Source organism: Mesoplodon bidens, assembly GCF_964165515.1.
Source record: "Mesoplodon bidens genome assembly, chromosome: 18".
NCBI classification, from domain to species: domain Eukaryota; kingdom Metazoa; phylum Chordata; class Mammalia; order Artiodactyla; family Ziphiidae; genus Mesoplodon; species Mesoplodon bidens.
The window spans coordinates 60283118-60424967 of record NC_138175.1 but is presented as its reverse complement, the minus strand read 5'-3'; the positions used below and the strand labels follow the sequence as shown (position 1 = coordinate 60424967).

General features: G+C 49.0%; 6 protein-coding genes and 1 pseudogene across 11 annotated transcripts in view; 2 read left to right on the top strand and 5 right to left on the bottom strand.

Moving 5' to 3' along the window:
- The first annotated feature begins 16402 nt into the window (after positions 1 to 16402).
- On the top strand, positions 16403 to 25138 carry A1BG (alpha-1-B glycoprotein). 2 transcript variants are annotated; one of them, XM_081217665.1, is made up of 8 exons: positions 16403 to 16467; positions 16555 to 16590; positions 16676 to 16954; positions 17420 to 17692; positions 17971 to 18267; positions 18881 to 19177; positions 19971 to 20258; positions 24906 to 25138. In XM_081217665.1, exons 1-8 carry the CDS (start codon positions 16434 to 16436, stop codon positions 25118 to 25120), a joined length of 1719 nt encoding a protein of 572 aa, XP_081073791.1. In that variant the 5' UTR covers positions 16403 to 16433; the 3' UTR covers positions 25121 to 25138. The 2 variants fall into 2 exon arrangements, with proteins under 2 accessions (XP_081073791.1, XP_081073792.1); XM_081217666.1 differs by lacking the exon at positions 24906 to 25138 and adding an exon at positions 20614 to 20793.
- A 5499-nt stretch (positions 25139 to 30637) lies between these two features.
- LOC308606611 (zinc finger and SCAN domain-containing protein 22-like) lies at positions 30638 to 49574 on the bottom strand (annotated as a pseudogene). Its single transcript, XR_014017934.1, has 4 exons — positions 49379 to 49574; positions 44168 to 44257; positions 33443 to 33897; positions 30638 to 31884 (listed from the first exon to the last, which is right to left on the bottom strand). The product of XR_014017934.1 is annotated as a zinc finger and SCAN domain-containing protein 22-like (transcript).
- Positions 49575 to 50754: 1180 nt separating this feature from the next.
- On the bottom strand, positions 50755 to 67453 carry ZNF8 (zinc finger protein 8). Of its 4 annotated transcripts, none has more exons than XM_081217664.1 (5): positions 67289 to 67453; positions 62689 to 62815; positions 62304 to 62399; positions 56361 to 57802; positions 50755 to 54584 (listed from the first exon to the last, which is right to left on the bottom strand). In XM_081217664.1, the coding sequence occupies exons 1-4, from the start codon at positions 67352 to 67354 to the stop codon at positions 56406 to 56408; spliced, it is 1686 nt and encodes a 561-aa protein (XP_081073790.1). In that variant the 5' UTR covers positions 67355 to 67453; the 3' UTR covers positions 50755 to 54584; positions 56361 to 56405. The 4 variants fall into 4 exon arrangements, with proteins under 4 accessions (XP_081073790.1, XP_081073787.1, XP_081073789.1 ...); XM_081217661.1 differs by lacking the exon at positions 67289 to 67453 and adding an exon at positions 66850 to 67022; XM_081217663.1 differs by lacking the exon at positions 67289 to 67453 and adding an exon at positions 66850 to 67022 and having other exon boundaries at positions 50755 to 54400.
- A 6690-nt stretch (positions 67454 to 74143) lies between these two features.
- ZNF544 (zinc finger protein 544) lies at positions 74144 to 86114 on the bottom strand (the record flags this gene model as incomplete). Its single annotated transcript, XM_081216106.1, has 6 exons — positions 86030 to 86114; positions 82858 to 82949; positions 81234 to 81360; positions 80866 to 80949; positions 76636 to 77400; positions 74144 to 74154 (listed from the first exon to the last, which is right to left on the bottom strand). The coding sequence occupies exons 1-6, from the start codon at positions 86049 to 86051 to the stop codon at positions 74144 to 74146; spliced, it is 1101 nt and encodes a 366-aa protein (XP_081072232.1). The 5' UTR covers positions 86052 to 86114.
- A 10614-nt stretch (positions 86115 to 96728) lies between these two features.
- On the bottom strand, positions 96729 to 97200 carry LOC308606616 (NADH dehydrogenase [ubiquinone] 1 beta subcomplex subunit 4). The gene has a single exon (XM_081217719.1). The coding sequence runs from the start codon at positions 97185 to 97187 to the stop codon at positions 96798 to 96800; it is 390 nt and encodes a 129-aa protein (XP_081073845.1). The 5' UTR covers positions 97188 to 97200; the 3' UTR covers positions 96729 to 96797.
- A 2169-nt stretch (positions 97201 to 99369) lies between these two features.
- Positions 99370 to 121604, bottom strand: ZNF274 (zinc finger protein 274). The gene is given in 8 exon segments (XM_081217657.1): positions 99370 to 100709; positions 101136 to 101262; positions 102285 to 102376; positions 105062 to 105544; positions 119407 to 119502; positions 120268 to 120394; positions 121123 to 121255; positions 121257 to 121604. Coding segments are annotated over 8 exon segments (2010 nt in total). The 5' UTR covers positions 121295 to 121604; the 3' UTR covers positions 99370 to 99795.
- A 13526-nt stretch (positions 121605 to 135130) lies between these two features.
- The window catches only part of ZNF329 (zinc finger protein 329), a 15568-nt gene continuing 8848 nt past the window's right edge, over positions 135131 to 141850 (top strand). Inside the window, exon 1 of the mRNA XM_081217669.1 lies at positions 135131 to 135169. The gene's annotated coding sequence lies outside the window, so the exon portion shown is untranslated. The remainder of the gene's footprint in view (positions 135170 to 141850) is intronic.

Below are 141850 nucleotides of genomic sequence, written 5' to 3'. Positions count from 1 at the left end.
TGGCCTCCGCCCAGTGGATGTCACAGCACCCTCATCCCCAGTTGTGACAACCAAAATTGTCTTCAGGCATTGCCAAGGGTCCTCCTGGGGGGCAAAACTCTCCCTGGTTGAGAACTGCTGATTTACATCAACTCACTTGTTTTTGCTTAGAAGGAAACCTGACGGCATCCACCAAAACATAAAAACAGCCAGAAAAAGAAGGGAACTCGAAGTGTAAATTCCTGGACAGACTCCTTTGGTTAAACGGTGCTTGATGATGCTGAAAGCAGAGGCCCCGGTCTTGAGGCCTGCCCTCACTCTGACAAGAGAGACAGGGGCCAGAGTGGAAATGTCAGAGACCTCCCAACGCCTCATGGAGGTTTCCTGCTTGCTGCTGCAGCAGCAAATTACCACAAACTTAACACATTTTTATTATCTTAAAGTTCTGGAGGTCAGAAGTCCAAAGTGAGTCTTAGGGGCTAAAATTAAGGTGTGGGCAGGGCTGCGTTCCTCCTGAAGCTTCCTTGCCTTTTCCAGCTTCCAGAGGCGGCTCGAATTCCTCATTTCTGTGGCTGCACCACTCTCACCTCTGTTTCTGTCATCACACCTCCTCCTCCCCTGACTCTGGCTCTCCCTCTTATAAGGAGCATCGTGACCACACTTAGGGCCCACCTGGCTGATCCAGGACACTCTCCCTATCTCCTGGTCTCTCATCACATCCACAAAGTCCCTTTTGCCATACGAGGTGGCACGTCCGCAGGCTCTGGGGGTTGGGATGTGGATCTCTTTGGAGTCTGTTATTCCGTCAAGCACACGTATACACTGCACTCTAATCCCTGGTCAGCAGCAGTTTCCATCGTGGGGCTGGCGCAGCCACCAAACGGCCAGCACTGGGTGAGTGCTGTCAGATGGGCAGTCCGGAAGTATGTGCAGGGCAGCTGGTGAAGGGGATGGGTCTGAGGGAAGCAGAGGTCAGCCGGGGGCCAGTGGTCAGACAGGTGAGAGAGGACAGTGCAGGGGCGGGGCAGAACCAAGCCTGGAGACGCGCAGAGTTACCCTTGACCACCTCACCCACTGAGCGGGCTGCTTAAGCTCCTGCTGAAACGCCTTTCTTTCTGTTCTCCCCTTGTTACAGCTTTCAAGACTCTGGAGGAAATTCGGCCAAGCCATCCGGGATGCCTCAGCCATGGGGGTTTGCTTTCATGACTCCTGGCACCTTTTCCCCTCTTGGAAACTTCCAGCCTCTCCCTTTCTCGGCTCTTCGGGCCAGTACACTGAGCAGGCTGATTCCCAATGAGCTGCCCTGGGATGTCAGGAGAGGCTGAGGTGGAGCCTAGGACCCTGGCAGAGGACAGTGCGGAGAGGCCCCCCTCTCAGGAGGGGAGCCTGCATGGAGGGGTGGTGGGCAGCAGGACAGCTACCCCAGGGCGCAGGCTCCCAGGGCTGTGGCCTTGCTATGAGCCCCAGTCCAGGACCTGACATTTCAAGGAACCTCATGTGGGAACCCCACTTCCTCTCCAGTGTCCTGTGTGACCAGGGGTCTTGCTCCTAATCCCCCCTGCACCCCGTGAGTGTACTGAGGTGCTTTTCTGGTGCTGCTCCCAGCATAAGCCCTAGGGGGCAAGGGGCTGGGGTAGGGGGAGAGCATCCTTGGCAACAAGCTTCTGTAAAAGCAGACGCTGCAGGCGGCCCCCGTCCAGACAAGCCCCGCACACTGGCGCCCGCCTTCAGTTGGAGTTCCAACCTCCAGGCCTGCCTGACAGCAATAAGGCCTTTGGTAGGTGGGCCTGTGGCAGCGCCAGATAATTCACTCGAGAGGGAGTGGCCCTTTCTGTGCACCCAGAGTGCGAGGTCCTTTCACAAGAGCTCCACGCTCTTCCAGCAGTGCACCCACAGACATGAGAGGTCCCAACGTTGTAAGCCTCTTGAGCCCTGGGAGAGCCAGCAGTGAGAAGCCCCAGGGAGTGCACAAGGGCCTTCTGCCAGAGGTGGAAGCTGCCCATACGCCGGCACACCCGCGCACCCACACTTTTTCCTCTGCAGCAACCCTGGCCGAGCCTCCGTGTCCCATCAGGGTAGGCATGCAGGCGAGCGGCCCTCCGAGTGCCCTTCAGCCACCGCTCCAACCTCACTGAGCGTGGGAAGCCCCACCAACAGCTTCAACCAAGCCCTAACACTGCCCCTGGGCAGGGAGACAGACCTCACCGAGGCACGGCGTTTGATGTGCAGACACCCATAGGATGGAGAAAGGGACACACAGTGGGAGCAGACCGTTGGGGCCGTCACAGCCGACTGCTGAGTGCCGTACGGGGGCCGCATCGGCTCACAACATCAGATGTGTCTGTATGGTTGTGGTGCAGGGGCCACGGGATAGGTGGGCACAATATGTGGGTTGACATAGGGGGCGGGGGGGCGGGGCCTGACCAGCGCATCCCTCCCAGGAGAGCAAGCAGGCTCAGGGTCACCTTTGGGGCCCCCGGGGGTCGCGGAATCTGCCCTGAAGCTTTCAAACCCAGATGTTCCAGCCCCACTCCCACAGATTCTGATTTCAGCCCTGGCGAGAGACCCGCTCACCGGGATCAGAGCCGCCCAGGTGTTTCCCACCCGCGACCCTCACACGCCTTTCCCTGTCCAGATCTCCCAGAAGTCTGACTGGGGGCAAGGGCTATCAACCACTGTCCTGGCCACTCACCCGCTTTTCCCCGGCCGGGTGGGCTGGACTGCCCCGTCCGGGACTCCATCTCCTGGCGACGACGCAGGCTCACGCCTCGCTGGCCTCGGTTACCACGACAACCGGAGTCCTGGGGCGGACGGAGAGCAGGGGACCCGTGCCGGCAGCCCTCAGCGAGTAAGTGGCATCCTGCGCGTACCCACGACCCCAGCCAGCGAGGCGGGGCCTCGGGGCGCTCGGCGCGGCCGCCACCCCCGCACGCGGGGTCCCCGGCGGAGGCCTGACACGAGCACTTCCGGTCCGCATGCTCCGGGCCCTGGCTGGCCGCAGCACGTCGGTCCTTCAGGTCCGGGTGGGTCTGTCTTCTGTAGATCTGGCCCCTCGTGGAGGCTGAGGCCCACGAGGCGAGGCGCTACCGGGAGGACAGGCATAGAAGGGAGTTTAGCCCGCACTCAGAGGGTACTCCTTTCGCCCTACTGTGTGTCATGCTCTGCCTTCCCATTGGGTGTACGGTGTAGAATAGGGCAGACGCGCTGGGATTTGCGTCCTCTGGGGCTGTCAGTGGGGGTGAGCTTGGCTTGTGATTCAGGGTGGTGGAGCCGCCCCCGCCTCGGCACGGAATCTGTGCCCTCCTCACCTCAAAGCTGCCTCTCTTTTTTTTTTTTTTTTTTTTTGCGGTACACGGGCCTCTCACTGTTGTGGCCTCTCCCGTTGCGGAGCACAGGCTCTGGACGCGCAGGCTCAGCGGCCATGGCTCACGGGCCCAGCTGCTCCGCGGCACGTGGGATCTTCCCAGACCGGGGCACGAACCCATGTCCCCTGCATCGGCAGGCGGACTCTCAACCACTGCGCCACCAGGGAAGCCCAAAGCTGCCTCTCTTGATTTCCCTGAAAACCCTCTCATTAGCCTCAGTGGGCCACGTCCAGGTTCTGAGAACGTTCAGCCTCACTAACCTCCTTTCCATGGGCTGTTGCCATGCGGTTCTGCAGGACTCGGCCTGGGTCATATTAACCTCTCAGCACCCCACCTCCCTGCCCAGAGGTGGCTGCCTCGTGTCCTATTCCCATACACCAGCAGCCCCGGGGACAGTTAGAAAAGCTGGGCGAGCACCTAGAGTGGAGGTCATGGTTACCCAGGGCAGACGGGAGGTTACTGGTAGAACACCTGGAGCAGCTGCAGTTCAGGGCCAGGGACAGGTTCCTGGCAGCCCTTGCCGAGCTCAGTCACAGATCCTGGGTCCATGGCTGGAAGGTCATCCAGCTACAGGTAAGGGAGTTCGATGGTGCAGGCTAGGAGCAGGGCAGGAGGGGCGGAGAGACGCAGCCATGGTCCGCAGCTTCCCTCTGCTGAGTCCAGCGCCGGGAAGCAGTTGGGCAGAGGGGCCACGGTGGGAGCAGGGTGTCTTCTGGGGACAGTTCTGGAGGTGCCCCGTGCACATGGCTAATGGGTGCCCTCAGCCCCTGCCTCCTGTGAGTTCAGGGTCCCTTCCTGTAAGACGGGGGCTGCTGCTTCCTGGGACCACCCAGTCTTCCTGACCCTCTGTCTAGGCACTGACCAGTCATCTGACTCTGCATCACCAGGGATCAGGAGAGCCCCCTGTGCAACCCACCCAACCTGTCGAGGGTGCTGGGCCGGTCTCTGCATTGGTTTCCTGTAGCTACTATAAATTACAACCTACTGGGCATCTTAAAACAACAGAACTTTATTTTCTCATTTCGATAGGCCAAAAGTCTGAAATCAAGGTGTTGGCAGGGCCATGCCCTCGGCAGGCTCTGAGGCAGAAACCATCCTGTACATCTGTCATGGCTTCTGGTGGTTCCATGTGTTCCTTGGCTTGTGGCTGCCTCACTCCAATCTTGGTCTTCTCTGTCTACCTCCCTGTTATAAAGATTCTGTCACTGGATTTAGGGACCACCCCAGGAATTCAAGATGATCTCATCTCAAGATCCTTTTTTTTTTTTTTTTTGTCTGGCCACACCCAGCGGCATGTGGAACTTCCCCAACTAAGGATCAAACCCGCACCCCCTGCAGTGGAAGCACAGTCTTTTTTTAAATTTTTATTTATTTAATTTAAAATTTTAATTTTAGTTATTTTTTTATACAGCAGGTTCTTATTAGTTATCTATTTTATATATATTAGTGTATATATGTCAATCCCAATCTCCCAATTCATACCACCACCACCACCGCCCACCACTTTCCTCCCTTGGTGTCCATACGGTTGTTCTCTACATCTCTGTCTCTATTTCTGCCCTGCAAACCGGTTCATCTGTACCATTTTTCTAGGTACCACACATATGCATTAATATACGATATTTGTTTTTCTCTTTCTGACTTACTTCACTCTGTATGACAGTCTCTAGATCCATCCATGTCTCTACAAATGACCCAATTTTGTTCCTTTTTATGGCTGAGTAATATTCCACTGTATATATGTACCACATCTTCTTTATCCATTCGTCTGTTGATGGGCATTTAGGTTGCTTCCATGACCTGGCTATTGTAAATAGGGAAGCACAGAGTCTTAACCACTGGACCACCAGGGAAGTCCTCAAGATTCTTAAGTACACCTGCAAATACCCTTTCCCCAAATAAGGTCACATTCACAGGTTCCAGGGATTAGGGTGTGGACATATCTTTTGGGGATGGCGGTGCCATTCAATCTACTACAGCCTCCTTCAGTGGAACCTGCTCAGTCCTAGGTGACCTCATGTCCACTGATTCCACGGTGACTGGTTGTCCTGGGTTGGCCAGGCTGCCCTGACGTCTTCTCTCATCCTCTGGGTCCTTGGCCTCTGGGTCCCTGGGAGTCCAGAAAGTCATACTCGGGATGGCCTGAGGCCCTGCTCTGGCTGCCAGCTGTTGTGCAAACCAAGATGTGAGGCCAGCAGTCATGACCCCACGGGGGCAGCATTCACTGGAAGCCTTGGGACAGGTCCCAGTATCCTTCACACAGGTGACCTGGTGTTGTGTCAGAGGGACCTGGAACCTGGCTGTGGGGCTTCCAGGATACACATTGTAGAAGTCTGGTCCCTCTCCTGAGCTGATGCACAGAAACCTGGGCGCCTGCCCTCCTGCTGCTCAGCACTCATGTGGCGTCCCCTCCTCTGTGTGAGGGGCTGGAGTTCACCCTGGGGTTATAGTTGTACAAGGAGAAGGGGTGGCAGGGTCCCCACATCAGCACTCATGGCTGGGGAGCCCCCGCTCCCTTGTGTGTGGGGACCTCGGATCCTAGCCTGGTGGTGTCCCTGGACTGCTCCCATTTAGTAGAGGGTCCTGGTGGCAGCGCCAGCAGCTCTGCAGTTGGTCCCCCTGCAGGGTCAGCCTGGCTTCTCGGAGGCAGACCAAGGAAACCCACAAAACCTGCAGCGCCCAGAGGCAGAGACTCAGGGGTACAGGGAAAGCTGGGGTGATGGCGGCATGGGCCTGACCTGCACAGCTCTCTGGCTGGCAGACACCTGCCAGAGGGTGAAGCCCACACCTGTGAGAGGCAGATGCTGAAAGCCGTGGGTGGTGGTAGAAGCCAGTGGGCCCCCTGGGTGCGGAGACAGGGCTCCAGGGTCAGACAGGCTCGGCATGAGCGCACGTGCTCCACGTCCTGCCCGTCTCGCTCTCGCTGAATCACAGCTTGCCATCTGTGAATGGTGACTGCAGTGCCCTGGGGCTGGGGACACCATAAGGCGTCGCCCTGTGCCCAGCATGCTACCCATTATTCCCAGCAGGTATGTCCAGCTTCCCACAAAGCGTTTTCTTCTTGAAACGAGTGGATTAAGAGACACCCGATTGAAGAAAAGTCTGTGCCCTGTGGGAGAATGCTGTCAACCCGGCATTAAGCTTCTGATGTGAAAACTGCTTGGTGTGCAGTTAGCTTGGCCATGGGCAAGACGTTGATGTTTTATTTTTACCTAACAATTTTGAAGACCTTGTTTTTCTTGCTATAAGAGTATTGTTTAAACACACACACACACACACACACACCTTCTTTCCATGCAGTATTGTCCCTGTGGCCGGGGCTCAAATGACGTCCTGGATGTGGCAGGGTGGGCTGGCCCAGGCAGCCTTGGGCAGACACACCGGCACACCAAAGGCAGGAACACCTTGTGGCAAGAGTGCATTCCATTTTTGGGGGGGAGGGGATACAATTCACATAACATAAATGAACCATTTTAAAGTGTACAATTCAGGTTGGCTTTTGGTATATTTTTTAGTTTATGTGTTTTCTGTGTTGTGCAGTCATCATCACTAATTCCAGCATCCCAAAATGAAACTCCACATTCATTAAGCAGTTACTCCCGATTCTTCCTCCCCTCAGCCCCTGGCAACCACGAATCTACCCTTTGTCTCTGGATTTGCTTTTTCTGGATTTTTCATATAAATGGAATTATACACTATGTGGTCTTTTGGTGTCTGGCTTCTTTCACTGACCATGATATTTTCCGAGGTCCAACCGAGTATCAGTACTTCATCTCTTTTTATTGCTGAGTAATATTCCATTGTATGGATAGACCACAATTTGTTTATCCATTCATCAGCTGATGGACATTTGCGTTGTTTCCACTTCCGGCTGTTATGAAGAATGCTGCAGTGAACATTAGCATACACCTTTTTGCGTGAACACCTGTCTTCATTTCTCTCAGGTACATACATAGGGGTGGAGTTGCGGTGTCATGTTTAACCATTTGGGGCAGCTTCCAGGCTGTTGTCCACAGTGGCCGGCCGCGTCCTTCTCCGCTCCCACCAGCCGTGTGGGAGCGTGTCCTGCCCTTGCCTTTTTCTCCCGGCTCTTCCTGTGCACCTGTCCTTGTCGGGGCAGACCCTGCCTGTGGAGGCTGCTGGAGGAGCCTGAGCGGTTCACCTGCAGTGGGTGACGCACAGCAGGGCTTGCTGCCAGCAGCTCTGCCAGTCCTGGGGCACAAGTGACGCTGTGTGGAAACTGGACCCTCCAACGTGTCTACGTTATTTGCACAGCACACTCCACAGTCTAGAGAAAGCGCCTCCCTTGACCTCCCCCAGGCAGGGCCCCTCAGGAGCCACGGCCACTGAGCCCAGCTCCATCACCCCCGAACTCGTGTCCGCTGTAGGTTAGATTTGTCCCCACCTGCTGACGGTCACGCTAGTGGGCAGGTGAGGCCCACAGCTGCCTGTTTCCCAGTGTGCCCAGGTCACCCCCACCCAGGTTCTCAGGAAGCTGCACAGTCAGTGTCTCAGGTGGACAGGCAGGATTGCATCCAGTCCACTTCCCACCTGGGAAGAATATCCTTGGACTCAAACCCACAAGTGTTTGGGAAAGAGATGTTTCTCTTTCACATCCTCCCATTTTTTCACGTGGTGATGGGTGGTGACTCTGTCAGGGTCCCGTGGACAGTTCAGCATGGGGCAAGATGTGCCAGTGTTCATTGTCACCCAGGTGTCCTCATACTTGCTTGGAGAAGGGGCTCCGAGTACCCACCCTTTGGTCTCGAGATCCAGCTGGCTAACTCGTCAGGTGGAGAAACCAAAGTACAAAGTGGCAGTTGCCACAGTGCAGGGGAGGTGTTGGATTTCCAAGGAATTAGCCCTGATCAATGCCACCGGTGGGGGAAGGAGAGCCAGCAAGGGGAGGGGGTGGTGTCGGCTTCACCTGCCCTGGGTCAAAGGCCAGTCCTGCACAGGCCCAGAGGGGATGGAAGCGTTGTGCAATTATCACATGTGTGATGGATCCTGCAGGGTCCTGTCCTTCTTGTCATCCTTTTTTTTTTTTTTTGAATTTTATCTTATTTATTTTTTATAACTTAGTTATATAGATAACTAACTTATTAGTTATTTATTTTATACATATTAGTGTATGTATGTCAATCCCAATCTCTCAATTCATTCCCCCCCCCACCCCCACTGCCACTTTCCCCCCTTGGTGTCCATACGTTTGTTCTCTACATCTGTGTCTCTGTTTCTGCCCTGTAAACTGGTTCATCTGTACCATTTTTCTAGGTTCCACATATATGCGTTAATATATGATATTTGTTTTTCTCTTTCTGACTTACTTCACTCTGTATGACAGTCTCTAGATCCATCCACGTCTCTACAAATGACCCAATTTTGTTCCTTTTTATGGCTGAGTAATATTCCATTGTATAAATGTACCACATCTTCTTTATCCATTCGTCTGTCGATGGACACTTAGGTTCATTCCATGACCTGGCTATTGTAAATAGTGCTGCAATGAACACTGGGGTGCGTGTGTCTTTTTGAATTATGGCTTTCTCTGGGTATATGCCCAGTAGTGGGATTGCTGGCTCGTATGGTAATTCTATTTTTAGTTTTTTAAGGAACCTCCATACTGTTCTCCATAGTGGCTATATCAATTTACATTCCCACCAACAGTGCAAGAGGGTTCCCTTTTCTCCACACCCTCTCCAGCATTTGTTGTTTGTAGATTTTCTGATGATGCCCATTCTGACTGGTGTGAGGTGATACCTCATTGTAGTTTTGATTTGCATTTCTCTAATAAGTAGTGATGTTGAGCAGCTTTTCATGTGCTTCTTGGCCATCTGTATGTCTTCCTTGGAGAAATGTCTGTTTAAGTCTTCTGCCCATTTTTTTGATTGGGTTGTTTGATTTCTTAATATTGAGCTGCATGAGCTGTTTATATATTTTGGAATCCTTTGTCCATTGATTCGTTTGCAAATACTTTCTCCCATTCTGAGGGTTGTCTTTTTGTCTTGTGTGTAGTTTCCTTTGCTGTGCAAAAGCTTTTAACTTTCATTAGGTCCCATTTGTTTATTTTTATTTCCATTACTTTAGGAGGTGGATCAAAAAAGATCTTGCTGTGATTTATGTCAAAGAGTGTTCTTCCTATGTTTTCGTCTAAGAGTTTTATAGTGTCTGGTCTTACATTTAGGTCTCTAATCCATTTTGAGTTTATTTTTGTGTACGGTGTTAGGGAGTGTTCTAATTTCATTCTTTTACATGTAGCTATCCAGTTTTCCCAGCACCACTTATTGAAGAGACTGTCTTTTCTCCATTGTATATCCTTGCCTCCTCTGTCATAGATTAGTTGATCATAAGTGTGTGGGTTTATCTCTGGGCTCTCTATCCTGTTCCATTGATCTATATTTCTGTTTTTGTGCCAGTACCATATTGTCTTGATTACTGTAGCTTTGTAGTATAGTCTGAAGTCAGGGAGTCTGATGCCTCCAGCTCCATTTTTTCCCTCAAGACTGCTTTGTCTATTTGGGGTCTTTTGTGTGTCTCCATACAAATTTTAAGATTTTTTGTTCTAGTTCTGTAAAAAAAATGCCACTGGTAATTTGATAGGGATTGCATTGAATCTGTAGATTGCTTTGGGTAGTATAGTCATCTTGACAACATTGATTCTTCCAATCCAAGAACATGGTATATCTCTCCATCTGTTAGTGTCATCTTTGATTTCTTTCATCAGTGTCTTATAGTTTTCTGAGTACAGGTCTTTTACCTCCTTAGGTAGGTTTATTCCTAGGTATTTTATTCTTTTTGTTGCAATGGTGAATGGGATTGTTTTCTTAATTTCTCTTTCTGATCTTTCGTTGTTAGTGTATAGGAATGCAAGAGATTTCTGTGCATTAATCTTGTATGCTGCAACTTTACCAAATTCATTGATTAGCTCTAGTAGTTTTCTGGTGGCATCTTTAGGATTCTCTATGTACAGTATCATGTCATCTGCAAACAGTGACAGTTTTACTTCTTCTTTTCCAATTTGTATTCCTTTTATTTCTTTTTCTTTTCTGATTGCCGTGGCTAGGACTTCCAAAACTATGTTGAATAATAGTGGTGAGAGTGGACATCCTTGTCTCGTTCCTGATCTTAGAGGAAATGCTTTCAGTTTTTCACCATTGAGAATGATGTTTGCTGTGGGTTTGTCATATATGGCCTTTATTATGTTGAGGTAGGCTCCCTCTATGCCCACTTTCTGGAGAGCTTTTTTTTTTTATCATAAATGGGTGTTGAATTTTGTCAAAAGCTCTTTCTGCATCTATTGAGATGATCATATGGTTTTTATTCCTTAATTTGTTAATATGGTGTATCACACTGATTGATTTGCATATATTGAAGAATGCTTGCATCCCTGGGATAAATCCCACTTGATCATGGTGTATGATCCTTTTAATGTGTTGTTGGGTTCTGTTTGCTAGTATTTTGTTGAGGATTTTTGCATCTATATTCATCAGTGATACTGGTCTGTAATTTTCTTTTTTTGTAGTATCTTTGTCTGGTTTTGGTATCAGGGTGATTGTGGCCTCATAGAACGAGTTTGGGAGTGTTCCTTCCCCTGCAAGTTTTTGGGAGAGTTTGAGAAGGATGGGTGTTAGTTATTCTCTAAATGTTTGATAGAATTCACCTGTGAAGCCATCTGGTCCTGGACTTTGGTTTGTTGGAAGATTTTTAATCACAGTTTCAATTTCATTACTTGTGATTGGTCTGTTCATATTTTCTATTTCTTCCTGGTTAAGTCTTGGAAGGTTATACCTGTCAAAGAATTTGTCCACTTCTTCCAGGTTGTCCATTTTATTGGCATAGAGTTGCTTGTAGTAGTCTCTTATTGATGCTTTGTATTTCTGTGGTGTCCGTTGTAACTTCTCCATTTTCATTTCTAATTTTATTGATTTGAGTCCTCTCCCTCCTTTTCTTGATGAGTCTGGCTAAAGGTTTATCAATTTTGTGTATCTTCTCAAAGTACCAGCTTTTAGTTTTATTGATTTTTGCTATTGTTTTCTTTGTTTCTATTTCATTTATTTCTGCTCTGATCTTTATGATTTCTTTCCTTCTACTAACTCTGGGTTTTGCTTGTTCTTCTTTCTCTAGTTCCTTTAGGTGTAAGGTTAGATTGTTTATTTGAGATTTTTCTTGTTTCTTGAGGCAGGCTTGTATTGCTATAAACTTCCCTCTTAGAAATGCTTTTGCTGCATCCCATTGGTTTTGGATCATTGTGTTTTCATTGTAATTTGTCTCCAGGTATTCTTTGATTTTCTTTTTGATTTCTTCAGTGATCTCTTGGTTATTTAGTAACGTATTGTTTAGCCTCCATGTGTTTGTGTTTTTTACGTTTTTTTCCCTGTAATTGATTTCTAATCTCATAGTGCTGTGGTTGGAAAAGATGCTTGATATGATTTCAGTTTTCTTAAATTTAACAAGGCTTGATTTGTGACCCAAGATGTGATCTATCCCGGAGAATGTTCCGTATCCACTTGAGAAGAAAGTGTAATCTGATGTTTTTGGATGGAATGTCCTATAAATATCAATTAAATCTATCTGGTCCTGTGTCATTTAAAGCTTGTGTTTCCTTTTTAATTTTCTGTCTGGATGATCTGTCCATTGGTGTAAGTGGGGTGTTAAAATCCCCCACTATTATTGTGTTACTGTCAATTTCCTCTTTTATAGCTGTTAGCAGTTGCCTTATGTATTGAGGTGCTCCTATGTTGGGTGCATATATATTTATAATTGTTATATCTTCTTCTTGGATTGATCCCTTGATCATTATGTAGTGTCCTTCCTTGTCTCTTGTAACATTCTTTATTTTAAATTCTATTTTATCTGATATTAGTATTGCTACTCCAGCTTTCTTTTGATTTCCATTTGCATGGAATATCTTTTTCCATCCCCTCACTTTCATTCTGTATGTGTCCCTAGGTCTGAAGTGGTTCTTGTAGACAGCATGTATATGGGTCTTGTTTTTGTATCCATTCAGCGATTCTGAGTCTTTTGGTTGGAGCATTTAATCCATTCACGTTTAAGGTAATTATCGATATGTATGTTCCTATTACCATTTTCTTAATTGTTATGGGTTTGTTTTTGTAGGTCCTTTTCTTCTCTTGTGTTTCACACTTAGCGAAGTTCCTTAGCATTTGTTGTAGAGCTGGTTTGGTGGTGCTGAATTCACTTAGCTTTTGCTTGTCTGTAAAGCTTTTGATTTCTCCATCGAATCTGAATGAGATCCTTGCCTGGTAGAGTAATCTTGGTTGTAGGTTCCTCCCTTTCATCACTTTAAATATATCATGCAGCTCCCTTCTGGCTTGTAGAGTTTCTGCTGAGAAATCAGCTGTTAACCTTATGGGAGTTCCCTTGTATGTTATTTGTCGTTTTTCCCTTGTTGCTATCAATAATTTTTTTGTCTTTAATTTTTGTCAGTTTGATTACTATGTGTCTTTGTGTGTTTCTCCTTGGGTTTATCCTGACTGGGACTCTCTGCGCTTCCTGGACTTGGGTGGCTATTTCCTTTCCCATGTTAGGGAATTTTTTGACTATAATCTCTTCAAATATTTTCTCAGGTCCTTTCTCTCTCTCTTCTCCTTCTGGTACCCCTATAATGTGAATGTTGTTGCGTTTAATGTTGTCCCAGAGGGCTTTTAGGCGGTCTTCATTTCTTTTCATTCTTTTTTCTTTATTCTGTTCCATGGCAGTGAATTCCACCATTCTGTCTTCCAGGTCACTTATCCGTTCTTCTGCCTCAGTTATTCTGGTATTGATTCCTTCTAGTGTATTTTTCATTTCAGTTATTGTATTGTTCATCTCTGTTTGTTTGTTCTTTAATTCTTCTAGGTGTTTGTTCTTTAATTCTTCTAGGTCTTTGTTAAATATTTCTTGCATTTTCTTGATCTTTGCCTCCATTCTTTTTCCGAGGTCCTGGATCATCTTCACTATCATTATTCTGGATTCTTTTTCTGGAAGGTTGCCTATCTCCACTTCATTTAGTTGTTTTTTGGGGGTTTTATCTTGTTCCTTCATCTGGTACAAAGTCCTCTGCCTTTTCATTTTGTCTATCTTTCTGTGAATGTCCTTCCTGTCATCCTTGTTTCTTTCTTTTTTTTTTTTTTTTTTTTGCAGTACACGGGCCTCTCACCATTGTGGCCTCTCCCGTTGCAGAGCACAGGCTCCAAACGCACAGGCTCAGTTGCCATGGCTCACAGGCCTAGCTGCTCTGCGGCATGTGGGATCTTCCCGGACCAGGGCTGGAACCCATGTCCCCTGCATCGGCAGGCGGACTCTCAACCACTGCCCCACCAGGGGAGCCCAAGAACATTTTTTAAATAAAAATAAAATTGTGAGTTTCCTGCTGTTCCAGTGGTTAGGACTCCACTGCAGGGGGCAAGGGTTCAATCCCTGGTCAGGGAACTAAGATCCTACATGCCAGGCAGTGTGGCAAAAGAAAAAAAAAAAAAAAACAGAGAGAGAGAAAAGAAATACATTAAGGGCTTCCCTGGTGGCGCAGTGGTTGAGAGTCTGCCTGCCGATGCAGGGGATACAGGTTCGTGCCCTGGTCTGGGAAGATCCCACATGCCGCGGAGCGGCTGGGCCTGTGAGCCATGGCTGCTGAGCCTGTGCATTCGGAGCCTGTGCTCTGCAATGGGAGAGGCCACAGCAGTGAGAGGTCCGCGTACCGCAAAAAAAAAAAAAAAAAAAAAAAAAAAGAAATACATTAAAATAAAATAAATACTAAACCAAGTAATGTAATAAATAATAACAAATACATTTAAATAATAGAATGGAATCATAGTTAGCAAACAAAATTGCCAATAAGTAATAAAATGACTAAAGTGAAAATAATTAATTAATGATGAGAGAAAGGATAAAACACTAAGTATTAAAAATAGATAATGCAATAAATGACAACAAATTAATAAAAGTAATAAAATAATGTTAGAAATATATAGTATAATAAATAAGAAATACATTAAAGCAATAAATGAATATTTAAATGATGGTTTGTTTATAAGTAAAATAATTGATGATAATAAAATAATAAATCATAAATAAAATAAAAATAAATAATAAAATTATGAGGCACCTACTGTTGTGGTTCACAGCATTCTGCACGTGGACTTGGGCAGTAGGTGGTGTTACTATCAGTTCCACGTTAGGCGTGAAGGAAATGAGGCAGGTGGGGGCCTGTCCTCCTGGCATGTTCCCCTCTGCAGGGCCTCTCATCTCCTCCCCCCAACAGCTGAGCAGTACTGGGATCCCCACTCACCCTGGGGCAGGTGAAGGCAGTGGGCAGGGCCCAGGCCAACCCCAAGCCCCACGTGGGCCCACCCAACATGCAATGTCGGAGGTGTGCCGGCCAAGGTAGGATTCGCCTGTGTCTGGATTTTCTATACTTGGCATCACGTGGGCCTCCTGCAGGCGCATCCTGGCTCTTGCCTGGAGCTGTGGTTCCTTCTCCCTCGTTGGTTAATTCCACAATGTGTGACCCACCATGGATTTGGAGACACATTTGCACCCAGGCCGTTCAGTTCAGACCTGTGCTTCCACCCTGGTCCTGCCCCTGTGCTCAGGTTGTGGACAGTTTTCTGAGCTGCCTTTGGTCATTCTTGTGGCTGTCGCTCACTGTGGAGAGGCCAGGCCTCGCCTGTCCCCAGTGGGCCTCCCCCTTTCCCTAAGACATAGCCCAGTGGGAAAGAGTGGGAGGTGTGAGGACTTGTGTTCTCACTCTGGACCTCTGAGGGGGTCCAGTCATCCCACCCCTGGAGGTCTGGTCCTCACCCCGGGTGTCCAGGCCCCAGCTCTCCAGCTTGTCGAGGGCTTGTGAAAACCTCCCAGCTCTCATCTCCCACCTGACCCGCCTTCCTCCTCACCCATGCATCCCACAAGCATGTACTGAGCATCTCCTGTGTGCCAGACACAGAGAAGACAGTGTGAAAATGTCCACCCAGGCCCTGCCCGTGTGGAGCCCAGGCTGGTCAGGGAGACAGAGGTGCTGGGAAGAACACACATCCCGAGGACATGGTGGAGACTGGGGCAGAGGGGCCATGTGGCTCTGGAGGGTCAGGGAAGGCTTCTTGGGGATGTTGAGCCCTGCGCGTCACTGGGGGAGGAGCATCAGGCAGAGGGAACAAACAGCATAAAGGCTGTGAGGCAGGTTGAGCAGTGAGGAAACCAGGATGGTGGGAGTGGGGGAGCGGGTGAGGTGCACAACACCTTGAACACACAACAGTAGGTGCCTCGTAATTTTATTACTTATTTTTATTTTATTTATCATTTATTATTTTATTCTCATGGATTATTATTTATAAACAGATCATCAATATAAATATTCATTTACACTTTCATGTTTTTATTTTATTTTTTGGCCGCGCCACTCACCTTGTGAGATCTTAGTTCCCCAACCAGGGATCAAAACCAGACCCCTGCAGTGGAAGTGCAGAGTCCTAACCATTGGACACCCAGGAAATTCCCACTATAATGTATCTTTTATTTATTATACTACCTATTTCTAACATTTATTATTTTACTTTTATTATTAATTTGTTGTCATTTATTGCATTATCTATTTTTAATATTTAGTGTTTTATCCTCTCATAATTAAATAATTTATTATTTTCACTTTAATCATTTTATTACTTATTGGTAATTTTATTTGCTAACTATGGTTCCATACTATTATTTAAATGTATTTGTTATTATTTATTACATTACTTGGTTTAGTATTTATTTTATTTTAAAAATTATACTTATTTTTCCATTTACATTATTTTATTGTTTATTAATTTTCTTCATTTGTTATTGTTTACTGTTATATCATTTATTTTGTTATCTTTACTCTTTATTATTAATTTAGTTTATTCATTCTGCAGTTATTGATTGTTGCTATAGCTGAGACTCCTGAGGCCACATCTGCCCTTTGTCCCGACCCCCTGGAGTCCTGATTTCCTGGAAATACGAATGAGCTGCGAGGTCAGTGCCCCGCACCCTCCCCCACGCCCCACCCTCCCGGCCACCCTGGCTGGGCCTTATCACCCGGCAGACACTCCTGGAGCTGCAGTGAGGCTGACCATGTCCGCACGGGTGGCCCTCCTGCTGCTCTGGGGTGAGGCGTCCGGCCTGGGGTCCCCGGGGCCGGATGAGGGGCGGGAATTAATAGCCATGGGGTCTCACAGGTGGTGGGTCTCCGCAGGTCTCACCCTGAACCCAGTGACTGAGGAGGCTGTATGTGAGTGGGCCAGGCCTGGGCATGGTGGGCGCTGCGGGGTGAGCCCCTGGCTCGGCACCCAGATCTGACACCCGTCCCCATGCAGTCTTCGACACAAGGCCAACCCTGTGGGCAGAGGCCGAATCGCTGCTGGAACCCTGGGCCAACGTGACGCTGACATGCCAGAGCCCCCTCTGGACCCTGGAGTTCCAGCTCTTCAAGGATGGGGTGGCCCAGGAACTGGTGCACCTGGGTTCACCTGCCACCGAGTACAGATTCCCGTTGGGAGCTGTGACCGGTGACACCCGGGGTCTCTACCGCTGCCGCTACAGCATGGACAGTGGGAGGACCAGCCTGAGCAACCTCGTGGAGGTGACTGGAGCAGGTGAGTGGAGGGCTCACGGGCCTCGAGGCAGGAAGAGAGGCTGCTGGAGAGGTCTCCCTTCCTCCACTCCTCACTCTCCCTGTTCTCTTCCGGCCCCCTCCCCGAGTGGCTGGTGGCCTTGGGTAAGTCAGGTGACATCTCTGAGCCTCAGTTTCCCCATTGGTAAAATGAGGGTGATGTTTGTACCAACCCTAGAAGGCTGTGAGGAATAAATGACTGAATCCTCAGGAAGCGGTTAGGGCAGGCCTGGCCACAGTTGGGCCCTGAATGCGTCTTCCTCTTGTAGTCCCCTGTCCCTGTCTCAGCTTGTCCCGCCACCCCTCCACCCCAGCCAATGCCTTCCGTCTCCTGGATCCCTCACATTTCCATGAGTGTGGAGGTCCAGGTCCGGCTGGGGCCCTGTATCTTCCAACTCAGGCAGAACCAACCAAGACCCCTGCACCCCACCCCCCGCCCCCGCCGCAGAGCCCCTGCCCCCACCCTTGCTCTCAACCAACCCCGTGCCCTGGATCACACCGGGCCTGAACACGAAACTGCTGTGCCTCGGGGGACTTCGCGGTGTGACCTTCCTGCTGAGGCGGGAAGGCGATGACCAGTTTCTGGAGGTGGCTGAGGCCCCAAAGGACAGGCAGGCCACCTTCCCAGTCCACCGGGCTGGCAACTACAGCTGCAGCTACCGGACCCACGCATCAGGCGCCCCCTCGGAGCCCAGTACCACTGTGACCATAGAGGAGCTGGGTGAGTGTGTGGACCATCCCAGAGGGCTTCCTGGGGGAGGAGGCTCCTGGAGACAGAGTAGCTTTTACCCTCTGACCCCGGCCCTGAATACCCCTGCCCAGGACTGGCTCTGGGAAACAGTGGCCACGCAGTTGCCCCGCCTTGATAGTGGCGTGGGAATTTGCCACAAGGAAGGTTGTTCCCAGGGCAAAAGGTCTGGAGGCTGGGCTCCAAGGAACGCTCCCACAGCGGGGGTGGCTGGGACTCTGGCCGCCCCAGTGACTGTCCCTGCCTTGCAGCCACGCCGCCGCCACCCACGCTGACTCTGAATAGCGGGTTCGACGGGCTCCTGCGCCCCGGCTCGGGCGCGACTCTCACCTGCGTGGCGCCCCTGAGCGGGGTGAACTTCCAGCTGCGGCGGGGCGAGGACGTGCTGCAGGTACCCGTGGCCACTACCAGCCCAGACCGCGTCTTCTTCCAGCTGAACACGCTGGCCCCGGGAGACGGCAGTGTCTACACGTGCCGCTACCGGCTGTCAGAGGAGCTAGCGCCCTGGTCCTTGGACAGCGCGCCCGCCGAGCTGGTGCTGAGCGATGGTGAGCCTGGGGGATGTGGCAGCGGGGAGGGAGGGCGGCGCGCTCTGCCCGCGGGGCAGCGGAAGGAGAGACCCAGGGAAGGGTCCCGGTAACTGCACGGCTCAATCCCGACTCATCTGCCCGGCCTCAGTTTCCCCAGCTGAGGATAGAAAAATGAGCCCAGCCTCGTGGCCCCGCGAGGAATAATTGGGTCCACGCGCAAGTCTGGCCATGCAGGCGCTACATGCACGGGGGCCCCCAGCCTCCGGGGTCCGGGTGGGCGCTGAGGCCTCTCTGTTGAGAGTGGCCAGTTTGGGGCTGCAGGACCCGCCAAGGACCAGGGGCGTAAACCCCAGGAGTGGACGCCGGCGGGAGAGGCGGGCGCGGATGCTCCTCCAACAAAACACGACCCCACACCCCTCGATTTTTGTGGGCACACAAATTAGTTAGGAACAGTGTAGGAGCGTGCGTGAGCGCCCAGGGAGGACAAGGGCCGGGACGTCGGGCGGATGGTGCGGGTTTACGCAGGGCGGTGCCGGCGGGCCTCCCGGGAGGGAGCAGAGGGAGCGGGGCGCACTCTTCCCGGCGGAAGGATGCGGCGTTGGGCGTCAGCCTTGCCGCGTCCTGCCCGCAGGGACGCTCCCGGCGCCGGAGCTGTCGGCCGAGCCCGCGACTCCGAGTCCCGAGCCGGGGACGCTGGTGCAGCTGCGGTGCCGGGCCCCCCGCGCCGGCGTGCGCTTCGCCCTGGTGCGCGAGGGCGCGGGCCAGCGCCGGGTGCACCGTCTCTTGAGCCCCGCGGGGACGGAGGCCCACTTTGAGCTGCGCGACGTCTCGGCGGTCGACTCGGCCAACTACAGCTGCGTCTACACAGACACGGCGCCGCCCTTCGCGGGCTCCGCGCCCAGCGCGCCCGTGGAGCTGCGCGTGCACGGTGAGCGGCGCACAGCGGCCCGGAGCTTCCCTCTGCCCGTGCGCAGAGCGAGGGTGACTACCTGTCTCAGGACGCCGAAGGGAAGCGCTCTGGGCCTCGGACCTGCCCGCAGAGTCGGCTCCTTAGGGGAGCGCGAGGTCGGCCGCCAGGGCCCTGGGACACCCAGCCTTTTGGCCTGTTTCCCACCGACGTGAGCACCGGGGCTACGTGTAGCGCTTTGGTGGAGGTCGTGGAGAGAGGACCCAGAACTTAGGGTTCAGAGTGCTAACGGCTTTGAACTGGCTCACGCCTTAGGTTCCCTGTGCGACAGGCCTGTCGGCTGCGGTCAGATTATGACCCCACCGCTGCCTGCGCCCAGGGGCCCACGGCGAAGGGTTGAGCTGTAATTCTCCCCGAGCCCCCGCCGGCCCTGGGGTCTGTGTGTTCCTCTGATTTCCTCATCCGGATCTCCTGGGGTCGGAGGTCAGGCAGAGCCCCCCGCACAGGGTCCACCGCCATACCACTGACTGCGCTGTGCCCTCTGCGGGAACCCGTTCCCCTGGATCCTGTCTTCCTTCTCCTCACCTGTCTTGAAGCCCTGAGTGCCGTTCGCTGGGGACCCCAGTTAGTCTCAGAGAAGGCCTGGGTCTGGGGGGTGGGGGGGCGTGTACGGGGAGACACTACAGTTACAGTGCAGTGACCACGGTGTGAGGCCAGCAACCTGGGCTGGAGAAGGGGGCTGGCAGCGGAGCGGGGCTGGGCCGCTGCTGCCTGGGGCAAGGGGCTTCACTTGACCGACCCGCTGCTCTCCCAGGACCCCTGCCCAGGCCGCGGCTCCGGCCCCTGTGGACGGGAGCCGTGACTCCGGGCCGCGATGCTGTCCTACGCTGCGAGGGCCACGTGCCCGACGTCTCCTTCATGCTGCTACGGTCCGGTGAAGAGGAGCCCTCGGTGGTGGCCTGGACCACCCACCCCTCCGCGGACCTCGTGCTGACCTACGTGGGGCCCCAACACGCCGGCAACTACAGCTGCGGCTACCGCTCCAACTGGGCCCACTCCCTGCTGTCCCAGCTCAGCGACCCGGTGGAGATCCAGGTGGCAGGTGGGGCTCGGTTCCGTGGGCACGTCGAGGCTCCCGGCCTTTGCCCGGATTGTACCCTCCTACAGGAGTGCCCTTTCCCGCACCTCCTCCCACCACTAACACTGGCCTAGTCTGCTGGGGTGTGTGGGGGGGAATTGCAGGCAGGGAACCACACAGGCAAAGGCCCTAAAGCAGAGAGTGGCGTGGCCAGCTGGAGCACCTGGAGGGAGGCCCAGGTGTGTGTGTGGGGGGGAGGGGGGTTCTTAGCTGGCAGCTGACCAAGCCACTTCCTTCCTGGGGGGTCTCAGTGAGGTCTGCCCTGACTCACCAGGGAGCCTCCTTCCCCTAGCATTTCTCTCCTGTCAAATTTGTCTAGGAAGCTGATCCAGCTGCAGACCCACGCTGCTGATGGTATCCTTGGGAAGTCCTTTCTCCAGTCTGGCTCTGATCTTTCTTCCTGCAGCTGGAAGCTGGACTTCCCCTGGGGAGAGAGGGCAGGGATAGCTCTTCCTCAACCATGCCAGAAATCAATAAATGTGAAGACAGACTTTAAAAATGTGTCTTTGGCCAGTGGCAGCCCCGGTGCAGGGGGGCTGGAGTCCCAGAGCCGAGGGAAGTGGGCTGGGATCCTGGGTCTTGAAGGTGGATGGGCTCCGGGTTGGATCCTGAGGGTAGGGGTGCCGAGGATTGGCTTCTGGGCCCCCACTTTTCAACTGCCTTCTTCTGCCTTCTTCCATTAAGCTGCTCCCCAGTCCCCTCTGCCCCGTCCCCAGCAGGTGTGGGTGGGCAGCGTGAGGCTCCAGACACACCCTGACTGAACTGGGAGGCAGTTCGGGGGCTGCACAGTGTAGTTATCTTCCCAGTCTGAGTGGCCACCCTGTGGTGGTGCCAGACTGTGTCTCCAACCAGAGGCCAGGTCTCCCACATCAGAGCTTGGGGCTGTGGGAGGAGTGGGAGTCCTGTCCTTCCCCACTGTCCCTCAGTTCTGAGCCCCCTTTGCCCCACCCGATGCCCTCCTGGACTATTGCCCAGCCCCTGCCTGGAGCTTGGCCCTCGAAGTGCTGGCATACAGCAGTTGGGTATTAGGCTACCATCACCACCTAATACTTGATAAACTGTGTTTTGTCAAGGAATTTGCCTGTTTCTTCTGAGAGGTCTGATGTACTGGCATGGAGCTGCTCGTAACACTCCTGCATTCTTTTCGTGCCTGCAGGGTCTGTAGTGACGTCACCTCTTTCATGACTGATGTACTGTCCCTTCTCCCTCTCTCTCTGTCCGTTTAGCGAGGGGCTCATCAACTGCATTAATCTTTTCAAAGAACTTACTACATTTTGGCTTTGCTCATTTTTGTATTGTCTCTTTTCTACTTTGTGAATCTCTTCTTGTATCATTACTAGTCCCTTCCTTCTACTTACTTCTGAATTAATTTCTTCTTTTTCCTTTTCTTCACGTGGAAACTTAGGTCATTGACTTTTGGGGTTAAACATTAGTAACAGCCTAATATTACGCTTAAAAATAGGTTTGTCTTACTTTATTTTTATTTTATTCTATTTTTTGTGGCACGCGGGCCTCTCACTGTCGTGGCCTCCCCCGTTGCGGAGCACAGGCTCCGGACGCGCAGGCTCAGTGGCCATGGCCCACGGGCCCAGCCACTCCGCAGCATGTGGGATCTTCCCGGACCGGCGCACGAACCTGTGTCCCCTGCATCAGCAGGTGGACTCTCAACCAGTGCGGCACCAGGGAAGCCCTGTGTTACTTTAAATCATGGGAAATTACTTCTTTGTGAACAAAAAAAAGATCGACTATTGGCAGTTCATCCATTACATCCAGTTGGTTGATATGTTGTTCAGTTCTTTTGTATCCTTATTGATTTTCTGTCTTCTTGTTCTGCTGATTCTAGAGAGAGGGGTGTTAAAGTCTCCAAATATAATTGTGAATTTGTCTGTTATTTTCTTTCAGCTCTACCAGGTTTTGTTTCCTGTATTTTAAGGCTTTGTTGTTAGATGCATACATATTTGGAATTGTTTTGTCTTCTTGGTGAATTGGCCCTTTATTACTATGTAATTTCTCTCTTTATTCCTGGTAATTTTCCTTGTTTTGAAGCCTACTTGGTTTGATATTAATATAGTCACTGCAGCATTCTTTGATGGAGTTTTCACATTATATACCTTTCCCCACTCTTTTACCTTAAGCTTACCTATATCATTATATTTAAAGTAGGTTTTTTATTTTCTTTTTTAAAAAATTCCTTTTAATTGGTATGTTTAGACTATTTACATGTAACAATGGATATGCTTGGGTTTGGGTCCACCTTTTTCTTTTCTGTTTGTTCCTTCTGTTATCCGTCTGTTTCCCCTTTCCTGCCCTCTTTTGGGTTATTTTTTTCTCAGGTTCCATTTTATTAATTCATCTACTGAGTTTTTGTTTTTTTTTTTTTTGCGGTACGCGGGCCTCTCACTGTTGTGGCCTCTCCCGTTGCGGAGCACAGGCTCCGGACGCGCAGGCTCAGCGGCCATGGCCCACGGGCCCAGCCGCTCCGCAGCATGTGGGATCTTCCCAGACCGGGACACGAACCCGTGTCCCCTGCATCAGCAGGCGGACTCTCAACCACTGCGCCACCAGGGAAGCCCATCTACTGAGTTTTTGATCATTTCTTTGTATAGTCTTTTTTAGGGATTTCTCTAAGGATTACAGTATGCATACTTAACTCTTCATAGTCAACTTAGAATTAATATTTTACCACTTAAAGTGGGATTTAGAAACTTTATCACTATATAGGTCTCTTTATCCTCCCCTCTTTAAATTGTTTAAAAAATCTTGTGCGCTAATGGTTTTCTTTGAGATATAATTTATATACAGTAAAATGTACAAATATCAAATATATCACTGAATGAATTTTGATACCCTCCTCTCTTTATGCTGCAGTTGTCATATATACCACGTTAACATACACTGAAAACCCTACCAGAAAATGTCATAAATTTTACTTTCGACCATCATACATATCTTAGAGATCAAATATAAGCAATCTAAAGTCCCTTTAGCATTTCTTTTAGTACAGGCCTGCTTGCAACAGATTGTCTTAGTTTTGCTTCACTTGAGGATGTCTTTATTTTGCTTTCTTTCTTTTTTTTTTTTTAATTCATTTTATTTATTTATTTTTGGCTGCACTGGGTCTTCGTTGCTGTGCACAGTCTTTCTCCAGGTGTAGCGAGCGGGGGCTACTCTTCATTGTGGTGCGCGGGCTTCTCCTTGTGGTGGCTTCTCTTGTTGTGGAACATGGGCTCTAGGCCTGCAGGCTTCAGGAGTTGTGGCACGTGGGCTTAGTAGTTCTGGCTCGTGGGCTTAGTTGCTCTGTGGCATGTGGGATCTTCCCGGACCAGGGCTGCAACCCATGTCCCCTGAATTGGCAGGCAGATTCTTAACCACTGCGCCACCAGGGAAGACCCTGCTTTCATTCTTGAAGTGCATTTTCACTGCATATAGAATTCGGACTGACAGTTCTTTTTCTCAGCACTTTAAAAATGTTGTTTCCCTGCCTTCTGGCCTTTATGATTTCTGATAAGAAGTCTATGATCTTACAGGACTTCGCTGGTGGTCCAGCGGTTAAGATTCTGCGCTCCCAATGCAGGGGGCCTGGGTTCAATCTGTGGTCAGGGAACTAGATCCAGCATGCTACAACTAAAGATCCTGCACGAGGCAACGAAGATCCTGTGAAACTAAGATGTGGCACAGCTAAATAAATAAAAAAGAAATCTATGATCTTTTGTATTAATCTTTATGTGAGGCATAGTTTTTCTCAGCGGCTTTCAAAAAGTTTAAATGTTTTTAGTTTTCAGCTTTGATTAGGATGTGTCTGGGCATGGATTTCTTTGAGATTCTGCTGTTTGGGTTCACTGAGCTTTCCAAACCTGTAAATTTATACCTTTTGCCAAATTGGGAAAGTTTCCAGCCATTATTTCTTCAAATATTCTTTCCACCATCATCACAAATAATATGATTTCATTTCTGACTATACTTATGGTTTCATGAGTCTCTCATTGTGATTCTGTCCTATAACAAGGCTGTTAAAACCTGCCTGGTTTCAAACTATTACATCATCTTAATGCATTGTTCCTTTTATAAAAATACAGTGATCCTTTGATCTTAATGTTTTTCTGCATTAACAGCTATTTTGTCTGAAATTAATACAGCTCCATCAGCTGGCTTCAGCTTCATGCATCCCTTGTATATCCTTTTGTGTTCCTCTACCCTCAACTTTCCCATGTCCTTGTTTTAGGTGTATGTCTTCTAAAGAACATATGTCGGGGGAATTCCATGGCGGTCCAGTGGTTAGGACTCCATGCTTCCACTGCAGGGGACATGGGTTCAATCCCTGATCGGGGAACTAAATCCTGAAAGCCTCGTGGTGTGGCCAAACAATTAAAATAAAAAAATAGAAAACATATGTCTGGATTTGAAAGAAATCCAATCTGTTAGCATTTGTCTTATTTGGTGTGTGGAGTATAGTCATGCTTACTGAAATCACTGATATATTTGGATGTGCTCTCAAATCCCAGTGCTTCCATCCTTCTATTCTACATTCTCTGACCCCTCTCTGCCTCTATAAAATGGGGATGCTGGGCTTCCCTGGTGGCGCAGTGGTTAAGAATCCGCCTGCCAATGCAGGGGACACGGGTTCCAGCCCTGGTCCGGGAAGATCCCACATGTCGCGGAGCAACTACGCCCATGAGCCACAACTACTGAGCCTGCGCTCTAAAGCCTGCAAGTCACAACTATTGAGCCCGTGTGCTACAACTACTGAGCCTGCGTGTCTAGAGCCCGTGCTCTGCAACAAGAGAAGCCACCGCCATAAGAAGCCCGTGCACCGCAAGGAAGAGTAGCCCCCGCTCACAGCAACTAGAGAAAGCCCGTGCACAGCAACGAAGACCCAATATAGCCAAAAATAAATAAATAAATATTTTAAAAAATGGGGATGCTTGTCCTGCCCTCAGAGTGTTGTGTGAGGATTACATGAGATGCTGTATATAAATTATTTGGCAGACTGACCAACACAAGCAGACCATTAATAAATATTCCTTTCTTCCCCTGACCTCCTTCCCCTTTAGCAAACATGGGCAGACACACTTCTCATGGCAGAGTGGGTGTTAGAGATGCTCAGAGCACCGAGGGGAAGGAGATTTGGTTCCTCAGTGACAGAGACTGGGAGGGTGGGGGCAGAGAGGTGGAGTCAAATGCCACCGGTCAGAGCAAGCGGCCAGGCCCTGGATCAGGCGCTGCACAAGGCTGAGTAGGTCACTGAGGTGCAGGGAGGTCACTGATCCAACGCCCCCAAAGCAGCCTGACTTCAGGGCCACTCCCTGCAGCCTGTTGGAGGCCTGGGGACACTGGGAACATGCATCTCTTGCCTCTGAGTCTCCCCCAACATCTGTCAACTTTCTCTGTCTCTTGGCCTCGGCCGCACTTTGTGTGGAAGTCGACCTGTGTCTATGTGTACCTGGGACTCTCTCAGAGATGCTGACACAGGATCTCCATGTCCCTGGGTCTCAGCCTTCCTGTTCTGAGCCACCCACGTCAGTCGGTCTTTGTTTACTCATGACACAGAAGGAACGAATCCAATACGGAGGGAGAAACACAGGGAGAGACGGTGACGATGACCAGTACACAACAGTATGGGGGGTGGTGTCAGATGGTTCACACGCGATGGGGTCATCAGGGAAACAGAAGAGAGAAGGCTGACGCCCTGGCAGTTAGGAACAGAGGCTGCGACACCCAGTTACAGACATGGGCCCTGCAAGAGGGACAGGGATACCGCATTGTGAGAGAAGGCAGAGAGCACAGTGACAGGATGCTGGCTGCCAGAGCCCATGGCACCAGGGGGGCTCTGGGGCCATGGAAAGGGTGGACTCGATACAGGAACATTTTTTTGAGGCTGCTGCATGCCAGGCTGGTCTGAGTGCTGGGGCCCTGGAGAAATTGGATTGTTTTGCCCTGTAGGGCCCACAGTTGGTGTGGGGGAGAGAGCCACGTAAACATCTATAAGGATGACGTAGGGTGGAGCGTGGTGACCGCCTCCGGGAAGGCGTCAGTCATGCATTCAGCAGACATGGGTCAGGGCCTGTTGCCCTGTGTGCTGTGGATACTGAGAATAAGACATGGCCCCTGCTCTTGGAAGCTCACAGTGTCCTTGGGAAACACAGTTTCCAAGCTCTGTAAGGAGTACATATAATATGACAGGAGGCTTAAGAGGAGCAAGGGGGAGGCGCTCTGGAAGCACAGGGGGCGAGCTGAAGGCTGTCTGAGGTGGCTGGGGAGGGACACTGGAAACCTCTTGGAGGGAAGGAGAGAGGCGGGTTCCAGGCACAGGCACAAAGGCACGTTCGTGGGAAAAAGGGTGGCTTCTTCAGGAACCGCACGTTGTTCCGTGTGGCTGGTGCGTGGGAGGTGTGGCCACGGGAGACAAAGGCTGGGGGCCAGTCACGGATGACCGTGAACAGCAGGTGACGGATCTGAGGTTTATCCCGCAGGGCAGTACTTGGAAACCATCTTCACTGCACACACAGAAAAATGACAGTATTCCTACACACATAGGAAGGTAACTGGAGAGACGGCTTGGCACCCAAAGCAACTTATATCTTGGCAAACTTGTAACCCATTCAGGAAGCTTTGCTGTAGAAGGTGATGCAGTGGAGAGCTTCCCACATGGAGAGATACAATCAGATTCGGGCTGTGGAAAGAGCCTGCTGGAGGCTGGTGTGGAAAAGAAAACAATGGTGTGTATGTGTGTGTGGTGTGTGTGTATGTCTGTGATGTGTGTGATGTGTGTGTGGTGTGTGTATGTGTGTGGTCTGGGATGTGGGTCTGTGTGTGTGTGGTCTGGGATGTGTGTGGTGTGTGTGTGTACGTGGTGTGTGTAGATGTGTGGTCTGGGATGTGTGTGGTCTGGGATGTGTGTGGTGTGTGTGTGTGTGGTGTGTGTATGTGGTCTGGGATGTGTGTGGTATGTGGTATGTGTGTGGAGTGTGTATGTGTGTGGTGTGTGTATGTGGTGTGTGGGTGTGGGTGTATGTGTGTGGTGTGTGGTATGTGTGTGGTGTGTGTATTATGTGTGTGGTGTGTGTATGTACGTGGTGTGTGTAGATGTGTGGTCTGGGATGTGTGTGGTCTGTGATGTGTGTGGTCTGGGATGTGTGTGGTGTGTATATGTGTGTGGTCTGGGATGTGTGTGGTGTGTATGTGTGTGGTCTGGGATGTGTGTGGTGTGTGTATGTGTGTGGTCTGGGATGTGTGTGGTGTGTGTGTGTGGTGTATGTATGTGATGTGTGTAGATGTGTGGTCTGGGATGTGTGTGGTCTGGGATGTGTGTGGTGTGTGTGTGTGTGGTCTGGGATGTGTGTGGTGTGTGTATGTGTGTGGTCTGGGATGTGTGTGGTGTGTGTGTGTACGTGGTGTGTGTAGATGTGTGGTCTGGGATGTGTGTGGTGTGTATGTGTGTGGTCTGGGATGTGTGTGGTGTGTGTATGTGTGTGGTCTGGGATGTGTGTGGTGTGTGTGTGTGGTGTATGTACGTGATGTGTGTAGATGTGTGGTCTGTGATGTGTGTGGTCTGGGATGTGTGTGGTGTGTATGTGTGTGGTCTGGGATGTGTGTGGTGTGTGTATGTGTGTGGTCTGGGATGTGTGTGGTGTGTGTGTGTACGTGGTGTGTGTAGATGTGTGGTCTGGGATGTGTGTGGTCTGGGATGTGTGTGGTGTGTGTGTGTGTGGTCTGGGATGTGTGTGGTCTGGGATGTGTGTGTGATGAAAGCAGGAAGGGGTCAGGAAGGAGGCCCCTGCTGGAAGCCAGGTGACAGGTGATGTGGGCTTGCAGAAGGTAACAAAGGCGGAGGAGATGGAGCAGAGGTGGTTGTAGGTAGAACCAGCAGGGCTGACGACTGGCGGGATGTGGAAGGAGAAGGGAGGGAGAAACGGATGCCAGGCAGGCGGCCAGCCGTACCCTCGGGACACAGAAGATGCAATAGAGGCTGAGGGCCTGAAAAAGGCAGCCTCACAAGCTGGCCGTGGAGTCAGACATGAACAGGTGGAGGGAAACAGCACGTGTGAAGGCACAGAGGTGGGCGCGGGCAGGGGTCCCTCCTGGGCTACGCGGGAGAGGAACAGGCAAGAAGAGACGCCATGTGGGAATGTGAAGCTGGAGCCTCCCACCCCAAGCACCCAGGGACCACTGAGTCCTGAGAGCAACTTGACCCTGACTGCCTTGGCTCCGAGGACCAAGCCACATCCTCAGCTCAGCTGTCCTCTCTCTGAGATGGGCTTGAGTGGGGTATGGAGGGCAGCAGGAGCCTTCTGGAAGCTTCGCCAGATGACCTGAATAGCTTTATGTTCATCAGGGGCCTCCATCTGGGTCCCAGAATGAAGAGTTGTTCCCGGACAGCCCCAGAGTTTGCCCTTTAGCATCTGGTAATTTGGGGGGATTCATCAGTCACCCACCCCGCCCCTCCCAGCTCTTTCAGAACTCAGGTTTCTCTTCGATGCTAAGCCACTGTGGGGAGGCTTCCTCGGTCACTGCAGGACGGTGATGTGGATCCTCAGGTGAACCATGAGGGCTGAGATGTGGCTGAAGGCCTTCCCACAGTCGCTGCACTTGTAGGGCTTCTCCCCCGTGTGGAACCTCTGGTGCTCGATGAGGGATGAGCTCTGTGCAAAGGCCTTTGGACAAACCTGACACTGATAGGGCTTCTCTTCGGAGTGGATCCTCAGGTGCCGGATCAGAGCCGAGCAGTCGCTGAAGGCTCAGCCGCAGGCGTAGCACCTGTAGGGCTTCTCCCCTGTGCGGGTGAGCAGGTGCTGGGTCAGGTGGGTGCTCTGGCTGAAGGCCTTGCCGCACTCCTCGTACGCATAGGACTTCTCCCCGGTGTGGATCCTCTGGTGCTGGGTCAGGTGGGTGAGCCAGCTGAAGGCCTTCCTGCACTCCTTGCATTCGTGGGGCTTGGCCCCCATGTGGACCACCTGGTGCTGGGCCAGGTGTGCACTCCGGCTGAAGGCTTTCCCACCCTCACTGCAGGTGTGGGGCATCTTCCGAGCATGGCTCTTCTGCTGGGCCTCCAGGGCCAAGGGGCTCCGGAACGTCTTCCAACTCACCACACTTGGAGGGCTTCCTCCCCAAGTACGTGCCTGGAGGCTCTGTGCCATAACCATCCAGTGGATCCACTTTCTCTCTGGAAGGAGTCTTCTCTTGGGAGGTGAAGTCTGGCCACACGTTGGGACTGTCCTCCAAAGCACCAGCTTCACAGCCGCGCTGGTCTGTGAGGGCACCCTTGTGAGGCCCTGAAGTTTTCCTGAAATCCATCTCCTGGGTGACAGACTTGGTCCACATCTTCCCTGAGAGTCCAGCCTGCCTCTCTGAGCTGCCCTCAGGTTCGCAGGCATCACCAAAGGTGGGTCCTGGGGAAAGCTCTCCTACCAGGGTTTCAGTGGCCCTGTCCAACGGCTCTGACTCGTCCGAATTGCTCTGCTTACAGCTCGCCTCTGAGAGCTCAGATCCCAGCACCAGCCTGCAACAATCCGAACCACAGTGTCACCACTTTTTCCATACCAGGCCTCCCCTCTCTGCTGGGCCCTGGCCTCACTCTGAAAGGGGAGACGTGGGCCGCTCCTGATATTTGGCCCCATTTCCAAAGGAGAGTTTCTCATTTGGTGTCTTGGATGACGAAAGGGCACAGTGCTGTCCTCCCACACCATCAAAACCGGCGTCACACACACAGATGGCCAATAGGCACATGAAAAGATGCTCGTCATCGCTAATTATTAGAGAAATGTAAATCCAAACTACAACGAGGTATCACCTCACACCAGTCAGAATGGCCATCATCAAAAAGTCTACAACTAAGAAATGCTGGAGAGGGTGTGGAGAAGAGGGAACCTCCTACACAGTTGGTGGGAATGTAAATTGGTGCAGCCACTATGGAAAACAGGTGGAGGTTCTTCAAAAAACTAAAAATAGTGTTGCCATATGATCCTGTAATACCACTCCTGGGCAAATATCCAGACAAAACTATAATTCAAAAAGATACCCCTATGTTCATAGCAGCACTATTCATAATAGACAAGACATGGAAGCAACCTAAATGTCCATCAACAGATGAATGGATAAAGAAGATGTGGTACATATAGACAATGGAATATTACTCAGCCATAAAAAAGAACGAAATAATGCCATTTGCAGCAACATGGATGCACCTAGAGATTATCACACTAAGTGAAGTAAGTCAGAAAGAGAATGACAAATACCATACGATATCACTGGGAGTTTGGCATTAGCAGATGCAAATATTATATATAGAATGGATAAACAACAAGGTCCCACTGCATAACACAGGGAACTATATTCAATATCCTGGGATAAACCATAATGCAAAAGAATTTTAAAAAGAATGTATGGGACTTCCCTGGTGGCACAGTGGTTAAGAATCCACCTGCCAATGCAGGGGACACGGGTTTGTTCCCTGGTCCAGGAAGATCCCACATGCTGCGGAGCAACTAAGCCCGCGAGCCACAACTACTGAGCCCACGTGCCACAGCTACTGAAGCCCGTGCACCTAGAGCCTGTGCTCCGCAACAAGAGAAGCCACCGCAGTGAGAAGCCCGCGCACCACAACGAAGAGTAGCTCCTGCTCTCCACAACTAGAGAAAGCCCGCGCGTAGCAATGAAGACCCAATGCAGCCAAAAATAAATAAATAAACAAATAAATAAATTTATATATATAAAAAGAAGAATGTACACATGTGTATAATTGAATTGCTTTGCTGTACAGCAGAAATTAACACAACATTGTAAATCAACTATACTTCAATTAAAAAAAAAAAAAAGCCTGCATGACATGTTTCCATCCACCCCTCAAACCACCCACCGCAAACTCTCCATTCTTTAAGGCTCCTGATTTTGTCACAAGTGTCAGGAAGAAAACCCTGAGGTTGAATGGATCTGAAAGAGAGAGGGAGGGAGAGGGGGAGAGAGCGAGCGCGCCAGGCGCCTGTGTACCTGCTCCCTTGGGCAGGCTTGAGCTCCGTCCCCGCCACCTGGATCTGGATGCATCTGCAGATGCTCAGTAAACACCGGCTGAATGAGGGAGTCAATCCAGGATGCAGTAGACTCTACCTTGAACCCCAAGTAGACACCTGCTGCTGTGGGTGGGTGGGTGATGCCTCCACCTGGCCTCCCTGAGCCCCCGGGAAGCCTGAGGCCTGCTCTTTATAATGTGCCGTGAAGGCAGCGCATGGCTGAGCGGCAGCTGGAGATTGGCTTGTGTGCGAGGTAGAAGCATTCCTGAACGGACCTGCCCTTGACGGGTACACAGAACACCTTAGCACGCCTGACTGGACATCGTTTACTGGACAGATTCCAGGAAGTGGGGGGCGGTGTGGCCGGAATAACTGCTGGTTAAATCCACAATGGGGCCCCAGCTCTGCCGCTCGCCAGCTCCAAGGGTTGGGTAGTCTTGCCCTCGTCTGGGCCGCAGTTTCCTCATCTGCAAGAGCGGGATGCTATTCTGCTTGCCTCCCAGGGCTGCTGGCCGCCGTTAGGCTCTTGTTCTGGGCTCGGCTCCAAGTGCAACGGGTAACTCCCACTGCCGCATTTCAGCTTCATTCTGCTCTCAGAAAGGGGCACTTTGACAACTGGGTCTCAGGCAAGGAAACTTGAGGCTCAGCGGAGGGGAGGTCTTGAGTAATTGGTACAAGACCACATGATTAATTCAGAGAGGCTGAGTAGCTTGTACAAGGTCACACAGTTAGCTAGTGGCCAAGTCGGGATTTCAGCTCTAGAATCTCCTCCTCTAGACCCACAGGTGTTCCCTAAGTCCCTCAACCTCCCTAGCCACATGCTGGGTCCCGACCATCCTTTTTTCCTCTATTCCAGAAACACTGCACCACCTGCTCTTCCCAGAATGCAGCAGTGCATACCATACCCCAGGGGCCTTTGCGTCTCACCATTCCCTCTGCCTGGAGTGTGGTTCTTTCTTGCTGTTTCAGTGCCGTTTTGCATTCTCCCTGAAGACTCTCTTGACCCTACACAAGCATGGGGCCGCGCCCTCCCTCCTCCCCCGTCCGTGTCTCGGCATAGCTGACAGGGCCAAGGGAGCACAGCTGACAAGCTCTTTCAGAAAGGTTCGCTTCTCAGGGAGCAGAACACGTTTTCCTAACAGCTCCAGTTTCCATGCGTCTGATTCGTGCAGGCACCTTTTCACAGGCCGCATAGACTGCCTTGTTCACACCTCTCGATGACGCTGAGGTAAGTATTAGGACTACAATCCCCATTTTACGGACAGGGAAACTGAGGCACAAAAGAAACACACAGCCAGGAGGCGGCAGAGCAGTGGTTGGACGTACCAAGCCTCGATGATTCTCCTGAGCCCAGACTCCATGGTCTCCCTGCCTACGACCTCCGCCCTGGTTGCTGGCACACCCACCCCACCAAACGCTCCCATCAGGTGGGGCTGGGTCCTCCTGGTGTCCCATCGGGTCTCCCTGGGCCGCGACGTCTGAGTGGGTCTCTAAGCAATGGTGCCCACTCTGGCCTGGGGCAGGTCTGTCTCACCCAGATGCTGGAGGTCAGCATAGGGAGGGCTCCGAGGGGGTGCATCGGGACACACGGCGTTTCTGCCCTCTCCCCAGCCCCAGGCATCCAGCCCCCTTATCTGATAGCAGCAGCCTGGTTTTCCTTTGGGGAACTTCCCTTGCTCACCTCAGTCCCTGGGGCTTTGGTCAGTCAAAGACAAGCACAAGACCCCAACCAGCTCAGCGAAGCTCAGCTCAGCGAAGCTCAGCTCGGGGATCTTTCGCTGTTCTCCCCATGAGGTTTCTACGTTGATAAGGCACAAGCATGAGATTGCTGGGCCAACTGTGTCTCCCTTGGGGACAGAAGCTACTTAAAGATGAACCTAACGTAGGAAAACTCAACTGAGAAAGAAAGGAGAACGAGAGAACCCTGATGCCGTCACCTGAGCTCTTGATACACAGCCATGAAACCTCCCTCCTTGGCTTCTGTCAGTTTGAGCTGGGCTTTTGGTCACTGGCAGTCAAAACAGACCTGCTTACCGCAGCATGTGAGGGTTTGGGTGAGTGCCCCCAAGTGCAAACCTGTGCCCCCAGCATTCCAGTCCAGGCTTTGCCCCGTGTGCCATGGGCACCTGCCTGTCACCCCCTCACCTCTCTCGTCCAGCGTCTGAGTCAGGTCCTCCACGAGCACCACAGCCTCCTCGCCACTCTCGGGGCACTGAGCCCGCACCCAGGCCTGGATCTCGGGGGGCAGCGCGCCCAGGAACTGCTCCAGCACCAACAGCTCCAGCATCTGCTCCTTGGAGTGCGCCTTGGGCCGCAGCCACTGGCGGCACAGCTCCCGGAGCCGGGCCAGGGCCTCACGTGGGTTGGGATGCCTCCTCAGAGCAGAAGTTGTCGGAAGCGCAGACGCGCAGCCTTAGGGTGGGAGGTGTGGCCAAAGTTAGACTCCTAGACCTGAGAGAAGCTGGCCTCCTCATCCTCGACCTTCACTCGCAGAAAGTCATCCTGTTCCCAGGGCACCAGGCTCACAAGGCTCTTGGGGATGGCCACTGGGCAGCAGACCTCCAGTGAGATATGGGATGGCTGGAGCCTTGGAACTGGGTCTGCAGGAAGATCAGAACTTGGTCATCCTGTGAACTTGGGGCCCTGCCTTGTGGCTGCCGAGTAGGGCAGATGCGGGCCTGGGGCCTGTGAGATGTGACTCACTCTCACAGAGTCACAGATGATCAAAATAATCAGGGCAGCGCCCGTTTGGTGCTGAGCACCTTCCTAAATGCTTGCATCCAGTCACTCATTCAAAACTCACAACAAACTCAGGAGGTGGGGGCTTTCTCTCATTATATGGTATAAAGACAGACAGACAGGAGAAAGAGATTTGCCCAGAGTTTCCCAGATAGTGAAAGGAAGGGTGGCTGCTGAGCTACAAACCCCAGTAGCCTGAGCCCATGGCCAGTCTGCTTCAGGCCTGTGCTCCTCCCACACAGAGTGGGTCTGTCTTCCATCTCACACACAACCCACTCCCCTGGGAGCCACAGGGGCATTCCCTTACTTTACTTGCTAATTATTTTGTAGTTTCTGAGGTGAATATTTAGACAACTGATATTCAGCCTTTCTTCTTTTCTAATACATGTATTTCAGGCTATAAATTTCCCTATAAACATAGCTTTAGCTGTACACCCACAAGTTTGGTTTTGCATCTTCATTATCATTTAGTTAAAAATATTTTCTAATTTCTCTTTTGGTTTCTTCCTGAACCATGGGTTACTTAGAACTCTGCTGCTTCATTTCCGAACAATTCAGAGTTTTCTGATAGTCTTTTTATTACTGATTTCCAGATTAACTCTGTTGTGCTCAGAAAATGTGCTTTGGTCAGTTTTAATCCTTTGATATTTGCTGGTTTGAGACTTGGTTTGTGACCCAGTGTATGGTTTTGTGGTCAGTGTTCCACATACACTCAAAAATAATGCAAAGCCATCTTAGGTAAGTGACAAAAGAGGAAATAGATAAACTAGACTTCAACAAAATTAAAAACCTTTGTGATTTGCAGGACACCGTCAAGAAGGTGAAAAGAGGAATTCCCTGGCAGTCCAGTGGTTAGAAGTTGGAACTAAGATCATGCAAGCTGTGTGACAAGGCAAAAAAAAAAAAAAAAGGTGAAAAGGCAACCCGCAGAATGGGAGAAAATATTTGCAAATCATATATCCGATAAGGGACCTGTATCTAGAACAACTCCATAATAAAAAGACAAATAATCCTAAATTAAAGAATGGGCAAAGGATTTGACTAGATATTTCCCCAAAGAAGATATACAAATGGCCAACAAGCACATGAAAAGATGATCGACATCATCGGCTACCACAGAATTACAAATCAAAAGCACAAGGAGATATCACTTTACACCTGCTAGGATGTAATACTCAAAATAACAGATAACAATTGTTGGCACTGAAGCCATGACCTTGGGCACAGGGAGAAGTGAACACGAATACAACAAGATCTCAATCCTGAAACCTTTCAGTGGCAGCTGGTGATTTCTGGCAAAGCTGTGCTCTAGCCCCTAACTCCACTGTAAAGCTTACTTGGGCCTCTTGCAACCTTGCCTTTGCCATTATCCCAATTCCTGAATTCCTTTGTCCCTGTTAGTCTCTTGTCCTAAAATCCCCCTCTGCACCTGAGCAATTTCTCCTAGTTCTCCAGGCCCCACTTTAGCTGTCATCTTCTCCAAGAGCCGTCCCAGCACCTGGGAGCAGGCTGAGTATCCTTCTGAGTGCCCCGGGTCATTCTCCCCCAGCTCTGTGCTCTAACCTTGTTTCCCCAGAGAGACTGGGCATGCTGGAGCCGCAGTGCCTATATAGCAAGTGCACAGTGAACAGGTGCTGAGAAAACGGAGGGACCAGGAAAGGCGGAGTTTGAGGCAGGGAATCATTGTTCAGAGGAGGGGGAACAGGGTGGCAGGACTGACAATAAATACAGAGACAGTTTCCAAGCTCCCTTGTGTACCCCTGAAACTGCTGTTTTGGAAAATCCCTGAGGACAGTCTCTGAGACACAGGGACGTGAACCATGATCAGCTCACCCCCAACGTGCTGACCTCACATCAGGTCGAGGTCCCCTGTCCACAGCTGCTTAACCCACTTAGGAGAGCAGTTCTTTCATTTCTTGCTCCGTCCTGTACCCGTCCTGACAACAGGCCTGGCACACAGCAGGCATGCAGTACGTGCCCAATCTGATGATTCCACAGCCCCTGCCAGGCTTAAGTGCACAGAAGGTGCTAGTGGGCATCAATGCAGCTGGGTGGCTGCAGGTCACATAATTTCAGCTGCAGACAAACTCTCTGTCACATACTTGGTAAACTCCCTGCAAATCATCCAAATATAGTCCCCCTGACAAATCCCAGGCAATCCCATAGTTACATGCATACACCCTACCTCAGGCATAGTCTGTCAGTCATATCCCAAAATATACCCCTGCACCCAAACTTTCTCAGTGTCACTCATAGTCAGTCCAATAAACACAGGAGCTCACAGCATCGCCAGTCGTTCATAATCATCAGTCACTGTCTCAGCCAGTCACATACACAGACTCTCGGTTACGCCTGAAATCAGTCAGTCACAGACACACCCTCTCACGCACAACAACACACAACCCTCGGACAAAATCTCAAACAACTTCTTTGTCAGTCGCACACTTGTCAGGTCAGTCAGACATCCTATCAGCCGACCACACGCTCCCAGCCTGTCAGTCAGAAACACAGCAAAACGAGTCAGACACAGAAACACAACCACACACACACACACATACAACTGGTCAGTCAGCCGGTCCCGCACTGGAACAGAGTTCCACACTCGGTCTGTCCGTCTGTCGGTCCACGCGCGGCTCGGGGTCAGCCCCTCGCTCCCCATCTGCGCGTGTCGGTCCCACACATCTCGCTTAGACCACCGCAGGCGTTCGCCGCCTCGAGGTTTCCCGTAGTTTCTCTCCGGCAATCCGGGGGGAACCCCACCCAGACCCACCTGACCCGCTGGCGCGCGGGCGGACGCTTCCGGGAGGCGACGCGGCGGCGCTGGAGTAAGGAGTCCGCGCGCCAGCTGAGACCACAGCTCCCAGAATGCGCCGCGTCTCAGGCGCCCCGGCTCGTGCGACTGCACGCCCACCTGGACTACAATTCCCAGAAGGCGCCGCGTCGCCCACCCCCAGCAGCCCGGGGCCACGCCGGGAGCTGTAGTCCGGCCAGGTGCGTGGGCCGTGGGGACAGCGGCCGTGACTTTGTGGGGCAGTGGTGGCAGTGTGTGGATGATCCGGCCGGAGGGTGTGCGGGAGGCGGAACCGTGCATGGTGCGTGGGGGGTGAGAGGTGTGAGGGGCGTGTGAGGAGATGAGAGGTGTGGGGGGGGTGTGAGCAGGTGAGAGGTGTGAGGGGGGGTGTGAGGTGAGGGGTGTGTGAGGAGGTGAGGTGTGAGGGGTGTGGATGCTGTGGGAAGGTGTGTATCATGTATGGAATGTGTGTGACACACTGCAACCATGTGGTCACAGTGCCTCTTTACCTGGTCCTCTTTCCATTTTCTTTCCCCTTTAAAATTTTTTACCATTTTTCTGGAGCTGTAATTCACATACCTTCAGTTCACCCTTCTAAAGTGTACAATTCAGTGGTTTTTAGTATCTTTACAAGGCTGTGCAACCATCAGCACTATCTATGTCCAGAACACTTTTATCACCCCCAAAAGAAACCCCATGCCCATTAGCAGTCACTCCCTACTCCCCCTGACACCCACCAATCTGCCTCCTGCCTCTGGGGATTTGTCTGTTCTGGATATTTTATGTAAACGGTCCCTTTGCATTTCCTGACCACCGGTAGGCACACCATGGGCACCGAAATCCAAGGAATCCTTCACTTTCCCCAACAAAGACCCGTCTCACCCATCAAGTGCTGGGCTTTGGCCTGTGGGTGGCGCTGGTGGCCTTCATTTCTTTGGGTCTTCTTGGCCTTCTTTGTGGTCCTCTTCACTTCTGTTGTCAAAAGCACAGCCCCACGCTGCCCACCCCCAATAATCATGACAATAAACCACATCTGCACTGAGCCCCGTTTGCACGCCAGGCGATCACTGAGCCCAGTCAGCTCATCCAGATGGTCAGCTCTGCCCACGACCCTCTCCCTTTTTGCACCACCAGAGGCTTTCTCTCTGGCAGCTCTTGCTTCCCACCCTCCAGCCCTGCCCTCTCCACCAAGCCCAGCTTCACGTCACTGATGTCTTGCGGCACCTGCCTTGATACCTCCCTGCCTCCACGCCTCACTTGCCTCCCACCAGTGAAGGGACCCCCGGAGTTTCCTGGTTCCTATTCTATCACTTCTGTGAACCGTCATGTCCTTCTTCCTATTATACACATGGGTGCAGTTGGCTCTGCTAACTGGTCTGGTTTGTGTCTAAAGAGGCTGTATTAGTTTCCTATCACTACTGTAACAAATTACCACAAATGCAGTGGCTCATAACAACAAAAATCTCTTCTCTTAGGTTTCTGGAGGTCAGAAGCCTAAAATGGGTCTCACTGGGCTAAAATCACCATGTTGGCGTTTGTGTTCCTTCTGGAGGCTCTCGGGGAGAAATCCATTTCCTTGCCTCTTCCGCCTTCTAGAGGCTCCCCTCGTTCCTGTTCTGTGCACCCGCCTCGCCGTCATTCCATCCCCTTCTCTGACTGACCCTCCTGCATCTCTTTTTCACTTATGAGGACCCTTGTGATTACGCTGGACTCACCTGGTAATCCAGGATACTTTCCCCACCTGCAAATTCCCTTTTGCCATGTAAGGTAACATACTCACAAGTTCTGAGGATTAGGATGTGGACAACTTGGGGGGCGGGGGAGGCATTATTTTGCCTATTACAGACTCTAATTTCATTGGTCTGGGTTTGGCCTGGGCATCCAGACTTTTTTTTTTTTTTGGCCACACCATGCGGCATGCAGGATCTTAGTTCCCCGACCAGGGATCGAACCTGTGCCCCCTGCAGTGGAAGCATGGAGTCTTAACCACTGGACTGCCAGGGAAGTCCCCATCCAGACTTTTAAAAATTTCCAGATGATTCTAATGTACAGGCAAGGCTGAGAGCCACTGGCTAAGAAACAGCATAATGCAGTAGGAAGCAAAGGCTATGGAGAGGGACCCAGCTGATTTCAATTCCCAGTTCTGCCTCTTAACTCTTTTATGGGCAAATGACTTCATTTATCCGGCCTTCTACTTCCTTCTCTGTAACACGGAGATAATAAACCCTCTCCTCTTCCCAGATGATCATGACGCCCTCTCCTTCTCCATGTCCATGGTGGGAGGCAAAGTTGTACCTGCTCAGACACAGCCACACACTTAGGCTCACACAGACATACAGACCCACATAAAGACACACAGACACACAAAAACACAACTTGCATCCAGGATATATAAAGAACTCTTACAGCAAAGTCCCTAAATAACCCAATTTAAAAATGGGCAGGGAATTCCCTGGTGGGCCAGTGGTTAGGACGGCTGAGGGCCCAGGTTCCATCGCTGGTAGGGAAAATCTTAGTTTCTGTGCTCCATCGCTGGTGGGGAAAATCTGTGGCTTCTGCAAGCCACACAGTGTGTCTACATAAATAAATAAAATAATAATGGGCAAAGACAGTAACATTTACCCAAGGAAAACATGCAAATGGCCAATAAGCACATGAATGGATGCTCAACATCCTCTGTCATCAGGGAATTGCAAATCGAAGCCACACGGTGATGCCACTTCACACCCAAGAGGCTGGCTATGATCTGAAAGACAGGTAACAAGTGTTGGTGAGGATGTGGAGAAATAGGAACCCTCATACATTGCTGGTGGAAATGTAAAACGATGCAGCCTCTGTGGAAAACAGTTGGAGAAATGAAAACGTACATCCACACAAAATCTTATACAGAAATGTTCGCAGTAACATTGTTCAAAGAGGTAAGGGAGAAGCCAGGATATAAAGAAGGTCTTTTTGCTGGAAAAACAAACAAACGAACAACAAAACATGTAGTCGAACATCAAAAGATTACTGCTAATCGCAAAGAACAGACACCTCAAGTTAATAACGTTCGTGCTTTTCTATGTATTGGAAGATGCAAGAGTCTGGGTTCAGTGAAATTATTCCTTAGACATGTATCTTAACTATCCAGGGCCAGTATCCAAAGCACAGAATGGATAACATTCTGTGTTATCCACAGAATGCTTCCTGTTTTTCTCCATCCTGAATTCCCCTCAGGGCTCACTGTCCGGAGGCATGCACTGGCTGATGGCTTGATCTTTGTCTACTGGAATGGCAGGCAACATTCCCTGTCCACAAACCACAGGGTGGTCTGGGGGACCCCCCAGTAGTTGTTTTGTATTCAGTGTCTCACTGGCTCACTCATGCATTCCCCATATGTGCCAGGAGATAGGGACACAGAGAGTGGACATGTGCTAATGGGGCTCCTGGCCCAGGGGGGGCTCTGAACAAAGACACAGGCAAAAGCAACACAAGGGATGTGCTGCCAGGGTGGGGGGGCCCCGAGGAGGCCACGGGCCTCTGACTTGCTCAGGGAGTCACCCTGGAGCTGATGCTGAGGACAGGAAACCAGAACAAGCTGGGCTGCCTAAGGAACCGGAAGGAGGTAGGTTTGGTCACCGCAAGCTGCCTGGGGGATGAGGAGAAATGAGCCTGGAAAAGCGGGCCACGGTGGGGAAGTGCAGGGGCTTTGAGGCTGGGCTTGAGGTTGGTTCTTACCTTGGTGGCCACAGGGAAGCCCTGAGCAAAGTTGTACAGGAAGTGAAAGGCCCCCGCCTGTGACGGGAACAAGCTCGTGGCTTCCAGCAGGCATTTCACCAACGACGTCTGGATTGAGCAAGGGCTGCCCAGTTCCCACGCTGCCTTTGCCTTGAGTGGGTCAAATGGTTCGACTGCTTCTTCAGATGGGACCCAATCCTCCTCTTGTCTCCCAATTCTCAAGGGGGCTTTATGTTCCAGCACCACCTCCTCACAGGGAACATGTCTGGGTGTCCACTGAAAGGGATGGGTGGACTTCCACTACACTCTCCTTATCTGCTACATCTAATATTTCCATCCTGAACAGTGAATGGCTTCCAGCTGGCCTTGGGCAAGCAGTTTAACCTCTCAGAATCTCAGCTCTAAGTGGGGATAGAAGTGCCTGCATCCCAGGGCCGCTGACAGGATGAGATAGGGACAACACTTGCAAAGTGCTCACACAGTGTGGGCGCCTTACACCGGCATCACCGTCGCAGCTGATTTCAACAAAGTCTTCATGCTGAAGCTGAGGAGCGACACACAGTTTTTAAAGAGCTGGACTTGGTGACACCACGTTTCAGCACACAGAGCTTCCTTTTTTGGGGGGTGGGGTGGGAAACAAAAAACCACATGGCCCGAGTTAATGCAAGGCACAAAGGACTAAAAAAAAAAATACCTTTTTTTAAATAGTTTTTTTTCTCGTTTGTTTTTTAATTACACTTTTCCCTTGGCGAAAACTTTGAAACGAGCTGTTCCAGGCCTGCTGAGAGGAAGACCATTCACACCTGTGGATCTTTCCTACCAGAGGGTGGGCACCCGTGGGAACCTACACATGGGGGAGGATTGGGGGTGGCTGTGACTCCCCTTGAAGTTCACGGAGAAGCATCTCCAGAGGACAGGTCCCAGGCCCGTGCCCAGCTTTCTCACCAGACCAGGTTACCCTGCGTGGAGAAGTGCATTAAGTGCAACAGTGGCTGCTCTGTACCAGCCCCAAGTTCCTGACGCTCCCAGGGCCCTCTCAGGCTGGGGGGACAACACACCCAGGACGGACAGGTCTCCGCCGCATCTGGCACGTCCGCAGTTCACTGACGCATGAGAACCAAACGATCAGGGAGGGTTTGCTGACACCCGCTGTGTTCGCGTGGTCTCCCCCTACCCCCCCGCCAAGGGACCTGCTCTGGCGGAAGGCCCCACCGCACTCCCCGCACGCGTAGGGCCGCTCGTCCATGTGCGCCCTCAGGTGCTTGTCTAGGGTCCAGCTTGGCATGCACTCGGTGCAGGCAAAGGGCCGCTCACCCCCGTGGATGCACCGGCGCTGGGCCGGGACGAGCCCGCGCTGAAGGCGCGCCCGCACTCCAGGCACGGGAACAGCTTCTCACCCGCGTGGGTCCTCTGGACCTTCCCACGCTCCTCGCACGCGTGGGGCTTCCGTCTGCCGGGACTCGGCGGACAGCCCACAAGGCACGCGTTCTCGCCAAACGTACCTCCCCACCCACCGCGCGCCGGCGCGTCCTCCCCAGCGTCGACTCCTAGAGGGAGACTGTGGTCCGGAAAAGAGCCGAAGGCTTCCACGCACACGCCCTCTCCCGGATCCAGGGCTGAAATGCACGCGACGCCCTCTTGGCGAACATGGTTCGCGCGAGCTTGCGCCCGTGCCCGCGTGTCCTGATGCTCGGTGAGGAAGGCGAGCCTGGGGAAGCCTCCTGCGAAGCTCCGCTCGGGGCTCTGCTCCCGCCGGCTGCGCGTCCCCGCTGCCGCCTGGCCTCTGTGCTCTGTGGCTTCACGATGGCGTGTGCCCTGGCAGCCCCCGCGTCACCTGCCCTGGCAGCCCCCGCGTCACCTGCCCTGGACCCTGCCCTCTGTCGGCAGCTCGGGACCCAGGCTCTGATTCTGAAATGTAAGCAAGGAACGTGCTCAAGCCGCGACCTGAACGTGCACTGCCGATCTGCGCGGGGACACAGCCCCAGCGGCCTGACTTGGACAACAGAACGAGCTGCTGGCCCGGACCTGCGGCCTCGAGCAGAGGCTCCCGCATCTGAGGAAGGGCACCCACCGCAGAGCACGTACCAAAATTCCAGACTCCCAGAAGGAACGCAGGTGCCCAGTATAAACCATGTTGTTGGTACCCACGGTTCAGGCGCAGTGAGCCGCTGTTACCATTTAGGGAGTGGTGAGAACCCCACACTCCCGAAATCCAAGTTCAGACACCAGCCAAAGGCCAGCCTGGCAGCAGGCCCTCCCAAGGACGGCAGCCTCAGACCTGCTGTGTTAACCTTTTTCTGCACAGCGAGGAAGGAAAACGGTAGAAGGGAACAGAGAAAGGCATGGGCCAAGGCCACCGAGAGCCATCCCCTCGGTCAGATGCCATGAGGGGCACAGCCACGCCCTCACCGGACCAGGGCCTGGCCAGCGGAGTGGAGAACAGGCACTCAAACACAAACTTGTATGTATGTGAATGTTCCCAACAGCCAAAACGTGGAAACAGCCCAACTCTCTGTGAACTGAAGACTGCATGAATAAAATGTGGTCTATCCATGCGATGGAATATTATTCAGCCACAAAAAATAAAGGACTGATAATATGCTACGATGTTGATGAACTTTGAAAGCATTATGCTAAGTGAAAGAAGCCAGATACAGAGGCACAAAGCAGATTAGTGGTTGTCAGGGGCTGGGGAGACTGACTGCTTAATGAGTAAGGGGTTTGGCTCTTTTCTGTTGGGTGTACACCCCACCTCCTTGCCCCAGGAGGAGAAATAAACTCATCTGAAACATGGTGACTATAGTTATAATACTGCATTGTATACTTGAAATGTCCTAAGACAGTTTATCTTAAGTGTTCTCACCACGGTGAAAAAACGGTAACTCTGGGCTTCCCTGGTGGCACAGTGGTTAAGAATCCGCCTGCCGGGCTTCCCTGGTGGCGCACTGGTTGAGAGTCCGCCTGCCGATGCAGGGGACACGGGTTCGTGCCCCGGTCCGGGAGGATCCCACATGCCGCGGAGCGGCTGGGCCCGTGAGCCATGGCCGCTGAGCCTGCGTGTCTGGAGCCTGTGCTCCACAACGGGAGAGGCCACAGCAGTGAGAGGCCCGCGTACTGCAAAAAAAAAAAAAAAAAAAAGAATCCGCCTGCCAATGCAGGAGACACGGGTTTGAGCTCTGGTCCGGGAAGATCCCACATGCCGCGGAGCAACTAAGCCCGTGTGCCACAACTACTGAGCCTGTGCTCTAGAGCCCGTGAGCCACAACTACTGAGCCTGTGCTCTAGAGCCTTCGAGCCACAGCTACTGAAGCCCGCGCGCCTAGAGCCCGTGCTCTGCAACAACAGAAGCCACCGCAATGAGAACCCGCGCACAGCAACGAAGACCCAATGCAGCCATAAATAAAAAAATAAATTTATAAAAAACAAAAAAACCCCGGTAACTCTGAATCAATAGCTTGATTGTGGTAATCATTTCACAATGTATACGTATGTCAAAATACAACCTTGTACACCTTAAATATATATAACCTTTATTTGTCAATTACACCTCAGTAAAGCTGGGAGAAAAAAAAAAGAAATTTAATTTAAAAAATGATTAGATAGAGAGACCTTCCTTCACTTACCTGGACCTCTCGGGACGTCTCTCTCCACAGTCCACGGGTCTTCCCACTGCTCCAGCTTGGAGATCACGTCTGGTTTGGAATCAGGAAGTCCTGTCCATGGTGACAAAGGAGGAGGGGTTTGCTACAAGTCAGTCAGGCCCCAAGAGGCTGAACAGTAGTGCAGTGTGTGCCCCGAGGCATGGGAAAGCCCTCTCCCTGGTGATTCAGGGAGAGGCATCCAGTCTGTACAAAGGGGACCCAGCTGGGGACACAGAGCAAGGACACATCTGGGTGTGAGTGACTGGGCACGAGGCAGGGGATGAACACACACACACACACACACACACATGCACACTCACACAGAGCATCCTGTGCGTTGGGCCCAGCAACCCCCATTCCTCCCTTGTGAAGCCCATGGCCACGTCCTTGAATGTCACTGGCTCTGAAACATCCACACGCATTGGCTCAGCCAGGGGCTATGTCTGACAGGGGTCAGCCCCATGGGAAACAGCAGGATGTGAACACCCTGTTGTCATGGGGGGACTCACGCTAAGTGGCCCAAGCCAAGAGTTGGTGAAGTTATCACCTTGATACTGGGTGCTGTGATCCCACTTGAATATTTGTGTCTCTCCCAAAGTCCTATGTTAAAGCCTTAACCCCCAATGTAAAGGTATTTGGAGGTGGGGCCGCTGGGGGTGATTAGTTTTAGATCCGGTCATGAGCCTGGGTGTTGGCTGGTAAACAGTGTGGCCACAGAGAACCCCATGTCCCACATCTTCCCAGGGTCAGGGTTTCTCCCAAGGTGCCCTCGATTAGTGACAGAGTCACTGAGCTCCACCCTGGGGTGAAGAGAGGAGGAGGAAGAGGAGGGAGAGGAGGAGGAAGAGGAGGGAGAGGAGGAGGTTGGCCCTGCCCCAGGACCCACCCTCCCCGGGGTCTGCAGCTCCAGTTCAGCTCGCAGGTGAAGTGGCGCAGAAGCAGAAATGGAAATGGGTGTGCCTGCTGAGAACACTGGCATTTTGGAGACTCACGTGGACGGCATCTGCCAGGAATGTGGTGTCCTGGGCCTCAGGCTTATGGTCCTTGATCCTCCCCTGAGAGGGAGGAGCTGGGGGAGGGCAGGGGAGGGGCTTGAGGGAGGCCAGATCTGCCCGCAGACCCCAGGGACTGCAGCCCCAAAGTCCCCTCACCCAGAAGCCCTGCCAGCCAGTGGCCCCTTTCCCAGGGACCCTGGCCCTCCCAGTCCAGACCCTCCCACAGGCGTTTGCTGCTGTGCTGCCTGCCCTCGGCCTACTCCCTCCTGTTCGCCCTCCAGGGCTCACAGAGCCACAGCCCCCAACGTTTGCTGTGCGCCAGGCGTGCTGTGGGAACCTTCCGTCAGCTTGCTTGACCCTCACTCAGCCCCCACGAGTGAGGCAACACCACCTGCCCCATTTGACAGGAAGGAAACAGGCATCAAGAGGGGAAGACGCCTGAGTTCACGTGGACAGATGCGGCGATCTGTGCCCCTGGAATTAGTCTGGGGATGCGGCACACCACCTCGGCTCTGGTGCAGGGGTCTGCACAGCCACCATGGATCCAGGGTGACCCAGGGAAGATGTATGCTTGGACCAGGAAGTCCTGGGCCTCTGGCCCCATATCCCTGCTCTGGGCCTGTTTCCTCGCAGGTACAGCAGGGACAGTCTCCGGGAGGATGGACAGCATATTATGCTGTGAAAAGTCTTTGTGAAATGAAACACAACACGGGAACAACGCACAGGGCCTTTGCTGCCCAAGGCCACACCGCCTTTACACCCTGCATCCCCATGTGGCTCCTAGGCTGGGCAAGGGGTCATGGGGCTCAGGGCTCCATAGGGGCTTCCCTGGTGGCACAGGGGTTAAGAGTCCACCTGCCAATGCAGGGGACACGGGTTCATGCCCCGGTCCAGGAAGATCCCACATGCCGCGGAGCGGCTGGGCCCATGAGCCATGGCCGCTGAGCCTGCGCGTCCGGAGCCTGTGCTCCGCAACGGGAGAGGCCACAGCAGTGAGAGGCCCGCGTACCGCAAAAAAAAAAGTGGGGGGGTCATGGGGCTCAGGGCTCCATAGAAAGCAGCCCTCTGACTTGATGCTTGGGGGCTCGGCCTCAGACCCTGCCTCTAAAACTGTCCCTGAGCCTAGGCTGAGTCCCTGAGCTGCAGCCCCATGCCACCCCCAGCCTGTGAGCTTCTCAAAGGCTCTCTGTGCCACACTGGCCCAGTTCCTTAATGTGGGGACAATCAGGTACTGTCACTACCCTCTGTTATACAGGTGGGGGAAAACGGGGGCACAGAAGAGTTAAATCTAAGGTTGTGAAGCAGTAGGTGGGGATTTGAAACAAGGCAGTCAGACGAGTCTGTGCCTTCCAAACGGTAATTTTTAAAAAGAGAGATATCAGGGCTCAGCTCAATGAGTTCTGAGCAATGCACACACCTGTGTAACCATCGTCCAGATCAAGCTCTAGAAGGATGGAATTTGGCAGCCATCAGCCCCATGTGGCTCCTGAGCAGTAGGAACGCAGGTGGTGTGACTGAGAAACTAGATTTGTGATTTTTAAGTTTATTTCTTTTTTTTTTTTTTTTGCGGTAGGCGGGCCTCTCACTGCTGTGGCCTCTCCCCCTGCGGAGCACAGGCTCCGGACACGCAGGCCCAGCGCCATGGCTCACGGGCCCAGCCGCTCCGCGGCATGCGGGATCCTCCCAGACCGGGGCACGAACCCGTGTCCCCTGCATCGGCAGGCGGACTCCCAACCACTGCGCCACCAGGGAAGCCCTAAGTTTATTTCTTTAATTCAGATTTCAATATGTACAACGTGGCTCAAAGATACCAGTTGGAAAGTCCAGCCCTGGGGCGTTTCGGCACCATGGACGGACCCCTCCTGGCTCCCTTCCAGGCAATGCCCTCCCCAGCTAGGAGGTGGTTACTGCTGGGATTTCTGACGGCGCATGAGTTGTGCCTATTCTTGAACTTCGTACAAAGTGAATGATATGCTGTGTAACAGTCTGAAGTCTCAGCTCCAAGCTCTCTCAGGCCTATGGGTAACAGCAGCAGAAGGCACATTTCAGGATCCCTTGTTACAGGGACGGGTGGGGACGAAGTGGAGCTACCAGGGGGGCGAGTACTCAAGAGGGCTGAAACTCATAGTCCCAGCTGTCTTGAATTCAGGTCCTGACAGACACTCCCAGGAGGGAACGGCTGACTGAGGCCTTCTGACCCTCCCCACAGGGGTGAGAGTGGTGGGTGAGCAGATCCCTGGGGCCCAGGGCGCCCTTCCTCCTGGTGTCATTGCTAAGCTGGGGACAGCGAGCGAGGTGGGTAAGTGGAGTCTGTCAGATCTAGGATCAAACCCGCCGTCACCACTCCCTGATGGGTGACCTTGGGCAGCTCAATTCCCCTGGGGCCTCAGTTTTCTATCTGTAAAATGGGGTAATAATACCTTTTGTGGGAAGCTGTTTGTTCATTCATTAACAAGTACTCCACAGACTGGGCACCACATCATGAAATTTACAGTCTGTGATGAATGGGAACAAGTGTAAAGTGTTCAAATGTGGTAAGAGATAAAAGCGTAATGTGGGTTTGGGCGGCCAGGGAAGGCCTCTGAATAGCTAAGCTTATACCCTATTGAGTGGCCGGTGGGGTGGAGGAGGAGAATGATGGGCAAAGGGAGAGCCATAGGGGAGGCCTGGAAAACAGGTAGAAGTCAGGTCGTGCAGGGCCTGGAAGGCATGGAAAGAAGTGTGAACTTGTTTCAAGTCAGGGGTCAGCAAACGCGGCCCCGTTGCCTGGTTTTGTGTGGTCTGTGAGCTAAGAATAGTTTTTACATTTTTAAGTGGCTGGTGGGGGGGGGAAAGGTGAAAAGAAGACAAATGTTACATGAAAGTCAGATTTCAGTGTCCATCACCAAAGTCGTGGATTACGTCAGGAAAAAAGAAAAGAGCGTGGATGTGTGTTTTCTCTCTCGTTAGATAAGAACCTATACGACATCCTTACTTTTGCCTCTGGGACTGCAAAGCTCAAAATCCTTGCTATCTGGTGCTTCACAGGGAGAGTTTGCTGACCCTGCTCTTATGACTTGGGCAGTGACACAGGGTTTAAGGGGAGGGGTGGCCTCACCATTCAGGGTTAAAAACCCCTCCAGTCTTACGTGGAGAGAGATGGAAGGGGCAAAGGGTGGCAGAGACCTGTGAGGAGGTGGTGGTCTGGACTAGGCTGAGGAAGGCAAGGAGAAGGGCATGTTTTGAGGGAGATCTGGTTTCTGAAAAATGTCCAGCCCTGTGACCACCACCCTGCCGCCTGCCTCACCTGGTGCCTTGGGCTCCATCAACTGCCATTCTGCTCCATCTCTGGGCTGCTTGGCCTCACCAGATACATGACAGTGGTCTTAGTCTCAGGCTGAGGAGCCAGGCTGTAGGTGACACTGGCAGGGATGGATTCCTGTCCCCAGAGTCTACTTCTCACACAGCAGTGGGGCTCCAAGCTTCTGGCTTGAACCTTGGGGCCCAGGGCTGGGATTCTCGTAAATGAAGTACTGCTGGCTGAGCACAGGCAGCAGGGAGTGGGTGTGGCCACAGCCATACACATGGGCTCCCCAATTGCCTCAGTCCCCCGAATTGAGAACCAACTGCCTCAGTCCCCCGAATTGAGAACATATGTCCACACACAAACCTGTGTGTGAATGTTCACAGCAGCGATGCTTGAGTTAACAAACTGGTCTATTTCCATACGATAGAATATTATTCAACTACAAAAATGAAGTAAATACTGATACACAGCACAACATGAATGAACTTGGAAAACATTACTTCCAGTGAGAAAAGCACACACACAAAAGCACATATTGTAGGACCCCATTTATATGAAATGTCCAGAACAGAGGCAGAAGGTAGATTAATGGTTGCCAGGGGCTGGGGAGGAGGTGAACGGGGGAGTGGTGGCTACGGGTTCAGGGCATATAGGCACACACCTGAGGTCACACCTGCATACACAGGCGGTGTCACACATGCGGGGTCGCGCTCGGATGCACAACTGAGGTCTCAACTGCCAGCACAGGTCGCTCCCCCACCCCCACCCCCTGGCGCGCATCACCGCCTCTTCTCTCCCCTCCCCCACAGCCCGGCCGCCCCTGTCCACGCCCCTTGGGCCCCACCGCCTGCACACACGGGCCTCCCCGTTCCTCACACTCGCACCGCCAACACGCTGGGACCGCGGACTCACCACAGAGTGAGATGGCGCCCCTACTCTCCCGCATGCCGCCCTGTGCAGGCTCGCTTAAGGCCACTTCCGCCCAGCGCCGGTGGTTGGGGACTTCATCTCCCAGCGGGCCCCGCGCGCTCCGTGCCTGGAAACAGCCGGCATAGGGTGAAGGCCCTTCTGGGAAATGAAGTCCAAGTGCACCGCCAAGGAAAGAGCGTGGGGACGTGTCAGTCCGTCTTCCCCGGGGGGGTTGGAGGACTGGACATACAGTGACAGGCACAGTTTCCTGTGTCCTTTTAGATATGCAACGTATGTACTTTTTTCCTCTTCCTCCTCACACATATACATGTATAAGTATTAATGGAAGAAATTTTCATGTATTGAGGTACGGGGAAGTCATTCTGGCTTGTACACGATTTAACTTTACTTTTACGCTAACTAAAACTTAAGCCTGTTTGCAGCCTATCACACACACATTGTATATCTGCTTTCATCATTAAAGAAAGGTGTGCACTGACCAGAAGTAAAGAATGTCCATGTTAAAAATAAAGATTAAATGCCTTCCTTCCTGGGACAGCAATGCCGGTCCTCCTTCAAAGATAAGCCTCCCTTCCCAGGTGCCAAGGCCATACTGACTCACTGTCTTTTGTTTGTTTGTTTAAATTTATGTTTTATTTATTTATTTCTGGCTGCGTTGAGTCTTCGTTGCTGCACCCGGGCTTTCTCTAGTTGTGGCGAGCGGGAGCTACTCTTCGTTGCGGTGCGCAGCCTTCTCATTGCGGTGACTTCTCTTGTCGTGGAGCATGGGCTCTAGGCGCGCGGGCTTCAGTAGTCGTGGCTCATGGGCTTAGTTGCTCCACAGCATGGGGGATCTTCCCGGACCAGGGCTCGAACCTGTGTCCCCTGCATTGGCAGGTGGATTCTTAACCACTGCGCCACCAGGGAAGCCCCATGACTCACCGTTGATCTGATTGGTTTTGTTTTTGTTTTTTGAAACCTTGAAGGAAGGTATCCTTGACTTCTCTGATGCTCTTTGTTCTGAGAAGATACAAAACTGCACTGAAAACCATGCTTCAGTGGAGCAGTTCCTCAGAGTTATCTGAGATGCTGTCTTCCAGGCTATAGTCCTCAGTTTGGCTCAAATAAAACTTTCTTCTATTCCTACTACAGATTGGTTTATTGATGGGAAATGTATGTGCTACAACTAGCTTGCAGGAAACTTTAGGGAGTCTAGGCTGTTTTACACTCAATTGGTCCTGTTAGCTCAACACACACGTGTGCACCTGCAGAACAGGTGTGGCCAAGACACACAGTCATGGGGACATTTAACTCGGGGGAGACAGACAGTGAATGAAACAAATGAACAAACAGTTTAATTTTAAAGAATTAAGGTTTTGTTTAAATTTATTTTTTGAACTGGTAATACTTTTACATGTTTCAAAATTCCAAAAATATCAAAAGATAGAGTGAAAATTCTTCCTCATCCTTTTCCCCTCACTTCTCCTCCCCAAGAGCAAGTAGTATATATAGTAGTATGTTCACTCTGTACCCTTCAGATATAGTGTGTGTGTGTGTGTGTGTGTGCATAAGCAATGGCTTCTTTACACAAATGGAAACATACCATACAAACTGCTTTATACCTTTTCACTTAACAATCTTGGTGCTCTTTTCCACAGTTCATAAAGACAGTCCCCATTTTAAGGGCTGTGTAAAAGCCAGCCAGTCCACTGTAAATCACTTAGCCAGTTCCATGTGGTGGACACTGAGGTTGTTTCCAAATTTTCACTTTTGAGATCAATACCATGGTTAAAACTACATACAAACAGTTTGCACGGGTACAAATATATCCGTAGGATTCATTATCAGCAACTGGCTTGCTGAGACAAAGTGTTTGTAATTTAGATAGCAACCAACAAAGATGCCCTTTACAGAGGCTGTATCAATTCATACTCCTTCAGAAATGTGTATGAATCCCTCCTCCCCCTTTTGGATAAAAGTCAAGGCTGGTAAGATGCTGGGTGGAGGTCACATTGTTACAATCCTCCTGAAAGGTAATTTAAAAAGCTACATGAAATCCATTTTCAGAGAAAAATGTTCAAGATAGAGTAAGAAGTACATGTTACAAGAGAAACAGAAGGGATTCTAATTTTCTAAACACAAGATAACTACACATAAATATTTTTGTTGTGTGTATAAGATTTAATGTTCACTCTATGTATACACACATGTATATTTCAAGAAAAAATTACAAGGAAAATTAACAAAATCTTAAGGTAGTGACCATCTCTGGATGGTGGAAGTATGAGGAATTAAATTTTAAATAAACCTCCATACTTATGTGTATTTTACTTTTGTGCATTTTACAGGTTTTGCTACAAAGAATTTGCATGACTTTGACAAACTGATAAAACCATCTATTTTCCCTAGTTTATAGTAATTTCCCCTGAGGAGTTTCTTATCTGACTTGGTTTCAAAGCATCTGTAAGGAAATTAGTAGGAATATGATGCCTAGAAAACGTGACCCGAAAAGAGAAATGGAAAATTCCCAAAGATCTGCAGTGCACGGGAGAGGGCGGCAAATGGCAACAGTGACAAGCTTGTTCCAGGCTTACCTGGTGAGGCCACTGTAGCCTCAGCCCACCCAGTGTCCACTCTGAGAACTGTGGAAACGTGACCCTTCGGCAGCTGCCATTTTTCGGGCCAAGGCGGAGGGAACGGGGCAATCGCAGGCCTGGATTCCAAGCTGTCCAGAGCTGTGAAGTCACCGCGGGGTCTCCCCTCCTCAGAGCACACTGGCAGTGGGAGCATTCCGAGTCTGCACCCCACACCGCTGGTGGGGCCGTGAGGAGGTAAAGTCAAAAGTGGGGAGGGCTCTGGTGGCCAGGCCACTTGGTGTCATGTCACTCCCCCTCTCGTGGCCATCCTGCACCAGTGGTGGCAGAGGGAATGGAATGGAATGAAGAGAGCTGAGATGTTTAGATGGTAAAACCAACAGGATATCTATCTTCTGGCTTGAGGGATGGGGTGGGGGGTGGCAACCATCCCCGTGAGAGGGCCCAGGGGAGAAGGAACAGGTTTGGCCTGGAAAATGGCCTTTCTCTCCAGGTAGGCTGTGTTTTGGGACTTGGCAGGACATCTAGGGGAGCTGCCCAGCAGCATGCAGCTGCTGTTCTAGCCTGAAGCTCAGAGACCAAGATGTGGCAGTGAGCAGCACAAAGCCATGGGTGTGGACGAGGACATCTGGGAGTGAGCGGAGCATGCAATGGGCCTCCGGGACCACACCCCAGGGACCCCAACATTTAAGAGGGGAGGGGAGGGGAGGGCAAGAAGCCCCTCGAGAGGTAGAAGGGATCTGGAAGAGTGGGGTGTTCCAGAATGCCAGGGGACCCAGCATTATGGGCAAGGGGGCCTGGCCGGCAGGCTGAACAATCCAGGGGATGAAGAGGCGGAGCTGAGAGGCGGTGGCGGCATCTGATCCGGAAGTGGGGAGCACCAGCGACTCCTCCAAGAAGAGACTGGAGGAGGAGGGCTGAGGGTGCTGCCAGCTGCCTATCCATTACCTGCTTCCCGAGACATTCTTCTGGTGCAGTCCCAGCCACAGAGGTTAGAGCAGCTGAACACTAGCTTTCCAAGCGCCCTCGTCGTTAGGCGGCGCCCTGTGACCCAGGCTTGGCCAGTGAGACATAAGGAGCACCGGCTGGAAGCTTCGGGGAAAGGCTTTTCTTTGAAACCTCACTGGAGAGATGAACGTAGGCCTGCCAATCCCCCCGTCCTCCAGTCCTGATTGTGGACCAGCCGCTGAGGCCGCAGCAGTCTCCCTGCGACGAGGAGGGACGGGGTGGGAGAGAAAACACTGCGTGTGACGTAGCTGAGGCCCTGAGGACACAGCCTGATCTGTTTAAGACATTGTCGACGGGATGCTGACTTCAGGTTCTGGCTCCTAGCCGTGCGAGCTGGCCACGGCTACTTTTGTCCTGTGCCTCATTTTCCTTGCGTGTAAAATGGCACCACCTCACACAACTGTGAGGCACTGCCTGTCTGAAAACACACCTTTTCTGAGCCATGGAAATAGAAGGTTATTTGCTAAGAATGAAGTGGCAGGTGGTGCAGACTAAGCCATGAGGACAGAGGTGTTGAGACAGTGAGAGCCGACAAGGGAAGGCCATGAGGACAAGCCCAGAGGACAGGTGAGCGCAGAGAAGCAAACGCGGGGCTTCAAGGGCTCTTGTGGAGCCTCTGGAGATGAGCGGTGAGGCTGGCTCTGAGCGTCCTGGAGGCCAGCTCTGCTGGGATGGAAACCCCACTGGCTGTGACACCCACAGCACCCAAAGAACAGAAATGGACACGAGAAAGTTCTGACAGGGTTCTGACACTCGACCATCACATCTCGACAGTGAGAGTTCTGAGGCTCAGTCATCCTGACAGAGGTCTTAGAACTGCCGCTGTATCCTTCCACGATGATACTTCTTCCATTCAACTTGACGCTCTGCCAATCCAACATTCTGTGGATATTTTTAGGAACAATTTCCACAAGCTGAGATGTGCCATAACCAATTTTCCTTCCTTCCAGTTCTTGATGTTTATGGTTTGTGTTTAACTTCACTGGAACTCAGCTGCAGTGGGAACAGCAAACAAACAAAAAAAGGCAACCGTGCTGTGTAACTGGAGCACACGACATAGTGTCCCGGTGGGATGGGCATTTCGCTCTTTCATTGTAGGTTAGAAAACAGGCAGGTTAAAATCCTTGGTTTTTACATCCTTTCTGCTATGAGATACCAAGGATCACATCTCGAACACAATGTTGTTCTTTATGTCAAGAACAGCATAGACAAAGGTCACAAGGCTTTGCTTTCCTGAGGAGTAAAGTTGGAGGAAAGCAAAAAGATGATCCAGACGAAGTTTCCAATTGTGGACATGAAAATGGTCATGTTAGAATGGTCTGCATCGTATACAAATAAACCATTTTCTCAGACGTCTCTCTTTCCTGGGCACTGACAGCTGAAAGGTCTTCCGGCAGAGACCCCAGCAAGATGGGGAGGCGTGCTTGAGATGGGGCAGAGAACGGAGCAGTGAGTCACACCATTCACACGGCCCCTCAGCACAGCCTGGTGACCTGACGCCAAGCCAGAAGTCACTCCACCAGGCCAAGGAGGGTCTGACGGGCAGACTTGGGACGGAGACAAAATTTAGGTTATCCTGTTGTTTGTTTCCCCCAACATATAAAAGACTAAAAAAGAAAAAGAAAGAAGGGAGACCTATAGATTAAAAGAGATCTAAGAAAAATATTAAGCAAATGCACCGTGTGGTTTTTGTTTAGATCCTGATTAGAACAAACCAAATAGAGAACAAAATTTATGAGGCAACCAGGAACATCTGAACACTAGATACTTAATAATATATTGAAGAATTACTGTTATTTCTGTTTAGATGTGAAATGGTAATACAGTTTTACTCGAGGTTTAACGAAATTAATCATTTTTTCTGCTTCATCCCAGACAACCAACATTTCTTTTTCCTTTACTGAAATGCCGGGGAAGCGAGAATATGAACCACCACCTCGGGACCACTGCCTTGATTCCCACTCAGGCTCTGGCAGTTTTACCCACTGTTGCTTTTGCACTATTAGCGCAAACATCAACTTGGTGAAAAAGGCAAATGACGGCTCAGAATGATTATGAGAATGGTTTCTGTCAGCACGGGCTAACATACTTTTATATACATATTTAAAAGTCCATGCTTTTTAGAGATATCCAGAAAAATGGATGAAATGACAAGATTTCTGGGGCTGATGTAAAAACAATCCCGTGGCAGGCAGGGGTGCCAGTGAAAATGTATTATCCATGTTTTACATGGAATGTCCAAAATAAAATGCTAAAATTTAGATTACTCAGAAAAATAAGTGGATTCTTTTCCTTCATACCAACTACGAATGCTAAAAACGTGAAAAAAATTACTAAAAAACATGTTGTGCACATGCTCATGATATCACTTGTTAAAATCAAATGTATATAGGATTGTTAATACAGCCCTGATCAATCAATTTACAGAGTCTGGGGAAAATCGGCTCTTGTGCTGGGCGTGGTTTCTCCACCTCAAGGCCATGTGATTCTTTGCCGAGGGGCTGTCTGGGGCTTTACAGGATGTTCAGCAGCATCCCTGGGCTCCCCTACTGGATGCCAGGGGCACCCCTCCCTTCCGCCGGTCATGACAACCAAAATTCGTCCAGACATCATCAAGTGTCTCCCGGGGAACAAAAGCACTCTGAGTGAGAACCGCCATCATAGACCACACTGCTGTTCTAAGGCGATGGTTTCCAGCGGGAGCTGTGACACCCCCAGGGAACACTGTGGAATTTCACGGGGGCTCCTCTGACATTTGACTTGGGCATGAGTGTGGCTGCCGTGCATGCTCTAATGGCTCTGAAGTGCAGAACTGGCCCCCAGGGACCGTGTATGTATGTGTGAAACCACCTGTCTGTAATGTATGAATTGAGACCCTGGGTTGACTCCATGTACAAACCAATTAATTCCTGCAAGTTTAAATGTTATACATAAACCTTCCAGAAATGCACTGGCATTTTGTTTTGTTCAAACCTTTTCCAAGTCTGAGTCACCACTTTGGGAAATCACACCCACACAGGAATGCCTCTCGTAATATTTCCATGGTCAACACTACACCCCGTGTACCAGACGGCAACAGGCAATGCCCCAGGTCTCCGGGCACAATGGCCACAAGGTCACAGGGAGAGATACCACCAACTCAGCACACGTTACCCCACTGTAAATTGCTTTCGCTTTAATTATCCTTTACAAAATGGGGGCACGTATGGATTTTTCAACATTACACGTGTGTGGGTTACATTACCTGTGAATTCATTTCAGGGTACTGGGCTTGATTGGAGAACCACTGAGCTCAGGTGTTTGGGAAGCGAAGCTTCCTTAGGAAATCAGAGGGCATTTAAACCCCAGCCCCCCCTTCCATAAATACACCTTGTAGGACCTACCACGTTTTTGTACCTGTGGTTCAAAAGTCATCCGCAGTTTCTCCCCTAGGTGGATCCTCTGATGTCAAACAACACGGACGTGCCCACAGAAGGCTCTTCCACCCCAATAACATGCACTGGGTTTTTCTCTTGCATGATTTCGTGGATGTCAAACAGGGCCAGTGCCCGGCCTGCCGGCTGCCCTGCCTTCGTCCCGGCCCCAGGGCTCTCACCCGTGGGCCCGAGCTGGTGCCGCCCGAGGCGCGGGCTCCGGCCGCAGGGCTGCGGGCGCCGCCGGCCCCGGCCTCGGGGATCCTCCCTGGTGTGCGTTATCTGGTGTCGGATGAGGTGCGAGCTCTGCGTGAAACACTTGCCGCACTGGCCGCACCTGAAGGGCCTGTCGCTGCGGGGAGCCCCCTCCCCAGGGGTCAGGGGCTCCGGCCACGCCGGCGTGGGCTCGAAGGCCAGCCTCTGGCGGCAGTCGTAGGGGCCCTCGCCGGCGTGCTTGCGCTGGTGCTGCGCCAGGGACGAGCTGTGCCGGAAGCCCTTGCCGCAGCGGCTGCACTCGTAGGGTCTCTCGGCCGTGTGCGTCCTCAGATGCAGGAACAGGCACGTGGTACGCGAGAAGGCCTTGCCGCACACGCTGCAGGTGAACGGCTTCTCCCCGGTGTGCGTGCGCCGGTGGCGGCCCAGGGACGAGTTCTGGTTGAAGGCCCGCCCGCAGTCCTGGCACGCATAGGGCTTCTCCCCGGTGTGGATCCTCCGGTGCACCGTGAGGTGCGTGCTGTGGCAGAACGACTTGCCGCAGTCCGCGCACTTGTAGGGCTTGTGGCCCGTGTGGATGCGCTCGTGCTGCACCAGCGAGGAGTTCTGGCTGAAGGCCTTGCCGCACTCCTTGCACGCGTACGGCCGCTCACCCGTGTGGATCCTCCGGTGCACCGTGAGGTGCGCGTTGTGGTTGAAGGCCTTGCCGCAGTCCGCGCACTTGTAGGGTTTCTCCGGCACCTGGCTGCGCGCAGGCTCGGGTTCTGGTTCCAGAACCGCCTGACCAAAAGAGTTGCTGTGGTCACTGTTGTCACACGGCTGTCTTCCCGAGGAGCCCATCTGCTCACTGGCTGCGCTCGGATTCTGCTGCGAACTCGTGACCCATGAGCCGGGAGCACACAGACACTCTGTCCTGGAAGTCTCCGGGAGGGGATTTGGGTTTGGACTCCGGACACAGTTTTCCCCAAGTCTGAGACTTTCGTGGCTTCCATCTTGAACCAGCGCTTCCTTGAGGCTGAATTCCAACTGCCTCCAATTACCCTGCTCCTTCTCGGGCCCCTGTACCCGGCCCTCATGTTCCCAGTCTTCCCCCGGCGTAGCGGGACGTGGAGCCTCCCCCAGGAAGCCTTCCCGCCCCTTCTCCTCAGGAAGGCCCTGTTCCTGGGGGGGTGCTCGGCCCTCAGGTCCAGGCTCCCAGCCTGAAAGAAAACCCAAGAGCTGTGAGGGGCTGGCGGACACACCCTGGGCCTGTGACCTAACCTCTTGCCCCGCCTCCCAATTCTGCTCTCACACTGACCCCAGTGCCCTGTCTGCAAACACAGCTTCACTCATTCATCCTTTCAACAAAAACTTCTCGAGCACCTGCCGTGGGCCAGATATTGGCCGAGATCAGGAACTGGCCAACTACAGCCCCCAAGCGACCAATGCTTTTTATGTTTTTAGAGGGCTGTAGGAAAAAAATATGTGACAGAGATGGGCAGGATTCTGAAGCTGTTGGTAGCTGTTCAGGCAGTCATCCAGGTACTGCTATCAAGGGATTTTGCAGGTGACATGAAGTTTACTCATCAGCTGACCTTAAACCTCAAAATAGGGAGATGATGCTGGATTAGCTGACTGGGCCCAAAGCAATTCCCTCAAGCTTTAAAAGCAGAAGGAGGTAGAAGGCAGAGGCTGGCTGGGCAGGGGGCACGAGCCAGGGAATGCGGGTGCCTCTCAAAGGTGAGAGAAGCTCTCAGCTGAGTCTGCAAGGAAACAGGAATGTTAGTCCTATGACCGCATGGAACTGGATCCTGCCTGTGTCTAGATGCGGATTCTTTCTGTGCCTCCCAGTAAGTCGGCCCCCCGACCCCCAGCCCGCCGACGCCTTGCCTTTGGCCCTGTGGGCCCCAGAGCAGATAAACCAGTCAGGTCTGAAAGAACTGGGAGATAATAAATGTATGTTGTCTTAAGCCGTGTTTGTGGCAATCTGTTTCAGCGGTGACAGAAAACAAACACGGCAAATGCAAGTTGCCTGCCAAGCCTAAAATATCTACTGTCTGGCCCTAGATGCTGGGGACAAGGCAGTGACCCTCTGGAGCTGGGGAGGCAGACACTGAACAAAGCGCAGAAGGAGCAGCCTTGGGTGGGGAACGAGTAGCTCAGTACAGAAAACCTAGGTGTGACAGGCCAGATCCCCAAGTGCAAGTGCCCTCTTGTCTGAGGACACCCTGAAGGAGCAGCACCTGGCCTGCGGATCCTCCAGAATCACCCCTCACGCAGGCAAGGCGTGAAGTGGCAGTGGAACAACTTACCACACACTCACCCCTACAACAGCACACGCCTACTCTCTGGAAGGCAGAGTCTAGAGCCAGGTCTGGCAGGGCTGTGCCCCTCCTGGAGGCGGCAGGAATGGGTTTCCTTGCTGTTTCCAGCGTCTGGAGGCGCCCACGTTCCTTGGCCCTTGCCCTCGCCTCCAGAGCCAGCAGCGGAGCACCTGCCAATACCTCTCTGACGTCACCTGTCCTCTTCCCGCCTCTCTCACTAGAGGACTGCTGTGACTGCAATGGGCTGGCCCAATAATCCAATGGACGGGCGCTGGGCATCAGGACGTGGACATCCTTGGGGGCCAGGCTCCCGGCTCACCCCAGCCCTCTCCAACCTCCTCACCTGCTGGAATCCTGTCCACAGCACACTCTATGTATTCATTCACTTAGGGTCCATCTCACCACACCAGAATGTCCACAGCCAGTTCCTAGAGCTGACAGGGAGCAGGTTCTCAAAAATACACGCTTCAGATGCGAGGCAATGAGGGAGCACTGGCCGGGGGACAGGTGCCGTAGGAGCCAAGCCTGACCAGGCAGCAGGCGCTTGTCCCGCTCACCTCCGGTCCCCAAACTGGACTCCATGCACAGCGCCCAGAGGGTACTTAACAAAAACACCAGCCAGGCCACAAGAACAAAACCACCAGCCAGTCCACAAGAAAACTCTACAGGAATGTTTACAGCAGCACTTTTCACAAGAGCCAAAAAGTGGCAACAAATCAAATGTCCATAAGTGTGGTCCATCCATATAATGGGATATGATTCAGCCATGGAAAGGAATGAAGTCCTGACACACGCTAAACATGACTGAACCCTGACAACGAGATGTTCACTGAAAGAAGCCAGACACGTACAAACCATCAGGTATTAAAATAAGCTGCAAGGATATATTGCGTTGATACAACACAGGGAATTTAGCCAATATTTTATAATAACTGTAAGTGGGGTACGGCCTTTAAAAATTGTGAATCAGTATATTGTACACCTGTAGCTTATATAATATCATACATCAACTATACTTCAAAGAAAAATAAAAAATAAAACAAACACAAACAGAAAAAAAGAAAAAGCTGGACACCAAAGGCCACATATTGTAAGGTTCCATTAAAATGGAATATCCAGAATATGCAAATCCATGGACAGAAAGTGGATTCGTGGTTGCCGGGGGCTGGGAGGGATGAGGCGATAGAGTGGCTGCCTTTGATATTGTCACTTACGAACGAGACACATGTACTTGGTCTTCCTCTCTGGTCCCCGGACACAGCTCCTAAGCGCCTTGGGACTTCCTTAGTGAGAGGGGTCAGGAGTGTCTTTTGTTAATTGTAGTAAGTCCCCCTCAACCACGTGAATTCACGCTAACGAGGTGACTCTCGGTGGGCCTCTGGACAGCTTCCGGATGGGGAGCTTCAGCCCCTCTCCCCTGACATCCGCCGGTTCATTTGTATCCTTTATGTTATCGTTTACAAAACACAGTAAATGTAAACAGTGTTTCCCTGAGGTCTGTGAGCTGTTACAGCACATTACTGAACCTGAGGGGGCCGTGGGAACTCCCGATTTACAGCCAGTCGGTCAGAAGTAGGGGAGGCCCTGACTCGTGGCCAGTGTCTGAAGTGGGGGCAGCCTTATGGGACTGAGCCCTTAAGCCGTGGGGTCTGCACCAGCTCCACGGAGACAGCGGCAGAATTGGACTGAATCGTTGGGACACGCGGCTAGTGTCTGGAGGGGTGGAGAACTGGTTGTTGATGTGGAAACCCCACACGTTTGGTGTCAGGAGTGTTCTGTGGGTAAAAACAAACCATGGTACTGCTAATGGACAACTTCTGGGCAGCAGAAATGTTCTGGAACTAGACGCTGCTGATGGATGCACAACCTGTGAATACACTCAAAACCACGGAATCGTACACCTTACGTGGATGAATTTTACGGCATGCGTGGGACCTGGCAGCTGGAAGCGGGCTGGCCTGATGGGAGTTAGTTCAGGGCCTGGGGGTGAAGGCCAGCATTTGGGGCTGGAAGATGTCAGACAGGCTCCGTGGCCTCAGAGGAGACAGGGCACTTGTTAGTCCTGCCCCCGGGTGATGGGCCACACCCTATCGTGGAGGTACCGGGGCTTCCCTACAGATGGTGTCAGAGGCTTTCAGGTGGGAGGCTGGGCTGCAGGTACAGCTGGTTACGTATCCCGTGGTCAGAGCCCACTTCTTTCAGAAAGTAGTCAGGGTACCAATGCACCAGCCCGAGGGAAGGGATGGATAAGCCAGTGATGACAATCTAGACTCCCTCCTTCCAGCTTCCCTAACAGCGGGGGTGACCCCCTCCTGACCAAGGAGACCTCAATGGACAACATCTGGAGTTCTGATAAAAGGGGACAAACGTGACTGGCGCCATTCTTCCCAGCTCCTCCTGCCCGTCTGGAGCACAGATGTGACGGCCAGAGCTGCTGCAGCCACGCTGAGCCCCAAGAAAAGGCCAGGAGAATCCGAACCATCAGCCCTGGCATTCCTGGAATGCCAAGCCAGCACCAGCAATGGCCACCTCTGGGTTCCTGCTTTGTGAGAAACATGCTGCGCTCTCGCTCTGAGGAGCTCTAGCCCAGTTGTCAGGTATTTGCGGCTGAACACAATCCTGTTCCCGAGAGAACAGAAGCGTGTAGGGAAGAGGTTTACAGGCTGTGGACGTGCAAGAATGAAACAGAGAAGATGAAGGGCACGTTCACACATCAGAAACGACCCTGTGGTAAGGGCGCGCCGGGAAGGTTGCTGAGAGAGGGAAGAAGTGGTGCATTCTGACCCCTCGAGCAGAGGCGGGAGGTCTCTGAGCTCAGAGAAAGGGGAGCACAGGTGAGGAGGCCTCGGAGCACCGGGAGCACTCCAGGCAGGGGACGGGAGGGCAGGGCCCAGACTGCCTGTGCAGAAAAGAGCTACAGGGTCGGCCCAAGGCTGCCATCCTAAGAGGGCCAGCTTTCAAGGCTGGTCTTTGGCTGGGTCTGGAACTTGGGTTTGGGGAGGGCTGCCATGAACCTAACTGGTCAGAGAGGCTCACTTGTGCCCAAACTCTGTGACAACAACATGGTTTAGGGCGAACACCTGCTTTCTCCTGGGAGCCTGGAGTCTTGGTCTGTGCCAGGTAGGGGGTGCCCCCGTGACCAGCCCCCAGTAAACCCCCTGGCACAGAGCCGATAGTGAGCCTCCCCGGCAGCCAGCACTTCTCCCTGGTGTCACAAATCACTGCACCTCCAGGGAGGGATTCTGAAGCTGGCGTCTGGCTCCCTCTGGACTCGGCCCCACTGGCCTCTTCCCTGTGCTGACTTTCCTCTGTATCCTTTCTCGGGGACCCTGACACACCACCCCTTCCAAGCAGCACAACTGCTCCTGTTAGGGGTTCCCACTTGGCGGGTTCTCACCTGGACAGCAGCCCTGGGCAATTCCTCTCTCTGCCACCCATAGCTCAGCCCCTTGCTCCAGCTGGGAGATGACTTCGGGTTTGGGAAGCTCAGGCCCTGGAAACAGAGAAAGACAAAGGAGGTGGGAGCCTGCTCTGGAGAAAAAGAACCAGCCCAGGCTCCAGCCCTAGACTCCTGACCGTCAGGACATGGGGGCACCTCGTTAAGTTTTTGCGTTGGGACAGGAAAAGGCAGACACCCTCCTACCCGCATGTCCCACAGGAAATGAGGATTCAAGGTCTCTGATCCCAGGTCAAGTCCTCACACCAGAGGCCCTAGGACCCATAACCCATGAAGAATAAGTCACCACAGGAATCTGATCGTCAGCTTGGGAAGTGGGCCTCACCCACAGAGAGCAGGTGCCCGAAGGTCTCCAGCATCACATCACGGTACAGGGTCCTCTGGGCGGGGCCCAGCTGCCCCCACTCCTCCTGGGTGAAGTCCACAGCTACGTCCCGGAAAGTCACCGGCTCCTGAAACATCACACACACTCTCAATCAGCTGGACTGTCCTCATCAACACGCTCGGGAAAAGGAGGAGGAGAGGGGAAGGTGAAGACAAGCAGGCCAGTGTCCAGAGAGTGCATATTCCGAGCGATGCAAGTCAGGTTTCACTGGCACCTACTGGGCTGTCTCACGCGGGGGTGGGCTGTATGGTGAGGACATGAGAAAGGATCCAGGCAAGATCAAAGCCAACCACAGCTGACCTACAACTGATCTCAGACAGGTGCCGGTGCCGACAGAGACCAGTTTAAACTGCTGACTTGCAGATCTGTGGGCTAAAGAAATGGTTACTGTTCTAATCCACTAAATTTTGGGACAGTCTGTTGTGCAGCAACAACTAACTGACACACTAAGAAATCCTCAGATTCAAAGCAAGGCTTATCATCCTCCCTGAAAAGAGGGATGTGCCGTTGAGGTCAGAAACTCACTGGCCTTGAGAGACTGGGCAGGCTCACAAGTGACTAAAGTGGGCCCATGTAAGAGCTTACGAGGGTTTAACCTATAAGAGGTGACACGGGAAGTGATGAGTAATATGTGTGACCTGTCTGCAGGGGTGGCTGGGACTCAGAATCCGTTGACTGTGGGGAAATACAGGCCCCATGTGGTCAAAACTCCCAATCTCTGGTGAGAAGCTGAAAATTCGGTCACATTTTATGAAGTGAAAACTTTAAATTTTGGTAAGTTTACGCAATGTATTTAAAATGTTTCCCACAAATGAAACCCTTCTGTGGGCTGGCTGTGGCCATGATTCAAAGCTGGATCGAAGGTTTGGCTCCGCCATTTCCTCGAGAGGCAGAGAGCAGGTACCCACCTCTGCCTCCTTGTTTCCTTGTCTACAAAGAATCACTCCTTGGGAGCTGTGATAGGGATTCAGTGGCTGTTAAACACTTCTGACAGGGCAACTGGATAGCCACATGCAAAAGAATAAAGTTGGTCCCCTACCTCACACAATATATAAAATTGAACTCAAAATGCATCAAAGACATAAATGTAAGAGCTAAAACTATTAAATTCTTAGAAGAAGGGACTTCCCTGGCGGTCCAGGGGGTAAGACTCTGCACTTCCAATGCGGGGGGCCCAGGTTCGATCCCTGATCCAGGAACTACATCCTGCATGTATGTCGCAACTAAGAAGTCCACATGCTGCAACTAAAGATCCTGCATGCTGCAACAAAGATCCCACGTGCTGCAACGAAGACCCAGTGCAGCCAAAATAAATAAATAAATATTTTAAAAAAAATCTTAGAGGAAAACATAGTGCTAAATCTTTATAACCTTGTATTTGGCAAAGGATTCTTAGATATAACAGCAAAAGCACCAGCAATAAAATAAAAAAATAAGTAAAATGGACTTCATCAAGATTAAAAACTTTTGTGTTCCAAAGGACATTATCAAGAAAGTGAAAAGATGGGAGATGGTAACTGCAAATCATATATCTGATAAGTGACTTGTATCCACAAGATATAAAGAACTCTTAAAACTCAATAATAAAGACAATCCAATTGAAATGGGCATAGGATCTATATAGGTATTTCTTCAAGAAGATATAAAAGAATATACAAACAGCTAATAAACACATGAAAAGATGCTCAACATCATTCACCACCAGGGAAATGCAAGTCAACATCACATACCAAATACTTCAATTTTAAAATTGTATTTTCTTTTAAGAAAAACAGTCAGATTTAAAAACATTAAAGATATTAAAGAAATATAGTACAGGTGGCATATGGCTCTGACAAAAATTGTGCAGCAAATATGCAGAACCCTTTGGTTGGGAACAGAGGTCTCTGCTCCTGTCCTCATATCCTCATCTCCCACTCAGAAGGTCCTCCAATCCCGACAACATGCTCCCTGTGCCTCCTGCCCCCACCCACCACCACCTAATCTGCATGGGGTACCAGTGACAGCCCAGCCACCAGGTCTTCAGACCCCTGCAAACCTCCTCCTCCTCTGCACTCTTGGGACCTAGAGAATGGGCTTTGTCAGACCCCATCCTCCCCCCCACCTGGTGCCTTAGTTAGCTCTCAGTGTCTCTCCTACCCCCAACCCCCAGATGCCTGAATGTTTTTTCTCAAACCCATGCCATTCCTGCTTAAAACACTTGAATGGCTCCTTTCCATCTTTGGATACAGGATGACCCCTTTTAGCCTGGCTATGGTTGGCTGAAAAACGGCCCCCAAAGGTATCTGGGTCCTAGTTCTTAGAACATGTGAACGTTACCATAAATGGCAAAAGGGATTTTGTGGACGTGATTAAGGATTTTAAAAATAGGGAGATTATCCTGGATTATCCAGGAGGTCCCTAAATTCCATCACAAATGTTCTTCTGAAGGGAAGGCAGAAGCAGAGTTAGTTACAGAAGACAACGTGACCACTAAAGCAAATGCTACGCTGCTGGCTTTGAAGATGGACAAAGGGCTATGAGCCAAAGAATGCAAGGTCTACAGCTCTAACAGCTGGAAAAGGCAAGGAAACAGATTCTACCCTAGAGCCTTGACAGGAAGGGCGGATCTGCCCACATGTCGATCACAGCCCAGTGAAGGTGACTTCACACCTCTAACCTCCAAAACTCTAAGAACAAATGTATATATTTTAAGCCACCACAACTGTAGTAATGTTATGGCAGCCAGAGGACGCTAATACACTGGGCCTCAAAGCCCTCCACTTCGGGCCCTCGCCTCCTGTGGTGGCTGGCCTCCAAGATGGCCCCCAAGGATCCCCAGCCCTTTGTAGCCCCCTCCTATACGAGCAAGTTTGACTTATGTAACCAATAGGATATAGTAGGGTGTGAATTCTGACCCCAGGTCATAAGACATTGTGGCTTCCACATAGCTCCCTCCTGGATCACTCACTTTGTGGGAAGCTAGATGCCATGTTGTGAGGCCGCCCAGGCAGCTCCACAGAGAGGCCCACATGAGAAGGAACAGAGGCCTCCTGCCTGTCATGTGAATGAGCCATCCTGGAGGTGGACCCTCCAGAACCAGTCGAGTCTCAGGTGAGAGCAGTCCAGGCTGACACCTCGACTGCCATGAGCCCAAGCCAGAACCACCAGCTAAGTCATTCCAGGATTCCTATCATCAGAAACTGAGATCATATTTATTGTTGTACGTTTTTCATTATTTGTTACACAGCAACTGATAATGAACACACTTTCTCTTAAGCCTCTCACTGCTGACAAAGACTCCTTGACCAAACTTTAGTCTGGCTCCTCACAACCCTCTTCCCAACTAAGCTTTGACTTCTGGGCTTCTGTGTCCGTTTCTGCATCACCCAGTTTTACCAAAAATCCACTGATTTAGCCAGAATCCCACCCTCCATATCTGACCACTCTTGATATCTTTTCAAAGTCCTCATCCCCCAAAATCCTCCAGATAACATCCCCTCATTTGGGTGCTTCAGCAATAATCCTGTTTTAAGTCAGTTTAGCAAGAATTACCCCCGCCCCCCCCCCACTATAAATACCCGCTTTTCCCTGTTGTATTCGGAATAGAGCCCAGTTCTATACTGAAGTCTCTTTCCCCCTATTGCAACAGTTCCCGAATAAAATCTGTTTTTACTGCTTTAACTGCTGTCCAGCTCTGGTATTCTTTGACACTGCTCACTCCCTGCCATCCACAGCAAAAGCAAACTAAACTGCCAATCTGCAACAACACGTCTCTGAACACATGCACACCTAGGATTGTCAAGAGTCTCACTCTGCATACCGAATGTGAAATAAGTGCAAACCCCCGCAGACAACAAGAAAAAGACAGAAAGTCTGTTATTTCAAAGACCCGGAGCTTCAGGAATTATGAATTTCTTTTGGTTCCTGCTGCGTCGAGTCAGCACTACATGGAGAACAGAGGCCACTTTGTCTAGAAAGGCTGCAGCTTTGAATCACGCGCCTTCCCAGACGGCCTTGCAAGCAGACTACCCTGTACTGCAGTCCCCCACAGCCCCGTAGGGGTCAGACCCGGTGGTCGCTCCCGCCCCATTAACGCGGTGTGTGGTCACCTGTCCTCACCCCAGAGGCTGTCCCCGTCCGCGGGCCAGGGGGTTCGGGGAGCGGGGCTCTGGGTGGGTGTCGGTTGACTCCGCATGTTGAAGCATCTCTACTCCAGTTACTATTACCCATCCTCACGGTGGTCGGCCTTCGGGGCGGGGCCAGCCCGGTCCTCGGGAATGACCCCAAGTTCTAGGCCGGGACAGAAAGGCGGGGGGACTTGCGGAGCATGCGCAATCGGGGACTGGAAGGCCTGGGTTCTATTCCCGACGCCACCCCTCACCAGCTGGGCTAGTCGGGGCGCCCGACCTGGGCTTCAGTCTCCCCGGATGACCAGGGGATAACGCCCGACCCTGCTCACCGTGCGCTGCGAGGGGTAAAGGGTCAGTATCTGAGGGAGATGCCCGGCCTGGGGCCCGCTGCCGTCGTTGTTATTGTTACTGTTATTGTTCCGCCGTACCTGGAGCCGTTCCGCCGGCAGCCCCGTAGCCATCGCCAGTGCCGCCGCTTCCTCCTCGGGGTCCATCCTGGGCCGACAGGTCGAGGACAGGCGCCCGAGGTGATCCTGAACCAGAGAGCCCCAACCGCTACAGGGACCGCGGGACTCGCCGCCCGCCGGACAATGGCGGCCGCGCCGGCGACGCTGCAACTACAGCTCCCAGAAGGCTGTGCAGCGCGCTGCAGCCCCGGCCAATGAAAGCCTTCGTTCATCGAGCCTTCGACCAATGGGGGCTTCCTCTCGCTTGCCCTTCGGCCAATGGGGCCCCTCAGGCCGCCGCTGTGGGCCTAGGCGGGCGGGGGTCCAATGCCAGTCGCTATGGTGTTGCGGACCCGATGGTGGGGGAATCGTTCTCCCAGACCAAATGCCAGTCCGCGCCCTGCGGCCCCGCTTCCAAACGCCAGTCTGCGCCCTATGGCCTGGCATCGGAAAGGCAGCCTGCAACCTGGAATGCCACGGCCCGGGTTGAAATCTGGGCCTGCTCTTCCCAGCTGGAAAGGCGCAGGAGGAGGCCTGGGGCTTTCCTTGTTTGTCTGTGGATCGTATACTGACGTTGTACTTAAAATATTTCGGTGCTTTACAATTACATGAACGTTTAAAGATTTTGTTAATAGAATAGGTTTAGGGGGCTAGTGGCCCAGAGGGGGCACAGGCGGGTTCTGAGAGCTGATCATGTTCTGTTTCTCGATTTGGGGTATTCCTTTGTGAAGGGTCATATCTGTGGTTCTGTTAGAGTCCATTAAAAAGTTTATTGGAAAAGAAGAAAGGAAAAGCAGATGTTCACCAGGATGCAGTCGAACCAGAACAAATATTTATTTGATCATGTACTGTGTGCTAGGAACCAGGCACAGCAAGGCAGAGAACAGAGATACTCGCCCGCCCCCACGGGGCTGTTGGTATAGTGGGGAGAGACAAACAGTAAACCACAAACATGACAAAAGGGTGAACGACCGTGGTCACTGCGGGGATGGGGTAGCCGCGGGGATGGGGCAGCCGGCTTCCAAGGGGCGCGCGGTTTCCGCACTCACTCCCATTCCTGTCATCCCTTTGCTGCTCCTGCGTCTCTCCGCTTCAGTCCAACCACCGCTCTGCAATCTGCTGGGCATCTCCCCTGCAATCCCACCCAGGACCCAAACCCACCAGGCCTGCGGTGCCAGGAGGAACATGTGTTCACTCACCACTCACCGTGGTTGTGGGAACCACGGATCAGGCAGCCTCCAGACCGAATCTGGCTTCTGCTGGGAGCCCAAAAAAATTTCCTGGTGGTATCCTTTCTCCGTGGGCAGAGAAGGTCCCAGGAGGTCCCAGGAGGATCTATTGCCTTCCCCTTAGCAGCAGCTCCCCAGAGGGTGGAGAAGGTGGTGGTGGGGTGTTGAGTCTATTATCTTCTCCTTGGGAACAGCTCTTTATTTATTTATTTAAAGTAAAGTTTTTTTAATATATAAATTTATTTATTTTATTTTTGGCTGTGTTGGGTCTTTGTTGCTGCGCGCCAGCTTTCTCCAGTAGTGGCGAATGGGGACTACTCTTTGTTGTGGTGCGCGGGCTTCTTTGGTGGCTTCTCTTGTTGAGGAGCACGGGCTCTAAGTGCGTGAGCTTCAGTAGTTGTGGCTCGCAGGCTCAGTAGTTGTGGCGCACGGACTTAGTTGCTCCGCGGCATGTGGGATCTTCCTGGACCAGAGCTCGAACCCGTGTCTCCTGCATTGGCAGGCGGATTCTTAACCACTGCGCCACCAGGGAAGCCCTGTATCCTTTATTTTTATTCTTAAGTTTTTGGCTGTGCCACATGGCATATGGGATCTAGTTCCCCGACCAGGGATTGAATCTGGTCCCCCTGCATTGGGAGCACACAGATTTACCCACTGGACCACCAAGGAAGTCCCAACAACTGTGTATCCTTAGTACACCACTGCCGTAAATCTCAGCCGTGAATACAGTTAGATGCTGAGCCCCATGAATTCTAGAAAAATCTCTAGATGTGGGAGTGGTCTTGTGGGCCACCAATAGATTCACTACTGGTTGTAACAAAAATACATTATGATTATTTTGGTATCTGTGTTTTAAAAAGCAGGGGTGGGGGTCGGCAGGGAGAATGGATTTCTGTTAAAAGGAGCCCCTGGGTCACATGTAACACAGGTGTGGTATCTGTTTAAGGTCTTCTAAAAATTAAGCCACAAATGTAAGTGAAACCAACAACGAGGAAATAGATACATGGATATACAATTTTGAGATTACTTTTTTTTTTTTTGCGGTACACGGGCCTCTCACTGTTGTGGCCTCTCCCATTGTGGAGCACAGGCTCCGGACACGCAGGCTCAGTGGCTATGGCTCACGGGCCTAGCCGCTCTGCGGCATGTGGGATCTTCCCAGACTGGGGCATGAACCCGTGTCCTCTGCATCGGCAGGAGGACTCTCAACCACTGCGCCACCAGGGGAGCCCAAGATTACTCTTTACAACATGTTAAGATGGGTCCAATAGCTGTAATTCTAACACTTCCTTTCAGGTGTGTCTTATGTATGTTTTGATTTGGAACCACTGGGTATGAGTATCATTTGGGCAGAAAGGTCTCAGGTTCCTATTTCAAATGAGCCCACTTCTTGGGTCCTTAAGAGCCTCCGGTTTCCGATTTATGAAAGGGTAGAACCCCTCTCAGAGCAGGGCCTGAAGCACTCACGGTGTACACAGCAACTTCTGTCTTCCATCTCCCCCAGCCCCCTACATGCATCCTTCTTGTGTGATTCCCACAGGGTGTGGTCTCCAGGAACCCATAACCCCTACGCTCCTGTGTGGTGTCCCCATCTTGGGAAGAAGGACTTGAGGGCACTGCGGCATCACACGCATCTTCCGTACTGAGTCCCTAAATAGTGCCTTCACTGAACAAGGCTACTTTTAAGACTTGCTGAATGGAAATGTCTCTCAGGTATTTGGTCAACAAGAATCGTCAAACAACACTCACTTTGCTAGATCCATTGCGCAAGTCCTTCCTCCCAGGCCCCGGCATCTTCTGAAAGCTACATAAGGTTGGTCTCAGCAGCAGGACCAACTGCCTGACCAGGCAGCAAAGTACCCTCTGTTCTGTCCCGGCCACTGTAGGAAGGCATTTCCTGTCTCGAACTCCGAGTCTCATATGAATCATGTGGGCCGTTACTTATAGGGTCTTATGGAAAGTAAATACCAGGTAACTGCCAGAGTGACCTTGGGGAAGTACATTCAGTATGTGGTGGTTATACAAATTCACACACCTGTCTTGTCCGCCCAGGTGTCACAGGATACCAGCACCTCTCTGGGGCCCACTGACTTCCTGGTGATAAGGCTTCTAGAAAATAAAGTCTTAGAGCCTTAAAAGGACTCCAAGGAATTCTAAGAAGCCATGGAGCCTTCCTGCTCTACTGGAATCAACTCTGATTGGCAAAACAGAAGAGCCTGACATCTTTTCTTTAAGCTCTTGCTTCTTTAATCTTCAATTTACAGTGACACTGAATCAAAAGGAAACGTGTACATAACCCCCAAATCAACTGCAGATGTCTTCATGCACTGTAGTTTTGCTCACCTATAGGTACACATTTGAAATAATTTGTTACCCAAGTAAGAAGTGTACCACCAGGGAATAAAACACTACAGAAGCTTTAAAATGGAAAGCAGTTGTCTCCTGCCCCACCTTACCCAACAGTCACAAATCCCATCAACCACTTTCAGCCATTTCTATTCTGGTTCTTCCTGAGGCCACCTATGCAATTCTGAGCTTTCAGTCTATAGACTTTACTGGCTTCCTGCTCTGATGAGGAATTTAGATTTGACTCACGTCGCTGCTCTTCTATTTGCTTCCAACTTTTTGTCATATTACTGTTTTGAGCTCTAGTTTTGGTCTCCTAATAAGCTAAAGTATTGTATTTTAAAGCCCGCTTCCTAGGATGATGATACGGGGATACACTCCCTCATTTCTACTGCTCTTCCCCTTTCTACTTTGTAACAGTCACAGGCTGTGCCATGACTATTGGTGACAGGACTGGGAACAATGGCACGCCACTCTGTTGCCATTATGAAATCTACTGTGTCACAGATCTGGGTTTCTCCCTAACATTGAAACATAAAAATGAACAGTATCTACTGTTTCTCTCGGAGCTCTGCAGACACTGTTCAGTGACGGGCCATCAACACAAGTCTGTTTCCCCCTTGTTTTCCGATTTCCTGAGTCCTCTGCCTCTTCCAGGAAGAATTATTAACACGAGGGTCAAATGAATACTCCTTTCTAAAGTTTGCTTCAGGGGCTTTCCCGGTGGTGCAGTGGTTAAGAATCCGCCTGCCAACGCAGGGGACACGGGTTCAAGCCCTGGTCTGGGAAGATCCCACATGCCGCAGAGCAACTAAGCCCGTGCGCCACAACTACTGAGCCTGTGCTCTAGAGCCCAAGAGCCACAACTACTGAGTCCGAGTGCCAGAACTACTGAAGCCCGTGAGCCCAGAGCCCGTGCTCCCCAACAAGAGAAGCCATGGCAATGAGAAGCCCACGCACCGCAACAAAGAGTAGCCCCCACTCACCGCAACTAGAGAAAGCCCAGGTGCAGCATTGAAGACCCAATGCAGCCAAAAGTAAATATTTATATTAAAAAAATTTGCTTCACATTTGGACTGCAATTGTCTTGTACAATCTGTACATTTTCTTGAACAATTTGCTTACTTTGAAGTCTCTGATTAACTTTTTTTTTAATTAGAAGAAACATTCCTTTTTCTTAAAAAATATTCCTTTTCTACTTTCAAAATTCTTTCCAGAAGTTTCTGTGATTTTATGTGTGTGTGTGTGTGGGGGGGCTTTCTTGGGTCTTTGTTGCTGCGCGGGCTTTCTCTAGTTGTGGCAAGCAGGGGCTACTCTTTTGTTGTGGTGCGTGGGCTCCTCATGGTGGCTTCTCTTGTTGCGGTGCACAGGCTCTAGGCACACGGGCTTCAGTAGTTGTGGCTCCCGGGCTCTAGAGTGCAGGCTCAGTAGCTGTGGTGCATGGGCTTAGTAGCTCTGTGGCATGAGGGATCTTCCCGGACCAGGGCTCGAACCTGTGTCGCCTGCATTGGCAGGCAGATTCTTAACCACTGCACCACCTGGGAAGTCCCAGTCTGTGAGGTCTTTTTTTTTTTTTTTCTTTTTGCGGTATGCGGGCCTCTCACTGTTGTGGCCTCTCCCGTTGCGGAGCACAGGCTCCGGACGCGCAGGCCCAGCGGCCATGGCTCACGGGCCCAGCCGCTCCGCTGCATATGGGATCCTCCCAGACCGGGGCACGAACCCGTATCCCCTGCATCCGCAGGCGGACTCTCAACCACTGCGCCACCAGGGAGGCCCTGTGAGGTCTTTTTAATTGTGTTCTCAATTTCTCATGCTGCATGGATTTATCCATGATCTGAAGATCTTTCAGCTCTGGAGAAGTTTCCCTTTTTCTTTCTTTCTTTTCTTTTCTTTTTGGCCCAACAGTCTTACTTTTAATTTCAGGAAGGCTATTCTTTTTAAAAGAGCATCTTGGGTTTATTTTTCATTTGCAATTATTTCTTGACTCACTCCTAGAATAAAACATATAAAATAATTATTTCTCCTGAATATCTCTTCTCTTTGGCCTTTTTCTTAGATTAAAAAAAAATAATTTTATTTATTTATTTTTGGCTGCGTTGGGTCTTCGTTGCTGTGCGTGGGCTTTCTCTAGTTGTGGCGAGTGGGGGCTCCTCATTGCGGTGGCTTCTCTTGTTGCGGGTCACAGGCTCTAGGTGCGTGGGCTTCAGTAGTTGTGGCTCGCGGGCTCTAGAGTGCAGGCTCAGTAGTTGTGGCACACAGGCTTAGCTGCTCTGCGGCATGTGGGATCTTCCCGGACCAGGGCTCGAACCCATGTCCCCTGCATTGGCAGGCGGATTCTTAACCACAGCACCACCAGGGAAGCCCCAGATATTTTTTCATTCACATTGGAAGCTTTCTTAATCTTTCACTCCCTAGCTCTCATGATATTGAAGAAGCTATCAGAAAGCAGAGGGGAAGCTCCACAGATGGGTGGGGCTGGTTTAATGGCACACTTTGCTTTAGGATTAAAAGGGTAAGAACCAGCTGTTAGGATGAACGTCCTTGAAATGCCAAAATAAGGCAGCACTTGTTCTGGAGCATAATACACCAGATTCCCTAGTCCCTCGGACTTTTTTTTTTTGGCCGTTTTATGGTTTTATTAAAAAAAACGTGCACACAAGCTGTCTATTCATTTTCTTTGCTGCGCAGCCTGGTGTTGGGATTGGTAACTCTGATGGCCAGCTGGGCTGCTCTCTCCACAATGGCTTTGCGGTTCTTGGAGGAAACGTTGTGCGCAATCTCAGCACAGTAAGACTTGCTGCACATCGGCAGCACTTCAAGCTCCTTGACGTTGTGGACCAGGAACTTCTGGAAGCCACTGGGCAGCATGTGCTTTGTTTTCTTGTTGCTCCAGTAACCAATGTTGGGCATCAAGATCTGGCCCTTGAATCTCTCACGCACCCTGTTGTCAATGCCTCTGGGTTTCTGCCAGTTCTGCTTATTATTATTATTTTTTTTTGTGATATGCGGGCCTCTCACTGTTGTGGCCTCTCCCGTTCTGGAGCACAGGCTCTGGACGCGCAGGCTCAGTGGCCATGGCTCATGGGCCCAGCCGCTCCGCGGCATGTGGGATCTTCCCGGATCGGGGCATGAACCCGTGTCCCCTGCATTGGCAGGCGGACTCTCAACCACTGGGCCACCAGGGAAGCCCCCGCTTAATTTTGACATATTGGTCTGACTGGTGCAGGATGAACTTCTTGGTCCTTATTGATGATCTTGGGCTTCACGAGGGGTCTGGGGGTAGCCATGATGCCGAGTAAGAGATGGCGGCCACCTCCGTAGGCAGCGCCGGGGACCTCAGACTTTTTTTTATAGCACATAATTCATTCTCTACTATATTTTTTGCTTACCCATGGTCAGATACTTAATGCAAGAGAAGGGAGAGCAAATTAGGAGTTTCACGGACAGACCTTCAATGAACCCTGCTTTCCTGCCCCACTTGTCAGTCTACAGCTCTGAGAGGGGGGCTGTGACCTCCACTCCTGCAGCTCCCTCTTTGCAGGTTCCTAGCTACAGCCTCTTCCACTCTGCATCTCCAGGCAATGCTCTCACCTGCTTTCACCTTGCTCAAACCTGCAATAATGGCCTCTCCCACTTGCTTCACCATTGATTTACACTTCAGCCTTTTTTTGAACATGCTGCCGAGTTGACCTTCTTAACCAACCATCTGTGCACATGATTTTATATGTTGTAACATTCTGTGTATATACTGTTTGGAGCCCTGTTTTCACTTCACTTGACATCTTTTGATTAGTCAACCTAACTGAGCAACAAACTTAAGTTAGAGCATGACAGAGTCCCTGAAAAATTCAGTCTACTTTTAATCCCAATAAAAATCATTTTAGAATACTTCCCATCATTAGTTTTCCTTCAATTTGTTTTCTGTTTATTTTTGCCACGCCACGCAGCAGGATCTTAGTTCCCTGACCGTTGACAGAACCCAGGCCCCGACAGTGAAAGGACCAAGTCCTAAACATTGGACCACCAAAAAATTCCCCAATTGGTGTTTTTAATTGCTGGTTCACACTAAACATGGCTGGCTTCAAATTTCATTTCCAAACACCAACTTCCTCATGCAACGGTTTCTTCTTAGGTTGAGTGTTTGGGGCTCTGTGTAAAGAGTATCTTTCAGTTCCCCATCATTTCCATATATGTGGAGATGTCTGATTGAGTTTGGGTGGCTGTATGCACTAAAAAGATTATCTGGTGGGTAGAGCTCCATTCTGAGTTTTCTAACTTCTGCTGAGAGCTCTGACTGTTTTTCATCAGTGGTCATATTCATGACCTAAATGCAGAAGTATATAAATTTTAGTATACATACAAATCACGTGTGCTCCTTCTGGAAACTGCAGGCTCCTGGGTTTTACTGCTAGATATTCTGATGTAGTAAAATGAGGGTAAGCTTGGTAATATGCAGTTTCAACACACACATTCCAAGCAATTCTGATGTATGTCATCATTAGACTACACTCTGAGAATCATACCTTGGTCATCTGATGTCTAGTAAAGAAAGTCTGGCAGTGAGCTTTTCCATCTTGATTATTCATAGTGTTTCTCTCCCATGGGTTTTCTCATGTTGAATAAGGGATGTACTATAACTGAAAGCTTTTCCACACTCATTACATTCATAGGGTTTCTCTCCAGTATGGAGTCTCTGATGCCTAGTAAGTTGACACCGCTGGCTAAAGGCCTTTTCACAATGATTACATTTATAGGGTTTTTCCCCAGTGTGTGTTCTCTCGTGTTTTGTCAGGGTTGATCGATCATTGAAGGCTTTCCCACAGTCAATGCATTCATAGGGCTTTTCTCCAGTATGTGTTCTCTGATGTTCAATAAGGCGTGACCTCTGACTGAAGGCTTTAGCACACATGTTACACTGATAGGGCTTCTCTCCAATGTGTATTCTCTGATGCACAATGAGGGGAGACCTCTGGCTGAAAGCTTTTCCACAATGACTACATTCATAAGGTTTCTCTCCAGTATGTGTTCGCTGATGCACAACAAGCTGAGATCGCTGCCGAAAAGCTTTCCCACAGTCATTACAGTCATACGGTTTCTCTCCAGAATGAATTCTCTGATGTGAAAGAAGGTGAGAGCTCCCAGTGAAGCCTTTCCCACACTGATTACATTCAAACGGTTTCTCTCCAGTATGAGTTCTCTGATGTTCAATAAGGTGAGAGCTCCCAGTGAAGGCTTTGTCACACTTATCGCATTTATATGGCTTCTCTCCAGTGTGAATTCGCAGATGCCTAATAAGCTGAGTGCTTCGAATGAAAGATTTTCCACACTGATTACATTTATAGGGTTTCTCTCCAGTGTGAGTCCTTTTATGTGCAACAAAGTCAGAGCTTTGACTGAAGGACTTTCCACAATGAGCACACTCATAAGGTTTCTCTCCAGTATGAATTCTTTGATGAACAGTAAGGTTAGAGTTCCACCTGAAAGATTTTCCACATTCATGACATTTATATGGTTTTTCTCCAGTGTGAGTTCGTTGATGCCTAGTAAGTTTGGAACTCTGGGTGAAGGATTTCCCACACTGGTTGCATTCATAGGGCTTTTCTCCAGTGTGAGTTCTCTGGTGTACAACCAGGTCATAGCTCTGGCTGAAAGACTTCCCACACCGAGTACATTCATATGGCTTTTCTCCTGTGTGTGTTCTCTTGTGTACAACAAGCTTAGAGCAACAGCTGAAAGATTTTGCACACTGATTACATGCATATGACTTCTTTCCAGTCTGAATGATGTCACAGTCAGGAAAAGACGAGGCCACATGGAAGGCACCACAGTCCTCCTCACATCTGAATGGTGCCTCTCCAGGATCACTTATTTCGGTTTGTACAAGGCATTCATTGCACTCGTACTGACCTTCTCCAAAATTCATTGGCTTGTGTTCATTCAGAGACATGCTATGATTAATGCTGCTTCCATCGTCCGTACTGTCACTGCCATTCTCTGCTGAAAAAATTCTACTAAGAAAACGAAGGGAGGTACCACAGTTGAAAGAGTCACTACTGACAGTATAATCATAAGGTTTTTTATTTCCCGTTTCAACATTTGCAATTTTATTCAAGTAAATGCTCTGACAGAAGGCTCTAGCACTTTGATGATCTTCACAGGACTTCAGATCAGCCCAGTTTTTCTGATGATCAATGAAAACCGAGTTCTGTTTCAACCTTTTAACCTGTGAGTTGAGCTTATGGAAATGTGTTCTTGTGGGTAATGTTGGAGGCAGAAGGCTTAGACTCAGATAACTACCCCCTTGAGCAGAAAGTCTCTCTGAGGTAAGTACTGTTTGACTCAGAGAGTCCTCCTGGTGCTTCCCTAGCTGGTCCCGCCAATGCTGCACTTCTCCTAATGACACCAACCAGGGGCCCTCCTCCTGTACACAGTGTTTCATTTCCATGTGGTGAGATGGCTCTTCCACGGCAATACCCTCTTCAGAAGCTGATTCTTTCTTTTCAAGTGTAGTCTTCCAGTCTGAAAGAAATCCAAATTGCCTGAATTACTGGAGAGGCATTAGAAGGGGAGAGTGGGATGAAGGAGACCACCAAGTATGAGAGGTATCTCTGGGTTTGTTTCTAATCCAGGGACTGTAATTTCATGCAGGGTGTGAAAGGAAGGGATGGCTCAGCAAAGAGGAAATCAGTGGTAAAATACAAAAATGCAAGCACAGATAATGAAGAGATGACTCAGGAGGACTGGTCCCCAAAGAGGGAGCAGAGGAATGAACTAAGCAGGGAAGGGTGACGCTTAAAGGAGAAATTCACACAAGACATTTGGGTCTGAAGGTATAAAGCCCTCGATCACCACAACAGATACCTACGTTCTCTTTGCTGGGACCTGTCAACATGATACCTTATTTGGAAAAAGGATCTTTACAGGTGTGTTAAGGATTTGAGATGGGGAGATTATCTGGATGGGCCCCAAATATTATCACAAGTGTCCTTCTACGAGGGAGGCAGAAGGAGATTTGATCCACACAGAGAAAGCATTCTGAACACAGAGCAAAGAAATCTGAAGGTGTTGGCCTTAAAGACTGAAGTGATGTGGGCAGAGACCAAGGAATCCCACAGCCACCAGAACCTGGAAGAGACAAGGAATGGATTCCCTACTGGAGCCTCCGGAGGGAGCATGGCCCTGCTGCACCTTGATTTGAACTCAATGATACTGATTTTGGACTTGTAGCCTCCAGAACTGTGGGAGAATCAATTTGTGTTGTTTTAAGCCACCAAGTTGGTAATCTGTAATAGCAGTCACAGGAAACAGGATCTTAACATGTACCTCAACCGTATGATCCACAATCTTAGTCTATCCACTTCCTGGTGCTGGATCTTGAAACAAGATCCCAAATACCAACACTAATTTAATATTCTTAATGCACCATTTCTACCATCACTTCAGGCAGCCCACAGAGAAAAAAAAGGCCCTTTAACCACTCCAGAATTGATGTCACAGACTCCCCAGAAAAGTGCTGTGGTCCCTGAAGCAGGGTGCTTGGCCAGACTGGGCCACAGGTGGACTCCACCAGCTGGCGACTTCTGAGGCTCGATTTCCTTGGCAGTAAGCTAGGAATACGAATGCTTAGCTAACAAGGGTTACTTTTGAGGCGTAAACGAATCAGCACGTGAGCCTCACACAGTGTCTGGCACACGGTGCACTGCTATACACGGTACTGTTGATGTCATCACCCTTATTATTGTTCTAAAGGGGATTCCTCCGCCTGTTGAAGATACTGGGCCTTTAACGAAGAGTGCCACAGGCTCCCAGCTCATGATCCTCACCTGCATCCTCCAGGTTTCCCTTTTTACTTGTCACTTTGCCCACATACTGTCCTTTTCAGTCAGGTAGCCACCCACATCCAGTAATAGCAAGGCCTTTGCCCAGGGTCCCATGCTTCTCTCCCTATGCCTGCCAAGGAGATAAGTATCCTCCATTTGGCAAAGTATGACCTACACTCTCTGGCTATCCTTTGACTTCCAGGAGGACGTTTCCCTTCTGCCCAACAAAGACCTTCTTTCCCTCATGGGGAAGGTCCTTATCTATGCCCAACCCCTCCCACGACCAGCACTGTTCTCCTTCCCAAGACTCTGCTGTGTTCCTTTGGGGTGCTGACTTGGAATCTCTGATGATGAGAACTTTTCAAATGAAACAACAGCCCCGTGAAGGGGAGTGAAAGGGTATTTGGAGGAGGAAAGGAAAGAAATCTTTGAGTGGCTAAGATATGTCCAAGATGTGCCTGGCTGTTGGAAACTGGGCAAAGGAGGTTAAAATTCTACAGTAGCATCTGCACCAAGATCTTGAAATGAGGAAGACAGATTGTGCAGGTCAGCAAGAAAGTAACGTCTATGACAGAAGAGAAGAAAGACACTGTTGCTAAACTGAATTCAGAATGATGTCATTTGAGAACCAAGGGTAAGTAAAAGTAGGTAAGAGTTCAGAAGTAAGAAATAACAGAAGCTGCAGGCAAGAGAGTAACAGAGTAAAAAGGCGCAGGAACGCATGAGATAAATTAAACACCTCCAGGCTGGGGCAAGGTGGTATAAAGGACAAACATGTTGCTTATTGCTAAATGAAAGCAGCCACTCAGCAAAGAACACGTACTGCATGATTCCAACTATATGATATTCTGGAAAAGGTAAAACTACAGAGACAGTAAAATAATCAGTGGTTACCAGGCGTTAGGGTGGAGGGAGGGTGAAAAGGTGGTGCACAGAGGATTTTTAGGGCAGTGGAACTACTCTGCACGATACTATAGTGGTGCACATATAACATTATTTATTTGTCCAAACCCACAGAACGTACACCACCACAGTGAACCTAATGTAAACTGTTGATCTCTGTTGATAATAATTTATCAGTATAAGTTCACCGACTGTAACAAATGTGCCAAAGAATGCAAGATGTTAATAATAGGGGAAACTGTGTGGGGTGGGGTGGTCTACGGGAACTCCGTACATTCTGTAAGCATGACACTGCTCTACAAAATAAAGTCTATCAATGGGGACTTTCCTGGTGGTCCAGTGGCTAAGACTCCACGCTCCCAATGCAGGGGGCTGGGGTTTGATCCCTGGTCAGGGAACTAGATCCCATATGCCGCAACTAAGAGTTCTCATGCCGTGACTAAAGATCCCACATGCCGCAACTAAGACCCAGCGCAGCTAAATAAATAAATAAATAAAATAAGAAAATAAAGTCTATGAATTAAAACAAAACAACAGAAGATCAGAAGCAGCCCAATTAGTCAGTATGATGAACATGTTCTAAAATAGATCGTGGTGATGGATACACATGCTGCGAATATACTAAGAGTCTTTGCATACTTTAAATGGGTGAATTGTAAGGTATGTAAACTGTATTTTGATACAGCTCTAAAAGAAAAAAAGAAAAAGAAAAAATAATTCCAATTAGGCTGACACACAGGGTAGGAGGTGGGCCTATGGGATGAGGGGAGGTGGGAAAGCAGGTCCAGGAAGATTTAGTAGGAATCCTTCTGGAAGGCTTGGATGCACAAGTTTTTACCACACCTTGGGATCATCTTGAAGACATGGGAACGTCCAACATGGAGGAGGGCTGATCACCCAAATGGCAGAGCAAAGACCAGCCTGAAGGGGAGGGCTGAGGAGCTTCCACCCTGGGTAGAAGTCAGGATGAGAGGATGGAGGAAAAGAGGGGGCATGAGGACATGGGAATGAGATGCAGCAGCAGAGGGGTGAAGACCAGAGGAAGACGGGGACAGAAATGAACCCATGTGTGAGACATGTCCTGACGACAGCAACAAGTGTTCTCTGTGGGTGGGCTGGGCACAGAGACAGGCTGATGTGGATGAGAACATAGCTGCCTTGTTGGACACGAGGAGGCAGCAGAGAACACCTGAGCAAACTCCCCGAAAACGGCCTCCCCGCTCCTTGGACCGTAACCATTGGGCAGCTGGCCTGTTCTCACCTTGGGGAGGTCCCTGCTCCACCCTCCATGGGTCCGCCCCTTGCTCCAGTCGGGCGATCACATCCGGTTTTGAAAGCAGAAGCCCTGGTCAACGGAGGAAAAACAGAGGGCTTGGTCTTCTGCTTGGTGACAGGCCCAGCCCTCACCCCTGGGGTCAGACGTGAATGGACTAGGAGGGCCCCCACACCCTCCCAAGATTTCCCACTCCCTGAACCACAAGCCACAGACCTGCTCTGGAGGTGGAATGAGTGGCAATACCAGGACCCAAATCTCAAAGGGACCCACTTCCAGCACGTTTTGGCCCAGCCTGGGCACACCCTTGAGATGAGCCTCACTCTGGGTCCTGCGATGGGCAGTGCCTGCCTTACCCAGGGAGACCAGGTGACTGCAGGTCTCCAGAGTCACCTCACGGTACAGCATCCTCTGGGCCAGGTCCAGCTGTCCCCACTCCTCCCATGTGAAGGTCACAGCCACGTCCTTGAAGGTCACAGGTGGCTGAAACATCACTGGTGTTACCATGGGACCCTGCTTTCTCAACGAGGAGGGTTGGGGGACAGGACAGTACAGGGGAGGGAGAACCCCTTGCTCAGATCAGTCCCAGACTCAGGTCCACGGCGTTTTCATTTCTGCCTGGGTATCTCATCTACTGCTGGTCACACCAGTGATCCCGATTTTCTGTTCTGGGAAACAACGGGGACCCCTCTTGGAGATCCCTATCCCCAGCCTCTCTTCAAAATCACAGACTGGAAGCCAGTCAAAGAGGATGCTCTAAATCAGGGGTCAGCACACAGTGGCCCATGGGACAAGTCAGGGCTGTGGTGTGTTTTTAGAAGGCTAATGCCATGAGCTGAATTGTTTCCCCATGAATCCCCATGTTGAAGTCCTACCCCACAATGTGACGTATCTGGAGACAGGGCCTTTACGGAAGTAATTAATGCTAATGGAGGTCATAGGGCAGGGCTCTAATGTGATGGGACTGGTGTCCTTACAAGAGGAGGAGGAGAAACCAGAGGCCTCTCTCTCTCCCTACTATGTGGAGACATAGAGAAGGCACCATCTGAAAGCCAGAAAGAGTCCTCACCAGAAACCAACCCTGCTAGCACCCTGATCTTGAACTTCCAGCCTCCAGAACTGTGAGAAAACAAATGGCTGTTGTCCAAGCCACCCAGCGGGTGGTATTGTGTTACAGCAGCCCAAGTAGACTAATAGAGCTGAGAAAGAATTTAATGTTTTTAAAGGACCACATAAAAAAAAAGAACATGAGGTAGAAGCTGTATGTGGCCTTAAGAACCTAAAATAGTTCCCACCTGGCCCTTTACAGAAAAGGCTGGTCAAGCCTATGCTCAAGGGAGGCCAGGACGTAAGGGGCCACATGCCCTGGCCTTGGGGGCCAGGCTAAGTTGGCCTCTCTGCTTCACGACTTGTTAGCTTAGACACCTGGACGTGTCCCTGAACTTCTCGGCATGAGCTGCCCTGATGCGACTATGAAGACAGCCTCCTGCACCAGGGAGTCTCACAGGACATGAGTGCAACTGACCCCTGGCACCCAGGAAGCACAGGCAAGTGTATGATGCTGGGACCCTGAAGGAGGTCAGGGACCCGCCCCCACCCACCATGTGCTGCACCGTGAGCCATCTAAGGGCGACTCTGGCTCTTTATGGGGACACTCTCAGCTGCCCTCCTGAGTGGTCTCAGCGAGGATCAATGGGCCCAGAGTGCCTGCATGTTTATGGAGGCTCAGCTCTGCCTGCCCTCAAGGGCCCACTGAGCAAAAACCACAAATAAAAAGTCTGAGGCACAGACCTGGCCCAGGGAACCAGGTTTGTGAAGCTCCTGGCTTGTTCACGCAGGGAGCCTGTAGACTTCACCCCAAGGCATAGGGCAGCATTACAGAACTCTCGTGTGTGCTGGCCTGAGGAGTTGGGTGTTATCCTTGGACACATTTTACAGCCAAGGAGACTAAGGCAATGAAAGTGAAGGTCCCCAACTCACCTGAGACAGGATCTGCTGAGTATATGCCTCCATTTCCTCCTCATACCTGGAGAAGCTGTCCTGAAGAGGGTAGAGGTCCTCAGAAGGCAGGGCTGGGGTTGGGGGAACAATTAGGGATTCAGCCCCACCTAAGTATCTCCACGCTCCTGAGTCCATTCCCATCCCCAAAGAAGAGGGTGGCCAATGCCAGCTGAAGACCATCCCTTGGGGAGTGAGGGGCAGGGAGGCGGGGCTCTGACCACGTGTTCTCCCTGTTCAAGGCTCTGAGGTCAGCTGAGGTGGCCGAGCCAGCTTTCCAGTTGTGGAGAGGGCCGGTCTGCCTGGGTCCGGGCCTGGGCTATCCTAGGCTCAAGGTAAATGCCTTGAGGCACGTGCTGGGGTGTCTGAACCATGAGCCCAAAGATACAACAGCAGTCCTTCAACACTCAAATAAGGGAGGGACCAGTTTTTCTTCTTATTTCAAGATACTAAATAGAGAGAAGTGGAGGCAGGGTCAAAACAATTAATCGTACAATTAAAAAATATCCCAATGAAACATCAGCTGGTTTCTAAAAATGGAGGTGGGGGATGGGGACAAGGAGGATATGAAAATCACCAGGACAGCTAAGGGCACTCTGCGAGGCGGGTATCATCCTTCTGGAGCTGCTGGGTGCTGCCCCACTGCCCGTGGGCCACACCTATTATCCCCTGCTTTACTCACCACTGTCGTGGCTTCCCATACTCTGCCCATCTAGTACCTTGGCTGTAGTCACGTGACAGTCCCACTGAAACAGCCAGGCAAAAATCCTCCCGGATCTTGCCCCAAACCCTTCCCTATGTTTGACTCCCTCTCACCCTGCCTGTACCAAAAGCACACCTACACCATGCACACACACAGATGTTCACCACACGTAAGAAGGCCGCTGAACACTCTGTATGACGCTACCTTGTTCTGACATTCCCATCCATCCACGGGCAATCTCCTACTACCCGTGTCCATTTCTACCCTCTGATTCTCTTCTTCCTAGTCTGGAGACACCCCAGGGTAAGGGCTGGGAAAACCTCCCCTCTGCAGCCAGACTGCCTGCCTTTTTTTTTTTTTTTTTTTTTTTTTTGCGGTACGCGGGCCTCTCACTGTTGTGGCCTCTCCCGTTGCGGAGCACAGGCTCTGGACGCGCAGGCTCAGCGGCCATGGCTCACGGGCCCAGCCGCTCCGCGGCATGTGGGATCTTCCCGGACCGGGGCACGAACCCGTGTCCCCTGCATCGGCAGGCGGACTCTCAACCACTGCGCCACCAGGGAAGCCCCAGACTGGCTGCTTTCAAAGTCCTAGTTCCACCACGTGCCTCTGTAGGACTCTGAACAGGCCTCCGTAACCTCTCTGAGCCTCATCTCTAGACATCTGTGAGAAGAGCAGGCCCTGCCTTGTGGTGCTGCTGTGATGATTATGTGAGCTGCATTTACAATTGCTTAACATTGTGCTGACACACAGTAGGCGCACAGCAGATTTAATTATATTGGTTATAGTTGGACATAAAACTCCCCTTCTTTTCCTCATGCTGGACCCAGGAGGGGGTTGGTCTGGCAGGGGTCCCTCTTTCTAGTGGCCTCTCTTTCTCCTTCCTTTTCTAGTTTCCTCTTTCCCTGCCTGTGAGGGGGTGGGGTTTCAAGGGCTGCCCTAGGCCTTATGTCCAGCCTAGACCTCCCTCCCAGGTTACCTGTCACTGCCATTCCCTCCTTCACATCCAGCCATGCCTCTAAAGACTTGATGAAATAAAATTCATATTTTACGACAAGACAAGAAAAATTTAAACATAAACTTTTTCTCTGCTTGTGTGGGTCTCTTCCCTCCCATTTCGTGTGTATCCTGTATCTATCTGCATTAACCCTATCTCCTGAGGAGACAAACTTCCTTCTTTGTAAGGAGTCACAGTGACCCACTACTGGCTTTGTACTGCAGCTCTGGATTACATAAACTGTCAGTTCATCATTTGATATATGACCTTTTGTCTCAAAAAGGTATATAGGGCTTTCCCAGTAGCGCAGTGGTTGAGAGTCTGCCTGCCGATGCAGGGGACACGGGTTCGTGCCCCAGTCTGGGAAGATCCCACATGCCGCAGAGCAGCTAGGCCCGTGAGCCATGGCCGCTGAGCCTGCGCGTCCGGAGCCTGTGCTTCGCAACGGGAGGGGCCACAGCAGTGAGAGGCCCATGTACCACAAAAAAAAAAAAAAAAAAAAGGTATATAACTGTGCTTTGATCTCTAGGGTGGAACAGTCCTCAGAGCTTTCTGAAAGACTATTTCCTGAGTTATAATCCTCAGGTTCGCTTGAATAAAATGTTCCATTTCCCGGCTTCCCTGGTGGCACAGTGGTTAAGAATCCGCCTGCCAATGCAGGGGACACCGGTTCGAGCCCTGGTCCGGGAAGATCCCACATGCTGTGGAGCAACTAAGGCCGTGTGTGCTCCACAACTACCGAACCTGTGCTCTAGAGCCCGTGAACCACCACTACTGAGCCTGCGTGCCACAACTACTGAAGCCCATGCACCTAGAGCCTGTGCTCCGCAACAAGAAAAGGCATCCCAGTGAGAAGCTCACACACCACAACGAAGAGTGGCCCCCGCTCATTGCAACTAGAGAAAGCCTGCGTGCAGCAACGAAGACCCAGTGCAGCCAAAAATAAATAAACAAAACAAGTAATTTTTTTTAAGTTCCATTTCTTTCTTAGATCAACTATGGATTAAATCTATCATTGACAAGACTCTTGGACTCAACACAGCTGAGAGTGACCACGGATTCCTCATCTCTTGCACTGCGGCCTCCATCCTGGCTCCTCACCAGACATGGAAAGTCAAAGTCCTCCTCATTCTTTCTACTCCCTTGGCACTAACCCTTGCACTGAGTTATCCACCACCTGATGCTTCTACTTACTGAGGCTCTGTAATCCAAACCCCAGCCCTCACGCCCAAGGGAATTTGTGTCCCTGCTCTCCACACCACTAGTCCTGCTCACCAATACAGCCCCTTCTCACACCAAGCCCTTAATTTGAGGCATCACCAAACACAACCAACACAGGCCAACACCCTGGTCCGGAGTTTGCCCGATGCCATTTGCTCTGCCAGGACTGCCCCTAATTCTTTGTTCATCTGGACAACATACGCTTTCTCTTCCAGTTAAATTCAAAGTCCACGTACCAGTGGAAGAAAACGTGTCCATGTTCTGGGGCTGGGGTGGCCTCGGGGGTACAGCGGACCCCCCACGCGGGTTCCCGGGCCAGGCTCACCTGCGCGCGGGTAATGGCGGCACTTCCGGTGGGTAGCGGAAGTGCGCGCGCTCGGCGCAACGAACTACAAGTCCCAGAAGGCCGCGGGGTGGCGGCCGTTTTTCTCGCTTCGGTGGCAGTTTTTCCAGTTGCTGCTGCGGCCGTTGCTCTGGGCGTCGGCGGCAGCGGCAGCGTCGAGGCCTTTGGTGTGTGGGCGTCGGCGACCCAACTTTTTATCTCTTACAACAGCTCGGGTTGTGGCTGAGAATGTTGCTCCCCTTTAGCTCTGCCCCTCGGCCCCGAATTAATGGACGACTCTGATTCTCCTCATGGGCGCCTGCGACACAGGTCGAGGGCGCGACGTTCGTGTCTGAACCGTGCACGGCTTCGTGCTTTCCTCGTGGGCCTTTGCAACGGCCAGACCTGCCGTGGAAGTAAAGGGAGACCACCTGATGAGGACCACAGAAGATGTGTTTTCAGAGCCCGCTAGAGCAGGGGAGTCCACCACAGTCTTTGCATTTGGCAAAGGCTCAAAGGCCGGCACAGGAGAGGGAAAGCTTGACAGCAACAAACAGAAATGGCCTCAGGTGTGTCCTGAGTGTGGAGTATGGAAGTTGGAGGCCGGCTAACTAGTAGTGGGTCATCCTATGTGATTGCTCAGGGGAGCTTACCTGGCTTTCTCCAGTGGGTCGTAAGTGGGACTGGGGCAAAAAATAGGGAAGCTGGCAGTTAGTGACCAAGTCCTGTTTTGGGCCTGTTGCTACAGAGGTTGTGGGTCAGAGAGTTCTGTTCTATGTGGTCTGGCCGTTGTTTGTGGGGCCAAGACCCACAGACCTGGTAACGTGCCCTGGCTCTTCAAGGAGGGCGAGACCACAGGAAACCTTCCCAGGCCTGCCTTCTGGTAGGAACCACTCTGGCTCTACTTGAACCTCAAGCATCGTTAAGCTCCTGGATTGTGCTCTTGTGTCGGGGTTGCTCCTGTGACCAGTCTTCCTTGCCTTGACTCTCATGGAGTTGACCTTCTTGGTTGCTTTACCCAAGGCCATTGCTTCTTATTTGTACACTTCATACTTGCTCATGTGACTCTGCAATTTGTATATTCTTCCAGAATGTCTGGAACCTAACTTCCCAAAGGAGAGTCTTGATGGAGTGGTCTCATGCCTCTTGCCCTGTGATTGAATTAGTCAAGGGCATTCTGGCCAAGGAGAAATGACAAGTCTGCTGGGGGCTTCTGGGGCAGCTTCCCTCTCTCTTAAAAATGGACATAAGACACTAGTGTGTCCCCTTATATTGCCTCTGGACAGTGTTGTCTGCATGTAATGTATAGAAAAGTACCGCCATGCCAGCACCATGAGGAAACCAGCCCAAGAGGCAAAGTCAACATGTTGAGAATGGCAGAGCAGAAAGATGGAAAGAACCAGAATAAGTAATGGGATCCTCCCGGAGTCACTGAATCAATATTGCCTATGCCCACCTTGGGACTTTTCATTATGGTAAAATAGACGACCTTGTTTGTTTTTATTACAGAAAATTACAAACATACAAGAGTAAAGAGAATAGTATGATGAAACCCCATGCTTCCTCTATGCACTACTCAGCTGCATTTACTGTCAGCATTCTGCTTTTTAAATTTAATCTATCCCTACCTGCTCTCAGCCACAGCTGGATGATTTTGAAGCAAATCCCAGACACATCATCTCACGCATAAATGCGAAGAACGTATCTCTAAAAGGTAATGATTTTTTCCAGAATAGAAAAATCCATAGAGAAAGTAAATTAGTGGTTACCTAGAGCTGGAGGAGTTTTAGAGGTGATGTGAGTGACTGCTAAATGGATATCTGTGTCTTTTGGGGGTGGTGAAAATGTTCTAAAATTGTAAAACTCTTGAGTATATTAAAAACCATTGAATTATACGGTTTAAGTGGGTGAATTGTACAGTTTAAGTGGGTGAATTTTATATGAATGATGTCTCAATAAAGCTGTTAATAATCAGTACATAAAGTTACCAATATCTATCAGAAAAAAGACAGTACACCTGAAAATAACACAACAGTGTAAATCAACTATAGTCCAAATTTTTTTAAATAAATAAATAAAATGTTATAAAAAAGAAAAAAGAGCTAATGATGGCATAACTTCCTGGGATGTCTGAGCGATTGAAAAAAAAAAGATATCATGGGAAAAAATGAGTTTAAATATATAACTACAAAATCATTAACACACCTAAAAATATCAGCAATAATTCCTTAATGTCAAATATCCAGTGTTTAAATTACCCCAAATTGTGTCTTTAAAAAATTTTTTTGTTTATTCAAATTGAGATCTGAAAAAGGTTCACACCTTGCATTTGGTTAATGTGTGCTTAAGTCTTGTAGTTTATGGATTTCCTCCACAAATGCTTTTTCATTTCCATTTATTTGTTGAAACCAGGTAAATTTTTCCTGTAAATTTTTACTACATTTTGGATTTTGGTAATGGTATCCTTATGGTGTCATTTCTCTTTCCCTTGTTTATCCTGTAAACTGGTAGTTGGATCTAGAGGCTTAATTAGATTCAGATTTTTATGTATATTTGACGGTCTTTCATAGGTGTTGCACATTTCCTTTTGCATCATATCAGAAGGCACATGATATCCTGCGCGCTTCTTTGATGTTTATTTTGATCATTCAGGTGTTGACAGCCTGATCCGTCTATTACAAAGTTCTCCAACATTTTTCATAGAATGGGTTCTAGCAGTCATTGATGATCGTTGCCTTACACCCATTATTTCATTAGGAGTTACAAAATAGTGGTTTTCTAATTATATCATTCTTTCTGTGTCTACTTGCTGGAATTCTTCCATAAGGGAAATTTTTCCCTTACCAACTTTTTTGGTTTCCCTAAGATGTACAGGAGAGAGAGGATAAATGCTTCATTCTTTCCCTTTGCTTTGAAAAAACTGAGATGTGTTAGCATCCTTCAAAGGTGGACAATGAGTGTGTTTTATATAGTTGGATTTTAAACATATTCTCTGTGTTTTAACCTATTTCAGTGAACAATTTGATGCTTCAATTAACCAAACTTTGGCCAAGATCAGCTCCTTCAGTCTGGCTCCTGTGTCCTTTTGACACGACCTCAGTAGCCTTTGATAGCTTATTTACTTTCCTGTCTGAGAAGATGTTACAGGCTCATTCTGTAAATTTCCGGTCCCAGCCTTGGAATTGACCATTTTGCTGAGGAACCCTGGTTCTTTTTAATGGGAAATGTGTTTTAGAGACCATAATCTGGGTACTATTAGTACTCATTGCTACTATGGTAGTTATTGTTAAAAACCTCTTCAGTGGACATTTAAAAATTGGGATATATATATATATATATATTTTAAAGAGAAACATTTTAGATTTATCCTGATATTTCTATATCAAATTTAGTGTGACAGGGCTTTAATTATTTATTTTATGCTTTGATCTTTTTTTTTAAGCTGAAAATCTTGGCTCCCAATTACATCAGAATTACTTAGTTGCTTTGTGTTTCAAATTACCTCCAATCTTATTACTGACAGTTCAAGAGTTATCTGCAGTTCTTTTTGTCCTTAGGATCTATCTCTACAGTGAAATTGCTGTGTTTTAAAGTTAATGGAAATAATTATTCACGTGATAAGCTTTTCACTGAACACTTTCAATTTTTAGAGATCACTTAAAACTTAAGTAATTTCTAATTATGCAAAGCACTCTCATGGTTCCAAAATGAAAACTACAAAAGCAAAATTACGCTTAGAGAAGCCTAGCCTCTTTGGCTGCTCCTCCCTCTATCCCTGCCCTCTCCCACTGGTAATCATTTATATTAATTTTGGATCATCCTTCCATTTAAAAAAGTATCTAAGCAGATACATTCTGCATATGTATCCCACACTCTTCCTTGGGTAAAATATTCCATACCACACATAGTGCTCTGACGTACTTCGTTGCTTATACCTAATGATTTGGTGGGCGACCACTCTCTGCCAGCTGCTAGGACACCATTGTGTTGCAGGACCACAGTTCCTTCCACCAGCCCCCTACTGATGACATGTAAGCTGTACTGAGTATTTTACTATTACAAACAGTGCTGCAATGGATACTCCCGTGCCTATGTCATTTTGCATTTTTGGCAGTGTGTATTTGGAATAGATCTCTAGAAGTGGGATTACTGGGTCAAAGATAGATGTGTTTTTAATTTTGCCCAATTCCTGTCCTTTGAGGTTATACCTTTTGCATCCCACTAACAATGTATGGTAGGACCTGTTCCCCACCGTCTCATCAGCTGGGTATGGCACCAAACTTTTGAATCTTTGCCAATCTGATAGGTAAAAAATGGTATTTCAATACAGTTCTAATTTGTGTTTCTCTAGTGAGTGAGAATTTCTCTAGTTATGAGCATCTTTTAATATGTTTAAGAACGATTACATCTCTTGTTCTGTGAACTGTTCATATTTTAGCCATTTTTTTTTTGTTGGTCTTTTACTCTAGCTTTGGAAGTTCCCTACTAGCAATATTAACCTTGCAAATTGCAATTTTCCACAGTTTGTAATCTTTTTATGTTGCTAATAGTGTTCTTGTTGTTTTTTTTCATGCAAATGGTTATTTTTACACCATCAAATTTTTATTTTCCTTTATTGCTTCGGGATTTTGATTCGTGGGTAGGAAATATTCTCAAGTTTTGCAGACATTCACCCATGTTTCTCCTAGTACTTGTATAGCTTCATATTTTACATTTAAATCTTTGATCCACTCAGAATTCATCCTAGTGTAAGGTGTGAGGAATGAGTTTCATTTTATCTTTTGCCACAGGTAGACTAAGTAGTTTAGCAAAATTGTCTACTTTTTCCTCACTGTTTGAGGTGCTCCTTTTATCATACACTAACTTTCCATATGTAATTGAGTCTATTTCTGGATTTTCTTTTCTGTTGAATATGTCTGTCTACTCATGTGCCAATACTACAACTTTAAAATTATAGATGTTTCATAATACAGTTTACTATCTAGCAGTGCTGGTTCTCCCTCATTGCCTTTGTTTTTCAGGGTGTTTCTGGTTTTTCTCTATTATTATTTAGTGCTTATAAATTGTCAAGTGTTGAAAGAGGAGCTAGTAATAATAGTAATAACAATAGTAATAGATTAAGGGCTTACTGACTACCAGCCTGGTAAAGCACACGTGTGTATTGACTCAGTTCTCCTTTTAGCAACCTTATAAGATAGATTCTATATGAACTTCCCCTTGGAACAGATAGGAAAGCTGAGGCACGGAGAGGTTAAGTAACTAACTCGAAGGGCACAGCTGGTAAGACGCAAAGCCCAGATTTGAACCGAGGCCATCTTGCTGCAGAGCTTGTGTTTTTTGTTTGTTTGTTCGTCTGTTTTCAAATATCTGCCAGTTTTAGACCAGACTGACTTGGAAATCCCAGATTCCCTCAACTCCTGGTTTGGCCTAAGCCATGTCTCCTCTTCTCTGGAAGATCAATTTCCTCATTGTTACCGGGGGAGCCCTCAAAGTTGGGGTGTAAAAGCTGAGTGTTGGTGCCACTGGCAGGAACCACTCTGCCTCACATGGATGAGGGAATACTGCAGGCGGAAGAAGCCCAGCACCCCACCCAGGACCAGATGGAACACTGCTGACTAGCTTGCCTTCGATCAGCTGGGCCCCCGCAGGCTTGGGTGTGCTCCTAGTTCCAGGAACAAAACATTGCCCCATTGGGCAGCGCCTCACAAAACTCCAGGGGGCGCCACTCCCACGCACTGCTCACACATCCCTTTCCTTCCCATTTTGTGGGCTTTTAACTTTTGAAACCAGCTTTTCTTTCTCTTGGTGTCATAAAAGGAAAGGAATTCCTGCCTTTGGCTGTTCCCAGTGAGAAGACAGCAGGGATATTCTCTGCCACTAGAGCTGCAGCAGCTACGCTGCTGTATCAGGGGATCACCTTGCAGAGGTAAGGAGACTTGTCAGCCACCTGGACTATAGGAGCTGTTGCTATCCCCTGTGTGAGTAAACGTTAACCTCTAAGTTAAGTCTCTAATTCTGATTGATTGTCTTATCACCAATGTGGCCCTGATGATATACTTCTGAGAACGTTGACCCTGCTACCCAGCCCTGTATTCCAGGGAAACAGCAGCAGTAGAAGAAGCCTCTCTACCTTGTGCTCCTGGAAACTTCCTACTGCAAAGAACCACCCTTCCACACTTGACTTAGCTAAGACTCGCAGATAACCCCCTTGTTTATCTAGGATAAGACCAGACACTTTTCCATTCTTTGTCTCACCCATGATTAACTGAGCTGTTTGTCCCATTTGCCAGTTAGAACTTTTGTTGACCAAGTTTTAGTTAATCTTCTGTCCTTCCCACAGGACCGTGAACTTTGACATCAGCCTGGGCCAGCGTCAGAATGTTGACCAGCCCCTCCTTAACAACTCCTCCAGAAAATCAGCTGACAAAATTAAAAAAAAATTGCTTGATCAACTGCCCAATGCCTGTTCCTTTTAGCATCCCTGTAAAAGCAAAGCCTTTTTCTGCCTGACCTTTGAGATGCAGATCTTGTGGTCAGAGCTATTTTCATTTGACACCTGCAAGATCCCTGAGAGTTCCCTTTGTTAAAGCCCCAGAAGACGGTGGTTGCCACAAGCCCCATGCCTGGGGTGGAATTACAGGCTTCTGCTAGATGTTCTATTTATTTATTTATTTGGCTGCGCAGGGTCTTAGTTGCAGCATGCGGGATCTAGTTCCCCGACCAGGGATCGAATCTGGCCCCCCTGCATTGGGAGTGCGGAGTCTTAACCACAGGACCACCGGGGAAGCCCCTACATGTTTTATTTAAACAGAATTTTAAAGTCAGAGCCTCACACCAACTTAATACCTAAGATGCACCTCGGGGTGGTGCAGAGTGAACCTGGCCGAGGGCTACTTGTTGCTGAGGGCTTGGTTTCAGTGAAAAACAAGATCCTATGGGCTTAGTGTAGGGAAGGATCTTTTAGACCCCCTACAAAGCCGGGAATGAAAGCCATTCTCTTAAGAAGTTTCATTGCTAGTGTCAGAAGAATGGTTGAGCAGGCATTCCCATCTTTGAGGCCCTCTGGTTACTGCATAATTCAAATGCACACTGCACATTAGGGAGGGAGAGAGGAGGTGCAAACAAACAGAGAATTCTATGTTTAATTTTTTCTCATCCTGCCTTAAAATATAAACTTTCTTTCATTAAGGGAAAGCAGCAAACACTGACCCCCAGGAAAACTACAGCCAGCTTATGGAATGAATCTCACTCTGGTTTCATGTCAGACACTCAAGTGAGATAGACTCAGGTGATGGGCAATGGGTTGAAGCTCTTCCTTCCTGAGACAGGCTGGGACCTGAAACCTGGGACCTAGGATCCTCTGCCGTGGGGCTGGCACCTGGACAAATGTCTCCTTGAGCAACAAAATGCAAAGAAACTATAAGGGACAAAACAGCTGCACGCATGTGCGGTTGGGGCAAATTATGGACAAGATACAAAAAGATCAAAAACCCAGCAAAAGCAGGGTGTTGGGAGCAAGAGCAGCGCACCGCACGTGCACCCTGCACACACCGCCACCAAGCGGGTGGGCAGACCACCTAAGCCACCCCTCTGGGCCAACCACTGGACTCACCCCTACCCTCACCCCATGGAAGGAACCAGCTGGCTCCCCGTCATGGAGCGAGAAAGGGCACCTGTTACTTGTTTTCGCTTCCTTGTGCTGCAGCATGAGTCCTAATAAAGACTTACCTGAATTTCTTAGATGGCCTCTCAGCAGTTTCTATTGATTAAGGAAGCCAAGAACTCTGGGTGGTAACATTCCCATTTCTAGGTTTCCTGCATCACTGATCACTCTCCCCAGGCTGGACACAGAAGGATGTAAGGACGTTCTGGGTAAATGGCACTAGTGAGTACAATGACTGGAGCATACATACCTTCTGTGCTGCCCAGGCACTTTCAATTCTGTGATGAGATTCTCCAGTGGATTTCAAGTCACCTCCTGAGAAACTACTGGGTCCCCAATGGTGACTCTCTGGGGAACCCGAGAAAGATGGGAGTTGTGGCCGTCACACGCTTTTCTAGAAATCCTTCCCAGAAGCCAGGTAGCACTTAACTTCGTAGTTCCTTGTCCTTCTTCCTGATATCCTCAACGGAGGTAAAAGGTCGACAGGATTCTATTTTTGTTCTGGACTTTTAAAATTTGTTGTTAAGTAACTATCACAGGAACATCTAAATATTTTTAAATGGGACAAATCAGTCAACTACTTACCCATTCCACTTTTATTCTCGCCCACGTGCAAACACATGTTAATACGACAGCACAATCATGCACATCATGCATTTTCACTTCACATCATAATTATGTCTTACAGAATCTGCATGAAGCAGATTAGAAACTACACAAATGTCCCCAAACGGTAAAATATCTAAGTAAAAAAGAACACTGATACTACATTTCCATCAACTGTTTCAATCTCTGTACAAATACTGTAATCATCTGAGGAAACAATTTCCCCACCGCAGTGTTTATATTATTCATTGTCGCGTTCTTGTTCCTTCTCAGATTTAGGCCTCAGTGCTATTAAGAACACTGCCTAGTAGATCAGCTTTTGTAGGACTGTGTCAAAGGAGCAGAGATTGACCATATGTCATTACACTAAAAACTGTTGTTTAACACTTTTCCTCAAGAATGAGTTCTCTGATGTCCAACAAGGGGAGAGCACCATTTGAAAGCCTTTCTGCACTGATTACATTCATAAGGTTTCCTTCACTATGAATTCTTTGGTGTTCCATAAGTCAGATGGTCTGCTGAAGGCTGTTTCACAGTACATTCAAGTTTTTTGTTTTTTTAAAAAATTTATTTTATTATTTCTTTTTGGCTGTGTTGGGTCTTCGTTGCTGTGCACGGGCTTTTTCTCTAGTTACGGCGAGTCGGAGCTGCTCTTCATTGAGTGTGCAGGCTTCTCATTGCGGTGGCTTCTCTTGTTGTGGAGCACAGGCTCTAGGCACGCGGGCTTCAGTAGTTGCAGCTTGTGGGCTCTAGAGCACAGGTTCAGTAGTTGCGGCGCACGGGCTTAGTTGCTCTGCGGTATGTGGGATCTTCCCAGACCAGGGCTCGAACCTGTGTCCCCTGCATTGGCAGGCAGATTCTTAACCACTGTGACACCAGGGAAGCCTCCATTTTTAAAATTTTTAAAATATGTATTTACTTGGCTGCGTTGGGTCTTAGTTGCAGCACACCAGATCTTTGTTGCCGGGAGTGGCCTTCTCTCCAGTTGTGGCGCTCAAGCTCTCGAGAGCGCAGGCTCAGTAGTTGCAGTGTGCAGGCTTAGCTGCCCCAAGGCATGCGGGATCTTAGTTCCCCAACCAGGAACTGAACCTGTGTCCCCTGCATTGGAAGGCAGATTCTTTTTTTTTTTTTTTTTTTTTTTTGCGGTACGCGGGCCTCTCACTGTTGTGGCCTCTCCCGTTGCGGAGCACAGGCTCCAGACGCGCAGGCTCAGCAGCCATGGCTCATGGGCCCAGCCGCTCCGCGGCATGTGGGATCTTCCCGGACCAGGGCACGAACCCGTGTCCCCTGCATCGGCAGGCGGACTCTCAACCACTGCGCCACCAGGGAAGCCCGGAAGGCAGATTCTTAACCACTGCACCACCAGGGAAGTCCCTCATGTGGTTTTTCACCCTTATGAATTTTCTGATTCACAGTAAAAGCTCCGTCTGAAGATTTCCCACATTGATTACATTTATATGGATTCTCTCCAATATGGATCCTTTGATGTCCAATATGGTGACAGTTCCAGTGGAAAGACTTTTCACACTTATGGCATTCATGAGATTTCTCTCCTGTGTGAGTTCTCTGAAGAGTAACAAAGTGAGAACTCCAACTGAAGCATTTCCTGCACTGATTACAATCATAAGGCTTCTTTCTTTTCAATGTGAGTTCTTTGATGTGAAATAAAGCCAGAGCTCTGCAGGAAACACTTCCTATATTAACTACATTCATAAGGCTTCTCTCCATTATTCTTTTTTTAAAATTTTATTTATTTATTTTTGGCTGCATTGTGCCTTTGTTGCTGCACACAGGCTCTCTCTAGTTACAGTGAGCAGGGGCTACTCTTCGTTGCAGTGCGCGGGCTTCTCATTGAGGTGGCTTCTCTTCTTGCAGAGCATGGGCTCTAGGTGTGCGGGCTTCAGTAGTTCTGGCACTCAGGCTCAGTAGTTGTGGCTCGTGGGCTCTATAGAGAGCAGGCTCGGTAGTTGTGGCACACGGGCTTAGTTGCTCCACAGCATGTGGGATCTTCCCAGACCAGGACTCGAACCCATGTCCCCTGCATTGGCAGGCGGATTCTTAACCACTGCGCCACCAGGTAAGTGCCTCCATTATTCTTTCTTTGATACACATTAAAATCAAGGATGTGACTAAAAAACTTCCCACATCGAATACAACAGAACAGTTTTTCTTCAGTGTGAGTTTTCTGATGCCTAATTAGTTAAGACCTCCTGCTGAAAGCTCTCCCACATTCACATTCATGGAGTCTCTCTCTAGTACAAATTATGTAATGTCAACAAGTTGGGAGCACCAGGTGAAAGACTTCCCACATTGATTACATTATACAGTTTTTCTTAGGTATGAGTTCTTTTTTTTTTTTTAATGATTAATAGATTCATTTAATCAACAGTACATATAGTCATCATTGCCAGACTTAATATGAGATGTTAAATGTTCGATCCCATTTTCCTTCCCGGATAAGTTTTTCTTTCCTATCTCTGTCGGTTTTGAAAACATAATACCAGAAGAAGAGGGGCCCAATTCCAAACAGAGCTCCTAAAAGTGAGGTCTTGGGAGTGGGTCTGAAATTGGGATAGACATTTGCTGATCTTGCATAGGTCCAACGAATCAAGGCAGGATCTTCGATGACCCCATGACGGCTGGGGTCGTTGTACTGAAGCAGGTACTCTCGTTTAAGCCGGGATCTTATGGCCAAACGCTCGGCTTGTGCCTTCCGAGTTTCCGGAGATATGTCGTATTCAGCTGGGTCGAGGGTAGTGGGCAGGGTCGCCAGGCGCGACGGGTTGTACTTGGGGAACGACATCTTGGCGACCCGGCGCACAGGTGCGCCTCGGTATGAGTTCTTTAATGTGCAGCCAGATGAGAACTCCACTTAACAGATTTACCACAGTGGGCTTCCCTGGTGGCGCAGTGGTTAAGAATCCGCTGGTTGGCTTTCATTCCGTTCCAGCTCCAAAGGAACCATAATGGTGGCTGTTTCTATGTTCTGTGATCTAGGAATCTGGGGCAGCGGAAAGCCACATCTTACCTTGTGAATGGGACCCTTCTCTACTTTCTCCAGCTTTCAGCTGACTCATTGTAATTCTCCCAGTTACTATCCTCATCCATTTCCACAAGTTCAGCTGCCTCTGCCCCAGAGGATACATGTGCACCCTTTTCCACCAGACAAAAGTCTAAGTCCCAGGCTCACCAAAAAGTCTGAGCAGCCTACTCTTCCAGACTGTTGGAATTTCCTACGAAATCTCCATGTTTCTGTGAGAACAGAGAACCATTCCACACAATTCCAAGCCCCTAGTTCCTTGCGGTCTGCCAACCCTAGGCACAGTGCCTGCCCCCTCTCCCTTTCCCAGATCCAGTGCTTCCTGGAGGGATACACCATCCCTTTGGGTACAGTATCCATTAGTGGAAACTTTCATATCATGTACACCCCCTGCTATTACTGCAGAAGCAAATTACCACAAACCCAGTGGCTTGAACAATACAGATTTATTATTTTACCCTCTGGAGATCAGAAGTCTATCACTGGGCTAAAATCAAGGTGTTGCCAGTACTGCATTTCTTTTGAAGGCGCTAGGGAATGAATCCATTTCCCTGCCTTTTCCAGCTTCTAGAGGCCCCTCATATTCCTTTATGGTCCTGCGTCACTCAAATCTCTGCTTCTGTCACCATATCTTCTTTTCTTACTCAGATCCTCCTGTCTCCCTCCTGTAACGACCCTTGTGATGTTACTGGGTCCGCTGGGATGATCCAGGATTATCTCCCTGTTTCAAAATCCTAATGTAATCACATCTGCAAAGTCGCTTTGGCCACGTGAGGTACCATATTCACAGGTTCCAGGGATTAGCAGTGAACATCTTTGGGGGCCATCATTCTGCCACTCACAACCCTGCACCCAGGATATTCAGACACATTCTGAGCCCTGATGGCAAATTTTTGACTGAAATCCTGGGTGGTACACGTGTGAATTACGTGGGGCTGGGGAAAGATTAGGAGCCACCAGTTTATTTACTTATTTGGCTGCACCAGGTCTTTTTTTTTTTTTTTTTTTTTTTTTTTTGCCGTACACGGGCCTCTTCCGCTGCGGAGCACAGGCTCCGGACACGCAAGCTCAGCGGCCAGGGCTCACGGGCCTAGCCGCTCCACGGCATGTGGGATCCTCTCGGACCGGGGCATGAACCCGCGTCCCCTACATCAGCAGGCAGACTCCCAACCACTGCGCCACCAGGGAAGCCCTGCACCAGGTCTTAGTTGCAGCACGCAGGATCTTCGTTGTGGCATGCAGGATCTTTAGTTGTGGCATGGGGGATCTTTTAGTTGTGGCATGCAAACTCTTAGTTGCGGCATGCATGTGGGATCTCGTTCCCTGACCAGGGATCGAACCAGGGATCGAACCCAGGCCTCCTGCATTGGGAGTGTGGAGTCCTAACCACTGGACCAGCAGGGAAGTCGCATGTATATTCAAATCCTGCATCATTTCATCCTACGTTAAGGAAAGTGGAAACTCTTCCATTCACCTCAGAGATGAGTTTCTCTGACCTTCTGAAGAAGTCAACTTATGATATTAAGTTATCCATAGCCTTAAATCTTTCCTAACTCAGCATTTATTACCTTCAGGTTTTTTTTAGTGAGAGTGGTGAGTACAGAGGCTCCTGCCGTGAGACTAGGGCATTGCTGGCCCTCCTGGTGGCATCATCCACCATTCCCTTGGTTGATCATCCTCCAGCTCATCATCCAGGCTCCTCATATAATCCTGACAGATGTCCATTCATCTGAAGGAGGTTCGTGCAACCACCTGCCCTGCCACCTGCTGATCATGCTCCCAGAGCACTTCCTTCACTGCCTTGGCCCCCACTCCCCTTATCTACCCCAGCACAACTTCCCAGGTCTACCCAGGGCCCACCCCTTTCGTTTTAACATTGCTTCTTTTAATCAAGTCATTAGTGAAAAGACGTTTAATCAAATAGGTGGGAAAAAACACACAGAGATCCTACCACAGAAATATATAGTTTATTTATCTATGGTCTCTTTCAATCCTTGTCCATATGCATAAATACTTTACCACAAATATAATATCAGTGCACAGACTTTTTGGTACCTGGCTTTTTAAACTTAGATTATAAGCATTTTCAGGTTTCACTAATATCAGTTTTAATAACCAATGAACAAATTAAAATGGCAAATCAACTAAGTGAAAAATTAAATGTTTTTCCAACTGATGTATTCATTAGCGATACTCCCCACTGCTTTTCTTACTGACTTACGTGCAGGGCGGTCTCCCTGGTCATCCTTTGGTCTTGAGAACTTCATCGCTCAAGGCTTTCCATGTTCAGTCCCGAATCTCAACCAGGCTCGCTCATGTGACACTGCAGGATCAGGCTTCAAAGGCGATGTCTCTTCACCTGGCTTGAGGGCTACGAGGTAGGCTGTTTCTTCTTGCATTTCACCCCACTGTGCGTTTTCTGATGCCCTATCAGGTGCGAGCTCTGGGTGAAGGCCTTTCCGCACTTGTTACAGGTGTAGGGGCGCTCGCCGGTGTGAGTCCTCTGATGCCTGATGAGATGGGAGCTCTGGCGGAAGGCTTTGCCACAGTCCTGACATGGGTAGGGCTTGGCCCCGGTGTGAGTCCGCAGGTGTTGGGAGATGGCCGAGCGGTCGTTGAAAGTCCTTCCACACTCGTGACACTCGAAGGGTCTCTCCCCAGTGTGAACCCTCTGATGCTGCGTGAGGGAGGAGCTCTGCACGAATGCCTTCCCGCAGTCCGGACACACGTAGGGCTTCTCTCCCGTGTGGATCTTTTTATGCACGGAGAAGTACCTGGGGTTCCGGAAGGTTTTCCCACATTCGCTGCATCGGCACACCTGGCTCCCTTTGTGAATTCGTGTAAACGTGATCTGCTGAGTGCTCCGGGGTAAGGTCCTCCCACAGCTCCCGCTCTCCTGGTCCTTTGCCCTGCTGCAGCTCTTCTGATGAAGTTTTACACAGGGGTTGTGTGTCATCTTTTTGACCCTGGGGTCACGCTTGCACAAGCGTTTTCTAGAAATGATCTTCTGAAGGGAGATGTGGCTTGTGGCGGGACCTGTGCTTGCCTGGGGTTTGGGGCTTTCACCGGGTGGCTTCTGAGGGAGGGTTTTTTCCTGAGTGAGCACTACTGGTTTCAACGCTGTGTCCAAGACCTCCGGGGCCCCAGCCTGCAAGGTGTCTCCTGAGGTAGAGGGCTGGGCGTCATCCCTTGAGAATTCCTCCACTTTCAGGTGGCAGGCTGGCTCTTCCTCGGGCGTGTTGGGGCTTGGAGTTAACTGTTTGCTTTCCAGAGTAGTCTCCCACCCTGAAAGAAACACAAAGGTACAGATACTGTAAACAGAAAGTGCTGAAACGGGTCGACAGTACAACATAATTCAATATCCAGAAGCTGTGTTTTCCCCCGAGTACAGTCATGCACCCTGGGGAGGGAGACTGAAAGCAGTGACGCAGCACAGAGCGGCACAGCGAGCTTGGGCGAGGGCTGCGAGCGTCTACCAGCTCTCAGAGTCCCTGTTCTCATTCACCCTCAGGGTGGACAGCAAATCAGTCCTTCACTGGACCTGAGGCTGCCTCTGTTCATACGAGTCCCACCCCTCCAGATGTACAGTGTCAGCTAAAGGCCCTGGACAGTGCAGGGGACTCGAGGGCATGTCCAGGGCCCAGAAAGTGTGTAAGCCCAGACTCAGAGCCCCCGTGGCATCCCAGTCCCGGAAGCGTGGAGGGGCCTTACCCACAGAGACCAGGTGTCCAAAGGTCTCCAGCATCACGTCGTGGTACTCGGTCCTCTGTGTCGGGTCCAGCAGCCCCCACTCCTCCCTGCTGAAGTCCACAGCCACGTCCAGGAAGGTCACCGGTTCCTGCAATGTCACACACCTTGTATTTCAGCAGGAGGGTCAGGGAGTCCTTGGTGGGGACAGAAGAGAGGCTGGCGGGGACATTCCGACAGAGCTCGCTGTGCTGGGGATGCCCCAGCTTTGGGGGTTTGCTTGGAAACACTGACTGGGGCCTGTAGAAAGTCCAATGGGTCTGTTCTCACAAAACCAGAGTCTGGGGCCCAGGCTGGAGGAAGAGCCCTACTTCACAAGGAACTACAAAGTGCCACAAACAAACTGCCTCTACCCTTTGCCCATGACTTCCCGCCGGAGACCAACCCTCGGGCCAGCCTTGCACCTCCCTGGGCATACCCGATTCTGGAACAGCCCCTCCCCATGGGGACAGGGGTTGCCTGGGGGTGGGGTGGCTGCCTGGGCCGCACCATGATGAGTCCTTTCCGAGGAGCTGACCAGCACTCCGGGAGGAAGAGGCTTCCCACCGCCCTCTGTCTGAATCTGGGAGGCATTTTGCCCAAAAGGCGCATAGCCTGCTTGAGAAGGAAGAGGCTGGAGCCCCTGAATACAGCTGTGCCTGAAGCCTGCACCAGACCACTCACTACATGAGAGCTGATAAATTCACTCCTATGCTCAAGCCAGATGTAAGCCCCGACCAAGATCACACAGACACCATCACTGGCTGCTCTCTAAGCCTCAACAGTCAGCAAGACAGGGCCAGTCCTATTTCGTCTACACCCCAGCTCTGACTATTTTGAAGCAAATCCCAGGCTTTGTTTCAGTTATAAACACCCAGCTCTGCATTTCTGAGGGATGAAGCCTCTTTTGTTCTAACTGGGATCCAGCCTTGATCTGGACGCCTGGGCCCTCCCCCTCCTCCCTCCAGACTTCCTGACTCCTGGTCACTGGGCCCTGTCATGGTCTCCAATGACACCACAGTCGCCGGAGGGCAGGCCTGCCCTCCACACTCAGCAACTCTGAAAGGCCTGCCCGTGGGAGGCCTGCAGGGGATGCTGGGACCAGAGAAGGAAAGGGTGACACTCCCCACTCACCTCAGGCAGTGCCTTCGCCAGCCTGGTGGCCACGTCCTCCTCCTGCTGAGCTGTGGTCTGGAGAGAGCTGGTGGGGCCCTGGGTGGGCGGTGCTGGGAAGAGATGGCAGTGCGGGGTTAGGTGGGGCAAGGACAGCCCACGTCTGTCTCCGGGACCCATAGCTTATTGTGCCCCCCATTCTTCTCCCAAAGCCTGTGCCCAAATCCCCATGTGTGTGACCAAAGCTCGCCACTGTCCCCACCGCGGGTCCCACCCACTCGCCCTCCAAGGACTGTTCCGGACCCATCCCTCCACCGAAGTAGCTGCCTCACCGCCACGCTCACCTCAGCAGCTGGCCTCACACCTTCTCCTCAGAGACAAAGACCCCATTTCTGGCCTCCACGCCCTCCAGCCCTTCATCCTTCCTTCCTGTTACCCCACGGAGTGGGGAGCTTCCCCTGGCCCCAGGACCAGACTCATTCCCCCAAACTCATCTCGATGCAAATTTTACCAAGTTTCTTCCACCTCAGAAAACAGCTGTGCCTGGCTTTATGGCCCCTCTTGACCATGGCTCTTTGATGTCTGACTTTCCCTATGTATCCCCACATGGTCCTTGGGCTTCTATAATGATGACGCCACCCCACTATCAAGGGGGACACACGATGTGACCCAGGCTGGCCCACCAGGCCGTTGCTTCCTCCTGGCCAAAATGATTGGATCAGGGATGAACATGGGCCCCCCAGCCAGCCAATCAGAGCCAAAGGAGCATCTGTTGGAACATTTAGGAAAGAGAAATTCCATCCTGGGAGCCCCTGCATGGAAACAGTGCCTTTGAGTGAAGCCATCAGAGGCCAGCAGAAGTATGATATAGCAGAGAGGACGGGTCCTGGAGACGAGTGGAGCTGCTGGGTCTAGCCATGCCTGAAGCTGGTTACCCTTAGACTTTTTCAATATATTGTCCTTCTCCCTTGGGCCACTCTGTGTAAGGCTTTTGACAGTCATGCCCAAGAGGTTCAATGGACATGCTGACCACAAACACAGGACTCATAGGGTTCCCTGGAAGGCCTCTTTCGTCATCCCCTGTAACACTAACTGGTTTCATTCACCCCCAAGGTGTGAAACGGACTCACTGCCTTTCATCTCAATGAGCTCGACAACCGCCTCCCTGGCACCTATATCAGTTTCCTAGTGCTGCTGTAACAAGCTGCCATGCCAGTGGCTCGAAATAACACAAATTTGCTGTCCTACAATTACGGAGATCAGAAGCCTGACACACAAGCCTCACAGGGCTAAAATCAAAGTGTTCACAGGGCTGCATTCCTGCCGGAGGCTTCAGGGAGAACATACTCCTTGCTCCTTCCAGTTTTTAGAGGCTGTGTAAAATACATGGCTCGTGACACTTTCCTTGCATCACCCCTGCCTCAGTTTTCACATCTCCTATTCTGACTCTGACCCTCCTGCCTGCCTCTCATAAGGACCCTCATGACATTGGGCCCATCCAAATGATCCAGGATAATCCGTCCACCTCAAGATGCTTAACTTAATCACACATGCGAAGTGCCTTTTGCCATGTGAGGTTCAAGGGGTTCCAATGTGGATAACTTTGGGGCCCTCACCCCGCAGACAACAGCACCCCACACTCGGTGCCTGTGGAAGAGACCACTCCCACTGCCGCCTGGCCCTCTCCTTCCCCGCACCTGCTTGTCCAGGAAGCCCTCTTCTCTGCACCCCACCATCCAGCCTCAGATTCCCCCCTCCTCCTCAAGCATCAGAGTCAATCAGTCAATCATTCATTCACTCAAGAAACATCTTCCCGGTACCCGTCACAGACACACAAAGCGGTGTACGTGCTCCACGGAACTCAGCCTGATGGACATCAAGCCTCATGGAGGCTGGCTCCCAAATACGTCCCGAACCTGTGCCGTCTCCCTGGCCCACCACCACCGGTACCCTCTCTACCCCACCACCGTCAAACACATGTTCATTCGTCAGACTCCCGTCTTTCTTACTAGATCGGAGGCTTGCTGAGCTCCTAAGTCCATGAGTCCTATCTCGGTCACCACTTTATCCACAGCCTCCACTGAGTGTATGATGTTAGAAGGCACACCAAGGGACTTCCCTGGTGGCACAGTGGTCATAAGACTATGTGCTCCCAATGAAGGGGGCTTGGGTTCGATCCCTGGTCAGGGAACTAGATCCCACATGCATGCCATGGCTAAGAGTTCGCATGCTAAGGAGCCCGCCTGCCGCAACTAAGGAGCCCGCGTGCGGCAATTAGGGAGCCAACGTGCCGCAACTAAGCCCCAGTGTAACCAAATAGTAAAATAAATAAATAAATATTAAAAAAAAAAAAGAGAAGGCGTACCAGAAATACAAAACCTCTGTGACTGATACTGATATGGCAGCGAGCCCAGATGGATGAAAATGAAGCACATTATCTGCTGGCTTCCATCAGAAATGTGTGGAGGGCTCATTAAAGAACGCAGTGCCAGGCCTCACCCAAGGGTTTCAGCAGCTCTGACGTGGGGCCTGAGACCTTCCATTTCCACAAGAGTCCAGAGAGAAGGCCATTCTCAGAGCCTTGGCCCAGGGGTAGTGACAGGTACGTCAGCAAGCAAGTATCTACAGCTCTGATTCCTGAACTGGGGTTGGGGGAGGGGGGGGAGCAGATGCCCCTGGTGTAGCTGGAGTGGGCACCAGCCTTCCCCTCCCCCCCGGAAGCCTGGGGTTCCCTCGCCCCCTCCCTCCAGGATGCCGTCACAGGAGCTGCCGTCTCCCCACCCGTCCACTGCACTCACCGTCCTCCTCAGAGATCCAGGTCACATCTTCCACCAGGGCTACTGCCTCCTGGCAGCCCACTGGGTGCTGCGACTCCACCCACATCCGGAGCTTCCGGGGCAGCGCGCCCAGGAACTGCTCCAGCACCAGCAGCTCCAGCATCTGCTCCCTGGAGTGCACCTCGGGCCGCAGCCACTGGCGGCAGAGCTCACGGAGCCGGGCCAGGGCTTCTCGGGGCCCGGCCGCCTCCTCAAAGCGGAACCCCCGGAACCTCTGGCGAGCGGTCTCAGGGTCAGTTAGATGCTTATCCAGATGTTGAGTGGGCTCCCTGAGGATGTCTGGGCTCAGGCCCTCATCTTCAGCATAGAGGGCGCGGATCTGGGCGTTCCGGGGAAGAGCCACCTCCTCGTTCAGTGTGAGGATTTCAACAACCTCGATCTTCATCAGGGGATTCCCAGCAGGAAAAGGATGGAACTGAGGGTCCAACGGAGCCTCAGGACACTCTGTAAGTCAAAAGCAGAGCAAGACAGATGGCCAAAAAATGCATGAAAAGGTGAGCAACATCGTTAACCACCAGGAAAATGCAAGTCAAAACCACTGTGAAATACAACTTCATACTCTCTAGGATGGCTATGATCAAAGATGGGTGGTAACAACTGTTGGTGAGGATGTGGAAAAATTGGAACCCTCGTACGCTGTTAGCAGGAATACAGACTGCTACGCTACTTTGAAAAACAGTCTGACAGCTCCTCCAAAAGTTAAACACAGAGTTGTATCATGATCCGGGAGTTTCAGTCGAAGAGAATTGAAACCATGTGTCAACACAAAAACTTGTACAAGAATGTTCACAGCAGCATTATTCATAACTGCCAAAAAGGGAAAACAACTCAAATGTCCATCAAACGATAAATAAATGGACAAACAAAATATGGTCTAGCTATACAGCATGGATGAACCTTGACTACATTATGCTAAGTGAAAGAAGCCAGACACAAAAGGCCCCATACTGTATAATTCCATTTATATGAAATGCCCAAAATAGGCAAATATATAGAGACAGAAAGCAGATGAGGGGTTTCCAGGAGATGGGGGAATTGAAGGGCTTTGGGGTGATGGCTAATGGATACAGGGTTTCTTCTTTGGGATGTAGAAACTGTTTTGAAGTTAGACCATACTGATGGTTGCACAGCCTTGTGAACATAGTAAAAACCACTGAACTGTATACATTCAAAGGGTAAACTTTATGGTATATAAATTATATCTCAACATAGAAGGAAAAAAAAGACAAAGAGATAACAAGAATTGGTATGCTGTATATGCCTGCAGCCATGAGGGGAACAGAACCTGATCCCACCTCCATGGGGGCCAAGAACAAGGATGTCTGGGAAAGGCAGGGACGCTGGATCTTGTCATAGAGTCCACAGAGCATTTGCTGAACAGAACTCCAGGATGGTCCTGAAATGCTAAGGAAAGCTCTCTGTAACTCCAAGAAGAAATGCTAATTCTAAATGACTTAGAGGTTTAAAAAAATAAATTAAAAAAAGTAAATAACACAGACTGTGATTTATTTTTGGTTAGATTTCTGTTTTATAGAGTTTTCTTTTTGACCCCAAGCCAACAATCTCCAATCAGAACCTTCTCCTTTTTCCCACTATGAATCCTCCCCCTCCCAGCCTGCCTTAGTCTCTACCAAACATAAGGGACGGTGGCTGCCCCCTTGCTCTGAGTCAGCAGCCTCTGCATGTCCTCCTCTGAGCGGTCTTTATTTCCACAACACTCACTTCCTAGCAATGTGGTAAATGATGAAATAAAACTGGAAGACACAGGTAGTGTTAAAACACAGGTCAAGAAAATTGTGAAAGATTTCCATGTAAGCATTAAAAAAATTAATACACTGGTTTTAGGGGGATTATGACAACATAGGAATGTTCCTGTCACATGAAGTAAGAAGCAGAACAGGAAATTACTATTGAATGAGTCCTCCTAAAACCGATTCCCCTGCCGAGTTTATGATTAACCTCTGTTATCCAAAACTTTATCCCCTTTCTTGTCCCTGCTGACCTCAATCCTGTGCTAACTGAACATCAATCAGCCAGTGTCAGATGACCAATACTGCTGTGATTGATAATATCATTAAAGTACAAATTCAAGTTGTCTCTTCACGGTAATATGAGCTAACAGATCCTGGAACCATGGACCACCTGGCCAGAGAATCCTAAACCAGAGACATGATGACTTCTGAAACCACGATTAAGTAATGTCACAAAACGATGATTAACCCTAGCCTCTCAGTTCTTCCTTTAAAACACTCCTAAGTCAAAGACCAAGTTGGAGTGGATCTGAGACTTGTCTCCACGCAATAACCTCTTACTTTGCTGTAAACTCCTGCTGTCAGAATTTGGCTTTCTATGCCTGGAGCACAGGAGCAACTTTGCTCACACTACTGTGGAGTAATTGCAATTGCGTTAAAAAAAAAAAAGACTCAGGAAGCGATTAGGAGCAGCGGCTCCCTGCATACGCTGCCTCTGTGCTTTTCCTCGCCGTCTGCGGCCTCCCAAGCACCTGCCACATCGGCCACCGGGCGCACTTATCAGACAGCGTTGGCTGCTGAGCAGCTGGCTTTGGCAGAGTCCGCGGAGCGCGCCCGGCCCCTCCTCCGAAGGGTGAAGCAGTAAAAGGCCCATGCCCCACCCCGCCCACCCTGAAGCCTCACTCGCTCCTCTCAGAGCTCCAGGAGCGCGGGGCCGCGATTTCCGGCCTGGACGGAAGTGCGTCAGGCACCCTCCTCACTACAATTCCCAGGAGCCTCCACGCCTCGGACTTCCGGCCCCGCCATGTTGAGGGTTTGGGTTCGCCTGAGGCCCTTGGCAGGATGGCGGCCGGTCGGCTACTGGTGGGGCTTTCGCCTCTGGCCTCCACTCGCGTTCTCTCTCCCGGCCTCCCCGGCGACAGTGGACGCGTCCTGGGGCGACGCCGGCGGAGCCTCCACACACACCTATCCGAGCTGCAGGTCTTCCCCGTTGGGTGACGCGGGGTGAGGGAGCGCGGCCGCTTTCCCCGCGAGCAACGAGCACCCGGATTCCCCACCCACTTTCCTCCCCCGCCCCCACACTCTTCCCCTGTCTCCTTACGGCTTTGTCTTCCCTTCTCGGAATTTCCTGACTACACACTTCGGGTCGGCGCGGCCTCCACGGACCTCACGGGCGTCGCCCGTTGCTGGCGCGCTATCCGAGGAGTGAGTCAGCTCGGGGTCAGGAGTCGCCCAGTGCCGGGTGGGGCCGCCCCGCCACCCCAGACTGGCCTTGGGCGCTCCAGGGTTGAAAAACAGGTCCTGGGCCATACTGTGACTTACCGGCCGCTGCCAGTCACTTCTTTCCTACGTTTAAAGTGACTTTTTCCTTGATAAAAATCATGACAGGCATTTATTTGATCTCCCATTTCTAACCTCTTCCCCCCACTTCCTCCCAAATAAGGTTTTGAGTTCGTTTCATCGGGAGGCTTGCCCGCCCAATTCATATCTGCGTTATCTTGAGCATTTAGTTCCCTTCCTGTTCCTTAGGATTTCTGGAGAGTTATCTCCACCCACCCACCCACCCCCGCAACCCGGTCATTCTTGATTTGAAAGCTTAGTTCACTTTTCTTTCACTTACAGCTCTTAACAGCTCTTAAGACTTCGTTGGAATTTCTCTCTGAGGATAACTTGGGAAGCCAGGGATAGGAGTTTATACCAGAATCTCAGCAACACTGGCCTGAGAAGCAGCCCCCACAAGGGGTGGGCGTGGGGCTCCCTAGCGGCTCCGTGCTGGGCCACAGGCACCATTTTGAGCAATAATCATGCATGACACTTAAGAACAAACTTAAGTCTCCGTATTGCTTCATAGCTTTTTAACTTCTGAAATTTCCATTTTGTACTCCTTGGTTAATCAGAGGAATTTTTATTTCATGCTTTCTCCTTTAAAAAAACCACGTTGGGTTCTTTTTATTCTACTTCATCCCCTCCATCCCCAGCCCTTCTCCTTTCATCTTGATCATATATTTACTCCTCCTCTTATCCTCGGGGGCACCAGGGTGTTTTCTTAGAATCTTGCATTGAATGCTCACTTAAAGTGTTAACTGTTTTAAACTGTAGAGCCTGTCTGGGTTTGGATGCCAGGAACTCTGCCGATGTTTTTGGTGCTGAGAGTCCAGTGTATCCGCCCTCTCCCTGCTGTAGCAGCCCTTCAGGCGGACACTGGTTCTGCAGTTGTCATAAAGCACCTACAGGGTACTCTGCAGTATGTGAGACGGCCACAAGCCTCTAAAGCCATGCGTAAATGTCATCCTAGGCTCCTCAGTCCTCTAACCATCTCATCTCTTGGACCACGCCCAGAAACCTCTAAGGTAATCCTCACGGCATTCGCCCCACTTGACAGCTGTGTTTAACAGCTAACAAGGCTGAAACTGGATCTCCACCTCACTGAGGCGGGGCTGACTGACCCGCCCACTTACCCACCCACCTGCCTGGGGCTGCATAAAACCATCCCTATCAGCTGCAGCTCCAAGTACTGGCTTTCAACCCACCAGCTGAATAACCCTGGGGGGAATTTGGGCAATTTAGTCCCCTCCCCGCCAACTCCCTATCTAGCTAGGGGGCTATTACACAAATTCACGGAGCCTTTGGGCAAGGGTCTTAATTCTTCTGGGCCTCAGTTTCCCCTAAGCCCTAAATGATGAGGGACCCAAAGCCAGTACTGCATGAACAATGGTAAAGGCTGATGGGAGCTGCTGTTCTCTTCTTCTAATTACCGTTTTCTTCTCTCATGTTCTCTCTGCTGCCCCCTTTCCAGGTAAGCTGTCTCCTTCATAGTGCCCACTTTCCTAGCGAACGCGGACTGATTAACCAGGTACACTAGGGCTCCCAGTCCACAAATATAACAGTAACTAATTACAATGATCTTTTACCAGCTTGTTGGGGGGCAGGGTCAGCTCCCCTCATCCCTGCTGCATACTCCCCTGTCCCTCTTCCTCCTTGTCCAGGATGCCCCCAGCTCTCACCCTTTCTCCTTCTTTCCCCATCACTCTCTTCAGCTCTGCTGGGCACCCTGCTATCTCACCTTCTAAACGTGTCTCCCCCACTGCACTGCTAAGGCTGCTAACTGGGTCTCGTGCATTGGAAACCCCTAGGCCAGACCCAGAGGAGGATCTGCCAAAGCCACTTATGGCGATCTTTACATCAGTCAAAGTCTTTGAGTCAGTAACAGTAGCTACCATTTCATGAAGGCCCCCCAAGACCTGGGCTTTTACACCACCACAGCCCCACTATGCAATAGCGTCCAACCTTTACACAAAAGAAGTCCACGCTGGGAGAGGACGGGAACCTGCCCAAGGCCACACACTGGGGAAGGGAGCAGCTGGGATCCAAACCCTCTTCTTTTATGCCCTTTACGCCGAAGAGGGCTTCACACAGCAACTATCTTACTTTTCCTCAAACGTGCCCAAATGTGTCTTATCCAGAAGTCATTGCACTTGCCTGATAGTCTCTCCTAGCATCTCCACCTTGATCTCCTTCCCCATCCAGCTCTCAGCTCTGATGTCATCATCCCAGAGCTATCTTCCCGCCCAGTTCTAAACTAGTATTGCTCACCCATGCTTCCCCACTCCCCGGTAGATATCCTATTGTTTCATTTTTCTTCATAGCACTGATTGCCACCTTAAAGTATCTGACTCACTAATTTCTCTCTCCACCTCCTCTAGAACAGCACTGCCCAGTGGAACTTTCTTTGGTGAAGGAAATGTTCTAGATCTGCACTGTCCAACACAGTAGCCATCAGCTGCAGGTGACCAGTGAACATTTGAAAGACGGCCAGTGCGACTGAGGAACTGACTGGTAAGTTCACTTTAGTCGGTTTATGTTTCATCAGCCACACGTGCTAGTGGCTACTCTGGAATGAATGTAAGCCCAGTGAGACGGGGCCTCTCCACCCTGTTCATCGTGGTGACCCACCCCTATAACAGTACTTGGCATTTTGGCAGGTGCTCAAGCAGTATTTGTTGACACAACACAGCTACTAAGTGCCTTGGTGAACGGTTCACCAAGACATTTGGGCCTTTTAGCCTTATGTCTGGATTTACCCATATTTCAAATTTCAGGAAATCTCACTGGCACTGTGAGTGTCCCCTCTGAAGTTATCATGGGAGGATGGCTGTTGCTACAAAGTTCCCATCTTTTACTTAGGAGCCTAAGCAGGCCATGGGGTAGGAGGACACTTGGTTTGCACCCCACCTGCTTCTTCCCAGACCAGCCAGGTCAGGGACTTGCATTCATGCTCCCACAGCAGCACTTCTGTGGAGGACTTATAGGACTTAAGAAAGGGACTTCACACACTTCTGCCTTTGTAAGCCCTCAAAAGAAGTCAGTGCTTTTACAGTACTTACTTAAGTCTTGCATGGCATTCTGAGCAGGCTCTATTAACAATTTATTGAGCCTGCTCATTAACAATTTATTCTTAGGTTCCATTTCAAAAAAGTATCACTCACAAAATCTTTCTTCTATCTGTGTTAAATTGGTTATTCCTGGTATAAGCCAGAGCTATTAGCTTCTGTAATTTGCAATCTGTTGCAACTGCTCAACTCTTATAACTATTTCAGAGGATTAGCTTTTTTTTTTTAAAAGGTGTTAATTGTTACAAGCTACAAGTATTTCCTCTTTTTCAACATTTTTCTCATTTTGTGCTTTGGTGAGAAGGATGCTATGTATACATTGCAGAAGAACCTGTTAACATAGCACCCTGTGTTGTCACTGAGTAGCTCATGTTCCATGGAAACTATCTTTTAACAGGAAGCTGGAAAATATTCACTGCCCAGGTCAATATAGAAACACAACTAACTGGCCACTTTGTTCTAAGAAAAAGTTGGTTTTAACATTTCTCCTGGGACCAATTTTGCCAACTTTACACTTTTCCAGAAATCTTTCCATCTTATTGTTGGTTCATTCCTGTACTGAACAGATAATTACTGAGCACCTACGTTGTGGCAGGAACTGGTGACATAGCAGGAAGAAGACAGTCGTTTCCATTTTATAAGCATAGTTACCGGCAGCACCTCTAAAAATGGAAAGTCACCCTCCCACCCAGTTTTCTTCTTGGGAGACAGTTACATCCTATCAGTTTCTATATTCTCCCAATGATAACCAATTGACACATTCATACTTGGTGTGTGTTTGTGTGTATGTTTTTAAGGAAAAAAAACCCATGTACATTTATATATATATATGTGAAGATACATATGTTAAAAGATATATATTTTAAGAAATATATATTCCTTGGAGATTGTTTCATATCAGTACATAGAGCTGGCTTATTCTTTATGACAGTTGGGTAAAGTACTATAATGAGAACTACATGTATTGCTGAATATCTGAATGGAGTTTCTTATCCCTGTATAGGTTTTTAGCTTGCCTTTTATTTATTCTGTCTATCCAGAAAATGGGCTTTTTTTCTTCTTCATTTCTGACTCATTTATTCCTGCTTTTATCTTATTTTCCCTCAGGACTTTTGGAAGTATTTTTTCGCCAAAAAAGGTTTGAGTCAAATGCTTAGTTCATTTATTTTCCTTCTTATTCAATTAACAGTTAAAGCACTTCAGGCTTTGAAATTACTCTAGGGACTGTATCTGGACACCAGAGAGAGTGGTTCCCAGATAAAAGGATTAAGATTACATGGTCCTAGAGAACACATAGGTGGATGGTAACAGAGAACATAAAGTATTCTTGAATAAAGACTGCACAGTATGTGACCACACCCTGATAGGCTGGATTCCTGCCAAAACATGTTTGATGGTCACTCAAGATTCTAGACTTTTGCTCCGTCCCCAAGGATGTGACCCTCTCAAAGTTCTTTGTAGCAGTATCTTAAGATTTCCCTTTATCATCCCTTACCCACTGTCTTGTCTCAGAGCCTGGCCTAGTCTTCAGAGTCTCCTCTTTGAAGATTCCCTCTTGTCTCTTGAAAATTTTCCAACCATTTATTCTCTCAACAGTTTCCTGAGCTAGAAAGTCAGTCATTGTCCTAGCAACTGGGGACTTACAAGGGACACTGAAATAAGGATGCATGCTCTCACCCATGGTACTTAACATTTGTTCTAGATGTTCAGTTCAGATAGATAATAGAACCCAAATTGGAAAAACAGAATGTTTTACTATATATTTGTACAGTTGACCCTTCATGTCTGACTATACTACACCACTTTATTTTCTTTTTAAATATGGAACGCTTCATGAATTGTATGTCATCCTTATGCAGGGGCCATGCTAATCTTCTCTGTATCGTTCCAGTTTTAGTATATGTGCTGCCAAAGCGAGCACTGTACTACACCATTTTATATAAGGCACTTGAGCATCTACGGATTTTGGTACCCATAGGAGTCTGAAACAATCCCCCATGGATACCAAGGGATGGCTATCCTTACGTGATCAAAGTTTTGCAGAGTTTGCCTTCCTTATGACCTATCTGATATAAAAACAATGAGACATTTCATTTATATTAAGTGTGGTTCTCTTCAGTGTAAGTTTTTCTGTTGTTCTGTCAAATAAGGTGAGAGCTAAGATTAATGACTTGCCTGTGCATGTTGCATTGAGAGTCTACTCTCATATGAGTCCTCTGATGCTGAACACAATGAGGACTCCTACTGAAGGGCTTCTTGCCAGTGGGTTCTGTGACTCCTGAAACCTTCCTAACACTAATTATTTTCTCAGACACTCTCCAGTATGACTTCTATGATGCTGAAAAAGAGAGCTATTCATGAAACCTTTCCACAGCAATCATGTTCCCATGATTTCAGAGTTCTCAGATATAATTATTTGGTATAAGAATTTTTCCAAATTTAACAGAACTGGAATTTTTTGTCCAGTATGAATTCTCTCAAATCAGACTATATCAGGCCAGAAGCCTTTCCTGCTATGATTATATTCCTGAGATTTCTTCCATGTTTGAGTTCTCATGTTGGAAAACTCATGATGAAAAGGACTTCCTCCATTCAGGGTCTCCTGTGAGTCTGCATGTGAGTCTCCTGTGTGAGCTTTCTCTTAAAGGCTGAGCTGAGAATAGGCTTTCTCACACTAGTCTTGTTCTTGAAAGAATTATCCTTTGTATAAGACAATTGATTCCCTACATCCCCCACATGTTGGTTTTATATAGCCCATGTGAGTCCTCTCAGGCTACACAAAGGATGAAATCTGGAGAAGAATTTCCTTCTTTTCCTTCCAGCAAAAAAATCTTCTTGTACAAGCTATTTTTTTCTACTGATGTTTGTACTAATTTGAGAGTTGCCACGTTCATATTTGCAGGGCTCTTCTGCTTAAATTCTTAACCAGTCAAAAAAAGTTAAATATCCTGCAGGCTTTCCTACAATCATGACCTTCAAAACAGTGTCTTTATTGCTTTCCTAATGTTTAAATCTAGATTATGTCTCAAGCTTTCCACCCAAACCACACATATAGTAATACTTTCTTGAAGAACACTGAGTGAGAAGGCGGGAGATTTGAGTGCCATCAAATATTTCTCCACATTCCTTATCTTCATAGCATCTTTTCAAATTAGTGCCTTCTTGAAGATAAATACCTGTCTTCAGCATTTATCCAGTTTCCCTTCTACTTCAACCAATGCCTATGCTGCCATTTTTACTGTCATGGAGAGCTGAAGACACATGCAAAATGAGCTGCATCAGAGAGGCCTAGCTTTCATTCAGTTCCAGTTCTCTGCACTGAGAAGAGGCACAGCTACACTAGTGCTGGGAGGAAGAGACCACTGCAGGAGACGGTTCTCTTAATAGTAAAGCAGGCCATTCCAAACACCTATGATTCCCATGTTTTTATGCACTGCCTCAGGAGGAGGTCCAGGCAGATACATTCAGCTGGCTTCACAAACCTCTACCTGGGTGTTTCTAAGTCCCCTCTCATTCATACGTCATTAACAGAGCCAGTCAAGACATGGGAGAGTTCTAAAAACATTTGAATCTAGGTGAAAGCTATTAGGTAGTTCTTTGTACTAGTCAACTGTTTGCCTAAAATTATTTCAACATAAAAATAAAAACCAAAGAAAACCTCTATTTCCACCCTTCAAAAGTCTCTGCCTTTATCAGACTTACCACGTCACTGACTAATGCCAAAAATTCCAGGGTCGTAATATCGCTGTTATTGTATTTTTAAAATGAAATACTGATACGTTAAAAAAAAATGTATATAGTAAATATATATGTTACAAAGAACAGTCACAGGAAATCCCTTGAAGCTTTCACCTATGAGCAGTTCTCAGCAGTTTCCTTTCCTTTGCTCTCTTGGGTCAATTACTCAACTAGCCCCACTGAATCCACCTACGAATGGGGAGGAGCCAGCTTCTCCCCAACCTGCTGCTACGCTCTCAGGCCAGGTATTAGCACCTCTTCCCTAGATGGTACCACAGCCTGCTGCCTGCTTCCGTCTGTGCCCTTCCATCTTCACAGAGTGAGCTGTGAAAAGCACACCACACACGTACTCAATGAAAATCAAACCCCCTTCTCAGGAAGCCCTGTGTGCTCTGCCAAACTTAACTTGCACGTCAGTACACCTCGGTTACCTCCTCCCAGCCCATTGGGTGACTTTCCATTCCCAGAATGTGCCATGCCTGCTCCATTCTCACATTAACCCCAAGTGGTGTTTGTACCTGGAAACTCTTCCCCACCACTCTTACATGTCTGCTGACTTTCTTTTCTTCAGGAATCGGCTTAAATCTCACCCCTGCATTGTCACCTGACCAACTCCTCTAGAGTAATTCCCCATTGCTCCCTACTTTACACCGTGTTCTTTTTCTTCTCAGTACTTACCACTGTTTGTGTTTACACAGTTATATCTATGTAGCTTGTTTGTAGAAGGCTGTCATCTATTAGACTAAGGAGTCTACAATGGCAGGGATTATGTTAGGTCTTTGGCTTACTACCTAAGTGTACAGTTTTTTGTTTTTGTTTTTTTTATATTGCATAGGACACAAGAGGCCTTCCACAAATATTTGTGAAGTAAAGAGGAGGCAGTGGAGGAAAAAAATCACATAAAGGACTCTTTGTGACACAGCAGAAACGTGTTAAGCACCTCTCACCTCAGGCCTAGCCTGCAAGTGTCCTGATAAGCCTCCCTGCACAAGGTCTCTTGTTCTGGGGCACCACCCCTGCATCTCCTGTCACCTGTCAGGCCAGGTCCCCTGAAATGTGCAGAACCATAGGTGCCCAATGCCCCCCCGACAGCAGCTAGATTTAGGAAACTACTAGACCATCCAGAATTGCATGGCTGGGAGGTTTGCCCACATGGGACTTAAGTTCCAGAGAGGATGAGACAGACCTAAGCCAGAGCCACAAAGATGGGAAGAGACCTTAGGAGGCTGGATCAACCAGGGGGAACAGAAACCATGTTGGGTGAATACAAAGTGCTTGTGTTGCTGGGGACCTTCCAGGTAAGGTTTGGTTTAGTGACCTGTGCTCATGGTTAGAAGGGAGGTTTTCATTGTAGAGAATGAAAGGAATGACGTGAATATGGAAAAGAAAAACAAAATATTAATGTTGAGCCATCAGGCTAACAAAGGAGTCCAGGAAAGGGGGACAAAGAGTCAGTGGAGACTCTGGTCTATGTTGTGGCAAACAGAAGGTCATCGCCAAAGATGGGGCCAGGTGCAGGCTTCACAGCCGAAGACTGCCAGGCTGCTCCGAAGCCACTTTCATGAGAGCAGAGAACAAAGGCGGGGAGAACACCCGAAGTTTTCCTTATAAAGCCAGGACACTCTGATACAGAAGTGTCCAAAAATAACAAACACAAAGAAGAAAACCACCCACCTCCCCAACCTAATTTATGAATATTGATGCAAAACCCCTAAAAAAATAAGTTAACAGACACCAGCAACACATTACAACAAGGGCACTTCTATGATTATGTCACTGTTAATTGTTCAAATGAGAAAATCCCCATGGTCGCTTTGGAGGGGGGAAATTGGGGCTATTACTAATTTTCATTTATTAGAAAGGGTGAGGTGACTATTTCTTTATCCAGATAAAAACTGATTTGAATCACAGAATCCAGCAGCATGCTTGTCAAAACCCAGAGACTTGCCCTTTTAAGTCTAAGACCAGATACTCAAATCATCACACTCTCAGCCCAGTGTTTTGGAAGTACCAGATACGATGAATGCAATTACATGATCATGCAAATGAAGTAAAATAATACAACTGCCTCCTTTACACTTGCCAGTAAGATGACTTTGTACTGAGAAAATTAGTGAGACTCTAACAAAACTGTTACAAATAATAAGAGAATTTAGCAGCATGACAGGTTCATCTGCGACAACTAAGGAAAACTGCAAGGGATGATTAACCTGAGCAGATTAACAGCAACTACACTGAACTCCCAGCAGCACTTGGAAGGCCTGACTAGCACGGTGAGGTAAGCAGATCCCTCTGTACACCTGTGCCAAAGCTCAACTGAGACCAGTTCTGCATCAAGGAATGTCTGAATTCAGTCAAATGTAAGACACATTCTAACAAGATTTTCTCAATGAATCCTGACAAGCTGATGGTGAGTGTTCATTTGGTTGAGAACAGATAACAGGTGTGTTGTTTTCTTTTTTTTTTAAATAATGAGAGGAACTACCATTTATCCAAGTTTGTTGTAAAGTTACAATAAGTACAGCAATATGGTGTTTACTCAGACACTGACAGACCAAGGGAGCATAAGGGGCCAAGAAGGCCTGCACATGGTGATGACTATGGGAATTAAGTCTGTGATAAAGATGGTGTTTCCAATAATCAGAAGAACCAAGTCAGAAAACGGTGTTGAAAAAACTTGTGCCCCACATCATATACACAGGAAAACCCAGTTATAGGAAACAGCTAAAAACCCCCCACAAAAATACCACAATTGACAAAAGTATTTGTACAACCTGCCTATGTATGACGTGAAACCTAGAATATGAGTAAAGACAGATTTGAAAGAAAAAATATCTGAAATCATAAAACTTCTTTATGGAGACTAAATAAAGGTAAAAGATAAATGTTGGACTGGTATTTGCAGTATTAACATCCATAACATATAGTATATAGAGTCCTCCTGACCACACAAAGACAAACCAAACAGGAAAAGGTAAAATACATAAACTAACAAAAGCAAAAATACAGATGATCTGTAAACTTATGAAAATACGTGCAACTTCATGAGGGAAATATGAACTAAACTGAACATATCTTTTCCCATCAGATCTGCAAATCTTAAAAGAGGACTATAAATCGCTGGTATCTTATGAAAAGGAAAAGGAGCTCTCATGTTCTTGAGCAGCTATATGTATTTTAAAAGATCTTAGCAACAGTTTGTTGCTACCAGATTTTTTCATTTACATCTTGGTTGATTCTAAGTTCCATTTCTAGAAATCCTTACCTACAAAAAGATAACATGGGCTTCCCTGGTGGCGCAGTGGCTGGGAGTCCGCCTGCCGATGCAGGGGACACGGGTTCGTGCCCCGGTCCGGGAGGATCCCACATGCCGCGGAGCGGCTGGGCCTGTGGGTCGTGGCCGCTGAGCCTGCGTGTCCGGAGCCTGTGCTCCGCAGCGGGAGAGGCCACACCAGTGGGAGGCCCGCATACCGCAAAAAAAAAAAAAAAAAAAAAGATAACTTGACTGCAAAAAAAAGTATGCGAGGAAGTTTTTTGCAACAACTTGAATGTCCATCAAGAGAAAAATCCAGGGCTTCCCTGGTGGCACACTGGTTGGGAGTCCGCCTGCCGACGCAGGGAACACGGGTTTGTGCCCCGGTCCGGGAAGATCCCACATGCCGCGGAGCGGCTGGGCCGTGAGCCATGGCCGCTGAGCCTGCGCGTCCGGAGCCTGTGCTCCGCAACGGGGGAGGCCACAACAGTAAGAGGCCCGCGTATCGCAAAAAACAAACAAAAAAAGTCAAAAAATCAAATGTGGACTACACTGCATTTGTTAAAATGAATGATGGAGACCTGTCTGCACTGAGTATGGAAACACCCCCCCAAAACAAACATATATCCGTAAATGTAAACGTATCTAAAACATCTAGCCCGAGACACACACCAGTTACTGGAGATGACAGGATGGAAGGACAGTTAGACGACGAGTGAAGCAGGGTGAGGGAGCCCCTGCTGCCAACACGGCACCGGCAACAGGTTTACGTTCACCCAAGCAGTACACCCGATTCTGAAGCCAGAGGAAAATGCAGGGCTTGATTCAGCATGTCTGCAGCTACTCATCACAACACCCCACTGGGGGTTTTCCCCATCCACCTCCTTTTCTAAAACACTAGTTCCTCACTAACCAGAACTCACGTGCCAGGACTCCCATGTGCCTGGTTCTCACCTGAAAATGTGCCTCGAGGAATTCCTCTCTCCACGGACCAGAGCTCTTCCTCCTCCTCTAACTGAGATACCACATCTGGCTTGGAAAGCTGATGTTCTGCCCAAGGGAAAAGAGACAGTGCTTGGGGGGGGTCTGTGTTCGGGAGAAAATACTTTCCTGCTGTAGCAATTCTGTTCCTGTGTTCTCCCCTGCTAGGGCATGACTTCTGGTCTAGGGCAGTGTTAATAACCCCACCCATCCCATTTGCCAGCTGCTTGCTTTTCTGGACTCTTGCCAGTAAAGGAGGCACTGGGACCTGGTTTTGGCCAGCAAGACACAAAGGGAAGTTTGTCAGCTAGGGCCCTAAGGCATTTTTTTTTTCTTTGTAAGTATGACAGCTGTAGAAAGAGAACTAGCCAGGGTTGCCGTCTCTCCTTTCTGCCTTGAACACGGACATGATGCTTGGCATCACGGCCATGCATATACTAACCTAAGAATGGAAAACTTCACACTAACCATGGAAAAATGGAAAGGATCAGGGTCTCTGATGATACTCCTGAGCTGTCACACACAGACACCACGTCCTGAAATTCTTGTTACAAACACAGTAAACATCCACTGCGGCAGCTGGAAACATCCCTGATAGACCCACCTCCCTGGTATTCAACGCCTCTGACGGATGGACTAGGTAAAGCTTCAGAAGTTATATGTGAAGTTGCCCTTTTCCAATGGGTACAGAGTAAGGCCCTCTCTCTCAGGCTCCAGGGCCTTGACACTTGAACTCGGATCCCTGCAGGCTGAGCCGAAGCAGACACACACTTCAGAGGCACCACATTCGTGCTGCAAAGCGCAGATCTTTATTGACACAGAGGCCATCCTTACCCACTGAGACAAGGTTCCTGTAGTTCTCCAGCAACACCTCCCTGTACAGGGACTTCTGTTCGAGGTCCAGCATTCCCCACTCATCCGGGGTAAAACCCAGGGTCACATCTTCAAAGGTCACTGGTTCCTAAAACCCACAGGTGTGTGTTCAGCCAGGGCCTGTTCACCCATGCTGACAGGAAGGGGAGGCTGACTGAGCACATGTAGGCACAACAATGTGACCTGAGCATTCCAGGCGTGTCTCATCATGAGTTCCTGCATTGGTCTAAAACAGCAAGCCCAAGCTTGACCCTATCAGGTCACAGCAAGGAAGACAACCCATGAGGCTGGAGAAGATTTTTCATTCTCTGAAAACCTCTCCATTTTTTATTGACCTGGGGATTCCAACATTTGTATCAGTGTGTATACCTCCTGCTAGGAGATTGTGTGAGCTGAATCATCAAACCCCAGCCTTCAGCCCCCACCCACTGCCCATACTGCTTCTACTTCCTTCACCTGTCAAGGATTCATCCTCAGCTCTATTCTCTCAGGGACTAAGCTCTAATGCCAAAGTACTGTTTAAATATAAGCCTGATCCCTGTTTAGACCTGACAATGCATACCCCCACGCCACCTCCAGTTTAAACGGTAAATTAGTATCCCCCATACTTGGACCTCTATTCTAACCACTCCCTTGGAAAGTAACTTGCTATCTCTCCACTCACGAGGGTCTCTTCTTCCCATCCACTCCCCCTCCCCTTCCCGAGATGCTACGGGGCCCGGGGGCATCTCAGGGAAGGTGGTGTCCCACCATCATCCCGCCACCCCCGCTCCCAAATCCAGGGGTAGACTCAGAAACTCAGAAGCCTCTACTCACACGGAACCAGGCCGTCGGAAGCCCGGTGGCCATACCTTCCTCTTCCTCAACGTGTCTCGTGGGAGTGGGCAGAGTCCTGAGAAGGTCGAATTTGGGAGGTGGGAGGGGCGTGAGTGCTACGCCAAGGCCCCCCGCCCCCCTCGGCCCAATCAACGGGAAATGACAAGTCCATTCCCCACCTCGGAAGACGCCCTAAAGGAATGTCTCCACCTGCTCTTGAACACGCAAAGGGACGGTTTCCCACCTTCCTCACCGAGAGGGAGTTGCCCCCCGCCCCGTCTGCCCGCAAGCGCCGGGAGGGGGTGGCCCCGCCCCGCGTCCTCTGGGCCCCGAGTCCCCGGCTCCCACTGCCCCTAAAGGCCACACGGCGGAAGGACGGCAGGCGAGGCTGCCTCTGGGCTGCTACGCTTGGTGTGGTAGGGGCCGCGGCTGGGCGCTCCCCGCGGAGTGGCCCTAGAACTGAGCCCCCGACGGGCGCAAGTTTCCCGCCGCACTCACCCCGCGCGCGGCGCACAATGGCGCCCGTCGGCCCGCGGCGAAGTGCGTCAGCGCGCCGGCCTGGACTACAACTCCCAGGCATCCCCGCGGCGCGGTGCGCCCCACCTCGCGGGCGGCGGCCATCTTGCCCGGCCAACTCGGGGCGGCAGGCGAAGCCCAGGCGGCGGAGAGCGCCCTCGGCGGTCCCGCTGGGCAGGAGAAGGCCTTGGGAGGGGCAAGTCAGGCCGCTGGCCCCCAGCACCTGGGTGGGCGACGACGCAGGCCGGGAGGGATCCACGCCCTGCCACGAGGGCTGCAACGCATGGGACCGGCCGGAAGTGGAGAAAGGGAAGCTTGGGAGGGGCAGGGCCGGAAGTGCTGAGGGGCGGGGCGAGCTTCTGCTCACACCCAACATAGGGGGAGGCGGGGCGGGCCGGAAGTGCGGAGGGGCGGGGCTAAAGTCCTGCCAAGTTCTGGGAAGAGGGCGGTGCTAAAGGTGCGTCCACGTCTAATGGAGAGGAAAAAGGGGCGGATTGGGAGGGTGGAAAATGTTCTGGAGGCGGGACTGAAATCTGCCAGAGGTCCTGGGAGGAAAAGAGGGACGGGTGTGCCCCAAAGTGTGCAGGGGGTGAGACTAAATGTCCTCCAGGCCCAGGGAGGGGAGTGGGGGTCAGGACTGTCTACTCAAGTTGTGCGAAGGGCAGGGTTAAGTGGACCCAAGGCACAGGGATGGGGGTGTGGCTGTTGTCTACGGCAAACCAGAGCTAGACGGAAGTTAAAGCGGTGAAAGTAGATTTTATTCAATAAACTATTGCAACCGAGGAAGGGAGACTCCAGTGTAGAACTGAGATCAGTTCTGAATACAACCAGAATAAGTGGGGATTTATGGCCTAGGATTGGCGGAGTGGGATACTGGTGGATAGAAAATGAAGAAAAGGAGACATCAAGTCTGGGGGGATTCTGGCTGAACCAAGATAATAGGCTTTTTTACTGAAGGCAGGCCCAGGTGATGGGATATCACCTGGGATAGAGAGTGGAGATGAGAAGTTTGATCAGATATCCAGATGCTTTATCAAGGAATTCTTGATAAACTGACTTAGGATTCTTGCTAAAATGGGATTCTACGAGAAAGTACACGTATGGGGCTTACTGGGGAGAAGGTTCAGGGTAGCCAGTCTGATGTTTGGTTAAGCAAAGAATCAGGGAGTTGGAGTGGGCGGGACAGGGTTCTCGGCCCTGTGTCCTCTTCTGTGAGCGAGATGCCCATAGCTAGGAAATGGGAGAAGTCTTTCGCTGCCCAGGACCTGGTGTGTGCTCTTCTTCCTGGAACCCAGCCCACTCTCATCTTTCTTGGGAGCCCAGGACAAATTATTGTCATGTCTTCCTCAGAGTCCAGTATCTGGTGTCCTTTCACCTTCCTTAGGTCCCAGGGCCCAGGCTCTGATGTCCTCTCTCCTCCTCGGTGCTTGGGGCTCTCTTATCCTACTCTGACCCAGGGCGCAGTGTACTCTTTCTACCCTTCCTTGGGGTTTCCTAGCAGGTTTCAGCAGCCCTGTTCCTCTGCTTGGGTCATCCTGTCCACTGCATGCTAAACTTGATCCAGGAGTTGTTAATTTCTATGGCCACTGTGGAGAATATCCACGTGCAGGGTGCACATTGTTCATCTTATTTGTTGCAGTTAAGACAGTGTATCTGTTGACTTTTGCATATTATTATTTAGAGACTATGCAGATGTCTTTACTTCTAACAGCACTTCCCTGGATTTTACTTGGCTGTTGATAAAACAACATCCCATTCATTAAATAATTTAGGCCTCTTTTCCATACTTTGACTTTAAAAAAAATTGATGTTCTGGGCTTCCCTGGTGGCGCAGTGGTTGAGAGTCCACCTGCCGATGCAGGGGACATGGGTTCGTGTCCCGGTCCGGGAAGATCCCATATGCCGTGGAGCGGCTAGGCCTGTGAGCCATGGCCGCTGAACCTGCGCGTCTGGAGCCTGTGCTCCACAACGGGAGAGGCCACAACAGTGAGAGGCCCGCGTACCAACAAAAATAAAAAATAAAAAAATAAAAATTGATGTTCTATAGCCCTAGGTAGTGGGACTGGGCAATTAATTAGCCATATTATTGTTTTGTTTTGGATGTGACTAGAGATGCTTCCAGTGATTCACCATCAAGTTTGATGGAGGCCTTAACATCTTAAGAAAGAAAGCCTTCTTGGAAGTTCAGTTTTTTCTGTTTGTGTGGTATAGAATAAAAACATGATTTTAGGTTAAAAAGTGTTTTTAAATAAGTATAGTATTTGAGATTGATTTCATGAAACCCACTTGAATACAACTTTTAATAATTGCATGTTCTTTTTTCATTTAGCAAATTAGGCACACTATTTAATTTACTGTAATTGATTACATTTAAAAAATTTCTGAACAGATGTTAACTATTAAGCATGTAAAACGTCAAAAATGTTATGCATCCTGTTTGAATACAGGACCCTAATCCTTTGTTCTAAGCCTTCAGGGCCAGAAGTATTTTAGAACTCATAAGCATTTGGATTTTAGCAGTATAGTAAGGTGCATACACTGCGCAATATGTAACATCCCAACAGGTCTGGGGCAGCGTCTGGGTATATCTTTATCAAAATATATGAGGAGTCCCACTAAGTTAAGAGAGAAACAAAGTGTAAATAGCTGTGTTAGTTCAGGTAAATTTTGCAGATACATAATAGGGGGAAGAAGCTTTTCATCAGAAAACGTTTTAGAATTTAGAATTGCAGAAAAGGCATTGTGGATCATTTATGAAAATTGCTGGATTAGCAGTAATAATTGTTTCATTCAATTGCAAAGTTTAATTTGCCCTTTTCCTCTCTTAGTATTGTCTGAAAAACATGTTTATTGAGATACTGAATTGTTGAAATATGTTAACATTCTTTCATATGCTTTTTAAAATCAGTAGTCCACTATTGGTTTAATTTAAACAATATATGACTAAGAATAAGAGATATAAAACTATATATTGACCAAATCACTGTGGTAGCTGGTGGCATTCAATCGACTGAATCATGGACCTACAGTTTGATCTCCATTCACCGTTATTATTTCATCACACATAGCATCTCAAAGTGTTCCATGTGAAGGGGAACACTTTAGAAGTCATTTAAAAAACAAGAAAACGAAGAAAGATGTATATTTTTGTCTTTAAAACATGAACCTCTAGGACACTTCTCAACTCCTCAGAGCTTAAGAACTTCAGGTTAGAGAAGGAGGAATAAATGAATCAGCATTTTACCTGTAAATTATTAGTATCATAACCATTTCCTGAAAATAGGCTTTGGGGTCCATTTATTACTGCTACACATTTGTTCTTTGCCTGTTCTCCCACACGTCAAGAATAAGTTCAAAATCATGATAATCCAGACAGGATGTAGCACATGGGGGAAAGGTGAAGAACCTGAGCTCTGAGCAGAGACAGACCACATACAGCTTCCAGAAAGTGATCTGTTTCAAAAAGGAGTGTAGGAAGTCCACAGAATACTGGACAAACCAGTAAGTTGACTTTGGAATAATCCAGTTCAAAGCTTTGTACCCTGTATCCTATAGGGTGTGTTTAGCTGTAAATAACTGAAAATCCAACTACCATAAATAAACACCATTTCCTCACTGAAATGAATGTCTACAAGTAGGAGGTTCCTGGTACTGGTCAAGCTGCCACCAGTGTCATCCAGGACGAGGCTCCTACTTTCCCTCTTGGTATCATCAAGTGTAGGAGTGTCTCATCCTTTGGCCACTAGGATGTAGACAAGGGATAAGCCAGCAACCTGCTTACTGCTGGTCCTGAATACAACCCATTTCAATATTTCTCTCTGCCTTAGGAAATTGACCTTTTCCTCTCTGATGAAAATTGACCCCCATCTTTCTCCATTCTCTTGTTTATTCACTCCTCTGTTCGATAACCATGGATTGATATACACATCCAGTGCAGAAGGATATCTGCTTTCAGCAACCTGAAGTTTAAGGTTTCTGTATGTCCTTTTTACCACAAAAAAGATAGGAAACAGACGTAAGAGCTGTAACTATTAGAAAAGAAAACATAAAAATGCTTCTATTAATAGATAACATTACGGACTTCCCTGGTGGTCCAGTGAGTAAGACACCCCACCCCCAGTGCGGGGGGCCCAGGTTCGATCCCTGGTCAGTGAACTAGATCCTGCATGCATGCTGCAACTAAGAGCCCACATGCCACAACAAAGCTCCCGCATGCCACAACTAAGAACCAGCGCAGCCTAAATAAATAAATAAATAAATAAATAAATATTAAAAAAATATATATAACGTTAGAATACTTTAAAAATCCAATTGGAAATTTTAAAAATCCATAAGATTGTAATAAACCAGACAATAAGAAATAAAGATAGGGCTTCCCTGGTGGCGCAGTGGTTGAGAGTCCGCCTGCCGATGCAGGGGACACGGGTTCGTGAACCGATCCGGGAGGATCCCACATGCCGTGGAGCGGCTGCGCCCGTGAGGCATGGCCGCTGAGCCTGCACGTCCAGAGCCTGTGCTCCGCAATGGGAGAGGCCACAACAGTGAGAGGCCCGCGTACCACAAAATAAATAAATAAATAAATAAAAATAAAAATAAACATTTTATTTTTTTTCTTTCCAGTTTTATTGAGATATAATTGACATCCAGCACTGTATAAGGTTAAGGCGTACAACATAATAACTTACATGCATTGTGAAATGATTATCACAATAAGTTTGGTGAACTTCGATCGTCTCACATTGATACAAAATTAAATAAACAAAAAAATTTTTTACTTGTGATGAGAACTCAGGATTTATTCTCTTAACATCTTTCGTATATAGCATACAGCAGCATTAAGTATATTTATCATGTTGTACCATCTGACTGCCTTCATCCGATTCCCCCTCCCCCCCTCTGGTAACCACAAATCTGATCTTTTTTTCTATAACTTTATATGGTTGTTTACTTTGAAGTATAATTGACCTACGATACAATACTATGTTAGTTCCTGATACACAACATAGTGATTTGATATATCTATATGTTTGAAAACGATCACCATGGTAAGTCTAGTTACCATCTGTCACCATACAAAGATATTACATAATTATTGACTATATTCTCCACACTGTACATTTTATACCTATGATTCATTTATTTGGCAACTGGAAGTTTGTACCTCTTAATACCTCTCACCTATTTCTCTCCTCCTCCCACCCTTCTCCCCTTTGGCAATCACCTGTTCTCTGAATCTGTGACTCTTTCTGTTTTGTTATGTTTGTTCTTTTTTGTTGTTTTTTTTTAGATTCCAAATATAAGTGAAATCATGCTGTATTTGTCTTTCTCTGTCTGACTTATTTCACTTAGCATAATACCTATAGGTCCATCCATGTTGTTGCAAATGACAAGATTTCATTCTTTCATGGCTGAGTAATATTTCACTGTGTATATATACCACATCTTCTTTATCCACTGACCTACTGATGGGCACTAGTTTTTCTTCCATATCTTGTCTATTGTAAATAATGCTGCAGTGAACACGGGTGCGTATATCTTTTTAAATTAGTGTTTTTATTTTCTTTGTATAAATACGTAGAAGTAGAATTGCTAGCTAATATGGTAGTTCGATTTAATTTTTTTCTTTTTTTTTTTTTTTGGTAGTGCTGTGTGGCTTGTGGGATATTAGTTCTCTGACCAGGGATTGAACCTGGGTCACAGCAGTGAAAGTGCGAAGTCCTAACCACTGGACTGCCAGGGAATTCCCTGATCTAATTTTTTGAGGCACCTCCATACTGTTTTCCACAGTGCCTGCATCAATTTACATTCCCATCAACAGTGGCTAAGGGTTCCCTTTTCTCCACATCCTTGCCAACACTTGTTATTTGTTGTCTTTTTGATAATAGTCATTCTGACAGGTGTGGAGTGATATCTCATTGTGGTTTTGAATGTGATGTTGAGCATCTTTTCATGTGCCTGTTGACCATCTGTATGTCTCCTTTGAAAAAATGTCTATTCAGATCCTGTGCCCTTTTAAAAATTGGGTTTTTTTTGATGTTGAGCTCTATGAGATTTTTTAATATTTTGAATATTAATCCCTTATCATATATATCACTTATAAATATCTTCTCCCATTCAGTTGGCTGGCAACCTTTTCATTTTGTTGATAGTTTCCTTTGCTGTGCAAAAGCTTTTTAGTTTGACATAGTCCCATTTGTTTATTTTTGCTTTTGTTTCCCTTGCCTGAGGAGACATAGCAAAAAAAAAAAAATTACTAAGACTATTGTCAGAATGTGTACTGCTTTTGGTTTTTTCTATAAGTTTTATGGTTTCAGGTCTTATGTTTAAGTCTTTAATCCATTATGAATATATTTTTGTGCATGGTGTGAGAAAGTAGTCCAGTTTGATTCTTTTGTATGTAGCTGTCCAGTTTTCCCAACACGATTCATTGAAGAGGCCATCTTTTTCCCCATTGTATATACTTGCCTCCCTTGTTGTAGATTAATTGCCCATAGAAGTGTGGGTTCATTTCTGGTCTTTCTATTCCATTGATCTATATGTCTGTTTTTGTGCCTGTACCATACTGTTTTGATTATTGTAGCTTTGCAGTATAGTTTAAAATTAGGGAGCATGCTACCTCCAGATTTATTCTTCTTTCTCAAGACTGTTTTGGCTATATGGGGTCTTTTGTGTTTCCATACATATTTTAGAATTATTTGTTCTAGTTCTGTGAAAAATGCCATTGGTATTTTGATAGGGATCACATTGAATCTGTAGATTACCTTCAGTAATATGGTCATTTTAACAATATAAATTCTTCCAATTCATGAGCACAGTATATCTTTCCATCTGTTTGTGTCATCTTCAGTTTCTTTCATCAATGTCTTATAGTTTTCCCAGTATGGTCTTTTACCTCCTTAGTTAGATTTATTCCTAGTTATTTTATTCTTTTTGATTCAATTGTAAATGGGATTATTTTCTTAATTTATCTTTGAGATAGCTCATTGTTAGTGTATAGAAACTCAACAGATTTCTGTATATTAATTTTGTATCTTGCAACTTTACAGAATTCACTGATGAGTTCTCATAGTTTTGTGTGTGGTATGTCTTTTTAGTCCTGCCTGAACACTGACTATGCTCCTAGAAACATGAAGATGCAGGCAACTCTTTATGATACCTCTCTTAAAGTTAGTAGTGGAATGCCACTTGTGAAACATTTGTGAGTTTTTATAAAAGTCTGTAATTTGCTTGACGTGACAGGACTATGCAAGAAAGAAATTGTTGGCATATTTTTCAGCTCTCTTCTGTGACTACTATAAAATTGTACATATGTTGATCTCTATGATACTATAAGATAAATGATCTCTGCATGATACTTCAAATTTGGTGGTTCTCTGATTTTTATATGATGTTAAAAATATGCTGTTGTCATTGAAACATTTACATTTTATTATCTATGGCAGTCATTTCTATGAGACATTGTCCATCAGGCCTAGACCCCGAGTCCCATTAAATGACGTTCTATGGGAAATCAAGGGCATATGCAGAGCATAACTGCTCATACCTCATTATCTGTGACTGCAGCGAGTTACAAGTGCAGAGTCTTATTACATTCAGGTACCTGTTTATGGGTCAAAAATAACTTGTGGATTCTGCCTTCTTTGTGGTTTATTTCTGATATCAAATCACATGGAATTCCAACCAATAGCTTTTCCATATTATGTTCAATGGTTTCTCTAATCTATATGAATTTCCTGGTGTCAAATAATGTGAAAGCCATAGTCGAAAACCTGCCAATATTGCCTCTCTTCAAAATGTTCTCCAGTATGAGTCCTCTTGTGTTGGATAAAGTGAGAACACCGCCTGAAGGCTCTTCCACACCATTTACATGTATAGGGTTTTCCCAGTATGAGTTCTCTGATGTAGCATCATAAGTTCTGAGCTATGTTTAAAGCTTTTCCCACAGTGAATATATCCATATGTTTCTCTCCAGTGTGTGTGCTGTGATGTTGAGTAACTGAGAAAAGCACGAAACTTTTCCCTGAATGATTACGTTGTAGGCTTTCTTTCCTTTATAGATCCTTGGATGTAACATAAAGCAATCATACCTTGAAAATAAGCTCCTGAATTCACTGCAAATATGAAGTGTCTCATAAGTATAAATTCTCTCATACTGAGTAAGGGATAATTTGTGCCTATACATTTATAGAATTTTTCTCCTATATGAGTTCTAAAATGTACTGAAAGACAATCTTTCTCAGTAAAGACTCTCCCACACTCAACACATTTGTAAGATTTGTCTCCTGAGTGAATTTGCTCATCATTATAAGGGTGGAGCTCTGTTAAGACTTCTGTACACTCAACACATTGGTATGATCTTTCTTGAGTATGACTTCTCTGATGTCATTATATAGTGGAAGAAGGAAGGACTGAGTTCTAATTAACTTTTCCCCAAAATGTATTATTATTGCCGCCTCTGTCCTGAATCAGTGTTTCCTCAAGGGCCATGTGTTCCACCCCTCTTTTCTGGTTCTCTTGCTGCTTCTTTAAGTGAGCCTCACATTCCTGGTCTCTGCCAAATGTGGAGGGATGTAGTTCAGCCTTTGTGAATCTTTCTATTTTCAGGACAGCATATGATTCTAAGAGAAATGCCCTGATTTCTGGCTAACTGTTTGTTTTTGAATCCAGTTTCCAAACCTGGAAAAAATATAAATAATTATACAAATATAGACATATATGTGTGTGTGTATATATACATATACATATATATCACATATATATGCCTCCTTCCCACTTGCACAGGGAGGCTTTGCAAGTCACTAGCAACATGTGAGGACATGTAATCCTTCTTCAAGGAGGGCAGTGAAAAATTGGGACCAACAATTCAACTGACTGGTTTTCAGTCAATGAATATTCATTAAGTACCTAGTATGTGCCAGGTATGAATAAAGACTTAAAGAGGATAAGGAATGAGCTGGGCAGATATCTGATGGAAACGTATTCCAGGCAAGGGGGGAACAGCATGTGCAAAGGCCCTGACGTGGGAGCATATCATGCATGTGAGCACCAGGGAGAGGACAAGTGTGGCTGGAGCTGAGTAAGGCAGAGAGAAAGAAAGGTGTGGACAGTGAGCTCAGTGCTGACCTGGCTGCCTTGCAGGCTGTGGTGTGGACTTTCCCCACTGAGGGAGCTGGGAGCCCTCAAAAATTTTGAGCAAAGGAGGGAGGTGCCATAGGAAGTCTCTGGCTGCTATGGGGAAATTTAGTTGGGGAGAAGGATAGAACCAGGGGGGCTGGTGACATGATCACTGTAAGAAATGCTGGCCATCAGGCAGGCAGTGAGAGTTGGCTGCATTCTGGGTAGGTTTGAGCATGATGCTGGCAGGACCTGCTGTCCAGTGACAGGTAGGATATGAATTAGCAGAGTCCAGACACCAAAGAAGATTTGGCCTGGGACTTCCCTGGTGGCTCAGCGGTTAAGAATCCGCCTGCCAATGCAGGGGACACAGGTTCGAGCCCTGGTCCGGGAAAATCCCACATGCCGCGGAGCAACTAATCCCGTGTGCCACAACTACTGAGCCTGCGCTCTAGAGCCCGCGAGCCACAACTACTGAGCCTGTGCTCTAGAGCCCGCGAGCCACAACTACTGAGCCTGTGCTCTAGAGCCCACGTGCCACAACTACTGAAGCCTGCACACGTAGAGCCCATGCTCCGTAACAAGAGAAGCCACCACAATAAGAAGCCCGTGCACCACTACAAAGAGTAGCCCCTGCTCACCACAACTAGAAAAAGCCCGCACACAGCAACGAAGACCCAACGCAGCCCCCCGCCAAATTAAATAAATAAATAAATAAATAAATAAATAAATAAGTTTATTACCAAAAAATAAAAAGATTTGGCCTTTATCAGGGAAAGAATGGAAATGCTGGTGACCAAGACAGGCAACGCTGTGAGAGGAGCTGGGATTGAGGACAGCACTGGCATTTGCTTTGGGGCGTGTAAGATGCTCATCAGGCCTTCCAGGGGAGAGTCAAGGAGGCAGGAGACTGTTTTAGTCTGGAGTACAGGGAGGGACCTGGGCTGGTATGATGTACTTGGGGATCATCAGCAATGGAAAATCTGAAAAGATGAGGCACTGACCAGAAGAGGGAGTACAGAGGAGAGCGCTCTGCAGAGCAGGGGAGTCTGATAATGGGGAACCTGGTGTGAGGAGGGGTGAGGCAGGGGCAGATCCCGACCTTCCTTCTCAAGCCTGAGGCACTTTGGCCTTCGTGGGCTCCTTCCTCCATCAAAAAATAGAAAAAAATACATTTTATGACTACATTGGTATAAAGATGAACATAAACCAGACTGGATTACATTCATTTTTGTCCTCTAATTTTAAAAGGAATGATACCATTTTGGCAGACCCTTAAGGAATCTTAAGCACTCTGGCTTCTGTTCCTGATGGAGAAGTCTAGGAATTGAAAGAGGATCAGAGGCCACAGAAACCAAGGGGCTAGAACCTGATGGAGCTGGGGGGTAGGACTCGACCAGGCAAGGCTTTGTAACCTGAGTGAAGGATCTTTTTCTTTAAGGGCACTATGTGCACCAACAGAGGACAAGGCACCAAGGATAGACTATTGGTTGGCTGCTACCCTGACTTGCCTTCAAAGAGGGACCTGCTGTCAGCTGTGAGCTCCTTAGGAGCCCAGGTCACACTCTTTTCCCAGCAGCCTCTGGCCACCAAGCACGCAAGTCCATGGTCCACAGGCCTGGATGTTTGCACCCCACACAAGACTCCTCTCACCGGCAGTCTGCCCTGAGCTTATTGCTGGGCAGCATGGTGGTCTGACAGTGCCTCCCGGCCAATCCTGCTTTCTCCCCTTTTCACTTTTTCATTCTTTTACTAGTATTATTCCCCAATAACCTTTTGTACTTCTGACTCCATCTCAGGGTATGCTGACCCTGACTATGACACCTGGAGAAGCCAGACAGGAACATCAGAGGAAAAGGAGGCAGGGGAGCTGCTACATAGAAGTTCATACACAGTTGTGAGATAGACTCCAGCATATACATGGATAAACAATGTGAAGTGACCAGTCCCGAAAAAGATTGGGTAGCTAATGAACAGACATACAGGAAGTGTGTAGACTTGCTGGTTGTCAAGGGCCTGTAAGTTAAATCAATGCATTTCAACGTCTAGAGTGGACATTGTGGTAGGCAAAATTCTAAGACGGCGCCCATGATTTCCACCTCCTGGTATTACACCCTGATTCATTTCGGTTGTACAGCAAAGATGAAGGGATTTTGAAGATGTAATTTAGGTTTTAAATCAGTTGACCTTAACCTAATCAAAAGGGAGATTATTGGTGATAGATCAAGATGGTGGAGTAAGAGGGACATGGATCGCACCTCCCTCCATGAACACATGAAAAATACATCTACATGTGGAACAATTCTCACTGAAAACGAACTGGAAGTTGGCAGAAGGACTCCTGTACATCCAAGGCTGTAAGAGAGATCCACAAGTAATTGGGTAGGAAGGGAAGAAAAGCGACCACGTTGGGACCTGTGTCCCTGGGTGGGGACTAAGAGGAAAACCCTAATAACCCAAGTGCCTATCAGCAGATGATTGGTTTAAGAAGGTATGGGGACTTCCCTGGTGGCGCAGTGGTTAAGGCTCTGTGCTCCCAGTGCAGGGGGCCCAGGTTCGATCCCTGGTCAGGGAATTAGATTCCACGTGTATGCTGAAACTAAGAGTTTGCATGCCACAACTAAGGAGCCCACCTGCCACAACTAAAGACCCAGTGCAACCAAATAAATAATAAATATTAAAAAAGATATGGTATGTATATATTACATATATACATGTGGTATGTATATATTATATATGTACACATTACATATACATATATGTGTATATATATGTAATGGAATATTACTCAGCCATAAAAAATAATGAAATATTGCCATTTGTAGCAACTTGGGTGGATCTAGAGAATATCATACTGAGTGACGTAAGTCATACAGAGAAAGACAAATATATCACTTACATGTAGAATCTAAAAAATAATACAAATGAATCTATATACAAAACAGAAACAGACTCACAGAGAAAACGAACTTATGGTTACCAAAGGGGAAAGAGAGAGAGGTTGGGATAAATTAGGAGTATGGGATTAACGGATACAAACTATGATACATAAAATAGATAAGCAACAAGGATTACTGTAAGCACAGGGAACTATACTCAATATCTTATAATAACCTATAGTGGAAAAAGAATCTGAAAAAAAACCTGAATTACTTTGTTGTACATCTGAAACTAACACAATATTGTAAATCAACTATACTTCAATTTTAAAAAATCCACAATCACCAATACGAAAACAAAAAAATGTATATATTGGGCGAGATTCTTTGAGAATTGTCTCCTTCACCTTAGGCTGTGTAGGAACTGTGCCTGGTACCCTAGACCTCACACACATCCCGCCTGGGCTACTCTGGGGGTTGCCCCCCCCACATTCATGCTGGATAGTGTAAGTGTGGGTATTTATTATTTTTTGTACATATACTAATTATTTCTTTTTGAAATTGTTTTATTTTATACACATACATAAAACTGAGAACATTTATTTCTTTTAAAAGCACATTTTCTAACTGCTTGCTGCTAATTTTTATATACTGATTTTTCCACAACACATACATTGATTTGCATTCCTAATCGTCCATCTAAAATCCTTACCTAACTCCCATTAATTCCAAAAATGTGCAGCTTCTGTTTAGATTCCTAAGGAAATAACTATACTGTCAATGGATAATGAGTTGCCCTTATCTGAGTTTTAACATATTTTTCTTTAAAAAATGTGATGATATAGAATTACTTCAGCAAACTATGCAGTACATAAAAATAAGGCTGCACAATAATGATGTCCTGGGATAAAGCGAAAATAAATGTCAGTGAATCCACATTGATATCAATAAATAACTGAGTAGGGCCTCCCTGGTGGCGCAGTGGTTGAGAGTCCGCCTGCCGATGCAGGGGATACGGGTTCGTGCCCCGGTCTGGGAGGATCCCATATGCCGCGGAGCGCCTGGGCCCGTGAGCCATGGCCGCTGGGCCTGCGCATCCGGAGCCTGTGCTCCGCAACGGGAGAGGCCACAACAGTGAGAGGCCCGCATACCGCAAAAAAAAAAAAAAAAAAGAAAAAAAAAAACAAAAACAAAAAAAGATAAATAACTGAGTAAGTAAATGCGGCGAAGGAACCTCTCTTCCTGACAGCACCGCTCTTAAGTCCCTGGGCTGGAGGCGAAGACTGGGCGCAGGGCGGGCGGTGGGAGCCCGGAACCCTGCGGCTGACCCCCGCCCAGGGCGAGGGGACTGGATCCGGCGCGGTGCCGAGGAGAAGCGAAAGGCAGGTACTCGGGTCTCTACACCGCACGGGTCCAGCGGTGGCCGCGGAGTCTCCTGGGACGCGCACATCCGGGTCCCGGCGCGCGCACGCGCATTTGCACCGAACATGGCCGCGGCAGTCCCTGCCGCTGCCGCAGGTGCCGCCGGGCATCCTCCGGTGAGTCCGCTGCGCCCCTCGCCCTTTCGGTGCCCCGATTTCCCCCTGAGGGCGGTGTGTGTGTCGCGGGGGGCGGTGTCCGCTGGGTCTTGGTGACGCAGGAGCGGAGCGTCTGCCGGCGGGTTTCCCGCGGGCAGTGGGCGCGTCCGACTAGCAGGGCCGGGGGCCCGCCCGAGGCGCGGCGGCCCTAGCGAGTGAGGACGCCCCCAGCCAGTGTAGACGCCCCCCTTCTGCGGTGTGGATGTCCCCCGCTGGGCGTGGACGACCCCCTTTTGCAGTGTGGACGTCCCATGCAGTTGAGGACGCCCCCGGGCGAGTGTGGACGCCCCGCTGCGGGTGTGGACGTACCTCGGCGGGTGTGGAAGCTCCCTCTTAGGGTGAGGACGCCCCAGCGATTTCCTCCGCGTTTCCCGGCGGTTCCGCGCTCGTATTGAGCTCGTCCTTCCATAGGGGCCTTTTTGCCCCTGCCTGCTGGGTGTCCTGGCTCGGCCGCTGGGGCGAGCCCCGGGTCTGCCGCCCTTCTGCTGCCGGGTAGTGGGAGGGCCCGTGTGGGCGTCGGTGGGTCTCGGGCCGAGGTGGCCGCGTTGCGCCCGCAGACTGTGCCGTTTCCCACCACTCGGCAGACCGGGAGGTGTCAAATCACCTGTTTTCTCCCCACCTAATAGCTGCAAAATCAGATCTTGCAGCACTTCTCAGTGCGGGCTGCGTTTTTCCAACTGTTGGTGGCCACTTCGCTTTCCTCTTCCTTGGTTTAGTGGGTTCGTTTCCTTAGATCCTCTTCCCCCAGTAGTTTATGATAAAAGTTTTCCTACATATAGAAAAGTTGAGACACTTGTGCGTCCTTATACCAACTCATTAACTCTCTGCAATACTTGCTGTGTGCCCTATATTTGTTCCCTTTGTCCACCCTTTTAGCCACCCACTAATCTTTTTGGGATACAGTCAAAGTAAATGGCAGATATCACTCCACTCCCCCCTCAAACACCTTACTACGCTTAACATCAATTAGAGTTCAATATTGCTTTTTAAATTTTTGAGGGAAAACTGACTTACATTGAAATGCACAGATATTCATTGTATCACTGGATGAGTTTTGGCAAATGCAGTCCAAACCTTTATCAAATTTACCATCACCCCAGAAGGATCCCTTGTCCTTTGCCAATTAAAAAAAATTGCTTGTTAGCGACTTGGGCTTGTAAAAATATGTTTTGAACGCTAAGACTTTGTTATTTTGTCCACCCACAGCAAGCAACTTTTCTCCCTTCTATTGATTGTTTCTCTCCCTTAGCACCCGACTTTTTATTTTGAAGTTTTACACCTACAGAAATGTTGCAGGAATAGTTCAATAAACACTTGTAAAACCATCCAGATTGTCAAGTTATTAATACTTTGCCTCATTAGCTTTACCCTTCTTTTCTCCCTGCCTCAAGCACAGATCTTTTTATATCTTACATACCCTCCCACAAGAAGACAAAAGGTTTATTACTCACATAATGAGACTGTCTTGGAGAGCAGGGCAGACTTCCCATGATGATCCAAAAAAGTGTGAGTTGGACTTCCCTGGTGGTCCAATGGTTAAGTCTTCTCCCTTCCACTGCAGGGGGCGTGGGTTCAATCCCTGGTCCGGGAACTAAGATCCCGAATGCCACGTGGCGCGGCCAAAACCAAATAAACAAACAAAACTCGTGAGCCAGCAGGAAAAGGCGGCTCGCTGGGCTTTTATAGTGATTACTGGAGTTGGGATGAGGGTGGCCTTGCATTGGTTGGGGCTTGCATGGTTTGAACTTCCTGCCAACACCGAGGAGAAAACACTCAGGCTTTCTTGTTAGTTTGCCTCGTTTGCAGAAGGAGAAGGGGCAGTGGGTGGTGGTGAGGACGGGGGGCTGACAGCTGTCGGCAGTCAGTCATCAAACATGAAGTCAGGGGCCTCCCTGGTGGCGCAGGGGTTGGGAGTCCGCCTGCCGATGCAGGGACACGGGTTTGTGCCCCGGTCCGGGAAGATCCCACATGCCGCGGAGCAGCTGGGCCCGTGAGCCATGGCCCCTGAACCTGCGCGTCCGGAGCCTGTGCTCCGCAACGGGAGAGGCCACAACAGTGAGAGGCCCGCGTACCGAAAAAAAAAAAAAAAAAAAAAAGACATACGGGGGTTCCCTGGTGGCGCAGTGGTTGAGAGTCCGCCTGCTGATGCGGGGGACACGGATTCGTGCCCCGGACCGGGAGGGTCCCACATGCCGCGGAGCGGCTAGGCCCGTGAGCCATGGCCGCTGAGCCTGCGCGTCCGGAGCCTGTGCTCCGCAACGGGAGAGGCCACAACAGTGAGAGGCCCACATACCGCAAAAAAAAAAAAAAAAAAAAAAAAAATGAAGTTAGGCTGTTAATCACAACTGGTAATGAGGTGGGTAACTTTATTTGGACAGGGCTAAAGTTAGTGGCAAACAATTTATTTTTGTGAAAGAATGTATCATTTGAAGAAGTAAACATTATCACGTGTGGTCCACAGAGATGGCAAGAACCATGCAGGTGGGGTCAGGCATCTGAGGTCTGGTAGCCATTGATGTCAAACATCCAGTCATTGGGCTTAAGTGGATCCCTCTGCAGGGTCATAGAGACTGGGTATAAAGCCCTTCAGAGGTGAGTGCCTGGGAGTGGAATTCTCCACAAGCTTTATTTTATTTATCTATTTATTTATTTATTTTTATTTTTGGCTGCATTGGGTCTTCGTTGCTGCACGCAGGCTTTCTCTAGTTGTGGCGAGCGGGGGCTGCTCTTCATTTTGGTGCATGGGCTTCTCATTGTGGTGGCTTCTCTTGTTGCGGAGTGTGGGCTCTAGGCGCGCGGGCTCAGTAGTTGTGGCTCGTGGGCTCAGTGGTTGTGGCACACGGGCTCAGTAGTTGTGGCTTGTGGGCTCTAGAATGCAGGCTCAGTAGTTGTGGCACACAGGCTCAGTAGTTGTGGCTTGCAGGCTTTAGAGAGCAGTCTCAGTAGTTGGCTCGCGGACTCAGTAGTTGTGGCCCGTGGGCTCTAGAGCGCAGGCTAAGTAGTTGTGGCGCACGGGCTTAGTTGCTCCGTGGCATGTGGGATCTTCCTGGGCCAGGGCTGGAACCCGTGTCCCCTGTGTCGACAGGCATGTGCCTAACCACTGCGCCACCAGGGAAGCCCTCTCCGCAAGCTTTAATCCCAAGATACCAGAAACATGCCAAGTGGAGCCTAGACCAGTAGTTCTGACTCCAACAGATTCAACACCTGCTTAGTTGTTTAAATAGCTGTATCGAGGTATAATTCATATACCATATAATTCACCCTCTAAGGTGTACCATTCAGTGCCTTTTAGTATATTCACCAGGTGGTGCATCCATCACGTAGATGAGTTTTAGAATATTTTCATCATCCCCCAAAAGGAAACCCCTGCCCGTCAGCACTCACTTCCCATTTCCTCCGTCCTTCTTAGCCCCAGGCAATTACTAATCTACTTTCTGTCTCTGCATTTGCCTCTTGTAGGCATTTCATATAAATGGCCATACAATATGTAGTCCTTTGTTTTGGTTTCTTTCACTTAAAAATGTTTTCAAGGTTCATCCATGTTGCAATGTATCAGTACTTGGTTCATTTTTATGGATGAATAATAGTCCCTTGTATGAATATATTAATTTGTTTATCCATTCATCAGTTGATAGCCATTTGAGTTGATTCCATTTTGGGAGTATTACGAATAATGCTTCCATGAACATTCACAGACAAGTTTTGTGGGGGTTTTTTTGTGGAAATATGTCTTCATTTCTCTTGGATGACCTAGGAGTGGAACTGATTGTAGCCACCCTAGGGGGTGTGAAATGGTATCTCGATGTGTTTTTGATTTGCAGTTCCCTGATGATTGATGATATTGAGCTTCTTTTCATTGTGCTTATTGGCCTTTTGTATATCTTCTTTGGACAATTGTCTATTCAGATCCTTTGCCCATTTATGAAATGGGTTATTGGTCTTTTAATTATTGAACTGTAAGAGTTGTTTATTTATTCTGGATACCAGTGCCTTATCAGATATATGATTTGCAAATATTTTATCCTATCTTGTGGATTGTCATTTTACTTTCTTAGTAACATTCTTTGAAGCACAAAAGGTTTTAATTTTGATTAGTCCAGTTTATCTACTGTGTCACTTGTGCTTTTGGCGTTGTATTCAGGTTTCTGAAGAATTATGCCTATGTTTTTCATTTAAGAGTTTTATAGCTTTAGCTTGTATATTTAAGCTTGTGATGCATTTTGAGTTATTTTTTGTGTAATGCTCAGTCTTTTTTTTTTTAAGGTGGATTATATGAAGCCATTCTGTCTCTGCTCTTTCCACAGGAGGAGTTCTACTTTTTTAAAAAATTTATTTATTTTATTTTATTTATTTTTGTCTGTGTTGGGTCTTTGTTGCTGTGCACGGGCCTTCTCTAGTTGTGGTGAGCAGGGGCTACTCTTCATTGCAGTGCATGGGCTTCTCACTGTGGTGGCTTCTCTTGTTATGGAGCACAGGCTCTAGGCATGCGGGTTTCAGTAGTTGTGGCTCGTGGGCTCTAGAGCGCAGGCTCAGTAGTTGTGGCTCGCGAGCTTAGTTGCTCTGCGGCATGTAGGATCTTCCCGGACCAGGGCTGGAACCTCTGTCCCCTGCATTGGCAGGCAGATTCTTAACCACTGTGCCAACAGGAAAGCCCAATGCTCAGTCTTTATGATCAACAGTAGCAATATGCCTTTTACTGTCCTGAAAAGAATTTTATAGATAATATTAGATATCCATATAACTTTAAAAATTAAATGTAAAGAATCAATAAAGGGAAAGGCATTTGTATTAAAAAATATTTCTCTATTTAAATGTTTGGCACAGCTACCTTGAAAACATAAGAAGCAGTCTGCTGCTGGAGATTGTAGGTTTGGATTAAGAGAAATAGGACAGTCAGAATTCATTGTCTTCAGTGCAGTTGAATGAGGTGAGGTATGGCTGGATGCTGCTGGAACAGTGAGTGTTGTGGGTGGATCCAGACCAGGTGTATTAAATAGGAATAGAAAGTACCTTGGTGGAAGCAGGTTCTAAGCACTTAAAGCAGTTAAGGCAACCCAGGCTGCCTGGATGATCTGGGGTGACAGGTGAAGGGTCAGTCACCCCCTCTGCTATGACCTGGAACAACATCAGGACAATTTATCACAGAAAACAGTTCTCCAAACAGACCTGAAGTCTCAGCATGTGCTGGGGCAACATTCAGTGTATAGAAAGCCTTAGAGACCACCTTCTTTGATGGCCATGGGGAAGAGGAGGACAGGCTGGGGGAAATGAGTCATACCGGGGCTCCAGAGAAGTGGTATTGTGAATATCTGAGGTCAGAGGATGAGTGGGGTGGGGTGGGGGAATAGAGACGCCCCCCCACCACCAAATTTGTGAACAGCATCAAGGTGAAGTTTTTACAACATAGTTTTGGTATCATTTTACTGCCAGAAATAGCTACACAGATAAGTATGAGGGCAATAATACAAGATTTTTAAAACAACCTTAATTAATGAAATTCAGTGTAGTTCCTGCATTAAATACCCTAATTTAATACTATTTCCCTGAAGTCTGTCCTAATGTCCTCCTGTATGCTTGTGATTGTTTGTTTTTCTTGCAGTAACCGCTATGGCACTCAGGCCCTCATTGATTGAGTGTAGAGTTGGAATGGCCAGTTTTGGTCAAGGAGAGAGATGCAAAATAGGGAATGAGTTCATAAATTCAGGGCTGTATCTGGATTTCCATTCAACTTCCTTCCCCTAAATGAAGGCACCTTTTCCCTGATGTCATGTAACACATGTAGTATTGTTCCATAGTTCAATACCCCAGGTTAATACCTGCAGGGACTTTGGTCCACAGGTTGGTCAAACATCACGTGGAGCAGTCCCAAGTGTGTTAGCAAATATGCATCCCTGGTCCAGGCCCATCAGATGCTAGTAGTTCCCCCTGCTTCCATCTTTGTGACAACCTGACACCTCCACAGATTTCTGGATGCCCCCAGGGGAAATACTGCCAAGGTCAAGCGCTGCAGTTCAGGCTAGGTGAAACTTGTCCCCTTATAGGTGTAAATTTACTTATCACAGCTTTATTGAGATATAATTCATATATCATATGATTCATTCATTCAAAGTGCACAACTCGGTGGTTTTTAGTATATGCACGAAGTTGTGCAGCCATCACCACTATATATTTCCAAAACGTTTTCATCAATCCAAGAAGAAACCCCATACCAATTAGGAGTCACTCCCCATACTGCCTTTTCTCAGCTCCTGGCAGCCACTAATTGACTTTCAGTGTGTATGGAATTGCCTCTTCCGGATGTTTCACTTAAATGTGATCATACAATATGGAGTCTTTTGTGTCTGAGTTCTTTTACTGCGTATAATGTTTTTAGGATTCATCTGTGTTATTGAAGCATTTATCAGTATTTCACTCCTTCTTAAGCCTGAAGAATATTCCATTGTGTGTATTTCGACATTTTGTTTATCCATTCATTGGTTGGTAGACATTTATTTGGGTTGTTTCCGCTTTTGTTTATCATGAATAGTGCTGTTATGTACTCATAGTTCATGGAGAAGTTTATGTGTAGACATATGTTTACATTTTTCTTGAGTAGATACCTAGGAGTGGAATTGCAGGGTCATATGATAACTCTGTTTAACT

Excerpts from the sequence above, each read along its gene's own strand:
- A1BG (XM_081217665.1), top strand. The coding sequence starts at position 16,434 with ATGTCCGCACGGGTGGCCCTCCTGCTGCTCTGGG. Across the intron at positions 16,955-17,419 it reads CGTGGAGGTGACTGGAGCAG|AGCCCCTGCCCCCACCCTTG; the intron begins GTGAGTGGAGGG and ends CCCCCGCCGCAG. Across the intron at positions 20,259-24,905 it reads GGTGGAGATCCAGGTGGCAG|GGGACACGGGTTCCAGCCCT; the intron begins GTGGGGCTCGGT and ends CTGCCAATGCAG.
- LOC308606616 (XM_081217719.1), bottom strand. The coding sequence starts at position 97,187 with ATGTCGTTCCCCAAGTACAACCCGTCGCGCCTGGCGACCCTGCCCACT.
- ZNF8 (XM_081217661.1), bottom strand. The coding sequence starts at position 66,960 with ATGGGTAATAGTAACTGGAGTAGAGATGCTTCAACATGCGGAGTCAAC. Across the intron at positions 62,816-66,849 it reads GGACGGGGACAGCCTCTGGG|GAGCCGGTGACTTTCCGGGA; the intron begins GTGAGGACAGGT and ends GTGATGTTTCAG. Across the intron at positions 57,803-62,303 it reads TGCCCAGGGCTGCTGTCCAG|GCTGGGAGCCTGGACCTGAG; the intron begins GTGAGAACCCGC and ends GTTTTCTTTCAG.